This window comes from Wyeomyia smithii, chromosome 1 (genome assembly GCF_029784165.1).
Source record: "Wyeomyia smithii strain HCP4-BCI-WySm-NY-G18 chromosome 1, ASM2978416v1, whole genome shotgun sequence".
Taxonomy (NCBI): domain Eukaryota; kingdom Metazoa; phylum Arthropoda; class Insecta; order Diptera; family Culicidae; genus Wyeomyia; species Wyeomyia smithii.
Window position 1 is genome coordinate 163324709 of NC_073694.1, and position 128186 is coordinate 163452894.

General features: G+C 39.8%; 8 protein-coding genes and 1 long non-coding RNA gene across 19 annotated transcripts in view; 5 read left to right on the top strand and 4 right to left on the bottom strand.

Moving 5' to 3' along the window:
• Window positions 1–1703, top strand: part of LOC129725392 (L-dopachrome tautomerase yellow-f-like) — an 8455-nt gene extending 6752 nt beyond the window's left edge. For all 3 annotated transcript variants that reach the window (XM_055681197.1, XM_055681187.1, XM_055681178.1), the window contains exon 5: window positions 1–1703. This exon is cut by the window's left edge and continues 4132 nt beyond it. The gene's annotated coding sequence lies outside the window, so the exon portion shown is untranslated.
• A 154-nt stretch (window positions 1704–1857) lies between these two features.
• On the top strand, window positions 1858–3820 carry LOC129725386 (L-dopachrome tautomerase yellow-f-like). Its single transcript, XM_055681167.1, has 4 exons — window positions 1858–2265; window positions 2323–2545; window positions 2600–3367; window positions 3433–3820. The coding sequence occupies exons 1-4, from the start codon at window positions 2075–2077 to the stop codon at window positions 3571–3573; spliced, it is 1323 nt and encodes a 440-aa protein (XP_055537142.1). The 5' UTR covers window positions 1858–2074; the 3' UTR covers window positions 3574–3820.
• A 7030-nt stretch (window positions 3821–10850) lies between these two features.
• On the top strand, window positions 10851–13324 carry LOC129726020 (L-dopachrome tautomerase yellow-f2-like). Its single transcript, XM_055682571.1, has 4 exons — window positions 10851–11003; window positions 11057–11292; window positions 11351–12118; window positions 12386–13324. The coding sequence occupies exons 1-4, from the start codon at window positions 10898–10900 to the stop codon at window positions 12524–12526; spliced, it is 1251 nt and encodes a 416-aa protein (XP_055538546.1). The 5' UTR covers window positions 10851–10897; the 3' UTR covers window positions 12527–13324.
• LOC129726016 (uncharacterized) lies at window positions 12579–76118 on the bottom strand. 2 transcript variants are annotated; one of them, XM_055682546.1, is made up of 8 exons: window positions 75840–76118; window positions 64635–65435; window positions 26864–27920; window positions 25947–26151; window positions 13932–15480; window positions 13703–13861; window positions 13512–13646; window positions 12579–13451 (listed from the first exon to the last, which is right to left on the bottom strand). In XM_055682546.1, exons 2-8 carry the CDS (start codon window positions 64737–64739, stop codon window positions 13371–13373), a joined length of 3291 nt encoding a protein of 1096 aa, XP_055538521.1. In that variant the 5' UTR covers window positions 64740–65435; window positions 75840–76118; the 3' UTR covers window positions 12579–13370. The 2 variants fall into 2 exon arrangements, with proteins under 2 accessions (XP_055538521.1, XP_055538532.1); XM_055682557.1 differs by having other exon boundaries at window positions 25947–26124; window positions 75840–76116.
• Window positions 76119–76136: 18 nt separating this feature from the next.
• Window positions 76137–77353, top strand: LOC129726025 (esterase AAEL000016). Of its 2 annotated transcripts, XM_055682592.1 has the most exons (3): window positions 76137–76274; window positions 76381–76976; window positions 77031–77353. In XM_055682592.1, the coding sequence occupies exons 2-3, from the start codon at window positions 76400–76402 to the stop codon at window positions 77264–77266; spliced, it is 813 nt and encodes a 270-aa protein (XP_055538567.1). In that variant the 5' UTR covers window positions 76137–76274; window positions 76381–76399; the 3' UTR covers window positions 77267–77353. The 2 variants fall into 2 exon arrangements, with proteins under 2 accessions (XP_055538567.1, XP_055538560.1); XM_055682585.1 differs by lacking the exon at window positions 76137–76274 and having other exon boundaries at window positions 76281–76976.
• On the bottom strand, window positions 77278–79770 carry LOC129726039 (elongin-B). Of its 3 annotated transcripts, none has more exons than XM_055682603.1 (3): window positions 79633–79770; window positions 79406–79563; window positions 77278–78039 (listed from the first exon to the last, which is right to left on the bottom strand). In XM_055682603.1, exons 2-3 carry the CDS (start codon window positions 79406–79408, stop codon window positions 77686–77688), a joined length of 357 nt encoding a protein of 118 aa, XP_055538578.1. In that variant the 5' UTR covers window positions 79409–79563; window positions 79633–79770; the 3' UTR covers window positions 77278–77685. The 3 variants fall into 3 exon arrangements, with proteins under 3 accessions (XP_055538578.1, XP_055538584.1, XP_055538593.1); XM_055682609.1 differs by having other exon boundaries at window positions 79406–79584; XM_055682618.1 differs by having other exon boundaries at window positions 79406–79584; window positions 79645–79769.
• Window positions 79771–85015: 5245 nt separating this feature from the next.
• Window positions 85016–116264, top strand: LOC129718947 (mucin-5AC). 5 transcript variants are annotated; one of them, XM_055670198.1, is made up of 7 exons: window positions 85016–85427; window positions 86975–87482; window positions 100968–102271; window positions 102506–103167; window positions 103233–105230; window positions 105289–106681; window positions 107692–116264. In XM_055670198.1, the coding sequence occupies exons 3-7, from the start codon at window positions 101107–101109 to the stop codon at window positions 108744–108746; spliced, it is 6273 nt and encodes a 2090-aa protein (XP_055526173.1). In that variant the 5' UTR covers window positions 85016–85427; window positions 86975–87482; window positions 100968–101106; the 3' UTR covers window positions 108747–116264. The 5 variants fall into 5 exon arrangements, with proteins under 5 accessions (XP_055526173.1, XP_055526177.1, XP_055526176.1 ...); XM_055670202.1 differs by having other exon boundaries at window positions 107695–116264; XM_055670201.1 differs by lacking the exon at window positions 85016–85427 and adding an exon at window positions 86407–86485.
• LOC129718950 (uncharacterized) lies at window positions 85709–86259 on the bottom strand. The gene is made up of 2 exons (XR_008727092.1): window positions 86031–86259; window positions 85709–85962 (listed from the first exon to the last, which is right to left on the bottom strand). It is a non-coding gene; the product is annotated as an uncharacterized LOC129718950 (long non-coding RNA).
• On the bottom strand, window positions 115689–117536 carry LOC129718949 (RPII140-upstream gene protein). Its single transcript, XM_055670203.1, has 4 exons — window positions 117192–117536; window positions 116963–117128; window positions 116815–116903; window positions 115689–116752 (listed from the first exon to the last, which is right to left on the bottom strand). Exons 1-4 carry the CDS (start codon window positions 117368–117370, stop codon window positions 116329–116331), a joined length of 858 nt encoding a protein of 285 aa, XP_055526178.1. The 5' UTR covers window positions 117371–117536; the 3' UTR covers window positions 115689–116328.
• Window positions 117537–128186: the final 10650 nt, after the last annotated feature.

Consider the following 128186-nt stretch of genomic DNA (forward strand, 5'->3'; position numbering starts at 1 on the left):
ATCTTTCCTAATTAGCCTTGTGATAATTAAAAACAGAGCTTATAGGGTTTAGAATTGATTCGTGTGATATGGAAAAAGTTATTGGAAGATGGTCAGAATCAAAGTCAGCATGTGTGATCAATTCACTACATACATGACTTTGATCTTTTTCTTACAGAAGAAAAACATGTAGGACTATTCGGAGACAAAATAGAATAGTATCCTGAGGAACAATCATTGAATAAAATATTCCCATTGGAATTACTCTGAGAATTATTCCATGATCGATGTTTAGCGTTAAATCGCCGATTATGAAAAATTTTGAACGATTTCTGGTGAGTTTTGGTAAATTACCTTGAAAATAATTTTTGTGCTCGCGTGTGCATTGGAATGGTAAATATGCTGCGGCAATAAATAAATTCCCAAGTTCAGTTTGAACTTCAATTCCCAAAGTTTCAATAACTTTCGTCTCAAGATGGGGAAGAGCACGATGTTTGATTCGGCGATGAATAACAATTGCAACTCCACCGCCGGAAACCTGAATCCTTTCATATCTATGAACCACGTAATTGGGATCATATTTTAATTTAATGTTAGGTTACAAAAATGTTTCAGTAATAATTGCAATGTGCACATTATTTACTGTTAAAAAATTAAAAAGCTCACTCTCATTGGCCTTCAATGAGCGAGCATTTCAATTGAAAATTTTGATTGTTTTATTTAAATTTATTGCTAAATTTTGAATTAGAAACAATTTTAATTGTAAAATTTGTTCCAATTTGAATGGCATCGTAAATTAATCACAAGTATTTAACCTTGTCGAACCAACTCAACGTGATTCATCGTGATTATTGTTTGACTTGAGAAAATAAGCTCTAAATTTAAATAAAAAAAACGTCGGTCAATATAGTTTTAGACCGGACAAAGAGAACATCTAACCACAGACAAACAAACGTGCCTCTTCGAACAAAAATCCTGAAAAATCTTCGTCCTTATTCGAAACGTTACACTCATGCGCCACCATGTGAGCTTATTGCCTACTAACTTATTTTCGGAGAACGGTTTTTATCTTTGCTAATCGGTGTGCACGCTTTCTTAAGTTAACACAAGCGGCATTATCGATGGTTTTTGGCTTTGATAATGAATGTGCACGCTTGCTTATAGCGACACTAGCGGCATTATTGCCCACTAAGCAAAATTTCAAAATTATCGTTATTTTTTTGGTCGATGAAATCGCCATCGAAAGGCACATCTGTTTGTCTGTGATCTAACCTTTTCTGTAATCGACAACAAGACACGATTTTTTTTCCTTCATGAAAATTCCCATATGATCGTATCACAGGACTGAAACCTGCTCCGGTAAGAAACTGTCAGATCAGGTCAAACGCTTGCTTTTTTATGTTTAGAAGAGCAGCTCTTGGAAAATGAACTTCAGATGTATTAGTTCGAACGTAATTGGTTCAATGATTTAATCTATTTCAAGTTAGTTTCAATTACTTCATTAGATTAAAATTCTTGGGAGATATTTAGGGCTGTATTACAGAAGATTCGATGAACAACTCGTCTCATTTAAAATACATGGGCGAATCGAGGGCCCTTAATCATGGGTCCTAATAACTTAAAATACGAATTATATGAACACTCTTAAACTAATAAGCAAGTCCTTGAACTTTTCGTTCATTTGTTACAAAAAAAATGATCACTATTTTTAACTACCGAAATAAGCTTCGAAGGTTTTTTTAGAATCTTCGAAAGCCTTCAAACCCTCCAAAATTAAAACCATAATTTTCAAAAAACTTGATTTCACGAAAGCATTTGCCATGACGGTTGGTCCTAATGATATCGCCTGTTTGCTACTATGTTTATCCAAATCGATCGCATCCGCCCTTAGGTTGATTTGGTTTAACACTATTTTCAATTGTAACTTTTTAATAGGCAATAAAATCTGTAGAATGAGAAATACCTTTGTTGTAGCACGATAAAAAACCGCCAATGATAGATAATTTCACTAGATTTGCTACCAGTCTTGGCATAAAACAAATTACCCATTAGCAATCAACATAGAGCCCTTTAACTTCGGTTATAAATCCCACTCATGTTTTCAACCGAACACAGTTTTGCGCAGTCGGTTACACAGTCAGTGCGGATCCAGCCTGCAACTGTACCACGTGAAATGAAGACGTTCTTGAGTATCCTGATTGTTTTGCTCGTACAGGGCACTGCAGAAGAACTAAAGCTTGCCTACCAGTGGACTCAACTGTCTGCTCCCATATTAGATAATAATGTGTAATGAATTTCGGTACCATTATTTATAAAGACCAATTCTAAGCGACAATATTCTAGATCAACTTCTAACCAGATGGTTCAGCGGCCGGCTGAGAGCTTCAATGCATACGGAAATGTCCCGATGGGTCTAAGCCATCACAAGGGACGTTTGTTTGTGACTTTTCCAAGAAGAAACCCGGGTATTCCAGCAACCCTAACAGTTATCAATATGCTCCAATTTCAAGGCGTCAATAACCCACCGGTTTCCGCTTATCCTGATGGAATAACAAATACACTGCAAGTATGCTAAATATTACTTTGAGGGTTGCAGTTTTAGTCAATTACTTTGAAATAGTTGAACTACACAGCGGATCCGATGCGGATTGTTTCCGTCTATCGTACCAAAGTGGACAAATGTGACCGATTGTGGTTCGTAGACACCGGCTATCTGGAATATCCCAACAACGAACGACAGGTTCAACGGCCTGCCCTGTGGATCATAGACTTAAGGGATGACCGTGTACTTCAACGATTTGAAATTCCTACCAGCATTGTCGAACGTGGGTTCGGAATGGTCAGCATAACAGTTGATGTAGAAGCGGACAGATGTGATCAAGCTTACGCGTACATATCCGATTACCAATGGCAAGGACTATACGTATACAGCTTGGCCACTAACAGGATGTGGCGTTTCAGTCACATTTTTTTCTCTTTCGAACCCCGAAACGGGCGTTTCAATCTCGGTGGTTTACGATTTGTTTGGAACGATGGACTGTTCTCGATTGCCATTGGCGAACGCATCCGCAACAGTGCAAATCGAATGGTGTATCTCCATGCGATGGCTGCAACAAGCGAAATCGCAGTTTCCAATAGTGTATTAAACAATGAAACTTTGTCTCGCTCAGCAACCGATTTTAACGGACTATTTCTCCACCTGGGTTCACGAGGTCCCAACACGCACAGTGCTAATCACGCGTACGATGAGCGAACTGGTGTCCTGTTCTACACAGAGGTCAATCGGAACTCGATCGGATGCTGGAACAGCGCCCTCGATTTTAACGCAGATAATCATGGGCTGGTACATATGGACAATGAAAAAATGATTTACCCATCGGATTTAACGGTTGGTTTGAACTTGTGCAAAACTGCTGCTAATTACAATAATTCACCCATTTTTTTACTGTACAGATCGACAACGATGGCGTCATGTGGGTTATGTCTAACAGATTCCCCTTGTGGCTCTACTACAGGCTAAATGTAACCGATTTCAACTTCCGAATCTGGCGCCAAACGGGAATCAATGCGATCAAGGGCACGATTTGCGTTTGATCATTGATTGTTTTTTGTCAAAGTCAAATTTTTGTTTCTATGTAAACAATGTAATCTATGTAAACAAAACTTCAACTTTTCTACACCCATTAATAAAAGATTAGCTAATATTTGATTTAATCAACTAAACGCACATATTGTTGACATTAACAAAAATATTTTAATATAAGTTTCGTTCGAATGTTTTAAGTGCTGTCATCTATAGTTTGACTAAATAAAGTTGATAACTGGTGATTTGGTTAGTGAAACTTTTTCCTTTCTTTTATTGGTTGCGTGAGCATAGAAAGCGAACAATGTGAACAGGATTTCGAATTCTAACTACAAAAAACTACAATGTTCTTTGCGCGTGTCGTTCGGAATACTAGTATTTTCGAAATTTCATCATGGATTGAGTTGGAGGCACGTGGTTACTATTGTGATCCACCTCGCAAACATACCATGCATACTTGTTTTAATTTTCGTTTCGGTAGATGATTGCAATAACAAGGGTAAGTTTTAAAAATAGAATCATACCTTTGGCGTGTTTGCAATATACCGATACCGGAAAGCAAAAACAAAACGTTAACAATGGTATGGTGTGATTACCAGTAATAACCTTTTTTAGTTTTTTAAAGCGACTCCGTTTTTTGCCTGAAGTTAACCTGTCATTCAAAATGGAACGCATTTCTCATGAAGGATTGCATCATTTTGGAAGTTTTAGGAGAAGGGTCCAATACAGGTAAATGTACCCTACGTTGTAATTGAGTTGTACTTACAAACTGCCTTCACATCAATGAAGCTGTTGATACCTTTGGATGCAGTGAATGATTAATTACGATATGACCATTCTGGGTGATATCTTTAACACAACTCACAGGGCGTGGTTTGTTCCGCGCTCAGGCTGTAAATTAATGAGGCATGACTCTATCGTATTGATAATCCTTTGAAGTGACCTACTAATCCATCATTGTTATTATTAGTGAAATTATTATACATGAATGTATATGATTATATGAACCTTATTCAGCAAGCGTTGTTCAAACACAAAGCTAACGCTCGAGAGGGACTGTTGATAAGATTTGTCCAGGGCCGACTCGTGGCTTTTGAACCTACCCGTTCAACTAGAAATTCTGAAAATCAAAATCACGCGAAAAAAAGCAAGTCATTCTCTTTGTTACTCATAAAAAATAAAATGTAAATATAAACTTGGATTTGATATTTATTTTTTGCCTGGCGTCACCGTGTAGTAATTGCCAGTCTGAACAAGAAACGGCACATTCACTTCCAGTTCCGTAGAGAGAGTCTTTGATAAACAGTTCAGTTTGATCCGCGCATGCGCACGACGAAATTTGCTATGATACATTACGACGTTGTTATACCTGTTGAAAACTATCTAACCTGCCACAGATGTCAAAATGGGCTGCGTGCACTGTCCGCCATTATCGCTCATAGAAAGCTGGATACCACAAAGGTGACAGACATTAGACACATCCGCTGGACATGATTAAGCTGTATCTGGATGATACTCGACTCTCCCTCTTGCCACTATACGAGACATTCGTAAACGAATATTTTGTCGAAAGATCATGCATGTCTTTTTGCCACCTTTACTTGACCAGCGCCGAGAGTGAAACAATTGTTGTGAAGGAACACAACTGCGTGTTTTCAACACGGATCATCCAGAATCAGAAAGACTGGAGTGGCGCGTTAGGAATCGAAAAGAAGCAGGAAAAACCGTCGAATTTTTCTGGAGCGCTTCTTACTACATTACATATTTGGTAAAGCTCGCATGCGTCGGGTGGGTCCATGGAGTTCACTTCCTCAATCATCTACAGCTCGCAACCTAGGTTCCAGAAACCACCTTCCGGTGCTGGTCATGTATCTGTTGCCCATCGCTTACAGCAGGTAAAACTATCCGGCGTCGGAACAAAGGCAACCTTAACCAGCAGTTCTGACGAAGGCAACCGTCTGATAGATACTGGATCTCCCAGTCCAACCACAGGTGGATCTAACCTAGGACTGCAATTCTGCTAAGCCAAGTTAGAAAATACACTCCAATTACAGAATTTATTCAACGTAACGTCGTTGCCACAGTAGCGAGTATCCCGACTACCAACGGGAAACAAGACATGGTCGCTTACATTCCCAGTAACCTGGACGATATTTTACCTTCCGAGTTCTGCGCATCCCACTCTCCCTAATCAATCGATATACGCACATCCGACGAGCTGGACATTGCTGCACATGACCATGAATGCAGGATCACTGATGCCTACATGGCCAGCTGTCCCATAAAGGAGTTCCTAAACCACGTGGTCAATTTTTTGGTCACTTTTCATACCCCCCCCCCTCCCCTATTCTCCCGTGGTCTTTCGTGGTCTTTTAGCAACCCCCCCCCCCCCCCCCCATTTGCAACCTTAACCACGTGGTCTTTTTATTTTTCTAGTGCTAAAATCCACTCATCTACTTTAATTCAGATATTTCGAAAACAGTATCCAACAATGGTTCCAGAGTTCACGGGACCGGTGTTAAGGAAACTATTTATTTATTTTGTCAGTCATATGTAGACTGGTTACATTAGTTTCTTAGCTATACCTACATAAACATAAAACAAATAAATTTTGTGTCCTCAGCCTCAAGGACTTGAAATACTGCTTCAGTTTATACCGGGATATCGTAAAGTCAATGGCTTCGCAGTGTTGATTATAAGAATTCATCATACTATTTATAGGCTTCCATCATATGACGGAAGACGATATGAGGTCCAACCTACCTTAGAAGAGTATATAGTAGAAATTGCTTTTGTACTGATTCTATACTTTCTTAATGTACGCCAGGACGAGGAGACCACGCAATGTTACAATATTCCAGTATTGACCTCACACAGGCAATAGTTTTGATAATATATATATAGCCTAGCCTTGGGTGCTACATTCCGATTCGGAACTTGACCTTCCGTTTGTTATACACAGACTTTGCAGCCAACTGTTTAGTGTACAGGACAATTGCAGGGCTAGCGCTACGATCCTACTGACACTAACAGTCTCTCCCGAACCGAGAATCGAACATACGAAGACTGGCTTGCTAGGCCAGCATCATACCTCGATACCATCTGGGAGAGTTTTGATAGTGTACGAGTCTTGAAAATTGTAGCAGAAGCGTTTGATAAACCCTAACATGTTGTTTGCCTTGTGTATGATAGTGTTATAGTAGTCGATGACATCAAGTTTAGAATCTAAGATTATTCCTAAATCACTAACTTTTTCACATTTTTCTACATTCGGATTTCCTAATGAAATTACAATTGGGCGTTGTCAATTTTCTGCTAAAGGAAATTACATTGCATTTTTTCATATTTAATTGAAGTAGGCTTTTCTTACACCAGATGTAAAATATGTAAATTTCATTTTGAAGTACATTGATGTCTTGATTTTTTATTTCCAAAAACAGCTTCATGTCGTCGGCATATATTAGATCTTTAATATTTTTGAGGATGAAGGAAATGTTGTTTACATACATAATAAAAAGAGCCTTGGGGAACACCTGAAGTAACTTGAATGGAATTTGACTTCTTTCCATTAAATTTTATTATTTGTTGCCTGTTTGTTAAATATGATTCAAGCCACTTCAGGAGACCAGACTCAATTTCAATTTTTTTCAGTTTGAAGAGTAGCATTGGTATGTCAATACGATCAAAATCAAATTTACTAAAGTCTGTATAGAGAGCTTCAACATGCTTCCCATTATTCATTGCTTTCATTGAGTAATCTACAAATTCAAGTAAATTTGTGGATGTAGAGCGGCCTTTGAAAAAGCCGTGTTGTCTGTCTGTTATTCGATTTTCGACTTGAGCAAACATTTTTTCATTTTTCAATTGCCTCAAAGCGTTTGGGAATGCAAGAGATAATAGCGATTCCACGATAATTACGTATGTGAGATTTCCGCCCAGATTTGAAAATAGACACCAAAAATGAGCTTCTACGTATATTTGGGAAGACTTCAGTTTTTAACGTTATATTGAACAGCCAGAACAAAGGAAATGTAAGTTCCTTCGCAAGATTTTTCATGAGTGCTGGAGGAATTCCATCAGGTCCAGGTCTTTTGGAAGGGTCTAAATGTTTTAGATCCTGCAACACATCATGTATCTGACGTTGGTTGACACCAATGTTTCTTGGTTATTCTGGATAAAATGCAAAATAATCGCGGTCGCAATTTCGGAAAATGTGGTATAGATTTCCTGGAGAAATTTTGCAAAAAGATTACAATTTTTCTCCGAGTTAACACCAACATGTTCATCGAGTTGCATTGTTGATGAAAAATTGTCTGATTTCGGTTTTGTTTTGATGTAATTGAAGAAGTTCTTTGGAGAAGACTTAATTTCTAGCTCAGTTTTTGCATTAAATTCTTAAAATGCATGATTGCAAAGTTCAATTGATCAGATATTTTCAAATCAATTACTAGATTTTCACTGCCATGTTTTTGGAAAGTTTTGTGGGCCTTTTTGTTTGCGGTTTTTAAATTTATTTGTGTGTTGAACCAGACCAGGGGAAAATGTATCGGGCGATGAAATTTTTTTATAACATCCGAGAGCGTCCCTCTATGACAGTGTTGGTATTGGCAAAATAAAGACAGATAAAATATATTGCGACTATAACGTTGCCGTAGCCCCCCCCCCCTTTTTTTTTATTGCTGTTCACCTTATTCCCAAGTCGACGATAGCATGTATGGTTGCTCTATTGCCGAGTTTGCTTTTCTTTGTACGAAGGCTGTTGACAAGGTGCCGAACAGTCCTTACGCTTCTTCTTCCCACAGCCTTTTTTACCAGCCGTCACCCGACATCCATTAGGCAAATAAAAAAAGAGAGGAAAAATGTCTCCGGTGGATTCGGGCAGTTGCCAACACGCGATGTTTGTGTAGTGCGGACACGACCGTCTGTATAAAAAAAGCTTCTTTTCTTTTCTACATTCGCAATCCCGAAGTTATCCTTTAAATGATGCTGAATCGAAACACGGAGTACATTTTTCGTTTCCTTATGTGATGCTCTGTTGCCAATACGTTCTCAATGTAACTATCGGACTGCCAGCAAGATAAGTATCACGAACAAACAGCAACAGAGAAGAAAACCCTAAGCAGACAGTAAAAAAAGACTACCACTGGCATGCCTGAACCAGACTGGATGTTTAGAGTTAGTGTGACGTCGTTTTTTCTTTAATGGAATCTCTCTAGAGAATGATGATGTTGTACAGAATTTTGTAAAAGACGCTTACAGATGATTCGAAATTTCCTCCATCTCTAAAAATTTGCTGCCAATTGATACAGTTTGATTTGTTTTTTATATTTGCATAGTTAGCGAGTTTGAATTCTAGGACTTCCTCATACTCGCAGTCGTTGGGTGGGTCTTTGATATTCATGTAAAAATAAGGAATATTCAATTGCTGTGTGAAACTTTTCGTTTTTCCACAGTGGGTTAAATGATTCGGTCACTCGTAAACCTGGTTCAAACTTAATTTAGCAATTTCGTCTAACATGAAATACAAAAAATGTTATCTCCAACGACTGGGAGTAGGATGCTTTCGTTTTCAGGGTCCAAGATGAAGTCAGCGGTGTTTTGATTGAAGTCCCCATAGATGTGAACTTTCACTTCTGGAGGTAGAGATAAAAAAAATCTGCGCAATTGAAAAATTTTCATACGTAATTTTATTAGCGTTGTGGGACGCAAAGTACACGGAGGCGAAAACGTGTTTCACCTATTATGTGCTATTTTTTCCAAATACAGTGGAATTTCGATTTTATCACGGTCAAAAAAACATCCTCCTGTGAATCCAACGAAACGGTGGACTTGGTGAAATGATAAAAATTATCATTTTTCGTTAGATTTCACTGCTATGCAACAAAAATTACTAACCTTCATTTTTTCTTAGAATCCAAAGTTGCGCTGGATTCGACGGAAAGTGTTTTTTTGACCGTGATAAAATCGAAATTCCACTGTATGTCCGAATTCTTTGAATTTAGGTGAAGCAACAATTTCTGAATTACAATTCACAGAAACCGCTATGAGGCTTTCTTTGCCTAACCTAACGGACTCTTGAAGATTTCTGTCATTCTTGAATACATTAGCATTTGCGTACCCGACCCCTCCGGAGCCGAAAAAATAAAAATTCTTTTACCTGCCATTTCGCAAGATCTGAACCGATTTTGATCGAACCTTTTTCAAAAGATCACAAATTTTTGAACCTTTTTCAAAAGATCACAAAATTTTGAGACTTAAGTCCTCAAATGTGTGTCAAAATTAGGTTAAAAGTGCAGTGCAGCACTACAGGATAACTCCCAAGACACGAATTCTATTGAACAAGGCACCTAGACACTGTAGTATTGAGGGCAATGAAAACGCTGACTACCTCGCAAGCCGGAATCAGCACAGCAATTAAATGGCCCTGAGCAATTTCTGCGCGAACTTAAAACATGGGAAACGCTAGAAATAGCTAACCAATCGAGCAATACACAGGGCTGCAGATAAGCTAAACAGTTTATCTCTCCAAATCCTGATATAACCAAGAGGCTTCTCGGTCTCAAGCGTGGTAAACCACGTTTCTACAAAGGAGTTATACCGGACATTGCGACAACGGCCGCTCTGCAACCTTGCAAATTAGGAGTCAGCTCACCTGCTTTGTCAGTATGAAGCCCTAGCGTTTGCTGAATACCTATTACTTCTTCGGACGTTACCTTTTAGCTCCATTGATTTCAGGTATGGAATTCCAATCCCAAAAGGTCGGTTGTCGTTTTGTTTACATCACTTCGTGGCAAAATTTCTGTTGTGACAAATAAATCGTTAATTCGAACAACAAAAATACATAATGAAAAGTACAATACTCCAAAAAACTTACGAAGAGCCTAATTTCACGACACCACTGTTTGATTTCCTTTAAAGCCTGCTTCGATCCCAGCAAACAATTATTAAACTATTATTAAGTTCTAGTTCAGCCGCAATCAGCCTATTAACAAGCAGTAATTCAACAAAATCGTTTATTGGAATGGGCTTTGATATAAGATTTATGAAGCTGTTAGATAGGCATGACTATTCGTCGTGCTTGCTAACCGTGATACGATAAAAGTTGCTTCAATAAAACTGTTAGAAGAATTAAATAAAATGAAATATGTTATTTGGGATATTCCACATCTGTTTCAACACGTCTGAATTTGAATTTCATTGACCTGTTTGATAACCGCAGGACCTTTCAATTTGTTCTCATTCCGCAAGCAAACAGTGTTGGTTGTAATCAGGTACAGTCTTACTTAGCCAGTTGTACAGTGCGGATCAACCCTTAATTAAACCAAAAATAACAAGATGACACTTCTTTGCGTCTTCATTATTTTAGCTGTACCAAGTATTGCGGAAGAACTGAAGCTTGTCTATCAGTGGAGTCAAATTTCTACTCCCATATCAGAAGCCGGTTAGTGGTATGCTTACTTTAGTTGGAAAAAACTGTACACACTTCTATTTCAGTGCAAACAAATGTAATATTTAGCAACCAAGCGGCACCTGGGGGGAATGAATCTTTCAATGCTTACGGGAATATCCCAATGGGCGTCAGTCATCACAAAGGGCGTCTGTTTATTACCTTTCCCAGAAGACGACCGGGTATCCCAGCCACGCTCACCGTTCTCAACACCACAGAGATTCCAAGAATAAACAATCCGCCACTTTCCGCTTATCCTGAAGCGCTAATGAACACGTTGCATGTATGTAGATTTTTTTTCTAATCAAACAACATTCCTTCAGTTTACGTGTCTCCAACAGCTTGATTACGCTGCTGACCCGAAGAGGATTGTGTCCGTATACCGTACTAGGGTGGACAAATGTGACCGATCGTGGTTCGTTGATACCGGCTATCTGGAATATCCCGGGAATGCACGACAGGTTCAACGGCCAGCACTGTGGATTATAAATCTTCGGACAGACCGTCGCATTCAACGGTTCGAAATTCCTGCTAGTATTGTAGAGTTTGGGTATGGAATGGCCAGCATCACAGTTGATGTAGAAGAAGATAGATGCGAAGATGCGTACGCCTACATATCCGACTTCAAGTGGCAGCGACTTTATGTATACAGCTTGACCGCCAACAGAATGTGGCGTTTCAATCATATTTATTTCTCCTTTGAACCACAAAACGGACGCTTGAATATCGGTGGACAGCGATTTTTTTGGAACGATGGACTATTTTCAGCAGCCATCGGTGGCCGAAACTCGGTTACTGGAATTCGACCTGTCTACCTTCATGCGATGGCCGCCACTAGCGAGATTGCTGTTCCCAACAATGTTCTAAAGAATGAAAATTTGACCAATTCCGGCGTCGATTATGGTCGATATTTTACTCATCTGGGTTCAAGAGGCTCGAACACGCAGAGTACCAACCATGCCTATGATGAAAAGACAGGTGTTCTGTTCTATGCTGAGGTCAACCGTAACTCAATCGGATGCTGGAACAGTGCCCATACCTTTGCAGCTGACAATCATGGCATCGTGCAGCTGGATAATAGTAATATGATTTATCCATCGGACTTAACGGTAAGTAGGCTACAGATGCGCATCATAACTTTTGATAACCCGATCTAAAATAGGCTTAAACTTAAAACGTAAATGAAGCACAGCAATCAATTTGTCCAATTTGTTTCTAAGTCTTTTGTACTACTAGTGTTGCACATTCTTGACTCATGTCCTTTTTCAATGCTTTAGCTGTACTCACATTCTCTCGGAATCGAGTGTATCGACCAGAAACCACAAAATTTTTCTTAACAACAATTACGTTACAACTTTCGGTTTTCTTTATTACAGATTGATAATGAAGGTGTGATATGGGCCATTTCGAACCGACTTCCCATATGGATCTACTCACAACTAAACGTCACTGCTTTTAATTTTCGGATTTGGCGCCAGACTGCGAGTAAGGCGATCGTAGGTACGATTTGTGTCTGATTTTATCCGTGCGGGAAATCTTTCAAATTCATGTTAACATACTAGACGACAATTGAAGTTAGACTACGGTTGTGAAATATAATTTCAGTAGGAGTTTTTGTTGCGAATAGTTTCAGCTAGAGTCGGTTATTGTAATACTGCGAAAAATTACACTAAAAGGATATTTTGCTACACTGGACAACTCTGCTCTCTCGGTATCCTATTTAGCAGTTTCGTTATTTAATTTTGTTTTTTTAAAGATCTAGTAGAAAAATATTAGCTGCTCTATGAATCTATAGACGATTTATTTATCCGAACCAAAAGAGTTCCGTTCTTTCGACGGAAACAAAGTTTTGTAGTCTTTTTAATATGATTGGTTTCAATAGTACGTACGACTCGCATATTTTTCGATAGCGAATCGGAAAAAATACTAGAAAGAATGAGTTATTTCCTTACCTCGAGATTTAACGTTCAATTGCGTATCATCACTAGTTGCTAATAGCTTATAGATTTAAAAATGTATTCACCGTTTACTAATACAGCCTTTCGAGTTACTTTGATTTGTATCTGAATTGGTTAATATGCCTAAAGGTCACTCTGTTTCATTCACTGTAATAAATATTGAAATTATGCAGTAAAGAAAATTTTATCTAAGATCTTGCCAACTTTTAATTGTGAAATGTTTCCTAGGTTTGCTAGCACAAAAGCAAAACCATTTTCTGTACCGGCAGGGTAAAATATCACACATAAGTGCACCGCGATCGCACTCAAACATCTACACTCTATGCCTTACGATTTACGGCGGCATATCGCACGAAAAGTTAACAAATAAACATAAATAACTATTTTTACAAACACACACACTCTATTGCACAATAAAGTCTTTGTGGCCACGTAAAGATTTCAGTTGTTTCTTCAGTTTAGTTACCAAATCCGCTGGTTGAACCTGAAATGTACAAATTAGGTACTAAATACACATTCCTGGCAGACAATAACACAATTTTACCAATATCGATATGTCTTTTCCGACTGCATTCAAACGATCACGTATTTCATTGTCCTTAAAGAAGAGGTTTAACGGACGACCGTTGATTTCCGTAAGGACCCAAAACGTCAGAGACAATCCATCGCATGATTGAGCCTAGCAAACGAGTAGAGTTGTGAAAATGATCGTTACTCTTGGAAATCTATTCATACCTTAGGTGGAAGCCCATGTCTGGCAGCGAGACTATTTGGCACTACATCTACAATTGTGGCAGTATTACCATCACGAATCAAGCCCAAACACTGTCCATTTAATTCCCTTCGTATCGCGAACACCCGACCGAACGGCACCCTTCGTATTATCAACTTTACCTAAAATGACGAAACATATGGTAACATTAGGCGCTTATTATAACTAACTTCTCAACCAATTAAAACTTACAAAAAGCCCCGGTGCTCCTCGAATCGCCTTGTGCGCTTCAGCCGCACTAGTAATCGCTATCCCAGCGATTGAAATCAGCTGATCACCAATGTGCAAGGCATTATACAGAACCGGATGCTCTTTCTGCTTCCAGCCGGCAACCCAAACAGCACCGAACGCATCAACCAGTCCAATAGAATTTATGCAATCCTTACGACGCAGCTGAAGCTGAACTCCCCCTGGGTGCATCATCTCGCGCCTTAACTGCATAACCTGTTGCTCGCGTAGCGTCAGCTTTCGATTGGATCCGTTGATACCTTGATCCTGCTGATTCGCGAACTGATGATGTGGTCGAAAAGGTTGCGGAGGAGATTGCAGCCGGGACGCTACACCATTTAAACGTGCTCTTGGCAGTGCACTCCCGGACGATTCAGGTTGAGCATCGGAAGTAGATGAGCTCCTTCGACGCTGTTCATTGACTTCGTTTCTAAACTTAGTAACGGACAGGTTTAAATTGACGGAAGGTTGACGCCCTCGAGAGGCATTATCATCCCTTCCGCTGGCAACTACCGCATTAGTTGAACGACTAATTACCATTTCCGTTAGCCCGCGTTGCAGCATCGGTCGTTGCGGCTGTGGTGTATAGATATTTTTGTCTACCACAGGACGCATTGTAGGACTTAAGGTTGTAGCCGGGACAGTTGGGCTGCTGGCCGATGAAAATATTCCCGGTTTTACACCAGATACAGTTGGCTGGGCACTGGTGGCTTCCACCTGATTTTCCTTATTTTCCAGCCCATTGCGTAGATTTTTGACACGATTGAACTGGATTTCGGAATGACTAGAAGAACGCTGCTGCTTGCTGAGTAACATGACTTTACTTTTGCAGTGTTTGTTCGAGGTCGAGCTAACTGCCGATGCTGATGGCGATTGCAAGCTGGTAGGCTGATCGAGGTTCGACACTACCTGAATTGGAGTGGGCAGCAGGAATACATGCTCATAGTGCTGCTGCTGTGAAGGAGGAGTTTGGGGCCTATCACAGGAGTTTACCGCGATTTGAGTGACAGTGCCGAAATTGTTGTCCGCTTTGATGGGAGTTGAGGAAGTTGCTACCGTTGCGATTACCTGAGCAGACTGAGCGGGAGGAACTGCAGTGGAAGTTATTATCACTGTTCCACTACTGCTGGTATTAACGAGATTCGGTACCTTAACGGTCGTGATCTGGCGATCGTTGATTGAAGCAATAATCGAAGGCTCCTGATCCTGGAGACGATGAAAGTTGTGCTCGTACTCGATATTGGACGGAATAATTTGCACGTTACTTTTGTAGTTTTCATCGCTCAGGCCGTCAGTAATTAGCGTGCTGGTGTTAGTACTGGCGGTTTTGCCTTTCGATTCTGGCTTCGACGTACGACGTTTCGCACAGGGAGAAAGTGCTGATTTTGCAGGTGACGAACCGGCATTAGTTCCATTGGAAACCTCAATGATCGTGACATTGTCCGTTATGGGGTCTGGCTCTTTCTGTACATATTTCCGGCGAGTCTTTTTCTGCTCGTGACGATGCTCTTGCCTGCAAAGGGAAATTAGCAAGTTTTAATATTAGACTGTGAATCATTTCACATGCCAGGCTTCGCTTTATGGCCTGGTACAGAGATAGCGTTGCACATAAATAATTATTGAATTGCCCGATTGTACCAACCTTACTAGAATACTGTCAAAATTTCATGACATGTAATTTTGCATTTTTAAGACGGAAAAATGCTCTGTTCGTAAAACGTGTACCCATTAATAAACAATATTACTGTACATTATTGGATCGATGAAATCGAGGTACATAAGGCGAGGAAAGAAGCACTCTTTCACCAAGACAATGTTCCCGCTCGCGAAGGAATTGGGCTACGAACTTAATTCCTCAGCCTTCGTATTCACCAAATTTAGCCCTGAGTAGCTATTATCTGTTTCTTCGATTGAAAATATGGGTCGCTGGCAAACGAGTCCATCGGAAAAAGGTCATTTTTAAACTTTAGTTTTTGAAGTAGAATACTTCTCTCAGGAAGTTCGGCTACATAGGGATGTGAAATGAAAATCTAAAACCGAAAAAAGTGAAAAATATGTCCAATTTCAAATGCTAATAAATCGGTTAGTATTCGATGGATTTCCTTCGTTCTTGCAGCAATAGATTGGAAAATCTCTTAAGACTCTTCCCAAAATAGGATAATTGTAATTTTATTATTCACACTATTGTACTATTGAAAATAGTCAAGCCTTGTCAAAACGAAAAATTCGACCTCTGATTGGTCGTTATATGCTTGCTTCCCAAGCACGGTCGACAGGATCATATACCTTGCAATTGAAAACATGCTATTTGGCCTATATAAGAGCCTGTTTCAGCCGGAGCCGCTCATAATAGTTCTAGACAGCGACAACAGCAGTCGTTCTTCTCAGCAGCAGCACTAGCCCTGTGGTTGGTCACCACGTCTCAGGAGCAGCGCGGTTTTTCTCAGCGTGTGTCGCCAGACAGCCATTATTCCCCCCGTGTTGGGGCAGCATGAAGATTACCATCAGGAAGTCCAATTTTGGAAATCAAAATGCCTTTTTGAAGGCAAATAAACAAGTCATTGAAAGTTAATAATTTTTGTCAACGCAAGCAAGTATTCTGTGTTGCATCCTAGCAATTTAAATTTGTCGCACCCGTCTAATTTACTGAATGTGAAATAGCTTCCACAGTGCATGTTTTCCGTGTATCTTAATTCCCCCAATGTTAGGGCAGCTCAAAGGTTGTAATTAGCAACCGATTTTGAACAGCAAAATGCTTTTTTGAAGGCAAATAAAAAAAATAATTGAAGGTTAATAATTTTCTGGCATCAACACAAGCAGACATTCTGTGCGGGATGCAATCAAATTCTGTTGTAGTTGTCTAATTTTCACTTTATTTAGTAAACCCCCCCACTGTAGGGGCAGCGCAAAGGCTGCGATCAGCATAACCGACATTGAATAATAAACTGCCCTGTTAGTACGCATTCACAAAAGCAGTTAGTTCGACTATGCAGAGCTAATATGAAGTCGATTCAATCAATCAGCATAAACAGAATTTCGTCGTCTCCCAGCTGCCAAGTTGCAACATGATGCAACACGCAACAGCGAGCAAACGAAATCGCTTGATGTTACAAACCGCAATAAGATACGGGTTAAAACCGTTGCGTGTGTGAGAGCACCATCGGTGTTTATTCGCTGGATACACTATCTACTGTCTACTGAACGCAATAATCTGCTTACATGCGACACGGGGACGGGAACAATTTCTTCAACGAAGCTGCGCAACACGACACAAAACATGTTATTTTGTTGCTTCAATGAGAGTGCTATCGGTCCGCCTCGACAAGAAATCATTTTTGTGCATCCGTGCTACGAAACTGAGGAAAAACTTTAGAAACTGAAAAAAGAGGTGGAGCTTATCAAATGATCGCTCTGAGCCGGAATGAAGTCACACATATTTCTCAAGTTATGTCATTCCACCACCTACGAAAAATAATTCATTCCTATTTTCATCCCTATAAAAGAGCCTGTTTCAGCCGGAGCCGCTCATAATAGTTCTAGACAGCGACAAGTCGTCCTTCCTTAGCAGCAGCACTAGCCCTGTGGTTGGTCACCACGTCTCAGTAGCAGCGCGGTTTTTCTCAGCGTGTGTCGCCAGACAGCCATTATTCCCCCCGTGTTGGGGCAGCATGGAGATTGCCATCAGGAAATCAAATTTTGGAAATCAAAATGCCCTTTTGAAGGCAAATAAACAAGTCATTGAAAGTTGATAATTTTTGTCAACGCAAGCAAGTATTCTGTGTTGCATCCTTGCAATTTAAATTTGTCGCACCCGTCTAATTTACTGAATGTGAAATAGCTTCCACAGTGCATGTTGTCCGTGTATCTTAATTCCCCCAATGTTAGGGCAGCTCAAAGGTTGTAATTAGCAACCGATTTTGAACAGCAAAATGCTTTTTTGAAGGCAAATAAAAAAATAATTGAAGGTTAATAATTTTCTGGCACCAACACAAGCAGACATTCTGTGCGGGATGCAATCAAATTCTGTTGTAGTTGTCTAATTTTCACTTTATTTAGTAAACCCCCCCACTGGAGGGGCAGCGCAAAGGCTGCGATCAGCATAACCGACATTGAATAATAAACTGCCCTGTTAGTACGCATTCACAAAAGCAGTTAGTTCGACTATGCAGAGCTAATATGAAGTCGATTCAATCAATCAGCATAAACAGAATTTCGTCGTCTCCCAGCTGCCAAGTTGCAACATGATGCAACACGCAACAGCGAGCAAACGAAATCGCTTGATGTTACAAACCGCAATAAGATACGGGTTAAAACCGTTACGTGTGTGAGAGCACCATCGGTGTTTATTCGCAGGATACACTATCTACTGTCTACTGAACGCAATAATCTGCTTACATGCGACACGGGGACGGGAACATTTTCTTCAACGAAGCTGCGCAACACGACACAAAACATGTTATTTTGTTGCTTCAATGAGAGTGCTATCGGTCCGGCTCGACAAGAAATCATTTTTGTGCATCCGTGCTACGAAACTGAGGAAAAACTTTAGAAACTGAAAAAAGAGGTGGAGCTTATCAAATGATCGCTCTGAGCCGGAATGAAGTCACACATATTTCTCAAGTTATGTCATTCCACCACCTACGAAAAATAATTCATTCCTATTTTCATCCCTATATAAGAGCCTGTTTCAGCCGGAGCCGCTCATAATAGTTCTAGACAGCGACAAGTCGTCCTTCCTTAGCAGCAGCACTAGCCCTGTGGTTGGTCACCACGTCTCAGGAGCAGCGCGGTTTTTCTCAGCGTGTGTCGCCAGACAGCCATTATTCCCCCCATGTTGGGGCAGCATGGAGATTGCCATCAGGAAATCAAATTTTGGCAATCAAAATGCCTTTTTGAAGGCAAATAAACAAGTCATTGAAAGTTAATAATTTTTGTCAACGCAAGCAAGTATTCTGTGTTGCATCCTTGCAATTTAAATTTGTCGCACCCGTCTAATTTACTGAATGTGAAATAGCTTCCACAGTGCATGTTGTCCGTGTATCTTAATTCCCCCAATGTTAGGGCAGCTCAAAGGTTGTAATTAGCAACCGATTTTGAACAGCAAAATGCTTTTTTGAAGGCAAATAAAAAAATAATTGAAGGTTAATAATTTTCTGGCATCAACACAAGCAGACATTCTGTGCGGGATGCAATCAAATTCTGTTGTAGTTGTCTAATTTTCACTTTATTTAGTAAACCCCCCCACTGTAGGGGCAGCGCAAAGGCTGCGATCAGCATAACCGACATTGAATAATAAACTGCCCTGTTAGTACGCATTCACAAAAGCAGTTAGTTCGACTATGCAGAGCTAATATGAAGTCGATTCAATCAATTACATGCGACATGGGGACGGGAACATTTTCTTCAACCAAGCTACACAACACGACACAAAACATGTTATTTTGTTGCTTCAATGAGAGTGCTATCGGTCCGGCTCGACAGAATGTTCACAAGAAATCATTTTTGTGCATCCGTGCTACGAAGCTGAGGAAAAACTTTAGAAACTGAAAAAAGAGGTGGAGCTTATCAAATGATCGCTCTGAACCAGAATGAAGTCACACATATTTTTCAAGTTATATCATTCCACCACGTACGTAAAATAATTCATTCCTATTTTCATCCCTATATAAGAGCCTGTTTTAGTCGAAGCCGCTCATAGTAGTTCTGAACAGCGATGACAGCAGTCCTCCCCTAGCAGCAGCGGGAGCGAGCAGTGGGTACCATCGATAGCGGATAGCGGCCACAACTGTGGCATGGCTGTGAATAAGCGTAGCAGTTTCAGCGGATCTCACCATCGATAGCAGCAGGGCCAGCAGATGCAGGTACAGCGGATACCAATGGCGGCCACAACTGTGGCATGGCTACGGATAGCGTTGCAGGTGCTCAGCAGTTGGGCCAGCGTATAGCGGCCACAACTGTGGCATGGCTATGCATAGCGTAGCTGTTGCAGCGGGTATATCAGCATCGATAGTAGCAGGTTCAGCTGATGCAACGACACTCCCTTCACTAAAATGCTGTTTCAGTGTGGTAGCGGGAAGCATCAGCAGCAGGCTTGCATGAAGTGAATACATCAGCCAGCTACTTTCTCTAAGGCCTTTGCCATAGTAGACGCGAAAAGCGGCGCGAACCGACTCGCTCGGCCGTAGGTTGATGTACAGCTCTACTGATGGCTGTTCATTAACCTACAGCTGAGCGAATCGGTTCGCGTCGCTTTTCGCGTCTATTATGGCAGAGGCCTAATGAAACAGTTGTATCAGTTTGTTCAGAAGAATATTATTGTCGGTAATATTACAGAGATGCGATTGCGTAAATCCGATTTTGAATTGAACAATTGTTCTTTTGAGAACAAATAAATCACTTATTTGAAGAGTTAATAGCTTTTGGTACCAATAGCAGTATAGTGACAGCCTCAGCGGTAGATGCAGATGCAGCCGGTACTTCCCTGAGGCCGATGTAAAGGTAAATGGGAGCAGCACGGCGAAACAGTTCGGGTTATGCTGAGACGCGCGTCATTTTTCGTTGTTGATATTCCCCACATGAAACGACGCGCTTTCGTATGATAGCGGTGGTATTAGCGGTAGATGCATTTGCCAACACTTCCTCCAGTAAAGCCGTGTCTAGTTTTCAATGTGAAAACACCTTTCTCATTGTGTTGACCGTGCGCCTTAGTCCTCACTATCAAGGTAACACAGAGATGTAAGATAAACACTACATCCTATGATAAATTGAACAATTGTCCTTATAAGGACAACAAATGAATAAATGAAGATTTAATTTTGAATTAGAATACTTCTCTCAGGAAGTTCGGCTACATAGGGATGTGAAATGAAAATCTAAAACTGAAAAAAGTGAGAAAAATTTCAAATGCTAATAAATCCGTTAGTTTTCGATGGATTTCCTTCGTTTTTGCAGCAATCGATTAGAAAATCTTCTAAGATTCCTACCAAATGCATGGAATTGCAATTTTATCATTCGAACTATTGTACTATTGAAAACTCTTAAGCCTTGTCAAAACACAAAGTTCGACCTCTGATTGGTCGTTATACCGCGCTTTCCCTAGCACGGTCGGCAGAGTTATGGACCTAGTAAATTGGGAATGCATCATTTGGCCTATATAAGAGCTTCATCAGATAATAAACAAACATTTCATCGGATATTAAATTGAACAACTGAAATTTTAAGAACACAAATGATTATTTGAAGGGTTAATATTTTCTCGTTTTGCGCTTTAATCCAAAGTTAATTATCTTCATCTACATGCATACTCTGACTATTATTACGTGTCTGCGTCGCTTAGTGTTTGGCTACGGAAATAACGGCGCGATGCGATTCGGCAAGACGAAATCTGTTGAAATGTATAGCTCTACTTCGCCTTAAAAAGAGCTGTACATTTCACCACGGTAAGGCGAATCGCATCGCGCCGGCATTCGCGTTCTGCATAACCGTAGCCTTTGTTCCGTTCCCGTTTAATGATGTCGTTAAATGTGCATATCACAATTCGGCAGCACTTCAACTTCTCATTTGCACAAAATTTAAAAATATCCAATGAACTTCATTCAAAATATCAGACAAAAAGAAATTACAATACTGCCAATGAACGGTCAACGTTTATTGACTAGGAAAAATGACTGACACGCAAGCAGCCAGTTTATCTTTCTTGTAAAAGTATTCTACTTCAACCTTGCGGTCGTGGCTTTGCATACAACCTTCTTGTGATTTTTTAGCTTAACATTGATTGTCCGATCATGAAGAAATGAGAAATGAAAAAGTTTAAATCTTCCAGAAAAAGGCCAAAACATTTGGTAAGTTGTAGACAATAATTATGTCCTTTGAGAAAAAATATAAAATATACACTTTTCTGGAAAATTTTAACTGTTTTATTTCTCATAACCAGTGTATTTTTCGTTTTCGAGCATAACCAGTGTATTATTTATACAAAAAAACAATTTTTTTTAAATTGAGCTTTATGAGATAATCCGTTTTTTTTTATGGTGTAGGGGGAATAGGGGCATAATGAGCACCCTAACTAATTATATTCACCATTGAGAAATTCCATAAAAAATGTCCTAATTTGAAATTATTTTTTAATTGTCGTTTTCGACTTGACTGAAATATTGCACAGATTTACTTATGGCCAAAGATGTCATTTTGTGCTATTTGTTTTTTGAATCACGATTAATTTGTGAAAAAAAATATTTTAAGCTGTCTTCAGTGCAAAACTTGAATCAACTATTTCGTGAATCACCCGTCGCGCCTTATGGTGGCCAATTTTGCCTGCAGTCCCTTTTTCTGACCGATTCGGTCTTGAAGATTTTCTAAAATATGTTCGCACCATCACTGTAAACAAACACTGTCTATGGAAACCGACAAACTCACAAGTCTACTGAGATGAATTTCACGTAAGTTTATGTGACAAGGTGTGCTCATTTCACCCCACCTAAAGGTGACCATTTCGCCCCTATCGAATTAGTTAAAGTTAACATGAGATTCAAACACTAATTATAGCTTAAAAACTAAACTTCAATGATGGTGAAATTTGGGGTACGACCCATACGTCATATTGATGTGTCTACATACTTGATTGAGCCATTGGAACGACCGTAGAAGCTTATTTTGTAGTGCGCAATAATAATAATTTTTCCAACATCCGGGAACCAAGTTGATTTTTTCAAATTATTTCCATATTTTAAACAGACAAATCACTCTTGTTCTACATAAAGAGATACTATAGTAACTACGGAAGAGTTCCACATACTACATTGTATTAAAAAATGCGTAGTTTCGCATAAGAGGGGTGCCCATTTCGCCCCGTGTGCTTATTATGTCCCTAATCCCCCTACATTTTTTTCGGAAAGCTAAAATTATTGCACTGGTGAACACAAGTTTTACTCTAGAGCTAAGAAAAACTAGAGAAAAATTAACGGTAATATCATTTCAACCGTTCCTGTGAATTTTAGTGCCCCTGGCAGAGATAACTTTTTCAGAGATTCAAAATAGTTTCCCGTCAGTCATCGTTTAAACGACGAATCCGACGAACAATTATGCACCACGATTTACAGGAATGGTTGAAAAGCTATAATCTTTCTAGGGTAACTTGTTTAAGCCTCGGAGCAGTTCGGACGAACCTTGGCATCACCCTGCGCGATTTGGCTAAGAAGTTCTAGGCACCGTATAGTACTGTTCGACGAATCTGTCGGCGCGAAGGCCTGCGATCGTTGAACGCCAGCAAGCACCCCAACAGGACCCTCAAACAGAATATCGCTGCAAAACACCACGCTAGAATGCTGTATGAGAAAGTCTTGACCAAATTCGACAGCTGCATTTTAATGGACGATGAGACATATGTAAAAATGGATTTCGCGCAGCTCTCAAGACAAAAATTCTATATGGCCAAGTGCAAGAGTGATGTCGCCAAGTGGTTTAAATTAGTGTTTGCTGACAAGTTCGCACGTAAGCTGATGGTGTGGCAGGGGATCTGCAGCTGTGCCAAGAAAACAAGGTTTTATCAGCGGATCTACCATGACTGGCTTGGCTAGGTGTACGAAGAACAGTGTCTCCAGAACCGGATTTTGCCATTCATCCAATCACATGACAGTCCGGTGAAATTCTGGGCTGACTTAGATTGGTGCATGGAGAATGGAATTGATATTATCGAAAAAGCTATCAACCCGCCAAATTGCCCAGATTTTTGTCCAATTGGGTTGTTTAGTTATATCAGTTTTTTATGTCATCTGAAAGAACTGCTTTTTTTAAGCAAAACGTGATTTTCAAAAATTTTCTATCGCTGTCCTTCGCTTTTTAAATCACGATTAAAAACTGCTCGAAATCGCTACAATGACAGTTCGCCGATACACCAACTGTCAATGTAGCGATTAAGAGCGAATTCTTCATTTAGAAATCGAAGAATGATTATATAAAGTTTCAAAAAATCACGTTTTGCTCAGAAAAATAATATATAAAAATCAGAATTCCGTGAATAGCTGAACAACCCAATTGAAAAATAAAACAGGAGCAAGAACCAGCTGATTTACATAGATAGTGGAAGTTTCACTGTGCAAGAGATGTTGGGCGGTATAATATGAAAAGTGGGTGAATTCATCCGAAACTGAGACGAATATTTTTTTTGTATTTTTCCTTTAAAGGTCAATAAATTTTCTGCAAAATGATATCTCAATATTTTTTCTACGGGCTCATTTGACGAATATATGTTACATTTTGTGCGACCAAATATTAAATGGATCATGCTTTGAACTACACGTTTCAACTACAGTCCCTATAGTTACAGTCTGGCGGAGTGAATTAGGGAACCAATTTAAACTGTTATAACGGGAACCAGTCAATGAAAATTCAATACGACTGGCTCCCGGTATAACAGTTAAAATTGGTTCCCGAATCCACTCCGCCAGACTATAGTCACTGTATGTTTTACTAGTCTGGCGGAGTGGATTCGGGAACCAATTTTAACTGTTATACCGGGAGCCAGTCGTATTGAATTTTCATTGACTGGTTCCCGTTATAACAGTTTAAATTGGTTCCCGAATCCACTCCGCCAGGCTGTAACTATAGGGACTGTACGCCAGACTAGTAAAACATACAGTGACTATAGTTTCAACCTGGGAGGGAGAAACGAATACTACACTCAAAACAGAGAACGCACACATGCGTCGTTTTCTGATAGCGTGTAACTATCTTCTTGCTGTAACACATGCATGACTCAAACGAAGTTTTTAGCAACATCAGGAATACTGAATGTGCAAATTTTGCGGACTAATTTTCCGAGTTTGTGTTTTTTTTTTAATTTGCCATTGTATAAAAGTTTTCCAGAGTTTTGAGTGACGGAGTGTGTTCGAAATTGTAACGAAAGCCTTAAATGCAAAGAAGCGCAAGTTTAATAATCGCTGTACGCTAGCATGATTGTTACTTATAGCTTATGAAATTTATTATTTTACGTCACAACAAACCAGAATATTTCGTAAAACGACAATGAATACAAAAACTGTTTGCGATGAATATATTTTCGAGCAACGCGATACCGTTCTGTTATAACAATACTCATTGCAAAAAATGCTCTTTTTTCCTTGGTTCAAATTGACAGTCAATGACAGCTCATTCTGGTTCATTTTGACACTCACACCTTCATATCCGTTTCTCCCCCCCCCCCAGGTTTCAACTACACACGGTTTGTGACCTAATTGGCCCTGACACAAGTAAAAGAGATTTTTAAGGCTGTTCGCACCTACGCGAATTCTCATATGCAATTGTCAATTTATGTGTGAAAACAAAAGCAAAAATAATTCCCTCCTTCACTTTCGCAAGTAAAAACCAAATCAATATCAACAGAGTCGTCAAAGCCAATTGAAATCAGAAATACTCTTATCAAATTCACACCAAGAAATTAAAAAAATAAACATATTTTTTCCATTTTACATAGGTTTTTTCACAATGTTCCCATAATGTACCAAAAACGAAATTTTGATGGATCAACCGCGCCGTATAGTTGACATACAAAACATGAATTTCAAACATTTTCGTTCTAAATAAATTATTATTTTTTTCGTCTTGTGACAAGTTTTGAAGGTTTCTCAATAACATTCGTTTTTCATACTAACAAATAAAGCTTGATTCAGTATTGGCATTTGTGATTTGTTTTCGAAAATATTCCCTTCTGCTGTGCTGTGTATTTTATCGTTACTTAACGATGACTGTCACAGTAACATACAACTAATAAAAACAGCACAAGTGGGTACCGGAAATTTAATTTAAATACATACATACTGGTACATAAAATCTCTTATAGCCCTTCGTTTTGGACAAATTTCCATCTTCATTCCCTCCGGAGAAATAAATTCCAATGGTACCAGAATCCAAGAGAAGAAACGGACAGGCGGAAATATTAATTTGCTTCCTCTAAATATTTGGAGACATCTGCTCGAAACTTACCTAGTCTTGCAGAATTGCGTTAGAGACGTGATCGGTGTGGCCGACGATTGGCGTGCCGTTGGCACTGCCGCCGGTAATGATGATTCATTGCCATTCTCTTCCGGCAGTCCGATGCTACTGCTCTTGCTAGTACTGCTACTTCGGCTGGAACTGGTACCGGTGCTGTTGTTGGCGACAACTAAATATGGAAACGAAAATGGGGACACTATTATTGAGTCAAATTTGCTCAAACATATGCACATATGCAAACATATATGAAAGAGTGTCTAGCGTGACCAGAACTGGTGAAGCTGCAAAAACGGCACATGAAAGTGATAAAATTGAAAGTTTCCGCGTCGTGCAGTGCGCGGCGCTGCGACACTAATATCGTCAAAGACGAGGTGTTTGCTCTACTCCTGAGGTGAAGTACCGCGCATGAAGCTGTTTCAATTGTGAGTCACCTGAGAATGACCGCGATTACATGAGAATGATCATTATTACATGACCATATGACGATATATGTTTCTGCTAAAACTTTCAAATCAAATTTCCATATCTCATAGAAAAAACCTAAGATTTTAATTCTAAATATTTCATCGGAATGGTTCGAACCTCTATTGAATAAAATAAGTAAAAAAAAACCTTCACAAGTAGTCACTTAATAATATCAATTGAAAGCAAACAAATTTTTCGTAGTGAATCATCCAATTAGTGCAACACCCCCGGACTGGGGCTGTTAACTGGTAGTAAATTAAGGAACACACACGACATATTTCAACGGCATTCCTTAGGTTTTCTTGCTTTTGCAAACTTCTTCGCTCCACTTGCGCTATACATATATCTCTATTATTAATGCATCGAATGTGTGTCCTAATTGAACCCAATTAAGGCACGCCACGTTCGATGTATGTGTAGAACTATATTCACAGAATACATACCATCCTCATCACTTTCGCTATCGGTGGAAAAACCAAAAGTATCGGCTTTAACATCGACCAGAACTTTCTGCTCGGTACGTTTGAGTGAGGCAGTTCCCGGATCGGCCAGGACATTATTCGCGAAGGTTTTTGCCAAAGATGTCGAACAGATTACGGTTGATCCATCTTGCAGCGGGCTGTTTGCCTTGGTAACTGCTAATGGCATAGCTTTGGATGAACTCGAACCACCACTGGAAGGAACCGTACCCGAAGTGCTAGCAACCGCCCCCGTTAGCTGTGGTAATGGGGATGGAGTTAACATGTTACCACTGCTGATGAACTGTTTGATAATATCGGTTGAGTAATCATCAATGCTTCCATCGGATAAATCAGATGCCAGCGATATGGCATCAAAAAGATGTTGACTGCTAATATGCTGATTATTTATGCTGCTCACAGCTTGCAGTGGATTTGTGAGTAAGTTCATCAGATTCTGGGTGGAAGTATTGGACATGGCAGTGGTCGAGGGTGCATGCGGTGGTGATGTTCCAAGAAGGGGAGTAACCGCGGAGAATGAGGATGGATTGGATGCTATTTGTTGTGATGACGTCAATGGGGAGCTGCTGGTTCCAAGTTGCGAAACGGAATGCAATGAAGATGGCTGAACACGCTCGATCCCCGGTACAATAGCCGCCGGAACTGGAGGCGTTGCGGGAAGCGGTGACGTAGGATCACGTGTAGGAGCTAACGGCGGTTTCGCTTCGGGTAGTTTTGAATAGAGATTCTCCTTGGGCGAAAGCAGCTTCATTTCGCGAAGCTTGGAACGCAGTGATTCCACCCACTCTTGCATGCAATCCCAGGTGTTGGCGTTGAACCGTGCGACATCATTGCCGAGTGTTATCACAAATTCAAACTCTTGCTCGACCGGAACGAGTGCATGTGATATGTGCTGCACGGTTTGCAGCGCTAGAGACCATTCCGGGTTGTGCGAGGGAGCTTGCCGTGGGTCGGCGTAACCCTCCAAGAAGGCTTCGCAGTCACCGTGTACGCAGAATACGACCCAGTAGCGATCTGGTTTCTATGTTCGAGAAAAAAACAATAGAAATAAATTAATTAAACAATAAACTATTAAAAAGATTTTTTGTAGAGATCTAAGAAATATAAAAACTAGGATCGAAAAAATGTCAGGTTCACAAACATATTCGCACTCCGGGTTTTTTTTTTTCATTTATTTATTTAATTATTCATCTATTTCTTTGTTACGCAAATGATACCAATGTTTTTCAAAGTTTGTGCACGCTACATTGAAAATAAGTATTCTAGGCAAGCTCGTAGGCCATTTGCTTGGCCAACTTCGACAAACAAATGGCCATGAGCTTGAATCTTAGTAGGAATAGACCGTTCGATATCAAGAGGGACTTTTACGCATGGGTTTATTCTCAGGCTTCTTCCCATCCCCCTACTTTTTCACCCCTTCCCACAAGCTAAATTCCAGAATAAAAGTTAAAAAAAGGTAAAAATATAAAAAAGTTCGTCACTTACTACAATGACAAAGTAACCTTTCTTTCCGTTTGAGTCGTTAGAGATGCAGAGGTACACTCGGGAAATATCTTGAATAAAATTTACTTTGGTACTCGTTTGATAATGCTATGTTTCGGTTTTTACAACAATAGAACTTGAGCCAAAAGGTGTTTACTTTTGAATGTGTATGTTTTTTTTTGTGTATTTACCAGTAAAGGTCGATCGAAAAAGTGTTTCAAACTTCTGAAGAAAAGGTGAAAATAAACATAGAATTCGTAAAATTACTTATGAAAAGAAGTTCAACCTTGATGGACCAGATAACTGGCAGCACTATTGGCACGATTCGCGCAATGGAATTTTGGAGGTGGAACAGAGAAAAGTTTCCGCTGGCGTGGATTACCAAAAAACTGAAGTCTAAAGAATATCTATCTTCGTCTTATATATAAATAAAGTTACATATGTGCGACCGCCCATAACTTTACAACGGAGCGTCTGATTTGAGCTGACTTTGTTTTGTTGTGTTCGTCTTTTTCCAAAGCAAAATGTTACGGCGAGAAAACTAGGAAAATTCAGAAGAAGAGAAGAAAAATGGTTAAATTCACGAAAATAGAATTTCCAATCAACGAAGAAATGAGATAGCAAAAGGCGCAATGAACAACAATAATATGACAGCAATTTAAAACAGGTGACTCTCGAAAGTTATTTTGAAATCCTTTAAAAGCTACCACCGAAAATTAGGATACAAATAGAAGTACGCTCGACTGGTGGCTACCGTCACGGTGATCGGTTGAACTGTATAAACATATAAAAATGCAGCTCTGTTTGTCTGTCTGTCTGATCCATATAGGCTAGGAAACTGCTGAACCGATCGGCATGAAATTTTGTATATAGGGGTTTTAGGGACCGAGAGAGGTGACTAAGATAGTTTAAGACCCCTCCCTTTTCTGGAAAAGAGGAGTCCCATACAAATGAAACACAAATTTCTACACATCTCGACAACTGACCAAGCAAATAGAACCAAATTTGGCATATGGATGTCTTTAGGGGTAACAAAGATGTTCGTATTGGTTCAACACCCTTCCCTCTTCTATAAAGGAGGAGTCCCGTACAAATGCAACACAAATTTCGCTCAGCTCAAGAACAAATCAAGCAAATACAACCAAATTTGATATGTGAATGTTTATAGATGTAACTAATATGTCCAAAATGGTTCAACACCCCTCCCTCTTCTGGATGGTAGGGCTCTTATACAAATCAAACATAAATTTCTATGGTGGTTTGATACTCCTCCGTACTCTGGAAGGCGAGGCAGGTCTACCATACAAATTAAACAGATATTTCAACCAGGTTTTCCAGAAAACAGCCTACAATGATCGGGTCGATGCACAGGAGCCAAAACTCGACTCTAGACGCCATTTTTAAATTTAAGATGGAAACTTCCGGTTTCTAATATGGGTATTTCCGGAATCGTAATCGTGCACAGGAGCTAGAAATCGATCACAGACACCATTTTGAATTTTAAGATGATTACTTCTGGTGTCTGGAAAAAAGCCGAAAATGGCCGATTTCCATCCAATATGAGTACCTTCGGAACCAGAATGATGCACAGAAGCTAGAAATCGATCACAGACATCTTTTTGAATTCTAAGATAGCCAAAAATGAACAAATACCAACCAATATGGGTGTTTCTCAAACCAGAATGACGCTCAGGGGCCGAAAATTGTCTCAAATGCCATTTTGATATCCAAGATGGTGACTTCCGGTTTCGGAAAAAAATGACCGAATATTACTTGATATGATAATTTCCGTAATAGAGATGATGCATAGAGCCAAGCATTGACCCTGGACACCCCCTGGAATTCAAAGATGACCACTTTCAGTTTCTGGAAAACAACAAAATTACTGAATACCACCCAATATGGTTATTTCCGGAATCAGATTGATGCCAGAAAGAACAGCTGAAAATCTATCTATTCATCTATAAAACAGCTGAAAATGATCGAATGCCACTCAATATTGATATTTTCAGAATAGAGGTGATGTACAGAATCCAAAAGTCGAGGAGGTTTTTTTGTTCACACAAGATAGTCGAGGATGTTGTCTTCCGATAAAACCAATCATTTCAAACGATTTGGCTTTTGACTTCCTATGGCCGATTCGTCGTGCATTTGCAGACTATAAACAGATCGCAAGGAATCAATAAATTTTTTAGTTTTTAAATAGTTTATTTGACACGGCACGATACAATTTATGTTTAACTGAGCCAAGTACATTTTTTTTAAATTCTAGATTAGCAGGGAAAAGAGGGAGGCCTTTTCTTTATTCTCGCGGCCGACTACGAGCTAGTGGGGATTTAAGGTGAGAGGAGGGGAGTTACAATTTTGATTTTAACTATATTGAGTTATACGATTTATTTATTTGTACATGGCTAAGCAGTGATGTTCTATTTGAGCAGTTTGGACTGAGGTGTCTGCGTGAACATAAAGATGCCGAGTCTTCGTTTGAGTGTCTCCAGCTTAGTGTATCATCTTCTTTCAGCGTGTAGCGGGAATGGTAATCTAACAAATAGATAGAAGAGTTTCATATTTTAATACCAGCGTGTTTTATGAACACGTATAGCTGTGTCATGTACTGGAGATCACCGCTTCCCAGAATGTCTCTAACGGGTACGTTCGGTTGTTGGACATAAGTCTGGACATCACGCGAATGAAGTCCCGACCTACATCCAACCCCTTGAACCATGCTTTCGTCGATACCTTAGGAAAAATGGAATGTAGCCACCGTCCCAGTTCATCTGAGTTCCATGATGATTGCCAACTGTTGAGTGTTCTCTGACGCAAAATGCTATAAAATTCATCATAAGCAATTGGTCTTTCATAAATATCGCCGTCAATAGCACCCACCTTAGCTAAAGAGTCAGCCTTTTCGTTACCCGGAATCGAGCAATGAGAAGGGACCCACGCTAAGGTAACCCGGTAATTTTTATCTGTTAAAGCACTTAAAAACCGCCGTATTTTCCCCAGGAAATACGGGGTGTGCTTCACAGTCTTCATTGATCGCAGAGCCTCAATGGCACTGAGACTATCTGTGAAGATGAAGTAGTGGTCTATGGGTAGGGTTTCGATGATTCCAAGAGAGTACTGAATAGCAGCAAGTTCTGCGACGTAAACGGAAGCAGGAGCATCGAGTTTGTAGGAGGCGGTAAAATTTTCGTGGAAAACACCGAAGCCAGTGGACTCATCTAGATTAGATCCGTCAGTGAAAAACCTTTTATCATAACTAACATGTTTAAACTTATTGGAAAAAATCTTAGGGATCTCTTGGGGTCGCAATTGATCCGGGATACCAGAAATGTCTTGTTTCATGGTGGTGTCGAAGAATATAGCATTATTAGAAGTATCTAAAAGTGCGACATTGGAGGAATCGTATGAAGAAGGATTAATATCTTGAGCCATATAGTCAAAATATAAAGTCATAAATCTGGATTGAGATTGAAGGTCGACCAACTTCTCGAAATTTTCAATTACTAATGGGTTCATAACTGTGCATCGAATTAGCAACCGGTAAGAGAGATTCCAAAAACGATGTTTCAACGGAAGAATACCCGCTAACACTTCAAGACTCATCGTATGGGTCGACTGCATGCAACCCAAGGCAATACGCAAACAACGATATTGTATTCTCTCTAATTTTATAATGTGCGTGTTCGCGGCGGAGCGAAAGCAGAAACAGCCGTACTCAAGAACTGACAATATCGTTGTTTGGTATAACCTTAGAAGGTCTCCTGGGTGAGCACCCCACCAAGTTCCGGTAATCGTACGAGGAAAATTAATCCTCTGTTGGCATTTTTGTGTCAGATACCTAATATGACAAGCCCAGGTGCATTTGGAGTCGAACCAGACCCCGAGATATTTAGCGACTAAAACCTGAGAGATCGTTTTACCCGTTAGTAGGAGCTGCAGCTGAGCTGGGTTATGCTTCCTAGAAAAAACGACCAGCTCAGTTTTCTCCGGAGAGAATTCGATACCCAGCTTAAGAGCCCATTCAGACAAATTGTCTAAGGTATCTCGCAATGGTCCTTGCAGATCGCTAGCCTTGCCACCAGTAATGGATACAACGCTATCGTCTGCAAGTTGCCTTAGCGTGCATGAATTTGCAAGACATTCATCGATGTCATTGACGTAAAAATTATATAAGAGAGGACTTAAACATGAGCCCTGGGGGAGGCCCATGTAACTAATTCGGGAAGTTGTCGAATCGCCATGTGAGAAATACATATGCTTTTCTGACAACAAATTGAGCAAAAAATTATTCAAATTTGGTGAAAGTCCCTGCGAATGAAGTTTCGCGCTTAAAACTTCTACAGAGACAGAGTCAAAAGCCCCCTTAATATCCATGAACGCAGAAGCCATTTGCTCTTTTCGAGCAAAGGCTGGTTGAATTTCAGTAGAAAGCAACGCTAGGCAATCGTTCGTCCCTTTGCCCCGGCGAAAGCCAAATTGAGTATCTGAAAGTAACCCGTTTGTTTCGACCCATTTGTCTAACCGTAAGAGGATCATTTTCTCCATTAATTTCCGGAGGCAAGAGAGCATCGCAATCGGCCTATATGAATTGTGATCAGAGGCAGGTTTCCCGGGTTTCCGAATAGCAATGGCTTTTACCTCCCTCCAGTCATGCGGAACAATATTTAGCTCAAGAAACTTGTTGAACAAATTCAACAAGCGTCTTTTTGCAGAGTCGGGTAGATTCTTCAACAGGTTGAATTTTATTCTATCTAACCCTGGAGCCTTATTGTTGCACGACAGGAGAGCCATTGAAAATTCCAACATCGAAAATGGAGGCTCTTCCGTAGTTACTAATAACGCGTCGCGAAAGGTTTTCTGTTCCGGTACAGAGTCTGGACAGACCTTTTTGGCAAAATCGAGTATCCAGCGATCTGAATACTCCTCGCTTTCATTCGAAACGTCACGGTTCCGCATGCGCCTGGCGGTATCCCAAAGAGTGCTCATCGCTGTTTCCCTGGACAACGCGTTTACGAACCGCCGCCAGTACCCGCGTTTTTTCGCCTTTACTAAGCTCTTCATCTGCCTGCCCAGTGCCTCGTACTTTCGAAGCAGGTTGACAGTGCCGTACTCCCGGTAGTCCTTATACGCCGCGGACCTTCGCGCGTACAGCTCAGAGCACTCTTTGTCCCACCATTTGTTGGGAGGGCGCTGTCTAATCGTTACCCCGGGTATCGGTTTCGTCTGAGCTTGAGTCGCGGCGTCGATTATCAAGCCAGCTAAGAACGCGTATTCTTCCTCCGGAGGAAGTTCCTCGTGAGTCTCGATAGATTGCGCTATAATAGACTCATAACACTTCCAATCAATATTACGTGTAAGGTCGTATGAAATATTGATTGGGTTCGGGGAAGTTGAACCATTAGCAATTGATATAACGATTGGAAGATGATCACTACCGTGGGGATCGTTGATTACTTTCCACCGGCAATCTAACGCTAGTGATGTCGAGCAAAGGGATAGGTCAAGCACGCTTTCACGTGCTGGAGGATTAGGTACACGTGTCGCTTCCCCAGTATTCAAAACTGTCATATTGAAGTCGTCGATCAAGTTACAGATTAAAGAAGATCGGTTGTCGTCGTACAGCGACCCCCATAGCGAACAGTGAGAATTAAAATCTCCCAATATCAAAAAAGGCGCGGGAAGCAACTCTGCTATATCAGTGAGATGCTTCTGTTCAATCCGCGCGGATGGAGGCATATATAACGAAACAAGGCATAGGTCTTTTCCATTCATATTCGTTTGAATGGCAACGACTTCAATATTCGAGATCGAGGGGAGGTCGATTCGGAAGAAGGAATAGCACTTTTTAATCCCTAAAAGTACCCCTCCACCGTGTGAGTCTCGATCTCGACGAATAATGTTAAAATCGTGGAAATTAAGTTGATCGTTTGAATTGAGAAAGGTTTCACAGAGCGCAAATGCGTCACAATGGTATGTATTTATTAAATGAGAAAATAGATCGAATTTGGGGATGACACTTCTGCAATTCCACTGTAATACAGTGATAAAATTCCTAACCTCTTTCGCCGTATTAGTCATCGAAAGATATGATAGCTGAAATGAGGGGCCAAGTTGCTGCTAGTTGCATCAAAAAGGTTTTTACTGTAGGAAGAAGGGCAAGAAGAATATTTTGTAGGGGATCTGGTATGTTGAATGTTTTAAATATCCAGTCCACAATATCAGAAAATTTTATGAACCCTGTTTCTATTTTATCTTCTGATCGAGAAATGGGTGCACGAGGGGTTTTTGGTGCCCCAGGAAGCGGTGGGTACTCCTGGTTTGATTTAAAATTAAAACCGGGAGGTACTTGCTTCGGTTTTTCTTCACCGCTTCCTTTTTGTGTTGGCTTATTGGTCATTCCGCTAGGGGTTATCTTGCGACCTTTGCGAGAAAGATTAGGAGAGTTGATCATTCTCCTCTTCCTAGATCCTTTTGGCATGGCATAAGAACACCCTTCGACGGGATCGTCAGATGTACCCTCATCGGTTGGCAAAAAGGAAAAGATGTTTCCTGTCGAGGGTGGCTCAGCACTCTTCAGCATTTCTGCAAAAGAGCGCTTTGATCGTTCCTTGAGGGAACGCTTTATTTTTTCCTCGCGCTGTTTGTACGCGGGACACGCCGAAAGGTCATGCCGAGTTCCCTCGCAGTAAAGACACTTTTCAGTATCCTCACTGCAAGCGGTCTCAGCATGATTGCCTCCGCACTTGCTGCAGCGTGCCTTGTTGCAGCAGTAGGTGGCTGTATGACCTAACTGCTTGCAGTTTTGGCAATGCATGACCCGCGGTACGAACAGGCGTACAGGCAGACGAACCCTGTCCAAAGAGATGTAGTTCGGCAGTGCGGATCCGGCGAATGTTACACGGAAGGAATCCGAAGGGAAGAATTTCTTCTTCCCTTCTTCGATGGATACTGAATGCAATTGCTTGACATCCAGTATCTTTACATCTTGAATCAGGGGGTTCTTGAAGCAGCCAACCTCGTGACGCAAAATGTCATCGACCGTGAGGCTTCCTTCGGTAACCACACCGTCGATCTCCACGTCCTTGGCAGGGATGTACACGCGGTACTCTCTCGTGAAGAGCTCGTAGCTAGCAATTGCGTTTGCTTGCTTCAAGCTACTCACAAAAACTCGCAGTTTGTTCGGTCTAACCTTTGTAATTTCGGTTACGTCCGAAAACTGTTTTGCCAGGTCCTTGCCGATTTGAATTATAGAAGAAGCCTCTAAACTTCTTTATGGGCCTGAAGTAAACTACGAACGGACCTTTCGAAGCATCTGGGTAAGCTTTCACCCGTGTTGCCGGTACCCTTGGTACGGGGCTAGGTAGCGGGGAAGGTAGAGGGGAATTGATGGGGGAGATCTCAATCTCTTCCCCAGTTGTTTCCACATCCAGGAATAGTTGCACCTGCATGTCGTCCATTTTGCGGGAGCGTTACGCTCTACCGCACACAAACGATAAATATTCGAATGTGGGGGGGTCAAGTAGTTGCTATTAAATTTTAAAACAATTTTTCAAACTACAATGGATCAAAATAAAAAAAAGGCAGTAGCACAAGAACTAATCGACAAAAAAACACCCGTACGATAACTCGTGTATTGTTATTTTGCAAACTCAAACGGAGATGAACAATTTGCGTCTAATCGAGACGAAAGCAAAACAACGAATGAATGAATCAATGAATTTGGAATGTTTAAAATTATTAAATTTAACACAAAAATGGGCGAGACGAAGTTTGCCGGGTCAGCTAGTTTTATTTACAAATTCCTCCTCAGGTTTGCGTCAAAATTGTTGGAGTAGCTCTTACGCCTTAGGTTTGCCCAGAAATTCTCAAATGGAGGCAGCGGAGGAACGTTGGATGGGTTCGCCGACTTGGGTACTACATCGATATTCAGCCGCTCTATCTCCTCCAACGATCGCTTCGAGTAGTGGGCCGACACCAGATTCGGCCAGAAAACCGCGTATTCGTCCTTTTGGTATTTCTTGATAAACAACGCAACTTCCGGTAGGCACTTCGTACAATAATTCGCTCGTTCACGACCAGTCCGGGACGAAAGAAGAACGGCTTTGACATTCCCTTTTCGCTGATTTTCAGGCACAGCAGCAAAGCAAAGCAAAGCCTTGGTGCTACATTCCGATTTGGAACTTGACCTCTTGTTTATTTATACACAGACTTCGCAGCCGACTGTTTAGTGTACAGGAATCGACTTAACCATCTTATTCAACCGCTACCGCTACGTCATCGCTGGCAGCTCCGAGACCAGTGGGCGGGACTAAAGCTTCTTGACATGTATGTTCATGTTCGCCAGGTACTTCTTAACGGTTGCGCCGGGAACGGGCGTTTCAGGCGTCCACAAAGTGCCTCACGATATCTGTTTTCAACGCGACGGGGTACCCTTCTTCGAACGCGCACACTTCTGAACGGAATAGTCTTCACTGTTTTCGCCATCAAGTTTAAAGGTCGATTGATAGAGCTGTCAAAGTTTTTCTCATGACTAATGGGTTACTATAATTGATGCTGCATGGGTAGTTTCGTCAGTGCATGTAAAGGTAAACCCATGAAAAATCGGCAATTTTTATCCATTTTTTTAGGAACTGTTGAATCAACTCAAGTTTCGAATTCGTAAGTGTTGGGAAAAGATCACGCCGAAAACTTTTGAAACACTGCACTGGTTTTGTCCATGAAATCGCATCTAATTGAAGTCATCCATAAGAATGAAGCCTAAATACTTTATTGAAATAATCAGTATACGTATACATTTTTAAGAAATGAAGTTTGATTTTTTAGAAAAACGTAACCCCATCCACCCTCTCTCTTACCCTCATGGACAAATCACTAAAATCAAAGGCTAATTTTGTTTGGGTTAAGGAGTCACCATGGAACTTTTTCAAAAAATAATTGTGCAACACGGTTCGAGAAGAGGTTACGCATCGTCAAACTTCCATGGAAAATGTAACAAAAAATAACATCTGTTGCATTTGGATTTCTCAGCAGGATTGTTGAATACCGAAACGATCTGTATCAGTTCAGCAAGCCAAACTTGATCATTTTCCAGTGGATAATACAAACAAACTCTTTTTTCCTTTTTTTTTTTTTTTGTGTAGGCTGCATCCAGCGGAGCACTAATTTGCGAACAAGCTGCGAATTCAACAGCAAAATGTTACTGCATATAAAAACCGCAGTTGCGCATGTAACGCAGCGATATGATGTACAACGCGATTGCGTACCAGGCTTTCGTTGAGTTTTGAACCAGAAAATTGTACAATACGAGAGAAAACGAAAAACACATATAGGCAAGAGAAGCACATGGTTATGCTTGTAAGTTTCACTATTAGTATAAATTCAATTCTCTTTTAGTTGTGATACCTGTTTTTTTTTTGCCTTTATCCCAGAGTTAATCAAACTATGCCGAGTGCAAATAAAGACAAAATAATCGCCTGCTGGCTCAGTCGGTTGATTACCTTTACAAGTACTGTTTGTACGAGACACGGTATAATATACAGATAGAAAGAGGTGTAATCAAATTACGAGCACCGAATCAGACGTGAACCAGTTAATCAGCAGATTACAAGGGATTATAATAAAACGTTTCCCAGTAACGGCTTAGGGACAATACTTCGAATTATTCTTTTTATCATGCTGAATAATCATTAAAAACTAATGTAGAATTGTTTTCTAGGTTTTCTAGCTTCTAGCGAGATTGCTACTAAATCGCTGAACCAAAACAATTGCACTATGAATTGCATCGTCAGGCATATAGCGCACACTATTCAGCGTCAGTTTTCTGCCTATAACTTCCAGTAGTCTGATGCAATTGGCTTGACTTCAAGCTGTGTGCCATCATGCCATTTCTAGCTTTATATTTTGTAGGTAAAGCTCATTTCAATAATATTAATTCATCATTTCACGAAAGCAGACCGTTTTATGTTTTTTTTTTTTCTTTCCAATACTTCTACTGACCTTCAGAAGCAACTATTGCAAGTTGATATTATAACATATGGTTTGTATACAGTGTTTATGACGGGCCGAGTGGAAGGCAGGACAGGTTTTATCGTTGGTATGCGTGGCAATGGCTCGCTTGGTTGATTTACAATCAACCTACCTACAGTACTACTACTGCATATTTGTCATGTTAAGCTGTTGCGAATTTATGGAAAATTCGTCCAAGGTTTCTCGTGTTTAAATACAAGGTTGCTTGGTATTGTGTCCGTCGAATGACGGTAACATTTTTGTTTTGATTCAATTCGATAGATACTAGTTGTACCCTATTTTAGCTAGAAAAATGCCAGTAATCAAAAAAAAATTTAAAGAATGAAATGTGAAAAAAGGGTCTTTCCGGAATTTAAAGACTAAATCTCTTTGAGCTGTGAGTAGCCACTTTCAAGAAACCTCAATCTACGCAGATGTTCCGAAGTCTCACTTTCCATATTACAAAATGAATCTGGCCTATGTTTATCAAATGATATCTGCTCGGACAGGGTCCCGTTAATCTTTTACACTTTCTTGAGTCTAGAAAACTTGTCAATCCGCGGAAAATACTCAGTTTGCTAAGTCAAATACGCGTGCAATGATTTATTTTCATCTGAGAAGCTCGAATTTCTACGATAGGTCATTTGGCATGGAAACCATCTACTACTTTTTTGAAGAAAAAAAATACCCAAAAACATGTAATGATTTTTTTTTTTCAGAAACACATTTCGTGTTAAATTTTTATGAGCAGTCCCCACAATATCCTAAATATATCGTGTTAAATTAGCACGATTGCATTAACTAAATTTCGCCAACAAAAAACTTTTCAAAGTTTTTCAATTTGTTCCTCACGAGATCACATTTAAAAATGTTAGACTTTTTTTTTTTTCAATAGTTACAGGTCGCGAAGAAAAAGTTCGCGAGAGGCGCAACCGCATGTTGTTTTGATGTTCTCCGAGTGGGCTGAAGTTTCCAGCGTTTGTTTGTCTATTAAAGATAGGAAGTTTTGCTAAATTTAAATTTTTCCATTGAGGTTAAGTAGGGTAAAAGGGCCTTTGAAAATGATATGTCCAAAACCGTCCAAATTCTAGAAAGTGCAATAACTTCTGCTAGACTTGATGGATTTTTTTGGTATTATTCTACACTAAGAGTACTTCAAAACGCAAATAGGTAACATGACGAAAAAAAGTGGAAGTGGAGGTTGTTTATAAGAAACGACCGCAAGGTTAACGTAGAATTACGACAGCCTGTCTTATGTCAATAATTTTTTGCAATAGCTTTGGAAATACACTCGATTGGGGTTAATCATTTTAATGGTGTGAAGCGATATATTTTTCCGTATTTGTTTCATATATTATTATTGCTTTTAAAATAATCAGCGCCGTGAGCAGAACTTGCTGAACTTTTCTGTTTGGAATCGGATTTGTTTCGTATATACCGCTTGTGATGCACAGTGTTAATGAAACGTAATATACATCACACTGCTGCGCATTTGCAGCAGCATCAAACTGCAATCAAAGTTGCAATTTAGTAATAACCATTCATTATGCTCTTCCAAATATATTTAGTAGCCTTGAAAAAGACTGGTTGCTGCGGTTGCAAATTTCATTCAATTATCGCATAAATGCTTCATGGTCCCTATATCCGCTCTGACAAAGATTTTTTACGCACGTTGTGGAATGGGATAACTGAAAAAAAATAGGTATGACTAAAGTCGCATGGAAGCAGATTGTTGCGTGTTTGATACTGCCGACGGTAAAGTATGAGTATGAAGGTGGAAGGTGGAAATTCTGCTGTGATGTCGAACTATGACCGTTTCGTTTTAAGATGTAATAGCGTAAGTGCTGCATTTCTGTTATCTGCTGCCATCCAGCACTAGAACAAGTATATATTACAACCGGCCACCAACACATTCTTGAGGCAATGTTAAATTTTTCTTGTCTTGCGAATGCTGAAATTTGCGGTTTTCCGTCTATTACACATGATGAAAAATCTTAACTACTTCAATCACATAATTGTGGAGCACCAACAGGTGCTATTATATTTGACAACAGGGAATTTGGCAACAGACAAACTGGCAAGTTTGTTCAATTATCATCATTTCGGATAACCATTCGTCGATGATTCTAGTTCTCCCGTTTTCTTCAGTAGAATTGCCTGCCATTTCCAATAATTCTGCAGCTACCGAAAACTCCATAACAGCCGCCAGATTGTCAGGTGCTTAAGTATCAACGCGCCCAGCGCGATCAGCCAGAAATTGAAACCCGGCTTTTCTTTCTTCTTCACGATCAGCAACCAACGTCCGTGTGGTATCGGCACAATCATGGAATGCATCTTGAATCTATTTATATAAAAGACAAGTTTTGTATGTATGTATGTATGTATGTATGTTTGTTCCAGCATAACTCTCGAATGCCTGAACCAATTTCAACCAAACTTGGCATACGTGTTCTTTGTGCAAAGGAAGTGGTCATAGAAATATTGGGAAGAGGAAAGGACAACCACCAAAGGGGGTTGATAAGAAAATCATTTTTTTTCATGCATTATGAAAACTTTTTAAATTGATACGATAATTTTCTGGCCTTTGGTCATGTCTGGAGGCCGGAAATTGATTTCCAGGAACTTGAATATAAGTCGAAAACGGGGAGGGACAACTATCAAAAAGAAAGGGGGTTTAATTAATGAGAAAATTAAGTTTTTTCATGCATTATAAAAACTTTTTGAATGAATACGATCATTTTCTTGCCTTTGGTCATGTCTGGAGGCCGGAAATTGTTTTTCAGGAACTGTAATATATGTCGAAAACGGAGAGGGATAACTGTTAATGAGGGAGGGGGTTTAATTGATAAGAAAGTCATTTCTTATAGAGCATTATGGGAACTTTTTGAATGAGTACGACAACTTTCATGCCCCCGATCGGTCATGGCCAGAAGTTGATGTCTAGCTACCGGAATATGATGTCCGATATTTTTCTAAAACAAAGATGGTGACTTTAGATTTCTGGGAAGCTGTATAAAACTGTGAAAAACGTTTACAAACCCCCCAACATTTGTATTTCCGGAACCAGGATGACCTTTAGAAACGAGAAATAAGAGCCCAACGACATGTTTTAAATTTCAGAATTTTGCGAAAAACGAATATATGCTCTGCATTACGTATGTTTTTGCCATCAAGATGACTCATATCCGGTGCCCATTTTGTAATCCCACATGACGACTTATATCTTCTGGAAAGCTTGCTAAAATAGAGAAGAAGACTTGGACGTTATTTTGAAACGTTACTTTGAAATCTATTTCACGATCTCTGCTTTCTGCCAAGCTGTGTGAAACTGAGTAAAATGTTAGGCTATTCGGGACTACGAAGCTGCTGATTTTGTTTGGTTTTTTGCATAAGAGAGTAAAGGAAAGAAATATTTTTTGCTTTTGTCAACAAGCATACTCTGACAGTCTATATGAGAGTTTACGTGATTGTGAGCAGCCTTTGAAATCTCATTGAGCTTCGTAGTCGCGAATTGATTGAGTAATTTCAGTGAAATTTGAGTTCATTGTAAGTTAATTTCTGTGGCCTCTATTACTATTATCTATTATTATAAACAAGTCACAGGGATAATTCATTAAACAATGTGGAATAGATTCAAGATAACCGTCTTTTTTCCAAGGCCAATTATACGTCGTTTGCTCGAGGGTTGGCTCACCTGCAAATTTATTTAATTTAGCTTCTGATAGAGAAACGAAAATTGTGGTAGAAATAAAGTTTGTAACTAAAATAGAAAGAAATATTTACAATGATAGGTTGGTGAAAAATATTTAAAAATATAGAAAATTGAAAAAGCAGAAATTTTTACACGAGCAAGGCCGGGTTCATTCAGCTAGTTATACATTAAACACAAAGCGCGCATTCTTAGTCAACTAGGTATATTCTGTCGACCTTGTTAGGGAAAGAAGAATTGTGCGACCAATCAGAGGTCGACATTTGCGTTTCGACAAGGCTTGACAATTTTCAATAGTACAATCGTTCGAACAATCAGATTACAACTTTCTGCATTTGGACGGGTGCTTGGTTGATTTTTCAATCGATTACTGCAAAAATGACGAAAATCGCATTTTTCTTTTGAAAATTGTCGAATTTCAGGGTCATCCTAAAGCGCAACTAAAGAGCTTTAATGTCATGTACAAGCCAAGTGTGCCAAATGGGGTAAAACGGCCCTAGAAGGGTTTTTGAAGTAGAATACTTCTCTCAGGAAGTTCGGCTACATAGGGATGTGAAATGAAAATCTAAAACCGAAAAAAGTGAAAAATATGTCCAATTTCAAATGCTAATAAATAAATCGGTTAGTATTCGATGGATTTCCTTCGTTCTTGCAGCAATAGATTAGAAAATCTTTTAAGAGTCTTCCCAAAATAGGATAATTGTAATTTTATTATTCACACTATTGAACTATTGAAAATAGTCAAGCCTTGTCAAAACGAAAAATTCGACCTCTGATCGGTCGTTATATGCTTGCTTCCCAAGCACGGTCGACAGGATCATATACCTTGCAATTGAAAACATGCTATTTGGCCTATATAAGAGCCTGTTTCAGCCGGAGCCGCTCATAATAGTTCTAGACTAGTGATGGGAAATATCGCCCAGAACGGACATCGATAACAATCGATAATTCCGGGACTCTTATCGATATTATCGATAAGTATCGATAATTTGACAGCTAACGTTTGCGGTGAAAATTTTTTTTCAGATGATGAAAAAAAACTATTTCAGATGGCGATGAAAAAAAAACTATGACGGATAATTGAGTTGGATAAATTTCCCATGGAAGTTTGTCATGTTAGCTTCCTCACAAAAAATATTACGTCCTTGCGTGCAGCCTTTCGACAGTTAACCGGAACATTCGCCATGGCGGACGAAAACATGCGTGTAGCCATGTTTTTAGGCTCTTTCTTCGTTTTTTTAATTCCTCCTCCGTTTTCGAGACAAAATTGTTGGAATAGATCTTGCGCTTCAAATTTGCCCAGAAATTCTCGATGGGAAGCAGCTGGGGGACATTAAGCGGATTCGCCGACTTCGGTACCACATCAATATTCAGCCGCTCCATCTTCTCCAACGATCGCTTCGAATAGTTGGCCGACGTCAAATCTGGCCAGAAAACCGTGTCTTCGCGCTTATGGTATTTCTTGATGAACGACGCAACTTCTGTCAGGCACTTCGTACTCAGGGATGCCACATGTACAGATTAATCTGTATTTTACAGATTTTTGGCCGAAGTAACGGTACAGAATCTGTATATACAGATATACAGATTTTCGTCGAAAAGTACAGATTTACAGATTTTTCGAAATTGACATTAATTTTAAAAAACAATCCAAATTTTATTTCATTAAATATTGAGCAAATTGAACATATTTTCAACTCCTCACACGTTTTAAGCTAAAAATTTCGTTTATGTACCATAAAAACTCAAAAAATACAAAGTTCTTTGTGTTTAAACAACACAGATTTTTTTTACAGATATTTTTGTTCCAGATACAGATGTTCAGATTTTTTCAAGGGAAAACACAGATTTAAATGTGGCAACCCTGTTCGTACTATAAATTCCCTCGTTCACGGCCAGCCCGGAGCGAAAGAAGAGCAATTTTGACATCCATTTCTCGCTGATTGACAGCAACAGCCGCACCTTCTTGGGGAACTTGGTCTGTGAAATAAACCTTACCTCGATGCTCACTTCCTTCGTGGGGGAGGTAAAATACGGAGAGCCCTGCTAGTCGTTGCCATCCAGGGTGAGATAGGTCTAGTTGTCCAATACCACTGCCGCGTCGCGATTCGCCGTGAAAATTGACTTGACCATCTTCAACCGCTGTCGCTGCGTCATTGCCTGGAGCTCCAAGACCAGTGGACGGGACTGCCGCTTCCTACATGTATGTCCATGTTCTCCAGATGCTTTTTCACTGTTTTTGAGCACGCACCAATCTCTCTGCCAAGTGCACGCAGCGATTTAGCCACTTTTCCCTCGGTCTTCCTCTTCAGCATCCTTGGAAGCTCCTTGTCGCTCAGGGTCGTTGGCCGTCCGGAATCGGGCTTTCTTTCGATGCTCTGATCGTTGTCCAATAGTGTCAAGATGTTGTAGATGCCGACATACCCGGGGTCCACAAAGTGCCGCACGATGTCCGTTTTTGACGCGGCGGGGTACCGTTCTTTGAACGCGCACACTTCTGAACGGAGTAGCTTCACTTTTTTCGCCATACACAGTTAGAGTTTGACTGATAGGGCTGTCAATTTTTTTTTGCTAACTCATGGGTTACTAAGATTGATTTTTTTTTTACCGCAAACGTTATTCGACAAATGCAATTTTGCTATATAAATTTGTTAAAAACAGAGACAGTGATGGCCCAAACAGAATGGATACGTTGCGTTGCGTTGACGTCAATGTGACAGTAAATGTATGGGCTAACTGTCAAATTGCCGCAAACGCAGCCGCAACGTATCCATTGTGTTAAGGCCTTGAATGACAAATCTTACGATACTGCAAATGATAATTCAAACAACCGGACGAGTTTAACAGTTTGTTTTGGAAAGTCTTCGGGTTTTACGCCGAGAGTGCTTTCTACGGAGTAGTTTCAAGCCGAAGTTTATTTTGAAGGTTGTATAATAAGGGAAATAATTGAAGCAGGCAAAATTCTGTCAATTTTTAAATGGCCAAAACTACACGAAAAATGAATCAATTCTGACAAAACAGGTTTCATTTTACTGGAAAACTGTCCTAGTTTCCTAGTGTTACTTGAGAACTGGACGTGACCAAGGTTCACTGGAAATGTTTCGGATTTCCGGAGTGTGTGCCAAAGTGTACATTTTTGCAACGCGTAGAACTTTTTATGATATTCTGTTTCACTTAGGTTTATATGTTGTCAATAAATAAGAATTTATTTCGGGTTCATTGATAGCCAAAGATTGGAAATTCGCCAAGGAATCATCGAGGTATGAATTTATTAAGTATGGGTGTTGATTCTGGCGGTTTTTTCCCTGTTGGGTACTAATTTTCTTTGAGCTTGCAGCAATCTAGCAGAATTCAATCGAACATTGTGGGTGTGTAGGTCATAGAGCAATTTATCTGGATTAACATTTAAATAGATCAGATTATTCTCACACGGATTTTCTCTAAAAGGTTATTTATGCAGATTTTCAAATTAACGTGGTTTTTACGCGAATTTTTGAATTAAAGCGGTTTATCAAGCGGATTTTTGAATTAACATGGTTTTTTCACGAGGCATGTATCCCCCGCGTAAGAAAACCTAACTGTATTTGAACCTTTTTTTTATGAATCAATATATGTTAGTAAAAATTATCTGAACTTTCCTTCGAAAATATAAAAAAATGAGTTTAAGATCCTACTCTGAAAAAAATATAATTTTAAGAACAAAAAAGGATTTTAGAAAATATCGGTGATCTCAGATTTTTTTGAATGAAGTATTTTAGATAGACAATTTAGTTGCCTAAAACGCTCTATGCGTTGCAAAAATGTACACTTTGACACACACTCTTGAAATCCGAAACATTTTAGGTGTAGGTAGGTCACACCAAGTTCCCAAGTAATACTAATATAATACTGTTTTTCAGTGAAATGATACCAGTTATCAAAATTGATTCATTTTTCGTAAAGTTCTGGCCATTTAAAATCCGAGAGAATTCTATTTATCTCAATTATTTTGTCTACCTCCTGTATACATCAGGATACTTTTTTGGCGCAACAATTTCGTTGATTTGGATTTTTAGTGGAACTAAAAATTGTTTGTTGGGTAACAGATACTTTAAACTGAAACAGTTCCAAGTTAAACTAAACAATTACCAATAGACTGCCGCTATGCATGTCCATCATATTATAAGAGTTGGCGAGCCAAAGAAAATGCATTTTATTACAATTTCGTATCATTGCTTTTTATGAGATAGTGCAAAAAGTTTGGATATTTTTTCAAAGTTCTCCAGTACTAAGTTGTCGAATTCATCTGTTCTTAGGAAACTAAAAACTATCAATACCTTTTTAGTTACCTATATTTCTCAGAAACTCAGTGACACCCGGGGCGAACCGTTACACCACCCCCAACAATGCTAAATCTTGTCGAATAGCAGCACCCAACAAATACCTAGCGGCAAAAGCAACTCCTGGGGTAGGGTAGGTGAGGTCTCCTTCTTTTGGGTCTCCTCCAGTAACCAGCCGCACTGACTTGTGCTTACCCTTATAATATCGATAATTATCGTTACCGACAAAAATTAACGATAATATCGATGACCAGCATTTATCGATATTATCGATAAGTATCGATAAGTTTCCCATCACTATTCTGTTGTGATTAGTGATGGGAAATATCGCCCAAAACGTACATCGATAGCAATCGATAATTCCGGGGGTTTTATCGATTTTATCGATAAATATCGATAATTTGACAGCTAACGTTTGCGGTAAAAAAAATTTTTTCAGATGATGAAAAAAAAAACTATTTCAGATTGTGATGAAAAAGAAACTATGACAGATAATTGAGTTGGATGAATTTCCCATGCAAGGTTATCATGTTAGCTTCCTCGCAAAAAAATATTACGTCCTTGCGTGCGGCCTTCAGGCAGTTAACCGTAACATTTGCCATGGCGGACGAAAACATGCGTGTAGCCATGTTTTTAACCTCTTTCTTCGTTTTTTTATATTAATTCCTCCTCCGTTTTCGCGACAAAATTGTTGGAATAGATCTTGCGCTTCAAGTTTGCCCAGAAATTCTCGATGGGAAGCAGGTGGGGGACATTGGGCGGATTCACCGACTTCGGTACCACATCGATATTCAGCCGCCCCATCTCCTCCTACGATCGCTTCGAGTAGTTGGCCGACGTCAAATCTGGCCAGAACACCGTGTCTTCGCGCTTATGGTATTTCTTGATGAACGACGCAACGTCTGTCAGGCACTTCGTACTATAAATTTCCCCGTTCACGGCCAGCCCGGAGCGAAAGAAGAATAACTTTGACATCCCTTTCTCGCTGATTGTCAGCCACAGCCGCACCTTCTTGGGGAGGTAAAATACGAAGAACCCTGCTAGTCGTTGCCATCCAGGGTGAGACAGGTCTAGTCGTCCATCACCACTGCCACGTCGCGATTCGCCGGGAAAATCGACTTGACCATCTTATTCAACCGCAATCGCTGCGTCATTGCCTGCAGCTCCGAGACCAGTGGTCGGGACTGCAGCTTCTTGTATGCATGTCCATGTTCTCCAGATACTTTTTCACTGTTTTAGAGCATGCACCAACCTCTCGGCCAAGTGCACGCAGCGATTTAGCCACTTTTCCCTCGGTCTTCCTCTTCAGCATCCTTTTGGTTATCAGCAAGCTTCTTGTCACTCAGGGTCGTTGGTCGACCAGAACCGGGTTTTCTTTCGATGCTCTGATCATTGTCCAATAGTGTCAAAATGTTGTAGATGCCAGAACCGGCATACCCGGCGTCCACAAAGTGCCGCACGATGTCTGTTTTTGACGCCATTTTGAAACCCATGAAATCGGGAATTTTTTGTCAATTTTTTTACCGCAAACGTTATTGCGGTTATAGTAACGGCCCAAACAGAATGGATACGTTTGCGTTGCGTTGGCGTCAATTTGACAGTAAATGTATGGGCTAACTGTCAAATTGCCGCAAACGCAGCCGCAACGTATCCATTGTGTTAAGGCCTTGAATGACAAACCTTACGATACTGCGAATGATAATTCAAACTACCGGACGAGTTAAACAGTTTGTTTTGGAAAGTCTTTGAGTTTTACGCCGGGAGTGCTTTCTACGGAGTAGTTTCAAGCCGAAGTTTATTTTGAAGGTTGTGTAATAAGGGAAATAATTGAAGCAGGCAAAATTCTGTCAATTTTTAAATGGCCAAAACTTCACGAAGAATGAATCAATTCAGACAAAACAGGTTTCATTTCACTGGAAAACTGTCCTAGATTCCTAGTATAACTTGAGAACTGGACGTGACCAAGGGTCACTGGAAATGTTTCAGATTTCCGGAGTGTGTGCCAAAGTGTACATTTTTGCAACGCGTAGAACTTTTTCTGACATTCTGTTTCACATAGGTTTATATGTTGTCAATAAATCAGAATTTATTTCAGGTTCATTGGTAGCCAAAGATTGAAAATTCGCCAAGGAATCATCGAGGTATGAATTTATTAAGTATGGGTGTTGATTTTGGCGGTTTTTTCCCTGTTGGGTACTAATTTTCTTTGAGCTTGCAGCACTCTAGCAGAATTCAATCGAACATTGTGGGTGTGTAGGTCTTATTAAACCAAGCAACTTTGCAAACTTGCGTTTGAAAATTTATCTGGATTAACATTTAAAAAGGTCAGATTGAAAGTTGAGACCATGATAATTGTTAGTCAAAATTTCGATCATCATGTGACAAATTTCAGGAACTCATTGCTGAAAATTGCACTCTTCAGGATGGGGTAAGTTCATCGAAGCAGTCCCAATTGTTTGCATGCTTTGGTTGGAAAAAATTTCAAGAATAGATGTTAACATGTGTACCGTTTTTTGAACCCGTTTGTCCCGTTTTTATCCCGAGAAAATCTGGTCAGCCTACTTCAAAAATATAAAAAAATGAGTTTAAGATCCTACTCTGAAAAAAATATAATTTTAGAAACAAAAAATGATTTTAGAAAATATCGGTGATCTCAGATTGTTTTAAATGAAGTATTTTAGATAGACAATTTAGTTGCCTAAAACGTTCTATGCGTTGCAAAAATGTACACTTTGACACACACTCTTGAAATCCGAAACATTTTCGGTGTAGGATGGTCACACCAAGTTCCCAAGTAATACTAATATAATACTGTTTGCCAGTGGAATGAAACTGGTTATCAAAATTGATTCATTTTTCGTAAAGTTCTGGCCATTTAAAATTCGAGAGAATTTTTTTTATTTCAATTATTTTTTCCACCCCCTGTATAAATCAGGATACTTTTTTGGCGCAACAATTTCGTTGATTTGGATTTTTAGTTGAACTAAAAATTGTTTGTTGGGTAACAGATACTTTAAACTTAAACAGTTCCAAGTTAAACTAAACAATTACCAGAGAATTACCAATAGACTGCCGCTATGCATGTCCATCATATTATAAGAGTTGGCAAGCCAAAGAAAATGCATTTTATTACAATTTCGTTTCATTACTTTTTATGGGATGGTCGAAAAGTTTGGATATTTTTTTAAAGTTCTCCAGTACTGAGTTGTCGAATTCATCTGTTCATAGGAAACTAAAAATCACAGGAAGGTTGTGTGCAAAGCCACGACCGCAAGGTTGAAGTAGAATACTTTTACAAGAGAGATAACCCGGCTGCTTGCGTGTCAGTCATTTTTCCTAGTAAATAAATGTTGACCGCTCATTGGCAGTATTGAAAATTCTGTGCAAACAAAGTTGAAGTACTACTCAATTTCAGTTTGCACATATAAATACGACCTCACTGAACAGGAAAAGTACAAACTCTTCGCGGCGCAAACAAGTTTCAACAGTCAGAGTATATGTACATGTGAATTCAAATTAAGATAATTAACTTTTGGTTAAAGCTCAGAACAAGAAAATATTAAATCTTCAATTCATTTGTTTGGTTGTCCTAAAAATGGTTCGATTTCTCCTACCTCTAGTAGAAGGCCCTTCACCAGCGTCCCAACCAGAGGTTGGACACGTGTTACCTCTGGCTGCTTTTAAATTGACCTTCGTACTGGTACTTGGTTTCTTCGATGCACCTCTCCCATGCTGGTCCTTCGCGCGTTTCCGAGCATCACGCTCGTATTTGGCGTTCATATATTTAGACATAGCACTGAATACACTTCCGATGGATTTCTCAATAAATGCAATAAATGCACTCGTAGTCTCTCACCCGAGAATAATAAAACACTTCCAAGAAATGTTGCACTACTGCCCATAATTCCAAAATTGGTTAATATGCCGTAGGCATCAAATCGAGAAAAACGCCTTTGAAAGTTTTTTATCGGTACAACATATTTTGACTGCTCATGACAACTTTTTTATTGAGTATCTCACCCTTCATATATGCTGGACCCTTGCCGTTGAGTTGAAACAGAGAAATCTGTAGAAAAATTCCATTCGCCACGTATTTTTAACACAGTAGCCGTTTTTTTTTCAATTATAAACGAAAGGTCAGTTGACAAAACGGTGTGCAATTCGGCTAATATCCATACGATGTGAATTATATCGTACTCGTTGGTGATGCAAATGGTTTTAAATTCAATAAAACAACACGGAAGCACGAGTGAGGATGAAAAGGACGACGAGACAATTGTTACGTGCGGCAATATAATAATATAACGAAAATATTATTCTTCATGGTAATCTCACAATCCACTTTCCTATTTTTTCTCATCAAATCCAAAATGAAATCTGAATCTTATCTTTATTAATAATACTCCTAATCAAAGAGCTAAATATCATTTTTTTAAATGTAAAGGATTATGACAGAAGGAAACAGTTACACGTTTTGATCATTGGGTTTCGCAGTACAACAAATAAATTCTTGTAGCATCAAATATTCTTCGTGAAAAGTCAAATTTGATGTAATGGCCTTACGATCGCTCACCTGTCGCCAGTAACCACCAAGCTACAACACACTTTCGAATGTTAGAAGAAACACAGTTCAGTAATAATACACTGGTTCGTGAACATGCCACAGGTTCAAATTGGATATTGGATATTAGCCAAATTCTCAATTATTCTGGATATTGGCCAAAATTGTTTCACGTTTGCTGCCTTTCCAAATGCATTTTTTGACAATCGGCTTCCGTAGGGACCTTGTTTAGGGTGTGTACCATCACGAGAAACTGTTTTCTCGATTTTGGTAAAAATGGCATATTAGCCAATTTTTGAATTATGGGCAGGACTAGTAAAAAGACAATTTCCACGTGTTGTAACGTGCTGGAGCAGGAAATCTATGTCTGTGATAGGGAACCTTCACGTTCACGAGGCATGACTGGAGAAACGCATCTAATAATGCGGTAAAATGTCTTTTTGTGCAAATTATTGTACTCAGACAAAAACCTGTTTTGAATTGGATGAATTTTTAGGGAATAAACGTTAACCGTTTGTTATTCAAAGTAGGTCATGCTGATCGCAGCCTTTGCGCTGCCCCTACAGTGGGGAGTTTATTAAATAAAGTAAAAATTAGACAACTACAACAGAATTTGATTGCATCCCGCACAGAATGTCTGCTTGTGTTGATGCCAGAAAATTATTAACCTTCAATTATTTTTTTATTTGCCTTGAAATAAGCATGTTGCGGTTCAAAATCGGTTGCTAATTACAACCTTTGAGCTGCCCTAACATTGGGGGAATTGAGATACACGGACAACATGCACTGTAGAAGCTATTTCACATTCAGTAAATTTGACGGGTGCGACAAATTTAAATTGCTAGGATGCAACACAGAATACTTGCTTGCGTTGACAAAAATTATTACCTTTCAATGACTTGTTTATTTGCCTTCAAAAAGGCATTTTGATTTCCAAAATTGGATTTCCTGAGTACAATCTTCATGCTGCCCCAACAAGGGGGGAATAATGGCTGTCTAGCGACACACGCTGAGAAAAACCGCGCTGCTCCTGAGTCGTGGTGACCAACCACAGGGCTAGTGCTGCTGCTAAGGAAGGACGACTGCTGTTGTCGCTGTCTAGAACTATTATGAGCGGCTCCGGCTGAAACAGGCTCTTATATAGGCCAAATAGCATGTTTTCAATTGCAAGGTATATGATCCTGTCGACCGTGCTTGGGAAGCAAGCATATAACGACCAATCAGAGGTCGAATTTTTCGTTTTGACAAGGCTTGACTATTTTCAATAGTACAATAGTGTGAATAATAAAATTACAATTATCTTATTTTGTGGAGAATCTTAGAAGATTTTCCAATCTATTGCTGCAAGCACGATGGAAATCCATCGAATACTAACCGATTTATTAGCATTTGAAATTGGACATATTTTTCACTTTTTTCGGTTCTAGATTTTCATTTCACATCCCTATTTAGCCGAACTTCCTGAGAGAAGTATTCTACTTCAAAACTATAAATACCTTTTTAGTTACCATTATTTCTCAGAAACTCAGTGACATCCGGGGGGAACCTTTACACCACCCCCAACAATGCTAAATCTTGTCGAATAGCAACAAATACCCAGCGGCAAAGGCAACTCCTGGGGAAGGGTAGGTGAGGTCTCCTTCTTTTGGGTCTCCTCCAGTAACCAGCCGCACTGACTTGTGCTCACCCTTATAATATCGATAATTATCGTTAACGTCAAAAAATTAACGATAACATCGATGTCAAGCACTTATCGATATTATCGATAAGTATCGATAAGTTTCCCATCACTATTCTAGACAGCGACAACAGCAGTCGTCCTTCTCAGCAGCAGCACTAGCTCTGTGGTTGGTCACCACGTCTCAGGAGCAGCGCGGTTTTTCTAAGCGTGTGTCGCCAGACAGCCATTATTCCCCCCGTGTTGGGGCAGCATGGAGATTGCCATCAGGAAATCCAATTTTGGAAATCAAAATGCCTTTTTGAAGGCAAATAAACAAGTCATTGAAAGTTAATAATTTTTGTCAACGCAAGCAAGTATTCTGTGTTGCATCCTAGCAATTTATATTTGTCGCACCCGTCTAATTTACTGAATGTGAAATAGCTTCCACAGTGCATGTTGTCCGTGTATCTTAATTCCCCCAATGTTAGGGCAGCTCAAAGGTTGTAATTAGCAACCGATTTTGAACAGCAAAATGCTTTTTTGAAGGCAAATAAAAAAATAATTGAAGGTTAATAATTTTCTGGCATCAACACAAGCAGACATTCTGTGTGGGATGCAATCAAATTCTGTTGTAGTTGACTAATTTTCACTTTATTTAGTAAACCCCCCCACTGTAGGGGCAGCGCAAAGGCTGCGATCAGCATAACCGACATTGAATAATAAACTGCCCTGTTAGTACGCATTCACAAAAGCAGTTAGTTCGACTATGCAGAGCTAATATGAAGTTGATTCAATCAATCAGCATTAACAGAATTTCGTCGTCTCCCAGCTGCCAAGTTGAAACATGATGCAACACGCAACAGCGAGCAAACGAAATCGCTTGATGTTACAAACCGCAATAAGATACGCGTTAAAACCGTTGCGTGTGTGAGAGCACCATCGGTGTTTATTCGCTGGATACACTATCTACTGTCTACTGAACGCAATAATCTGCTTACATGCGACACGGGGACGGGAACATTTTCTTCAACGAAGCTGCGCAACACGACACAAAACATGTTATTTTGTTGCTTCAATGAGAGTGCTATCGGTCCGGCTCGACAAGAAATCATTTTTGTGCATCCGTGCTACGAAACTGAGGAAAAACTTTAGAAACTGAAAAAAGAGGTGGAGCTTATCAAATGATCGCTCTGAACCAGAATGAAATCACACATATTTTTCAAGTTATGTCATTCCACCACCTACGAAAAATAATTCATTCCTATTTTCATCCCTATATAAGAGCCTGTTTCAGCCGGAGCCGCTCATAATAGTTCTAGACAGCGACAAGTCGTTCTTCCTTAGCAGCAGCACTAGCCCTGTGGTTGGTCACCACGTCTCAGGAGCAGCGCGGTTTTTCTCAGCGTGTGTCGCCAGACAGCCATTATTCCCCCCGTGTTGGGGCAGCATGGAGATTGCCATCAGGAAATCAAATTTTGGAAATCAAAATGCGTTTTTGAAGGCAAATAAACAAGTCATTGAAAGTTAATAATTTTTGTCAACGCAAGCAAGCATTCTGTGTTGCATCCTAACAGTTTAAATTTGTCGCACCCGTCTAATTTACTGAATGTGAAATAGCTTCCACAGTGCATGTTGTCCGTGTATCTTAATTCCCCCAATGTTAGGGCAGCTCAAAGGTTGTAATTAGCAACCGATTTTGAACAGCAAAATGCTTTTTTGAAGGCAAATAAAATAATTAATTGAAGGTTAATGATTTTCTGGCATCAACACAAGCAGACATTCTGTGCGGGATGCAATCAAATTCTGTTGTAGTTGTCTAATTTTCACTTTATTTAGTAAACCCCCCCACTGTAGGGGCAGCGCAAAGGCTGCGATCAGCATAACCGACATTGAATAATAAACTGCCCTGTTAGTACGCATTCACAAAAGCAGTTAGTTCGACTATACAGAGCTAATATGAAGTCGATTCAATCAATTACATGCGACATGGGGACGGGAACATTTTCTTCAACCAAGCTACACAACACGACACAAAACATGTTATTTTGTTGCTTCAATGAGAGTGCTATCGGTCCGGCTCGACAGAATGTTCACAAGAAATCATTTTTGTGCATCCGTGCTACGAAGCTGAGGAAAAACTTTAGAAACTGAAAAAAGAGGTGGAGCTTATCAATTGATCGCTCTGAACCAGAATGAAGTCACACATATTTTTCAAGTTATATCATTCCACCACGTACGTAAAATAATTCATTCCTATTTTCATCCCTATATAAGAGCCTGTTTTAGTCGAAGCCGCTCATAGTAGTTCTGAACAGCGATGACAGCAGTCCTCCCCTAGCAGCAGCGGTAGCGAGCAGTGGGTACCATCGATAGCGGATAGCGGCCACAACTGTGGCATGGCTGTGAATAAGCGTAGCAGTTTCAGCGGATCTCACCATCGTTAGCAGCAGGGCCAGCAGATGCAGGTACAGCGGATACCAATGGCGGCCACAACTGTGGCATGGCTACGGATAGCGTTGCAGGTGCTCAGCAGTTGGCCAGCGTATAGCGGCCACAACTGTGGCATGGCTATGCATAGCGTAGCTGTTGCAGCGGGTATATCAGCATCGATAGTAGCAGGTTCAGCTGATGCAACGACACTCCCTTCACTAAAATGCTGTTTTAGTGTGGTAGCGGGAAGCATCAGCAGCAGGCTTGCATGAAGTGAATACATCAGCCAGCAACTTTCTCTAAGGCCTCTGCCATAGTAGACGCGAAAAGCGGCGCGAACCGATTCGCTCGGCCGTAGGTTGATGTACAGCTCTACTGATGGTTGTTCATTAACCTACAGCCGAGCGAATCGGTTCGCGTCGCTTTTCGCGTCTATTATGGCAGAGGCCTAATGGGACAGTTGTATCAGTTTGTTCAGAAGAATATTATTGTCGGTAATATTACAGAGATGCGATTGCGTAAATCCTATTTTGAATTGAACAATTGTTCTTTTGAGAACAAATAAAACACTTATTTGAAGAGTTAATAGCTTTTGGTACCAATAGCAGTATAGTGACAGCCTCAGCGGTAGATGCAGATGCAGCCGGTACTTCCCTGAGGCCGATGTAAAGGTAAATGGGAGCAGCACGGCGAAACAGTTCGGGTTATGCTGAGACGCGCGTCATTTTTCGTTGTTGATATTCCCCACATGAAACGACGCGCTTTCGTATGATAGCGGTGGTATTAGCGGTAGATGCATTTGCCAACACTTCCTTTAGTAAAGCCGTGTCTAGTTTTCAATGTGAAAACACCTTTCTCATTGTGTTGACCGTGCGCCTTAGTCCTCACTATCAAGGTAACACAGAGATGTAAGATAAACACTACATCCTTTGATAAATTGAACAATTGTCCTTATAAGGACAACAAATGAATAAATGAAGATTTAATTTTGAATTAGAATACTTCTCTCAGGAAGTTCGGCTACATAGGGATGTGAAATGAAAATCTAAAACTGAAAAAAGTGAGAAAAATTTCAAATGCTAATAAATCCGTTAGTTTTCGATGGATTTCCTTCGTTTTTGCAGCAATCGATTAGAAAATCTTCTAAGATTCCTACCAAATGCATGAAATTGCAATTTTATCATTCGAACTATTGTACTATTGAAAACTCTTAAGCCTTGTCAAAACAAAATTCGACCTCTGATTGGTCGTTATACCGCGCTTTCCCAAGCACGGTCGGCAGAGTTATGGACCTAGTAAATTGGGAATGCATCATTTGGCCTATATAAGAGCTTCATCAGATAATAAACAAACATTTCATCGGATATTAAATTGAACAACTGAAATTTGAAGAACACAAATGATTATTTGAAGGGTTAATATTTTCTCGTTTTGCGCTTTAATCCAAAGTTAATTATCTTCATCTACATGCATACTCTGACTATTATTACGTGTCTGCGTCGCTTAGTGTTTGGCTACGGTCGGCAAGACGAAATCTGTTGAAATGTATAGCTCTACTTCGCCTTAAAAAGAGCTGTACATTTCACCACGGTAAGGCGAATCGCATCGCGCCGGCATTCGCGTTCTGCATAACCGTAGCCTTTGTTCCGTTCCCGTTTAATGATGTCGTTAAATGTGCATATTACAATTCGGCAGCACTTCAACTTCTCATTTGCACAAAATTTAAAAATATCCAATGAACTTCATTCAAAATATCAGACAAAAAGAAATTACAATACTGCCAATAAACGGTCAACGTTTATTTACTTGGAAAAATGACTGACACGCAAGCAGCCAGGTTACCTTTCTTGTAAAAGTATTCTACTTCAACCTTGCGGTCGTGGCTTTGCATACAACCTTCTTGTGATTTTTTTTTTAAAAACCGTCAAAATCTCTAAAATCACTATATTTCCTGTTAATAGATTTTGCTGAAATTTGGATAATCACTCTACCTTACCAGAACTACCTACTTTACCAGAAGATACGCCATTTGGAATAAAACGTTCCTTGAAGAATTTTTTTTCGAAAAAACCACAAGAAGGTTGTATGCAAAGCCACGACCGCAAGGTTGAAGTAGAATACTTTTACAAGAAAGATAACCCGGCTGCTTGCGTGTCAGTAATTTTTTCTAGTAAATGAACGTTGACCGTTCATAGGCAGTATTGTAATTTCTTTTTGTCTGATATTTTGAATGAAGTTAATTGAATATTTTTAAAATTTGTGCAAATGAGAAGTTGAAGTGCTGCCGAATTGTAATATGCACATTTAATACGGCATCATTAAAAGGGAACGGAACAAAGGCTACGGTTATGCAGAACGCGAATGCCGGCGCGATGCGATTCGCCTTACCGTGGTGAAATGTACAGCTCTTTTTAAGGCGAAATAGAGCTATACATTTCAACAGATTTCGTCTTGCCGAATCGCATCGCGCCGTTATTTGCGTTCTGCATGACCGTAGCCAAACACTAAGCAACGCAAACACGTAATAATAATCAGAGTATGCATGTAGATGAAGATAATTAACTTTGGATTATAGCGCAAAACGAGAAAATATTAACTCTTCAAATAATCATTTGTGTTCTTCAAATTTCAATAGTGTATGTTCCGGTTTCGACTACCATCTACCTCGCTCTAGTTTTAGGAGTAATTTTTTAAATATTTTAAGATACAATCATTAGGACCAGATAGAGTCTGTTGATGTTGAACGAATAAATAAATAAATAAATTTCAGTTGTTCAATTTAATATCCGATGAAATGTTTGTTTATTATCTGATGAAGCTCTTATATAGGCCAAATGATGCATTCCCAATTTACTAGGTCCATAACTCTGCCGACCGTGCTTGGGAAAGCGCGGAATAACGACCAATCAGAGGTCGAATTTTGTGTTTTGGCAAGGCTTAAGAGTTTTCAATAGTACAATAGCTCGAATGATAAAATTGCAATTTCATGCATTTGGTAGGAATCTTAGAAGATTTTCTAATCGATTGCTGCAAAAACGAAGGAAATCCATCGAAAACTAACCGATTTATTAGCATTTGAAATTTTTCTCACTTTTTTCAGTTTTAGATTTTCATTTTACATCCCTATGTAGCCGAACTTCCTGAGAGAAGTATTCTAATTCAAAATTAAATCTTCATTTATTCATTTGTTGTCCTTATAAGGACAATTGTTCAGTTTATCATAGGATGTAGTGTTTATCTTACATCTCTGTGTTACCTTGATAGTGAGGACTAAGGCGCACGGTCAACACAATGAGAAAGGTGTTTTCACATTGAAAACTAGACACGGCTTTACTGGAGGAAGTGTTGGCAAATGCATCTACCGCTAATACCACCGCTATCATACGAAAGCGCGTCGTTTCATGTGGGGAATATCAACAACGAAAAATGACGCGCGTCTAAGCATAACCCGAACTGTTTCGCCGTGCTGCTCCCATTTACCTTTACATCGGCCTCAGTGAAGTACCGGCTGCATCTGCATCTACCGCTGAGGCTGTCACTATACTGCTATTGGTACCAAAAGCTATTAACTCTTCAAATAAGTGTTTTATTTGTTCTCAAAAGAACAATTGTTCAATTCGAAATCGGATTTACGCAATCGCTTCTATGTAATATTACCGACAATAATATTCTTCTGAACAAAATGATACAACTTTCCCATTAGGCCTCTGCCATAATAGACGCGAAAAGCGACGCGAACCGATTCGCTCGGCTGTAGGTTAATGTACAGCCATCAGTAGAGCTGTACATTAACCTACGGCCGAGCGAATCGGTTCGCGCCGCTTTTCGCGTCTACTATGGCAGAGGCCTAATGGGAAAGTTGCTGGCTGATGTATTCACTTCATGCGAGCCTGCTGCTGATGCTTCCCGCTATCACACTGAAACAGCATTTTAGTGAAGGGAGTGTCGTTGCATCAGCTGACCCTGCTACTATCGATGCTGATATACCCGCTGCAACAGCTGCGCTATGCATAGCCATGCCACAGTTGTGGCCGCTATACGCTGGCCCAACTGCTGAGCAACTGCAACGCTATCCGTAGCCATGCCACAGTTGTGGCCGCCATTGGTATCCGCTGTACCTGCATCTGCTAGCCCTGCTGCTATCGATGGTGAGATCCGCTGAAACGGCTACGCTTATCCGCAGCCATACCACAGTTGTGGCCGCTATCGATGGTACCCACTGCTCGCTCCCGCTGCTGCTGAAGGAGGACTGCTGTCGTCGCTGTTCAGAACTATTATGAGCGGCTTCGACTAAAACAGGCTCTTATATAGGGATGAAAATAGGAATGAATTAATTTTCGTACGTGGTGGAATGATATAACTTGAAAAATATTTGTGACTTCATTCCGGCTCAGAGCGATCATTTGATAAGCGCCACCTCTTTTTTCAGATTTTAAAGTTTTTCCTCAGTTTCGTAGCACGGATGTACAAAAATGATTTCTTGTCGAGCCGGACCGATAGCACTCTCATTGAAGCAACAAAATAACATGTTTTGTGTCGTGTTGTGCAGCTTGGTTGAAGAAAATGTTCCCGTCCCCGTGTCGCATGTAAGCAGATTATTGCGTTCAGTAGACAGTAGATAGTGTATCCAGCGAATAAACACCGATGGTGCTCACACACGCAACGGTTTTAACCCGTATCTTATTGCGGTTTGTAACATCAAGCGATTTCGTTTGCTCGCTGTTGCGTGTTGCATCATGTTGCAACTTGGCAGCTGGGAGACGACGAAATTCTGTTTATGCTGATTGATTGAATCGACTTCATCTTAGCTCTGCATAGTCGAACTAACTGCTTTTGTGAATGCGTTCTAACAGGGCAGTTTATTATTCAATGTCGGTTATGCTGATCGCAGCCTTTGCGCTGCCCCTACAGTGGGGGGTTTACTAAATAAAGTGAAAGTAAAAATTAGACAACTACAACAGAATTTGATTGCATCCCGCACAGAATGTCTGCTTGTGTTGATGCCAGAAAATCATTAACCTTCAATTATTTTTTTATTTGCCTTGAAAAAAGCATGTTGCGGTTCAAAATCGGTTGCTAATTACAACCTTTGAGCTGCCCTAACATTGGGGGAATTAAGATACACGGACAACATGCACTGTGGAAGCTATTTCACATTCAGTAAATTAGACGGGTGCGACAAATTTGAATTGCTAGGATGCAACACAGAATGCTTGCTTGCGTTGACAAAAATTATTAACTTTCAATGACTTGTTTATTTGCCTTGAAAAAGGCATTTTGATTTCCGAAATTGGATTTCCTGATGGCAATCATCATGCTGCCCCAACACGGGGGGAATAATGGCTGTTTGGCGACACACGCGGAGAAAAACCGCGCTGCTCCTGTGACGTGGTGACCAACCACAGGGCTAGTGCTGCTGCTAAGGAAGGACGACTGCTGTTGTCGCTATCTAGAACCATTATGAGCGGCTCCGGCTGAAACAGGCTCTTATATAGGCCAAATAGCATGTTTTCAATTGCAAGGTATATGATCCTGTCGACCGTGCTTGGGAAGCAAGCATATAACGACCAATCAGAGGTCGAATTTTTCGTTTTGACAAGGCTTGACTATTTTTAATAGTACAATAGTGTGAATAATAAAATTACAATTATCTTATTTTGGGAAGAATCTTAGAAGATTTTCTAATCTATTGCTGCAAGAACGAAGGAAATCCATCGAATACTAACCGATTTATTAGCATTTGAAATTGGACATATTTTTCACTCTTTTCGGTTTTAGATTTTCATTTCACATCCCTATGTAGCCGAACTTCCTGAGAGAAGTTTTCTACTTCAAAATGCCGTCAAAATCACCAAAACTGCGAGAACTTGGGTTAGACTTGATAGATTTTACTGAAAATTTAGATTATCACTCTTGTTAAATACTAACTTAAGGGCAAGATGACAAAAGTGAGAAATAGGTCGTTTTACCCCACTTAAAAAATTGAAATTTTGCAAAACTTCCTACCTTGAATAGACAAAAAAACGCTGAAAATTCCAGCTCAATCGGAGAACATCAAAACAACGTCCCTCAGAAAGGTGGTTGCGGTTCTTGCGAACTTGCTCTTAATAAGCAGTTTCAAAATATAGTAGGCATCGTTTGGAACTATTGAAAATACAATGAAAAACCTCTATTATAATATATTTTGATTATGATTAATATATATCAAAATATGGAGTTTCGGTGTCTCTGATATCGTCTTTGAATAGTATATTATTTCCTCCAGTTTTGCCAACGCATTCACAGAAATTTAATTATGTAACTATTCAATGAGCTTGTTGTTTTTTCCCTGGATGGTACCTTCAATTAGTTTTGATATTTGCATATTCTTAAGACTTCAAATTGGTTCAAGAGGTTTCTTTTCGTGTGATGTGAGAAAAAATATCATTCAACTTTCAAATTGTGTATTGGTTTGAACCCTACACAGGCTGTTATTGTTTTTGCTATTTTCATAACATAAATCTGCTCCGTCAGACATACCAATATATAATTTTTGTGAATTCAAAAACCTATCGATGAACAGTTAAACTGCTGTTGTTCCGTGGGTTTGTACTTCCGATAATAAAATTAAACTAATATTATCAAATTCCGATTAGCAACTCGACTGTCAAGAATAAATTCTCTACTCCCTTGTTTTCCCTAATGTTTCAAATTTTTTTCCTAACTATGTTTTAAATTGATTCACTCGAACGATTTCATGGGTTTCACACCTAATTTTGCACAGAAAACTTGTCATAGGTGCTGATCACCCAAATTTAGTTATGTGCTGGCAGCTGACGTTCTGCAAAGATTCTTTTGCATGTGATTTGCTACAAAAATTTTACCAGTTCTTTACAAATCATTCTCAGATAGTTTCTGTGTGCAACCGAAGGTTTCTGAGTTACAATATGTTGAAATGTCTATGCGATGTCTTATGTATACGCTCTTTCTAAAATACTTTGTGAGTCAGAAAAATTCTTCCACCTGTGGAAAGTACTTTGTTTGATACACGTGCAAAGTTTCTTTTAAAACAAAAAGGTCGATTGAATTTCTGATCAATTGGTATGGAAAAACGATGGAACGACCCGAGGTAAGCAAACAAAGTTGGAAGATGTATTTACATTTTCGGAGTCATTTTTCTGTATGAAAATTTTTAGGATAAATTTGGTATTCTTATAGATCCTATGCAGGGGCGACTCGTGGCTTTTGAATCTGCCTGTTCAACTACAAATTTTGAAAATCGCAATTTGAGGAAGTAATCACAATCATGTCCGCAATCACGCAAGTCATTCTAGTCGATACGATTTGAAAGTGAAACTAAAAACCAATAAAATATTGACATAAATTTGCAACTGAAATATATTTTTTGCCTGGCGTCCCCGTGTGCAATGCACCGGTTGCACCTATGGACGAGTCACCCCTGATCCTATGGTTACCCAGCTGGTCTCGAGGTACGATGCTGGCTCAACAAGCCAGTCGTTAGTGTCAGTAGGAGGATCGTAGCGCTAGCCCCGCAATTGTCCTTCTGTACACTTGACAGTTGGCTGCGCAGTCTGTGTATAATAAAACAGAATGTAGCACCAAGGCTTTGCTTTTTTTGTAGATCCCATGGTTTTGGTGCAAATAAATTCTCACCTCAAAGAAAATGTGGAAAACACTATTTTCAAAAAAATCTGAATTTTAAAATCGGGCTTCGATAAAAAGTTTGTAATAAACATCTCAAACAATTTATCACATCCTTTTCAGCCAAAATATTGTTGATAGTTTTTGAGTAAAAGTTACGAACAAAAATTAGTTTGGCAGTTGACACCAAGTTCGAAAAGTTCTACAAAAAAAGTTGAAAAGTGTTATCCACTTTATCAACGAGTTTGCGTGGGATCTTTTAATTGCCATTGGGACGAGATTAAGTAAGAAGAGATTACCTACAAAGGGAAAAAAACAAAATGCTGGCAATTGATTTGAGTTAACTTGTACAGCATGGGCAATAAATCTTAAATTAAATATTTTTCCAAACAGCTGTTTAACAAGCGTGCCTCGACAGTCGACCGGCTGGCTAGTGGTTAAATTTAAATATCCACATCTGCTACAAACAAACGCGAGCTAAACCATAATAGTGCGTTGCAAAAGCAACGACCCATAACTTCGCTTCTTGTGTGCTTGAAAACCGATGCAAATGTTACAATCGGCACGAACGCTGACAATTGGTATGTAAACAACCAGGTAAAGATAACAAAGCGAATTCCAGTCACCACAACTTTTGTTTTCTGAACGCTCACCTGACTCGAAGTAATTACCATGCCAACAAATACAAAACTCCCACAGTGTCCCCCTGCGCAAGATCATAAATCTTTTCAAAGCAAATTCTTGAGCCGAGCTAAGATAAAGCTTGATGCATACCTACTTCCATATGTAGCAATCCTAAAGTTTACGTTCGGAGAATTGCGCTGGGAAGGATCCCACAATTCGATAAAGGCATAACATATCTCTCATTGAAGTCTTCGTAATCAGATAGAATAACACAACCATGGCCTACTGGGTCAAGTTGTAAGAAAACATGAATGGCGTTGAATGGCAACAACCCGTCATTTGTATTTTTGATCGGGTTTGTTGTCTAACTTTTGCCGATTGCTAAATTAGTACAACAATGTATTGGAATTAGCAGATATACTGTTTATTACGTATTTTCTTTTCCGATGTACAGCATTAAATAAATAATTTAACACAATTGAATTAAAATATGGTCCTCAAGAAGTCTCTGTTTTTGTTTTATTATACATATGTCAATTGAAGTACGGACGAGTAAGTTTGATATTTGCTTTTAAAACTGGTGCCGTGTTTAGTAGAACAATGACTACTTTTTAAAAGTTTTTAAATGTAATTTGCATCTTTGGAAGCCGGAAAACTTTACTGCGTTTCGAATTTTTTTAATAGACCAAAGAGACGGAGCGGCCATGGGTATAATTCGGCTGAGTACTTTTGTATGTTGGACACAGAACAAAATGGGCAATAGTCATCTCTTATCAAATCGTTAATAGAGGGTTTCCGGTTGTTTTTTTTTAAGTACTTAGAATGACTCAGGCATAGGGTAAGATTAGTCAGCCTATACACCATATATGTATAGGTTCGCTAGGTAAGATCGACCAGTAATGTATGGAAAACAATTGCGTTAGTAGCATAAACGAGCTTTAATTCTCATGTAGAGCAACTGATAAGAACAGCCGTTTCTATTTGTATGTTCCCAATTCCCTATCATTGGCCATGGATTAACGAGAAATTTATGCGAGTCGCAACGGAATGACGCATATTGGCTTGGCAATGATGATTCAAAAGAATTGAATGTCATTAATACCTTATTCGAACCAACAACACAAGTATCGCTAGCAATATCTCAAACTGCTAATATTGTTTTTTTCAAAAACAGACTCAAAATTTGGGAATAAACAGAAACTCTTAAAAAAATCAAATGCCTAAGGAACAAACTCTACTGGCTTCAACGTAGCCAGCTGAAGCTCATTATACACATATAACAAAAGCATACCGCTTACCTTTGTGAGCACAGATGGTCTTTTCCCTTCGACGTTCAACCGACGGAGCCAGGTGTTCTTGTGAATTTCTCGAAAAAGTGCTCCTCCGCTGACACGTGGTTCCATCTTCTATGCAATGGTGCTGCTTTACAACTGATTCACGTTATATATTTGGGCCGTAAACTAAGCCTCCGTCGGCCTCAACAGCTGGTGACGGAACAGCCACCGCGAGCTCGTTCGACGATCGCAGATTTCAGCTTTTCGAACTAAATTTTCACTGGTTTACCAAACTGCACTAAACACATACCGCTTCAGTGAAACTAGTTCACGATCGGATACATCGATTATGTTAATCGTATACTTTGTTCGTCACTTGCACTACATAACAATCATCCGATTTTATTTTTCTATGATCTAAACTCCACAGCAATTTTTTAACTGCACACCGATGAGGGCAAACATGTCATGTAAGCAGCGGATTCAAAGAAAATGAAACACTTATAAGTGGTCACTAAGCAAAGCGAATCTCAAACCAATCCCGAGCTGCAGGGGGTGATCGAACTTCTTTTGTGGCCATACACGCATCCGTCGTCGTTGATTCATTCAACACTTCACCATTCGCTTTCCTGTATTTACACTGTGGGCTCTGCGCTTATTTTCGCGGGTTCAACGAAGAGATTTGCGTCTTCCGCGCAGGCGTGTGCAGATCGTTTCTTTATTTGTTTAGGCACAACTAGCACGAATCCACTCGGGTTGAAACACTAAACGCGATCTCTTCATATATATTAGTCAGCATTTCCACTAATCCGATCCCAGGTTGCACTGTTAAAAAATAGAAGAGGAAAATACATGTAAAATTTTACATTTGTGAGTTCAGATGGATTTTTCTCAGGTTATGCAAAATCGAGATTTTTTTTTTCTTCATCTATAGTTTATTTGACACGGCACAAATACAATCCAATGTTCAACGGCGCCAATTATATCTGGTAGCTTACTTTCTAAAGTATCTTAATAACTAAAAGCAAATTTTTTATCCTCGCTGCTGACTACGAGCTGAAACTAAATCTAACTTAAAGCTAGAATATTTTGCATTAAAAGCACAGGTTTGCTGTTTGATGGTTTTCATTGCCATAGGTAAGCAGCATATTAAATTTGTTCCGCTGCTGGGCCAAGATATTACGGACTGGCATATTGGGTTGTTTCCATCGGGCCTTGAGAGTATCGTGCGGGTCTGATTGCTGTTTCCGGATCCGGGGTCTTAACGTGTTCTTGTCGTTTGGTTGGATGTAGGCGGAAGGGGATAGGACTAAACTGGGGCGTGGATGGATTTCAGGAAAACGTATATAAGGGACATGTAGGATAGGTCACGGCTCGCCAAGACATCACGAACAGGAACAGCCGGCTGCCTACCTTCGGTCTGCAGGGAAGCTATTAATCTAGACCTGGCGTCACGGTGTACAGGGCATGACCTAACAACGTGCTCTATGTCGTGATAACCTTCACCACAGGCACAGATACCACTCTCCCCGAGCCCAACACGACGAAGATGCGCGTCAAATCTATAGTGATTGGACATAAGCCGGGACATCACGCAAATGAAATCCCAACCTACATCCAACCCCTTGAACCACGGGTTCGTCGATACCTTGGGGATTATGGAATGTAACCACCTTCCCAGTTCCCCCTTGGTCCAAGAATTTTGCCAACTGATGATCGTATTCTGACGTACAAATGTGAAAAATTCATTAAAGGCAATTGGTCTTTCATAAATATCACCGTTTGTTGCGCCCACCTTAGCCAAAGAGTCCGCTTTCTCATTACCCGGTATCGAGCAGTGAGAAGGGACCCACGCTAAGGTAATCTGATACGATTTTTCGGATAAAGCACTCAGATGTTCCCGTATTTTCCCCAGGAAATACGGAGAGTGCTTAACATCTTTCATCGATCGGAGAGCCTCAATGGAACTGAGACTGTCCGTAAAGATGAAATAATGGTCCGTGGGCATTTTTTCGATAATCCCTAGGGTGTACTGAATTGCAGCTAATTCTGCGACGTAAACAGAAGCAGGATTATCGAGTTTATGGGAGACGGTTAAATTGTTATTGAAAATACCGAAGCCAGTGGACCCATCAAGAAGTGATCCGTCAGTGTAGAACATATTGTCGCAGTTGATGTTTCGATATTTATTGGAAAAAATTTTGGGGATCTGCTGCACGCGTAAATGATCCGGGATTCCACGAGTTTCTTCTATCATGGATGTATCGAAAAACACAGTAGAATCAGAAGTATTTGATAAGTCGACACGATTTGGAATATTCGAAGAAGGGTTAATATTATGGGACATGTGATTGAAATACAATGTCATAAAACGGGTTTGAGAGTTAAGTTCGATTAACCTTTCAAAATTTTCAATCACGGGACGGTTCAAGACCTCACATTTGATTAGAATACGAGAAGACAGGCTCCAGAAGCGGTTTTTCAATGGTAGTACTCCAGCTAAGATCTCCAAACTCATCGTATGGGTCGATTGCATGCAACCCAAGGCGATACGCAAACAACGATATTGTATTCGCTCCAGTTTGATCAAATGTGTGTTTGCTGCGGAGCGGAAGCAGAAACACCCGTACTCAATAACAGACAGTATCGTTGTTTGGTAAAGCCTTATGAGGTCTCCTGGGTGGGCTCCCCACCATTGTCCGGTTATTGTACGAAGAAAATTCACTCTTTGTTGACATTTTTTCATCAGATACCTCACGTGACAACCCCAGGTGCCTTTAGAGTCGAACCAGACACCAAGATATTTGTGTACCAAAACCTGAGAAATCGATTTACCCATTAATTGTGTTTGAAGCTGAGCAGGTTCATGCTTCCTAGAAAAAACTACTATCTCAGTCTTCTCCGGAGAGAATTCGATACCTAGCTGTAAAGCCCAAGCAGACAAATTGTCCAAGGTATCTTGCAATGGTCCTTGCAAATCGGCAGCTTTGGCTCCTGTAACAGAGATTACACTGTCGTCTGCAAGTTGTTTTATCGTGCATGAATTTGCCAGACATTCGTCGATGTCATTTACATAAAAGTTGTAAAGAAGGGGGCTTAAACATGAGCCCTGGGGAAGATCCATGTAGCTAATGCGAAAAGTTGCCAAATCGCCGTGCGTAAAATGCATGTGCTTTTCGGACAACAAATTGTGCAAAAAATTGTTCAAAATTGGAGAAAATCCTTGTCGGTGAAGTTTACCCGAAAGAATGTCAATAGAAACGGAATCAAAAGCCCCCTTAATGTCCAAGAACGCAGACGCCATTTGTTCTTTGCGAGCATACGCCAGCTGAATATCTGTTGAAAGCAACGCAAGACAATCATTCGTCCCTTTGGCACGGCGGAAGCTAAATTGAGTATCTGATAGTAGACCATTTGATTCGACCCAATGGTCTAAACGACGGAGTATAATTTTTTCCATCAATTTCCGGATACAGGATAGCATTGCAATCGGCCTATAAGAGTTGTGATCAGAAGCTGGTTTCCCTGGTTTTTGGATGGCGATCACCTTCACTTGCCTCCAATCCTGCGGTACAATGTTTTGCTCCAGGAACTTATTGAACAAGTTCAACAAGCGCCTCTTGGCATTGCCGGGTAGATTCTTCAACAAGTTGAATTTGATTCTATCTAACCCAGGCGCGTTATTGTTACAGGACAGGAGGGCAACTGAAAACTCTGCCATCGTAAAAGGTGATTCGACGGGATACGTGGCCCGGAGACGCATCGCGAACAATGTTTTGCTCAGGAACAGAGTCCGGACATACTTTCCTGGCAAAATCAAATATCCACCGACTTGAAGACTCCTCGCTTTCGTTGACCGTTACGCGATTCCGCATTCTTCGGGCTGTGTTCCAAAGAGTGCTCATCGATGTCTCCCTCGACGTCTCGTTCACGAACCGACGCCAATATCCGCGTTTCTTTGCTTTAGCCAAGCTTTTAAGCTTGGTATTAAGCTCCGAATACCGTAAGTAGTCGCCAGGTAAACCTCCCTTCTGGAAGGCCAAAAACGCGTCGGATCTTTGCGTGTAGACATCGGAGCACTCTTGGTCCCACCACGGAGTGGGAGGCCGTTCTTTGATCGTTACGCCGGGATATTTCTTCGTTTGGGCTTGCATCGCGGCGTCGAAAATCAAGCCCGCGAGGAGATTGTATTCTTCAAGTGGTGGATGATGTTGAATCGACTCGACCGCTTTTGAAATCATATCCTCGTATAACTTCCAATCGACATTCCGTGTGAGGTCATACGGAATGTCAATTGGTCGCATGCGAGTTGACCCGTTAGTAATTGAATTAAGAATAGGCAGATGGTCGCTACCGTGAGGATCGAGGATTACCTTCCATGTGCAATCCAACCGTAGCGACGTCGAACATAAGGATAGATCCAAAGCGCTTGGGCGCGCTGGAGGTTTCGGGATACGTGTCATTTCACCGTTGTTTAAAATAGTCATGTCGAAGTCATCGCAAAGGTTATAGATTAAAGAGGAGCGGTTATCATTGTAAGGGGAACCCCAAGCCACACCATGAGAGTTGAAGTCTCCCAAAATCAAACGTGGCGAGGGAAGAAGTTCTATTAAATCAAAGAGCAGCCGTTGCCCAACCTGTGCTCTGGGAGGAATATATATTGAGGCAATACAAAGCTCTAAACCTTGTATTGTCTATTGACATGCGACAACTTCGATGCCTGGAATCGAGGGGAGGTTAATACGATAGAAAGAATAGCACTTTTTAATCCCTAGAAGTACTCCTCCATATGGGGTGTCTCGATCAAGGCGAATAATATTAAAATCATGGAAGTTGAGATCAATATTTGAAGTAAGCCAAGTTTCACAAAGGGAAAATGCATCGCATTTGTTTTTATTTATTAAAACATTAAACGAATCAATTTTTGGTAAAATACTTCTACAATTCCACTGTAAGACAGAGATAGAATCCTTCATATACGCAGTTGAATTAGGCATTGAAGGATACAATCGCTGCAAGGAGGGGCAATTGGGCAGTCAACTGCTTCAAAAATGATCTAACTGTTGGGAGGAATGCTGTAAGAAAAATTTTAATTGGATCGGGTACATTGAAATTTTCAAAAATCCAGTCCACAATGTCAGAAAATTTCACTAATCCAGAGTTTGTTTCATCAACTGGATGTGCAAAAGGAACAACTGGGGTTTTAGATGTTCCTGGCAGTGCTGGGAACTCCTTCTGGGACATTAAATTTGCAAGCCCAGGAGGAGTTTTCTTTGGTTTTTCCGCAGCACTGTTTGGTTTGTTCGTACTTTTCATTACACTTTGGGACCTTTACGGGGAAGTTTAGGAGAAGAAACATTTTTCCTCTTCCTAGACTCCCCAGGATTGGCATAAGATGTTCCCGCTGATGAGTCGTCAGAATCGGTTTCATCAGAGGACAACAGATCAAAGGGGTTCGATGTTATGGTAGAAGTGGTCACGGTCTTCTTCAGCATCTCAGCATAAGAACGCTTTGAACGCTCCTTAAGTGACCGCTTGATTTTATCTCTGCGCTGCATGTACACCGGGCATGTGGAGAGCTCATGCTGGTTTTCCCCACAGTGAATACATTTTTCAGCATTAACACTGCAAGAATCTTCCGCATGAGTCTTCCCACACTTGCTACCTCGTGCCTTATTGCAGCAGTAGGCGGCTGTGTGGCCTAACTGCTTGCAATTGGTGCAATTCATAACACGGGGTACATACAATCGCACAGGCAGACGAACCCGGTCGATCGAGACGTGGCTAGGGAGTGCAGATCCGGCAAACGTAACGCGAAACGAGTCTGACGGAGTGTAAACTTTTTTACCGCCGACGAGAGACATGGACCGCAATTGCTTACAATCCAAAATCTTCGCCTGTGTTTCGGTATTTTTGAAGCAACCGGTTGCGCTTTTTAGGATACACTCGACAGACAGACTCGAATCGGTTATGACACCGTCGATCTCCACGTCTCGTGCGGGTATGTAAACGCGATACTCGCGTGTGAAGAGCTCAGAGCAAGCGATAGCGTTGGCCTGTGCCAGATCACTGACCACGACACGGAGCTTGTTAGGTCGGACCTTGGAAATTTCGGTCACGGCCTTGTACCCCTTCGTCAGGTCTTTAGAAATTTGCAGTATGTTTAATCGCTTTGAATTCACTCCTGCCTTTGGACGAAAATAAACAGTATAGCTGCCCTGTTGAGATCCGTCCGGGTAAAACCTTGGGCGAGGGGGGACTGGAGAATGAACAGGGGAGGGGGTAACAGAAGGGTCAGGGTCAGGGGGGTTCGGGGATGGTGGCACGGGAGGCGAGGGATCTATATCCATCGCGCTAAATGTATCGCACTAGCGCCGACAAAAACACGTACCTATTTACTTCTTCCTTCCAGCAGTGGTTGTCCGATCGTTCGAAGCTGCACCCAAAGCAGCCAGCAGCACCAGTACAGCAGCACCAATACAGCCAGCAGCAGTGAGCCGGGTGTGAGATCACTCAGCACAGCGCACGACTCGACTGTCAACTGATGGCCTTGAATTAGAAAGATCTATTCACTGTGCACAGATCAAAACTGCAGCTGGTATTTTGCACCAATACAGCCAAAGTTGCGAGCCGGGTACAGAACGTAGCGACACAACTCACAATCTAGTTGGCCTTTAGCGCGAATAATACACTCTTTTGTTTGGTTATTCGTACACACGGACCGGATTGTAATAGAACGACCACTTTGCACGTCCGTTTCTGTCGAGTGTTCGACGCGGAATGCAAAATCGAGATAGTTAGTAAAATTAGGACAAACATTATTGTAACTTTTTCTAATTGGGGGGGGGGCATGTTTTGTGATAAATTAATTATTTCTAATATTTATTCAGAATTTATATTGTGTGTTCTGCCACAAACGGTGAAATATCAACACTATTACATATTTTTTTTTTAAATTTTATTTCAATAAAAGATAGTAATTGCTTCCGCAGTTAAGTGAATATAATTGTAGGAAAATTGTAAACTCAAGTAAAAAATAAATGAATTCGAAATTAAACCTTAACCTAATCTTACTTCTATCTTATCGACTATAAAGTGAGCTAATCGTTGTAATTGAGAATTGCAACGATTTTTGTCGGAACATTATTGTAATTTAGTGTAACACTTTATGTGGTATATTGAGGCGAATAGTCATCAAACTTATTGATGAGTCGCACATGCTTTTTACAGTGTGAGCAATCGTACTGTAGATAAATAACAATTCGGCTGGAAAGTCCTCGGATTTCTGGCATCCAGCGACAGCCGAATTATTTTCCAATAATTTTTAGTTAGTATGTACCAAACTTCAAACGATATCGAAACAAACTAACAAGCAATCAAAAATCACATTTATTTTGCAACAAAAAAGATTTCCTTGCAAAAAAACTACGAGTTGATGATTTGGAGCTCTTCAAATCGTGTGGACAGGACACGATGAACCCGCTCAGAAGGAAGAACAATCACATCAGTCAGTTAAGAAGGTTATGGCATCTGTATTCTAAGTTGTGCACAGAATAACATCAATATATCAATAATATATGTTCTGATATGTCGAGGAAACAATTGCTTTTTCATCTAGAGATTGCATTATATCAAAAATCAATGAAAACGACAATTGAATGGTATGAATTAAGGCTGGAATTGATTTCGTATCCACTCTATTCTCCTGATTCGACCCCAGCGTTTTTTTTTTCCTGTTCTCAAATTTTGAAATGATGCTCGCTGAAAAGAAAAACCAACCCAATCTCCAATTCAATGCCCCTGTAGAGGGAATACCTCAGTTAGGAATCTGGACCAGCCATTTTATTATTTCATGCTGGTTTTTCTGCTTAATTCAAATGGCCAGGACAATTGGATATTTGTTTTGTATAAAAATCCAGGAAATAAAAATATGAAAAATATTATTACAAACAAGACGTACATTCGACTTTAACTCTAACAAACGCTGTGCGTTACATTATATTGAGAAAAAAAAATGCAAATACATAAGCCGAAAAATGGTTTCCTTCCCATCGATATCAATCTTTATGGCAGTTCCCTTCCCCTCCCCTTAGATTGCAATAAAATTAACATACAACCAATTTATAAATTCCGTGGGTGTCACCTCTTAATTATTTCCTCGGATGTTACCTTTCTAACGGTGATACGCATGAAAATATTCTTTCTCTGAGGATGACATCCAGGGTGGACCACCCCCACCAAGGTACTCCAGTAAGAACAGAAAAATTATAATTCTACTAAATTTGAGAAGTAAATATTGAATGATATCAACGGTCGGCAAAGATATGTATTTTAGTTCTTACATACATCCATCATCAGTGCTTATGTGGACTGGTAAAGAGCAAAGCGTAAACCCTGTTTTTATTTGTAGTAGGTAAAATTAAAATTAACCCTCTCAATTGAAATTAGGTAGTGAATTATGCGGTTGGTTGTTTACTGTACCATGTCTAGGGTTTTTGGGAAGAAGATTGAATAACCATGAAGGGTGGTTACCAGCGTTGAGAAGCGTGGATGAGTTTTGTTTATAAATTTCTAAACTTTCGGCTACGTCTAATTTCCATAAATTGTTAAAATGGCGGAGCAGGTGAATGCTATCCGACGTTAGTGGATGTCCCTCACTAAATATATGTTCAGCTACTTTTGATTTAAAACAGTGTGGTGAATCATTTTTTGAAGTTTTATATGATTTTATGACTTCTGCGAAATGTTCTTTGAAACGTATCCTTAGATCACATTTTGTTTTTCCAATGTAAACCATATCACAATGACTGCATGCAATTTTACAAATTCCAGCTTTGTTCAGGGTATCAATAGGGTCTTTGGTAGACTCTAATTTTGTTTTGAGCTGGGTGTTTCTACTAGTGTAGACAGTATCCATCCCAAATTTTCTAAATTTTGGATGAAGTGAGCGTGTCAAGGTAACGTCATATTCAACGGCTATCCTTTTCAAATTTTCTTTTATTGGGGTGAGTGTAGTAAAAGAATTTTTTATCAAAAATGGCTTGTATGATACATTCATTATAACCATTTAGTTTAGCAATTTCGCAAATATATTCCAGTTCCTTTTGCTTGGCTACTTTACTTAGAGGTAACGCTTTCATACGGTGGATCATATAGTGAAAAGATGCCATTTTATGCTGGAAGGGATGATTTGAAGTGTTAGGTATCACCCGTTTTGTATTCGTTGGTTTTCGATAAATTTTAAATTCCAAATCCATAGACTTTCTGACTACAACGACATATAAGAAAGGGAGTCTGTTGTTTAGTTCTTTTTCAATCGAGAAGTTGATGTCGTTATGGGTATTATTAAGGGATATGAAAAAAGTTTTAAGATACAAAATATATCATCCACATACCTCCATCATCGAATCGGCGAGTGGTTCATCTTCTCCAATATATTTGCTATATTTGCCATGAAGAGCTCACATAGAAAAGGAGATAGCGGATTTCCCATTGGTGCCCCTTTGGTTTGTTTGTAAAATTTACCACGAAATGTGAAAAAATTTTGTTTCATGCAAAGGCGCAAAAGCTTCAATAAACTGTCAAAAATGCAATTAAAGAATACAAATCTAATCATGTGTAAAATAAGTTTGGAAGTTTGTAAGTTGATATATCGGACTATTCTTAATTTTGAGGTATGACAGGGCTTATTTTGATATTGTATACATGAGAAAAACGGAAGTGACTAAGCTTTCTGCATACAATCAAGTTTTTTTTGCGTTTTTTTCTTCGCGGATTTTCGAATAACCGCGGATTTCTGGATTAACGCGTTTTTTACGCAGATTTTTTAATTAGCATGGTTTTTGTGTTAATTAAAAAATCTGCGTAAAAAACGCGTTAATCCAGAAATCCGCGGTTATTCGAAAATCCGCGAAGAAAAAAAAGCAAAAAAACTTGATTGTATGCGGAAAGCTTACCGCGATACCGGATATATTCAAAAATGTTTACGCGGATTTTAGAATTAACGCGGGTAGGGAACCAAAAACGTCTTAGTGTTGATTGAGTATAAAATTTAGTAAAATAAAACCATCCACCCTTCGGAGGATCCGGAATGACTATGAAAAAGGACAATTTTCAATACCGGTTCTAGAGCGTCTCAGGGTTTTTATAAAGCCTTTCTTGGTGGTTTACTTTAAACAAATTTTTGATTAACGCGGATTTTTACGTAAAAAACGACTGTACTACAGCAAAATTTCAGCACTCCATAAAGTTATCATTTAAAATCATGCAAAAATCACATTTGATGCATTCTCTGATCTCTGAGGCCGTCTCTTTTTTTTTCAAATACGAAAAGAAATACTTATAAATATCAACCTTTAAAGTCTCCAATATCACCAATAATAACGCAGACACGGCTTTATCCACAATTTCATTGTCAGTTCGAAGGGGATTATCGGTGTCTTCTGGGCTGCTGTTACCCCCAAGTATGATGACAGTTCTACAAGGTATGCTATTCACGTCGATGCATTAGTATCAGTGATCGTTATGAACTTTTTCCAATTTTGTATGAAATTTGAAATGATTTTGCATTTTAAACTAAACTTATAGAACATACTTTCCTGAAAAGTTATAGAAATGATGTTGAAACATGTTTTATTTGTGGGGAATACATAAACATGCTGCGGTTTAGGTAAAATATGCTGTTTTTCATCAATTTGCCGGTAACCTTTTTGCACTTTTCGTTATTTTCTTGTACTCTAATAGCGCTTCTAAATAGAGTCACTTATGTTTTATACAGTAACAAAAGTCATAAGCTATGATAATGACTAATATTATGCTCCAACTATTTCTAAAAGCATTTGTATATATTTTATTTCGACATATTGTCGCAATTTTTCACACTATATCTAAATTAATATCAATTTCTAGTGTGTTTCAACTGGAGATTCACTCTCCAACCGAAAAAATCAGATATAAAACAACATAAAACGAGAACATTTCCAAAAATGTTTTGAATTCCATACAAAACGCGAAATTTTTCATAACGAGATTTGTTTGTGTGCGTGGATAGACAAAAATGTAGCATACCTTGTAGAACTGTCATCATACTTGGCTGTTACCCCAGAAGGCCCAGAAGGGCAACGCAAAAGGTAACAGAATAAGTTAGTATTTGTGCAAAAATGGATTTTCTCCTACACAGAAAACGTTTGATATAGACTTCTCCCTAATCGGAAAATATCGAAAACTTACTTATCTTCACTTCCGAAAACTGTGCAAACATGCACGAGCGTACATTGAACAACTTTATGCTTCAATTCCACTGATTTTCTTACAATTTAAGCACTGTTTCAGACGGAAGCAAACATAGAAAAGAGCTGCATTTTGCAAAAGTTAAAGTTACAACGGGAACTTGAACACGCAGCTACAGACGACGACGCCTAATAAAAACGAAAGCACAAACCGAAACGAATGTCCGCGTACAACTGGCTCCTACTTGCTCTTTCGGTTCATCTCACGGCACGGCTGTAGTGTAGAGTCATTTGGTTGCGTTGGGCCTAGGCGTGTGGTGTGGGTGGAAGTGGGTGGTAGTTTATACGTTGTGTTTTCTTTTTTTTCTACTGTCAAACACAAGCACAAAAAGAGAACTTCGATGACATTCGCTGTCGTGCTGACAGTGGGAGTACGGTGAGTGTAATTTACTCCTAAATGTGTACAATCTCACTAAATTGAAATCAAATAAAAAGCACGTCTAGTATTTAAAGCTAATTAAATTAACTTACACGAGTTCTAGTTGAAAACAATTTCTGGTGATGGCAAACGATAACGAAGCACAGTCACCACCCGGAAATGGTGCTCCTGCAGCATCGGATACTTGCTCTAAGCTGAAGATCCTCGCACTGCACGGTTACCGGCAAAACGGTGATAGTCTCAAGTCGAAGCTAGGATCATTCAGGAAGTTTATTAGTAAATATGCGGAGTTAGTTTTTGTGACTGCACCACATATAGCTCCACCACTGCCTGACAGTGATCCCGGCACTGAGTCGGATCCGGCTCAGCGCAGCTGGTGGTTCAACAAAGACGACGGCACATTCAAGGGAACAAATAAAAACGGACCGGCGGTTGGTTTCGAGGAGAGTCTCAAGTTGGTAGAGAAGACATGGAAAGCCGAACAGTGCTGTGGACTGCTGGGATTTTCACAAGGGGCTTGCTTTGCGGGGTTGCTGTGCGATTTAAGTGCCAGAGGGATGACCTGTATCAAACCCGAGTTTGCGGTTCTATCATCCGGTTTTCGCTCCGGTAGTTTGGTGCACCTCAACTATTACGAAAACAAAGTACAAATTCCTTCTTTGCACATTTTTGGAGAATCAGACGAAATTATACCAAAAGGTATGAATTCTTAAAACTAGCTGTTCAATTTAGTAACCTGATTACTGTTTCTAGGTCTGAGCATCGCCTTGGCGGAAACTTTTGTGGACCCACAGATTTTGGTGCATCCCGGTGGGCATTTTTTGCCAGCTCAGGCGGCCCAGAAGCAAACCTACGTAGACTTTTTCAGAGAACGTCTGCAATACCACTTGGAAGCGAAGGAAATAGAGAATGCTACCGTAGAGAATAGCATGTTGCTAGAGGAAAATGGTCCTGAAACGGTTGTTAATGACGACAACGATTCAGATTAGTTAAAAGTCTGTTTCCCAATCGAACACTAATTTATTAAATTCACAATTTAATTACAAATGTAAAAATAAAAATACAGAAAACGATAACCGCTTGCTTTGAAAAAGCATTCCCTAAGCACGGCTGAAACTGATCTTATTTTATTCCACGGTCCGACGCGTCGACAATTATTTCCCCATTTTTGAACATCCAAAAGTCTACCACAATATTTTACCAAAAAAGCAAAACTAAACTGTGAAACAGAAAGTGCTATCTATGTTGACGGTAAGTGAGCGCGGGTAAAGTTTGCATGTACATGTGTGTGCACGGGTGTGTGGTTGTAAATGTATTGATGTACGAAATATGATCATATAGCCGAACTATGTGACAAACTTTTTGCAGATGCAATTGATAGCGAAAAATAAATCTACAAAGTCCCCGATTAAGCAAGCTGATCCTGTCCGTTTGCCGAGTCCTGATTTTTCATTACATCTGGTAGATCCGGCGGCAGAGAGTAAGGTGTCATTTCCAGCACTTCGAAATCACCCCCATTATCCCGGACGGCCAACCCGAGCTGGGCGGGGCACTGTGCCTTTGCCGTGGCAACCGTTATACCACAATCCTGCAACGTTCGGTCATCCTCCATCAACTGGTTGTCCTTGTTGTAGAGGCGTTGATCCCTGGGAGGCACTTTCAAGATTCCTTCAATCATTCGTTTGAGTTCGAATATAGGTGTCGTTTCTTTGGCATCGGTGAAGATGGTAGTCTTCTTTCGTCTAATCATCATGAAGACATCCTGCAAAACACACAAAGTTAAAATAGGTCAATACCTTCGCATAGCTCACTTACTAAAGTTGTTTCTGACAAAGAACTAAAGATGGAGAATAGATGAAAATGTGAATGGTAGCTTCATTTTTGGCTAATTACCCTGGGTTAGAAAAATATATGTATAACAATACATAAAATATTTTCAGTAATGTAATGTACAGTAATATTATCAGACCATAAGCTTAGGTCGAGTATCATAAATGTAAAATATGGGAGAGTAAACCTTCTACTTCATCAAATATCAGAAAAATTTAAAGGTTTCCATTAAATTCTACAATCAACTTCAAAAGTAACTACTAAATTATCCTTTTCGGAAATACCTACGTATTCAATGGGGATTTAAACTGAGGAAGATTTCAAGTAGTGATCAAAATATGAAAGTATCTGTGGGCGAGTGAAGTTACTTTCGAGTAAATTGATATTACAATCTAAACCTTTGCATTTTTGCAGTAATTGATATCACGCTAAACAAAAATTTTCAGTTTTCTATCATTAAACAATTTGTAATAGGCCTAATATTTATGTCGTCATAGTCATCGTCATTTTCCTTCTCTGTGTCAAAGTTCAGATCATACCTAAAGAAAATAACACAATTGAGAATATTTCTTTATCACGTACGAAGTTAATTGGTTATCAATTTTACGCATGTCACGAAACTGCAATCTTCAGCCAATGCAATTGACTGAGTTATTAAAAATCCGAAAACAAACAGTCATGAACAAAACAAAAGTAAAAACATAAAGCTTGATATTATTTGTATTTATGAACTAAATCACGTGATAGTAGTTAATAACGAAAAACTATCACTTTACACGTGAAATTAATGTTGGCAGTTAGGCTACGAGCTTCTCGATCGATCATCAAAAAATTATTGCTTTCTTCCATTCAAATACAATACGGACATACCTAGAACTATAAGCCCTTCGTTTTTATCCACAAATTCAAATATTACAGAAACTATATTGGCCCCAAGAAGTTCACGTTCTTACGTCACACGGTGTGAAGCTTCAAATGAAAACAAACAATCTGTGTGTGCAGCCGTGCTGATTACGACCCGGTCAAAGCAAGGGTATATCAAACAGCATCGGAAGAGGCCAAAGTATCACAACTTTAATCTCTGGTCAATGATTAACTTTCCAAGAAATGGTTGGCGCTCTGATGCGTGTGCCGCTCAAAGTTCATTCGTCATCGTCACCGAGAATTTTATCAGTTGCTTTTATTATTGGTTCGATTAAAAGCCGCGATATTGAATAGGTTGACTGAACACTTGTTTATCAAAGCAAGTGGCACACATTTTCCCATATTATAACTAGAAATAAAGACTTCGCGCTTACCATTTTTTGCAAATAAAGGTCACCACCGCCTCTGTGCGAAACTCAAGCCGGTCAATTAGTTTCACGGATGGTCAGTATGTTGTGAAGTGACTTGACCTTCCCTAGACTCTGCTGGAACGGTTTAATGGCGATTTATTTACGATCCACCTTGAAATTTCCTGCGAAAACAATAATTTCAACTGCAACAATAATGTGATGAACAAATAGCTCTACAATTTTCAACTTACTCTTGCTTTCACCTTCGTCTCGTTGATCTTCCGCTGATGCGTTGACCACTTTTAAGTCCAGTCTGGACGTACTATACACTACCGCTGCTCTTATTTCTGTGAGTGTGTCGAATGATGGTGCGCGACTCTGACTGACGTTTGTCCAAAAATCGACCAAATAATATAGTGCTGGGCGATATTATTACAGATACTGGGCGCAGTGTTGCCAACAACTGTCGAAAAAACACAACCGTGATTTAACGCAAAACTAACAACGACTGTGCGACTTCTGGATTTTTACTTTAGAACTAGGAAAATGATGATAGATTCATTTTTTAGCCAAGGCTGATATACACAGTAGACTGTTTTTTTATGCGATATTTGCGAAAAATGAATGTTCTTGGCGTCGAAAACAATACAGCTGGTAAAAAAGAGCTGAAAAAGCTCCATTTTCTAATCAAAACGTGATCTTCAAAAGATTTTTATCGTTGTCCTTCAACTTTTAAATCACGAATTAAAACAGCTCTAAATCGTGATTTGGAGCAACTTTTTATTTTTTTATTTAAAATCGAAGGAAAATGATATTGCAAATTTCCGCTGAAATGCGAATTACAGACAACTTGCAAGCAAAATGCAAACAACTTGTACGTCAGATATATCGTATACCAGCATACGAGAGTGAACGCGATAGACTGTATAGATACGATTAACGAAGGCATTCTGTTGCGTTCGCTCTAGTTAACTGGTATACGATCAATCTGGCGTGCACGTTATCTGCATTTTGCTTGCAAGTTGCCTGTAATTCGCGTTTCAGATGCAATATGCAATATAAAATTTTACAAAATCACAGTTTTTTATTTTTCATTTATAAATCAAAGAACAACGATGAAAATTTAAAAAAATCACAATTTACTCAAAAAATTGCACTGGTTCAGATGATATACAAATCAGAAAATCGTGTAAAACTTAAGGACCCAATCGGGTTGTTTAGCCATTCACTTCTAAGCTAAAAGACAGACCCGGTATATTTCAAGCTATGAACAGGTAGATAACGAAGAGAAATCAGCACATCGAGTTAAATCGTTGCTGAGCTACTATAGCGGAAACGGAGCAGTGGTATGAATCTAGGCTTCGAAGAGAGTTCGAAGCTTATTTTAAGTGGGTAAACTGCAAAAAATCAGGGAATTTAATAATAAATAAAGTTAGGCAATTATTCTTCTGATCTAGCATATTTCTCCAATGTATGCTTATCATAGGATTATACCAACACGAACAAATTAAGTAAAGGAAAACGATGAATTAAAAAAATTACAAGATGTACCCATTTTATTTTGAGTTTTTTGAGGTTTTCTTTTCAAGCTGAATAGCGTTCTGTGCAACGACCTAACCGAACTGAATGTGAACTTTCTCGTTCGGTTTGGAAGCTGCTTTGCACGCTACTCGAAGTTTATTTATCAAATGCAAACTTGAAAGTATGGTTAACTATTTAAAAATTGAGCTGATTAGAATTCTATTTATGATCGTTTACTTGGCTGATTAGGCTCTGAAATCTACTTTTATCCAAACTTTTGGTTACTTGGGTTGTTTTCTCAGTATAAGGTATTCTCCTGCACTCTAGAGATTTTCTGAGGAGACAGGACACGTGTTGTCGGGCAGTGACTATTATTCGATTGGAAATTTGGAATGATCGTTTCTTTGTGGCGATGGAGCCCAAGTTCCATAGTACGTCTGTTAGTCTGTGGTTTATCTGTCACATTAACATGACAGCAACGGTAATATGACGTCAACGAGTGTTAAGTATTATTAAGTAACATTGAATATTGGAAATATACATCATCAGTTTTCAATGTCATCTGAAAGAGCTGCATTTTCTAAGCAAAACGTGATTTTCAAGAATTTTCTACCGTTGTTCTTAGATTTTTAAATCACGAATTAAAACTGCTCGAAATCGCTACAATAACAGTTGGTATATGGGCAAACTGTCATTGTAGCGATTTAGAGTGATTTTTTAATCTTCATTTAAAAATCGGAAGACAATGATAAATTTTTTTTTAAATCACGTTTTGCTCAGAAAATTACACTCTTTTAGTCCATATATAAACATCAGAAATCCATGAATAGCTAAACAACCCAATTGTGTCTTGCCCCTTAACAATCCAGTCGTCGTATGTTCGAGTTTCAGCTCGGGAGAGTGCCAGTGAATGTTGTGCCATTTCCGAATGCTGCACTAGAGCTTTGCTATGTTTAGCAGCAACATAATATTTTAATACAGTTTTTGACCTAACAAGGATTTTGTCAGCACGGTACCTTAGTGTAAAACAGTAAATATAGGGCTGATAATAGAAAATGAATTACCATAATCAGCCCTACATTCTCATCCCAGTTATTTTTTTTACGGAATAGCATGACCTGCTTATGGTCAATAAAAATAATAAAGATGGTTTATAAATAATGGGAATTTTGGATATTTGTAGATACCACTTATCAAGAAACTAGGAAAATTCAAGGGTTGAACGCTTAATCTAGGATATTCAACAATGCAAAAATTTTGACATTACACGATGTCATACCAACCAATTTTGACAACTCAGAAAGGTAAATTTCGGGTTTAGATTTTTTTTGAAGGGTATTTGAAGGGTATTTTCAAAGATGACTAGAAAAAGATGACTTCCATTTTTTCATACACCTTGAAAGGGTATTGAAGATTAGATGGCAGGATCATGCAAGGATATTAGAAAAATCGCTTCTCCTTATGCCACCTTACCGTCATCATCAAATTAGTTCGACTTTCGTTCGGCTTTACTTCGTGTCCGCTGCATACTGCAAGAGTCAGGTATCTTGAACTAATCATCTTTGGTATTTTGTTTTCTAATATATTTTGGCATTTATGGTTTTTCATTTTCATTTTATTTTCGGAAGTTTCTATTGCGAAATTAGAATCATCCCGATTCCGTAGATAACCAAATATGGGTTAGCCATATCGGGCTATTATGTGGGGTCATCCCAGTTCCGTAAATAAGTAGGAGTGGAGGGAGAGACCTAACCAACCAGTTCGAAACATAATCACGACTGTATGGATTATCGTTAAACCATATGTATCATCATGCGTTTATGGTTATTGATTATGCGGGTAGCGAACTGCAAAGTAATGCGACAGTGGCAATAATATAAATATCCGGATTACTTCGTGATCAGGGCGAATCTTTCAATGACAACAAAACTCAAAACAGGCAAAAAAAGTTTTCAATCACTAATTTAAATTCTTTTTTTTTATTCTCGCTTATTTTCCGTCGGTCTAGTTCCGCCACTGTTGTGGCGTGTGTCCCCAGGGAGGCGACTCCACATCCAGGACCCTAACTCACGACCCGTTTATTAACGGACCGGCGCCAACGGCTTTACTTCCTCATGCGATGGAAGGCGTGATCCCAGAGATTTTTCGCCTCAGAAAATCTCCCGGTGTCGGCTAGGATTGAATCTAGACCAGTTGGGTTGGTTGTGAGTGGATCACGCCACCTCACAACCATCGACACCTATGTCAGCGGTGGGATTCGAACCCAGGCGTCGAGCGTGGTTGGCGGAGACGTTACCAACCACACTAGGCCCCCGCTCAAATTTAAATTCTAAATAACTATTGAACAATATGTTTGTCATCCAAATATTCTAATAAAAGCAAAATTGCTCTAGCTTTGTACATGATAAACCTAAAACTTGAATTTCAATCGCTTTACATGGTATATTCAAGAATTGATTGTTTCGCCCTTTACTATGCGCCTTTTCCGATCTGTTCGACAGTATCGCCACAGACTAACAGACGTAACACTAAAACCTAGCTCCATCGCCACAAAAAACGTTCATTTCAAATTTTAAATCGAATAACAGCCACCGCGCGAGAACGTCGTCTGGGGCGCTGTCATGCAATTTCATACATATTTTGTAGTTCCCCATTTGACACATGCAGTAACGCTGGCGCTGATGTCGAAATACATGACGCAGCGCGAACACGACAGCAGATGGTGCTAGTGTTACTAACGTAAATTACTGGAATCGTCCAAACGATGATTTTGTTGAAAATTTGTTCGACGTGTTATGTCTGTTAGTCTGTGGTATTGCCCTATACTTGTCGCTCTATTTTGATCTGCTCGACAGTATCGCCCTTTACTATGCGCCTTACTTTGATTTGCTCGACAGTATCGCCCTTTACTATGCGCCTTGTTTTCATCTGCTCGACAGTATCGCCCTTTATTATACGACGTATTTACGTTATTGTATCGGAGTACGCCCTTTGCTTTTGATGTTTATTTTGTTGATAACTTTGATTTCGCCCATTCATCAAGGTGAAGTCAAGTTTCGCCTTTCACTAACGTAAACAGCAAATAGGGCTTATTCTTCATTCTATTTCATTTTGATATAAAGTAGTTTTCGCCCTTAACAAACATCGCACTTTTCAATAGTTATAAAAGAGATACATTATTTTCTCTAAGTTTGAAGGTAGATAGTAGTTTACTTCATACGTTTTCGGTATTTATAATCTCATTTTGTTTAGAGTTTGTTAGATTCGCCCTTATCACGAAATATTCCGGATACGTTGCTAAATACGACTTGTGTTTAGCCCCTCGTTCAAAAACAAATGTTTGACAGTTCTCACGGTCTCATTCCATTTTACATTTAGGCGATGGCAACCCGCCAAGTATGATGACAGTTCTACAAGGTATGCTATTCACGTCGATGCATTAGTATTAGTGATCGTTATGAACTTTTTCCAATTTTGTATGAAATTTGAAATGATTTTTCATTTTAAACTAAACTTATAAAACATACTTTCCTGAAAAGTTATAGAAACGATGTTGAAACATGTTTTATTTGTGGGAAATACATAAACATGCTGCGATTTAGGTAAAATATGCTGTTTTTCATCAATTTGCCGGTAACCTTTTTGCACTTTTCGTTTTTTTATTGTAGTCTAATAGCGCTTCTAAATAGAGTCGCTTATGTTTCATACAGTAACAAAAGTCATGAGCTATGACAATGACTAAGATCATGCTCCAACTATTAGAAATATAGCATTTTTATATATTTTAGTTCGACATATTGTCGCAATTTTTCACATAAAATCTAAATTAATATCAATTTCTAGTGTGTTTCAACTAGAGATTTACTCTCCAACCAAAAAAATCAGATATAAAACAACATAAAACGAGAAATTTCCGAAAATGTTCTGAATTCCATACAAAACGCGAAATTTTTCATAACGAGATTTGTTTGTGTGCGTGGATAGACAAAAATGTAGCATACCTTGTAGAACTGTCATCATACTTGGGGCAACCCGGACCATTGTCAAAATAAAAACTCAAGAAGCAAAAAGGAATATTAAAAGCAATACACATAAGAGAAAGAAAAGGGTTCTTCGTGTTCGCCAGTTCGTCGAATACGAACAGTAGAGACGTGAAGAAAAATTGGTCCGCCAGCTTCGCAAGGCAAGAAAAGTTGAACCATTGTGCAAAATCATAGTGCAAGTTCGTTTATTCGGCCATTGTTTCCCAATATATTGTTTTTGCGCACATGCTGCCTACAGCAATACAGTTTTTACTAGATCAGGCCATTGCCAGAATCGGTCGCGATTCGACAAACGAGAAAACCATTGCGTGTAGAAAAAAAATCGCTGAGTAAATTGGTGTAGGGTGAATGAGTGAAAAAAACAGTGGGGCGAGGAAAAAAGAGGCCCTTTCTCTGCGTCAGTGAATATATCGTGCTACACAAGATTGGCTAGGAAGTAGACGAAAGTGTCCTTCCAGTTCCGGTACTTCGAAAATTTATCGGTGAGTTTACCCTTCCTGGTATCATGATCGAGGAGTCGGCTATCCCTTTTCTCTTATGTGAACCATGAAATACCAACTTCGAGGTCTCCCATCAATTACGCTACATCGCATAAAGTACACTACAAACACAGTACTAATCGTACCAATACACACCAAGCAATAAAAATGCTATGCACGTTACAGTGTTGTGTTCTATAAAGGGTTACTGAGGACTGGAATTTGTTTTGAGTTTTAACCAGGTTCTGCAGCGGGTGCTGAATATATAGCAAATTGTAGAAGTATTTGTACGTAAAATTAACCTTTGATCTCAAGATAATAACATTTGTTTGTAGTAAGTTATTGTGAACAACAAAAACAAAACATTTATGTATTTTTGTTTACGGGCAATTGGAATAAATAACTAAAATTGCTGGCAGTTTTAGCTTCTCGGGTCCCAACGTACGGAAATCTCGTTCATTATCCTTGGAACTCCAATGTTAAAAAAATGTTAAAAGCTTCAGTCACATTTTCAACTCGTTTGTGTCCGTGATTTGTCCTAAAAAAGTAGCAATAATTAGATGAAATATTGTACTTTGTTTGTAGTTTTTCAAATGTTGAACCAACCAACCAAATCAAATTAGAGTTAGCTTGATATTATCTTAAAAACCAAGGTTTTTTTGTACTATGCTGTTATGCCACAACATACTGTGGCATTCTTTGAATATAGACTATAGATTAAACAAATATTAGCGTAGGAGAAATTTTATACATGCATGCTATTCGATGTAATTGAAAATTTAACTGCAAGACAAAGAATGTAAACTAAAGTACTGATTGCGAACTGCACTACTTAATACTAGAAACCGTACAGCACACTCCTAAAAGGTACCCGGGTACCGTGAGAGGAAAGACTCACGTTGCGCTTAGCTATGTGTTGCAACAGTAGCTCTCACCTTTCAAATCGTCTCGGGTAACTGTATAAAGCGTATGGTGTTGTTACTTGATTCTATCGTTTATTCGATTGATTACACTCTCACAAGCGTTCAACGGATGGCAGCAGTGGAAAATAGTTATAGTAGGTACATGTCATACGTGTATTCACAAACAGAAGCGATGAAAACAGTGTGAAAAAGTGACACAAGCCTTCTGTGACAGTCTGAAACTGTAGTTGCGTAGGAACTTACACTAAAAAATAGTGGAAAATCCTGTTACATTTTGTTCACAAAGGCCCCCTTTTTAAGCAAATATTTCTGTTTCATAGAGCAAAGATTTTGAGCTTCTTTTCCACCCTGAAAGTTATCTAACAGTGGCTCGGTTGCCTTTGCAACTAGTACGAAGGGATCCACACCACAGAAAAAAAGAGAATGAACTCATCGATTAAAAAAAAAACAAAAACGAAGTGTGATATAATCACAAATAAATCGGCCTACTATCCATTAACTTTTTAACTTGGGTAAAACATAGTCCATGGCTATGTGTCATTTATCGTGAAAACTAATCGAATAAAAGCAGTATATGTACAGTACATATGAGAAACCCATTTTGTAATTATATCTCTTGTCTTGCAGCGGCTGAAACACTTCGTAGCATCAAGGAAGAAGCCAAAAAACATACATTGGGTCAAAACTTCAATCAATGGTCTTCGGGCAATAAATAGCAGGCTCTCCGAACAATAGTAAGCTGATCAACAAGTATAGCTGAAACATAAAATAACGAAGGGCAGCAAGTAGGCAAAAGTGTCGAATTCGGACAAGTGATTTACAGTAGCGCTGCATTAGTTTCCAAAGTGAAGGGGCAAAAATTCTCACAACAAAGAAAGAGTGTATTCAGTGTGTGCTCTGGTGGTGAAGAAAATTTATAAGAATTAAATATGTAAACAAAACCACGCGAGACGGGAAGAGAGTTTAAAAAATCAAAAAGTAAACAAGTGTTTGATTAGAGATTTAGCTCTCGCGCAGCAATAAATTTGTGCGAAAAAAAAAGTAAAAAAACTGTATTGTGTACGTTTGCCTCGTAAGGGTTTAGAAAGTTGGCTTTTTTGAAGTTTCCGCTGAGATCAACAGAGCAAACAGGAAGGTAGGAATAATAATTGAAATTGTATGTAGCTTTAAAAATCGAACATTTTGATATCTCTTCTTTAACAACTGAACTGATTTGAGTGTTATTATGTCGCTTTTGTTTTGCGGCGGTGCTACACCGTAAAGCAAAGCAAAGCCTTGGTGCTACATTCCGATTCGGCACTCGACTTTCTGCTTGTTATATACAGACTGCGCAGCTAACTGTTAAGTGTACAGGACAATTGCGGGACTAGCGGTACGATCCCACTGACACCAACAGTCTCTCCCGAACAGAAATCGAATCTAAGACAACTGGCTTGTTAAGCCAGCATCGTATCTTGAGACCAGCTGGGAGGGTTACACCGTACGTGGTCCAAATAGAATATATAATTTTCAGAGTACCCGATGAAAAGACCGCCATATTATTCCCCATATCTAGCAGCTTCTCGTAGGCACAATCGTTTGATTTTGATTCCTACGAATTGACCAATTGTTGCAACGACGCTAATGGGAGTAACGGGGGGTTTACCGATTCATTAATATATGAAATCGGTCAACGTGAACTAATGAAATCGAAGGTTTAGTAGGATGATTTCGTTGAACCTGTATGCGAAACCAGACAAAACAATAAGATTATTCTGGGGATGAAACTGCCTGAAACATATACGAAAAAGACAAACAAAGCAGATGTCTCGGGACTCTGAAAAGCTTCAAGTGATCTTGACATATCATTCTGAAGAGTTTTAGATGTAGAATCGAACTACATGATCATTTTTTTTATAGAGCTGCCACATTGCATTCTTTTTCGATTTAAAGTTTAATTTAAGCCCGCAATTATAAATGGTCACGGTAGAACAGCTTTTCACTGCGATAATCGTCCTTTTTTTTCTTCTGACGGTGACAAGGCTCGCTGTCTAAATACATTCTTGAACTAACATGTCAAACGACTAGTTTCTCGCCACCACGACGTTTTTTCCTCAAACGTATTTTGACATTTTCTCTAGAAATACGTACGTTGTGTGCAGAGATTTTGCAAATTACGTATATCATTGATCTAATAATAATATTTCTCAACATAACTACAACAAAGTAGACAGAAAATGGTCAAAATAATGTCGCCAAACGAAAGACAATGCGCAAGTGTCAATTGACCATCTATTCTTTATGTGAGAGGCGACGGTTGTTCTGCATTTACGATTGAAAGCGTACTGCGACGCATGCTACGGATCAAATGAAAGTGTTGACCGTTTACAAGCCTGCTGTCCACAACTTTGTCGAAGATTTTATACCAATAAAAAAACCGTTCTGGCTTTATATTTTTTAACCTTTTTGTAAAATTTTAGCTTTTTGCTCTCGTTCCTCCATGATCAGATGATTATAAATGTTAGGCTAAATTTTTGTAGTTGTTTTATAAAAAAATATAAAGTAAGTTTTCGAGACAGGGTATCAGTTCTATAACGCCAGGTTTGTCCTATTTTAGTCAGGAAAAAACGATATTTTGCGGCAAAATGCTCTGCAATATGAAAATTCATCTTGCAAAATATTAGAGCTCTAAAACATTTACCCTCTGACGATATTGATGATACTATATTTTTTTTGGGAAAAATTTTTTTCGCCCTGATTTTTTTCAGACAGATACAAGCTTTGCCAAAGACGTCACACCGATCGAGCAAACCGCTCTGTCATTGAAAATATTTGTAGCTATCCCTTTTTTTTTCATAAACCCTTTTTACAAATTTGCCGTAGATAAAAACAATCATACTACAAAATGACATCTTTAGCTCATATAAACATCTGTGCAGAGTTTTAGTCAAATCTTAAATGACAATTAGAAAATTAAATAAAAATTGGGACATTTCTTATGGAATTACTCTATTTTACTAAATCGCAGTTAAAAAAAATATTTCAATTATCACATCAAAATTGTCGTCGGACGACGTTTGGAGCCTTTTAGACAGACACTTTGCAACGTCGTAATTATCACGATCCCATTCAAAGTCATTGATATTTTTTATCTCAAAATGCACCCTTTTCATTCGTTTTTACGCACTTTCTAGGGTAAACATAAAAAATACCTTTTTGTGTCATTTTGAAGGACACTTCTGACTCTACAGGGTCCGGCTATTGAACTGCTACATTATTTAAACATTTATTATTACGTTGCACACGAAACTGCATTGGACGATCCGTTTTTTATAAGGGGGATCTGTTAGTAGCTTAGGTATTTATGATAGATATTCGTAAATAATGAGTTTGTGTGATCAATCACAAAAGATGACTTCTCAACACTTGTAGAAATTTGTAATTTTAATTGTTAGGATTTGTTTGCTTTCGCAATTTTTTTTTTTTTTTTTTTTTTTTAAAGGTGGCGGGGAAATCTGCAAACAGACACCTGAGAAGAGAACTCAGGGTGTGGGGATGAGACTAGGGGAGAGATGCTGGGGTAGTTACACTCGCTCAGACACCTACTGATCCCTGTCCCGACCCACTAAAACCCCTCCAGTCTCCAGCCCTTGTCTTCCCGGAACGACGGTTAAGTATTACATCGGGGAGTGGCTTTTGTGCGTGATGCACCCTCTTTACTCTTATAACCTCCTAGCTAACTACCTGGAGACTGGTAATTAGCTACCACTGGCGTGTTGGTGGTTGACCCGCCACACACGTTGCAGCTCCAGAACAATCTGAGAGGCGGCCGCACAGACCGCGTTCCAGATGTCCGGGTCGTCGCACATCCTCCGGACTAGATTGTCCGGAGTAGTGCCAGGCCCGCTCACAGCCATCATGTTGCTCCTTGCTCTTGCGAAACGGGGGCATACGAAGAAGACATGCTCAGCAGTCTCCTCCTCCTCCACGCACTCGGGACACATGGGGGACACCGCGTGTCCGAACCTGTGCAGATATTGCCTGAAACAACCATGGCCTGACAGGATTTGTGTCAGGTGGAAGTTCACTTCACCATGTCGTCTCCCGACCCAGCCGGATATCTCCGGTATGAGTCGGTGCGTCCATCTGCCCTTTGTGGAGTTGGACCATTCCCGCTGCCAGCGGAGCATCGAGAATGACCTTCTGGTACCTCGTATGCCCCTTGTGTCACGTTGGTCGAAACACTCTCTGTCCTTGATGGCGATGCTGATAGGCATCATGCCGGACAAGACACAGATTGCATCGTATGACACCGTACGATACGCACTCGTAACTCTCAGGCACATGAGCCTGTAGGTACTTTCCAGTTTACCACGGTAACTGTTAGTACCTAGCGCTCTGGACCACACTGGCCCACCATACCTAAGTATGGACGAAACCACGCTGGCAAGAAGTCTTCGCTTGCTGCCATAAACCGCTGAGCTATTGGACATCATACGAGATAGTGCTGCAATAGCCGATGAGGCCCTCTTACAGGCATAGTCGACGTGACTCCCGAACGTGAGCTTGTCGTCCACCATAACCCCCAAGAGCTTCAGGGATCGCTTCGAGGTGATGGTGCAGTCTCCGACTCTGACCACCGCCTGTTGCTCCGATTTACGGTTGTTCACAACCGTGACCTCCGTCTTATGATGCGCGAGCTCCAGATTCCTGGAGCGCATCCAGTCCTCGACCTTGCGTATACAGTGCGCGGCCGTCAACTCGACCTCCTCGATAGACTCGCCGTAAACCTCCAGCGTTATGTCGTCTGCAAAGCCGACGATCACAACCCCTACAGGGAACTTGAGTTTCAACACTCCGTCATACATGACATTCCACAACACCGGGCCCAGGATAGAACCTTGCGGAACTCCTGCGGTAATTGGGACGCACTTCTGACCCTCCTCCGTGTCGTAAACAAGTACTCGATTCTGGAAATAATTTTCCAGAATCTTGTACAGCGACACCGGTACATGGATGCTCCTGAGCGCGAGCGCTATGGAGTCCCAACTGGCACTATTGAACGCATTCTTCACGTCGAGCGTGACGATTGCGCAGTAGCGTATTCCCCTTCTCTTGCGCTGGATTGCTACCTCCGCCGTCTTGATGACGGAAGAGATTGCGTCCAGCGTGGACCTGCCCTTCCGGAAGCCGAACTGGTTACTTGCCAGACCGTGTACACCCTCCGTGTACCTCACCAGTGTGTTGAGGATGATCCTCTCAAGCACCTTGCCCGCGGTGTCCAGCAGGCAGATAGGCCTATATGCCGATGGGTCCCCTGGCGGTTTCCCAGCCTTCGGCAATAAGACCAGTCTCTGCCGCTTCCACCTGTCCGGAAAGAGACAGTCATCCAGGCACCTCTGCATGACTGCCCTGAACAGCCCGGGGGCCGTTTTTATCGCCAGCCTGATCGCCAGGTTAGGGATACCATCCGGTCCCGGTGCCTTGCTCACCTTTAGGGATTTGGCGATCACGATGAGTTCCTCATTCGTAACCCTTGCCTCCTCCCCTGCCTCGACACGGCTGTCGTCGCTCACGGATTGGATGCTCGGCAGGTTGGCCGACCATCTCTGGTCTATGTCTGAGATACTGGAACGTCGGACGTGAGACTCGACCGCCGGAGGCCAAGGACTTGGCTCGTGGCGTGGAAAGAGTCCCTCGATGATACGCTCCAGCATCGCTGGTGATCGCTCTGCAGGCGCCAGCGCGCCTTTAGTCTTGGCCATTACGATCCTGTAGGCGTCACCCCACGGATTTGTATTGGCACTCGCACATAGCCTATCGAAGCAGGCCCTCTTGCTGGCCTTTATCGCACTCTTTAGCATCGATCTTGCCGAACTGAATGCTGCGCGGCGCTCTGTCCTCTCTTCTTCGTTTCGCGCACGCTGCATCCTCCGTCTTGCACGGAGGCACGCACTGCGAAGGTCGGCTATCGCGTCCGTCCACCAGTAAACCGGTGGCTTTCCATTCCTAGGTTGGCGAGTCCTAGGCATGGTGGCGTCGCACGCCCGCGATAGCATAGCAACTAGTTGGTCAGCAGTCGGGCGGAGCCAACTGCCCCCCTCGCGCTCCCTTCTCATTGCCTCTTCGAATACCTCGGCATCAAAGTGCGATGTCTTCCACCCGCGAACGGTCGGAGTGTTGGCTCTACCCGTCGCTTGCCGCCTCTCGTTGTTGTCTACACTATAACAGACCGCCTGGTGGTCGCTATTAGTGTAGCCATCGTCTACCCTCCAGTTCTTGATCAGTCCTGGGCTGGAGAACGTCACGTCGATGATCGACTCCGCACCATTTCTGCTAAATGTACTTTTGTTCCCAACGTTGGCCAGATCTAGGTTGAGCTTTGCAAAAGCCCCCAACAGGATCTGGCCCCTCTGGTTCGTGAAGCGACTTCCCCACTCAACAGCCCAAGCGTTGAAGTCGCCCGCCACCACCAACGGCGTTAGGCCCGTTAGCTCCATGGATAGGAGGTCGACCATCTGGGTGAACCTTTCGGTAGACCAACGTGGCGGAGCATAGCAACTGCAGTAGAACACTCCGTTTACCTTAGCAACTACGTACCCTTCTTCTGAGGTTGAGACAACCTCCTGAACCGGGAACTTGCTCGTCGTACATATGGCCGCCAAACTGGACTTATCCGCAACCCAATTACCGTTTCCGGGAGGGATGCGGTAGGGATCCGATATGACGGCGATGTCCGACAACGACTCAGTGGCTGCTTGGTGTAGCAGCTGCTGAGCCGCGAAGCAATGGTTCAGGTTCAGTTGCGTCACCCTTACGCCCGTGGTTTCGCAGCCGGCTTACCGGCTGGGCACCTGGGGCCTCCCATAAAGTGTTTGGCGTCCCGTTTCCCGGAACATACCATGCACTTGGGAGACTCCACACAGTCCTTTGCTTTATGGCCTGCATCTCCACAACGCCTGCACAGCTGGCTCCTATCGGGCCCCTTGCAGGTCCAGGACTTATGTCCGCCCTCAAAGCACCGGAAGCAAATGTCTGGTTGCTGTAGTATGCCCAGAGGACATACAGACCAGCCGACCTTCAACTTGCCCTCTTTCAGGGCCAGGTTAGCGTCCGCCGACGGTAGTCGGAAGGTAGCTATCTGGGTCCCCGCCGGACCTTTGCGGAGGCGGATTGACTCCTTAGCCACCTCCACCCCGCACTTCGCTTTTAGGGCTTGTGCAATGTCGCACCCCTCAGTGATTTCGTCCAGGTTTTTAAGCTGGAGAGTCACTTCTGAGGTGAGTGCCCGCACTTGCACCTCCTTCCCTAGGACCTTTTCAGCTACCGTTTTGTAGGTAGCCCCCTTGTTCTTGGCGTCCTTCCGGAGCTCAAGTATCATCTCGCCAGTGCGAGATCGGCGGATACTCCGCACATCCGCCCCCAGATCCTTGAGCTGGGTTTCCCCCCTCATCTTCTTCAAGACTTCTGAGTACTTCGACCCATCCGTCTTGAGTATGAGGGCATCACCCCTACTCCGCGCCTTTTTGACCTTTTTTGGTCCTCTGGCCGCTCCGCCATCATGTCGCGTCGCACCTTCCCGACGCTTCCTACCCTCTACGGTAGTCCAAGGGTTGCCCGTAGCCTCCACCTGTGCCTTTTCCGCGGTGGACCTTGAACCGGTTGGCGTGTGTTCCCGTGGGAGTAGCACGACCAATCGTTTCTTGGTGTTCCCGGGGGCCGTTTCCCCCGGGGACTGCCTCGTTCGCTTAGCGACCTGCCCCGTGGAGCAGACCGACGCGAACGAGGGGGCGTCTGTCTGCACCTCTTTAGATGCAGTCGCCCTCCCGGTCCTGGCCGCTTTCTCGGCCGCCTTCACCCGAGCTACGAGTTCTTCGTGCTCCTTTCTGGCTTCATCAATGGTGCTCCGAAGCAGGAGGAGGCTCTGCTTCAGGTCGCCAGCGATGTTTCGCCTGTTCGCCAAGAACTCGATTATGGCATCGAGTTGTTCAGACAGCGCCGCCACTCTTGGCCGCGTGTCCATACACCTTTCGACGGCCTTGACTAGCAAGGGACCGTCTACCGAGATGTCTGGTGTGGACACCGACGGATTCGCCGTTTTTCCACCTCCAGACTTCGCCGCATCCGTCTCCGCCTTCTTCTGCGGAGACCGCTGGATGCCACCTCGTGCGAAGGGATTTGGTAACCCCTCCGCACCCGTCTCTTTTGTTTTTGAGTTCAACATTTTTGTTTATTGGGTCCCCCTACCAGCCGCTATCCTTATCCATAATGGAGTAGTCGCCTAAATGGTCCCAAGGTAGTCTATGCCGGAGCAGTGAGGCCATGGCTAGGGGCGGCTGCCATAGCGCCTTATGGGCAACTATGACACCCCCGACCGGCGCAAGTCAGGAAAAGACATCTGATCCTACTCCTGCCGGGTTCCCACCCGGCAATGGACTCGGAACGTACTGGAAGGCCTGCCAGGTTTTACGGGACGGAGACCCCTGCACCGGTTGTAATCTCGCCGTTTCAAGCCGTTATCACACGACATTACTAAGGGAGCTCGGCGCAGGTGCCAGCCCAAAATCATGGTACGAAAACGAAATCCGACTCTTATCCTATAGTGATGCGACCAGTTGCCGTAATTGGGAACATTACTGGCATCAGTCCCAATGGCCGGTATAGTGCATTTGGGTGGTGGGAGCGGCACTACTCGCTCCGTCGGAGCTGCTTCCGGCCAGTGTGGCTTTTGCGAGAATTCAGCGGCCCAGTGCCTGAATCTCGCCACGACCTAGGCTAGCTCCCGCTGATGGTCCGGGACTGCTTGCTAGCAGTGAGCACTTCCGTGGCCTTCAGTAATCGCCAATTACCGACCCGTGGTGGCATTCAGCTCTGCCATTTGCTTTCGCAATTAGGACTTATCATTCGTAGGGATTTAAACCTACTTGTCAAAAAAGGGGAAGTAAACTTACAACTAACTTATTGGCTATAAAGAGAGCTTACGTAGTAATTGAGGATTGTCGAAAATTGGTAATATCACATTGGCTCTAATGTTTCAGCACCAGTGAGTCTATGTAATTTGAGTGTACCAAACCAAGAAGGACGCTTCAAAATTATTTTCAGAATTTTATTCTGAATCCTTTGAAGCGTTTTCTTCCTTGTTAAATAGCAACTTGACCAGATCGGTACAGCATAAAGCATTGCTGGTCTAAACATTTGTTTGTAAATCAGAAGTTTATTTTGCTTGTATATTCTCAATGTGCTTTTTGAAAATAAGTTTTTTATCGTAAATTAGCCCCAAGTAGTTAACCTTGTCAGACCAACTTAAAATAACCCTATTCATCTCGACAACGTGATTATTGTTTGGCTTGAGGAAAGAAACCCTAGTCTTATGAGGAGAAATTATCAATTGAGTTTTAGAAGCATTGGGAGAGATTTTCCACTTTTGCAAGTAGGAAGAAAAATATCAGTGGAATAACTTTCAGATTTGTTAGCTAGTATCATACTAGTAACTGAGTAGTGGAATGCCCGTGGCGAAATTCAAACTGAAAACCTGCAAAAATTGAATTTTTATTGATGTATGACAACATCCTGTTAATGCCTTAGATGAAGAAAAAAAAACATCCTGTTAAGAATAATTCTCTCAAACAGTTTACTTATCGAAGAAAGCAAACTGATTGGTCAATAACTTAAACCCTCGGCAAGGATTCTTATCCGGCTTTAAAAATGGAGTAATTTTTTGCATTTTTCCATAATTTTTAAACAAGTATTGAAAATTCTTAAAACTAAAAAGCCCATTGTGCTCCCAGGGAGATGTTTGATTAATATGTTAAAGATTCCATCGTCACCAAGTGCTTTCATATTTTTGAAACTTAATAATTGCTTTAATCTCATTCAAGTTAGTATTAATTATACGGTATTTCCGTGTTAACGAACTATATGGTGTTTACGAATAAAAAAACTTCACCGTACAACAGTTCGTGAATAAGCAGAATGATTTGATTGCCAAAAAGATCACGAACCTGACGTGTGCTGTGCTGACGGCCACCAGACGTTGAACCGTGGGCACGTCGTTATTTTGGTACCAGGAATTGGGGATTTCCAACAGATCTCGACACCGGCTCACAAAGCAAAGAAAACTCAACTCTAGATTGCGTAGTGACCGGCAAGTTTACCGAACTTGGACCGCTTGGAAGCCGCTTTCTGCTCTAAAAACCTAAAAGTGTGGAAGTTCTGAAGCGAAATGCCCCGGGACTCCCGATTCCTGGTCATACAGTCAGATATTCAACCACTTGATTACTATGTGGACACCTATATAATATTAGGGCGGGGCAAAGTGATCGATTTTACAAAACCAAGTTTTTTTTTCATTCCATCTTTTGAAGACATTCTGACTGACGCCGGTTCTTAGGTAGTGTTGGCAAAAAAATAATTTTTAGCATTTAATTCGACATATTCAACTTTAAACAGCTATAACATTTTTAGAGACATCCCAACTCTTTAGTGTCTTCGGCACAGTTGTTAAGCATCAAAAAACCTACCTTTTGAAGTCATAAATTGTATAGTTTAAACCATTATGAGGTCTCTATAATGGAAAATGCAAAAAAAGTAGTATTTCTCATACAAATTTTTATACAAATTTGAATTGCAATGCGCCAAGCGCAGACAAAACCAATCGACTTCTGACAAATTTATAGGATTGTTTGGGGCCCCAAATAGAACAAAAAACTTAATTCTAGTTTTGTGCTATCAAGTTTCATTTCTTTCCATATAACGACGCCCCACTTCAATGTATATAATCAATTCGACAAAGGCGAAAAAATTACCCTAAAACTCAAACTGGAAAAAAGATTATAGCTTTTCAACCGATATGTACTCGGTAGGGTTTTCGGGTACCTTTCAGACTTTATTGAATTTTTGTTTTACCGCATAAGTACTCCGTAGGATACCCGTGTACCCACAAAATGAAATGCTTCTTGCTTTTTCATTTCTTGACCGATTTTGAATCTTGGCCTGGAAAATCTGTCTACTTTTAAAATCCGGAACCGACATGAACCTGTGACACCATCTGGTTTCTGTAAATCCGGATCTTCGAAAGCATGCTCTGGTGAGACAAATTAGTACAATTGTGAATAAAACCGAACAACATTGGTACCAAAATTCATGAAATCACTTCAGGAATCGATTCAAATCTATTTCTGCCGTACCGGAACAGATTCCCGTGAGACCCTATTTGACCTCCAACATGATTGGAAAGAAACTAATTGTATGTCAAAAGTTATGAAATTTCTTCAGGTATCCTTTTTGAATCCATGTCATGTTGGGGGCCATATAGGAACCCACGGGAATTTGCTCCGGTATGGCTATTTCGGCGACAACTCATCAGATGGGCTCGAAATGTAAATGTAATCAATTCTTAGAGTGATTTGAAAAACTTAGTTGCCATATAGGATCTTCAGTTCATCAGTTGGACTCGAAATGGATGTCAATTCAAGTCAATAAATCAATTCCTGGAGTGATTTCATGAATTTTGATATACATATTGTTAATAATTTGATAAAACATGCTTGTGGCCATATAGGGCCCCACGGGAACCTGCTCCTGAGTGGCCATTTCAAGGACAACTCCCCTTACTAACACGCAAAGAATCCTGTGTAAGAATCCCCAGGATACCTTTAACTCGATGACGGAATCATGAAAGGAATCGCCAACACGATCCGGAGGATTCCCACTCAGGATTCTTACTCCGGGTCGGCAAATGCACTCAGAAAGTATACAAGTGAACTCCTGAAATGAAAGATTATTGCTTTTTAATCATTCCCGTGAATTGTGTTGCCCTTAGCCCGCTGGAAAGAACGTAAAGTCTTCAGAGACTCAAATGAAGTTTTCTCGTTAGCAAATGTAGAAGCGACGAACCATTACTTGCGGAATTTTGATGTGCTTTAATCTTTGCTACGGGCACCACAATTTACAGAAATTGTCAAAAAGCTATATTCTTCAAATATGTTATATTTGATTCCCAGCTAACAAATTGGTTCATATAACTCGCGCTCAACTCTGTTAAGTGAACTGTTATTTGGTAAAAAATTAATTCACGAAATGCGCCTATGTGTACAAATCCTGACCTCCAGATACGTACATTGTAAAAAAATTGATGACGATGTTACTTTAAATTGCATTCTGCACGACTTTGAGGATTAATTATATGACACGTTAAATTGCTTCATATATAACCTTATATTGCGTATTATAGGACTTAAATTTTACACGATATAAACAAATTTAATGTTGCATCTTATGTAATTTCATATTAGATATGCACATTTGAGCGACTTAGAATTAACATCCTTATACGACTTCTGGTTTGCTGGAATAACGATCATCTTTATAATAATTTTATGACCTTGCATTCAAAAGTACGATATTTTTTCTCAAAACTGATTTATGAATTTTTGATAAAAATACATCGAAAATCGTAGTTTTTCTTTCTAGAAAACGCTCTTGCGAAAACCCACAAAAAGCAAGAAACTCGTCCAAAATGTAAGTTTTTGATTACCCTAATTCATTGTATATGAAAAAAATTGATTTGATTATTATTTTATTGGTTATTACAAATGAACTTTGTTAAAATAGAACAAAAAATGCCTGTTTTTCATCGAGGTAAATTTCTTTATTGGGATTAGAGGTAACTCTATTCTGCCTTCGGCAAAATTATTCCTCAAAAAATTTCCCACCTTTTGACGGTATTAAAGTTGATAGGGCTCATTATACGGTAACCACTTTAAACGATTGAAAATGCTCCAAAAAATCACCTATGTGTTCAAATAAAAAAAAATCAAAACCGAATACATAACATTCTTGCAGGAATTTCCTATACTTGATAATTGATAACGGTTAAAAGCTCATGTTTAAAGTCTTCCATCGTTGAATACCGAAACGATCCATTCAGTATACTGCATATTTCAGGATTTAATTCGACTAATCTATGAGGTGTGTGTGTTTGTGTGATAGACATTTAACCCATCCGCGCCTGATCTCGATGTTCAATTGTGAACACACGCTTCGCTAGCTCTGTTTACGATCGTACAGATTACAGATGTTTATTTCCAAGACGTTCGCGAATGTATTAACACCCGACGGGTATGAAAGTGAATAGTAATCTCCTACCGGCCGCCGATGGAAGTGATGCCGCATTCATCTAGCTTTATTTATGAGCGCCTTCCGTAAACCGGTTGCAATACCGGCTCAAGTAATGACTTAATGAGAGGTAGATGTGTATTGTTTTCCTTTCTTGTTTCGGACGACGGACGGTTCGGTGAGATATGATTCAACAAAATTCTCACACGCGATTTTCGAAGCAGCAGATGATGTTAGCGCCACATGTGTGCTCAGAAATTGTACGTGGGAGAATCACCTGATCACATGATGTCGAGGTAGACCCTTTAGGTGTATATGCTATCTGGAACATCTTATAATATGTACATTTGATTAGATTTTGCAGTCCCAATGTAACCAACAATTCAAAGCAAAACACTGGTAAACGGCTGGGATAAAAATTGTGTTGTACAATGAAGTTCACAGAACTGAAGGCTTTTGTCAGGTATTCATTAGAGATGGTCGGGTTTCGGGTTTGAAAACCCGAAACCCGATCCCGACCCGTACCCGACGGGTTCGGGTCGGGTTCGGATTTGAAAATTCTTGGAAGTGTCGGGTACGGGTCGGGTTCGGGTTTTGTGAAAAAAATGTTTTTGGGTTCGGGTCGGGTTCGGGTTTGAAAATGTCGGGTTCAAGTCGGGTTTGGGTATCAAAACCCGAAACCCGACTATAAAATCTATGAAATCTCGGGTTCGGGTCGGGTTCGGGTTAGCAATTTCGGGTTCGGGCGGGTTCGGGTTTGAAAGAAAAAAAAAGTTTCGGGTTCGGGTCGGGCTCGGGTTTCGACCGAAAAAAAAATTCTGGCTCGGGTCGGGTACGGGTTTAAAAAACATCAAACCCGACCATCTCTAGTATTCATGTGATTTTTTTTATATGTACCAGTCGAATTTCCCATGATTTAAATTACCAAAATAAATTTGATTTGTTATAATTCGATTTATAGACTAAGAACTCCAGCGAAATTCTAATTCGTTACTTTCACAATGCACAGGATCAATAAGAGCTTTCCACAATATACAATATACAAATGCAGATTACTATGAATGTTATAAACTTGTTTTATGTACTTGTATTAGACCGTCGCGCGGTTTCATATTATTCTTTCATGTTGCTTCAGTAGTTTATTAATGTTAAAAAATTGCAACTCGCTGAGAAACGACGAAACTACATGGACATGGGAACAGCAAAAACATATTTGCCAAAAATTATCAGCGATCCGCTTACACATTAGAAGTATACACATGAAACTTAAAAAAACAACTAGACTATCTTTTAAAGTGTACACGGAATGATAATGACGATAATGACACTAGAAAAAAAAAATATTTAATCATACTTTCGCTAAGTGAACTTGACACCGTAACATACGCCTTTATTAGAAGTTGCAATAACCGTACAGCATTCACGCTCAGAAACCATGTTATGAATACAGATGCAAAGTAACAATTGTAGCCCCATATGATTGACTCTTTTATTTTTATCCGTTTCTGGTTTCTATAATTAACAGACAAAATACAAACAGCGTGCGCGACGGCAGATCGTACGCACGCCAACTTCGAAGACAACCAGGCAACAGAGCAAGTGAATGAGCGAGGCAAAACTGCGAAGTTGAGATAGGCCCAGACCATACCAATATCAATAAAAAAATGAACATCGATTCGAGTAACGCATCCGAACAAGCAACAACAACAGCAACAGCATTATCTGTATCATCTAAATCGCCACCAACAGCAGCTGGTACGGAAGAAGAGGAAGAATCCACATTGGTCGAAATCTCGCCTTCATCATCATCGTCGTCACCATTACCGTCGTCTCGAGCAAGCAGTACCGGTACGGGTGACGATGTTGTGCCTAATCCGGAAACCAACATCGGCATCGAACCGACAACCCCAAATACGATCGCTGTAGACATTCACGCAGCTTCAGCAGATACTACCGAAGCTAGTACAGTGGCATTAGTTGAAAATCTGCCTTCTCAGCAGCAGTGTCTACTAGCACCGGTGGCAGTGCAGGTTGCAAGTGATCAACAATTGAAGCAACAATCACGGCACCATACTCCGTTCCAGTCCTCATCATCACTGTCTACTCCGTCCTCATCAGAAGAATTCGACGAATCTGTGGCTACCAGTAGCACCGAAGGCGCCTTGATTGTTTCCAGTAGCAATAATCTATTGAATAACAATAGCACCGTGACAGGTAACAGTGAACAGGAAACAACAGGCCAACAGCGGAATGTAGCCGAAAGTGTCCTTTTGCCATCGCCAATAGTCACAGTGGCTACTAGCACGCCGGAACGTGCTGTCATTAATAAAGAAAAGGAAGCGCATAGTACTGCACCAATAGAGATAGTACAAATCTTTCCCTTCTCAACTACACCGCTGTACTCGTCAACCACATCAGCATTCTCATCATCTTCATCTTCCACTTCGAGCATGTCGCCGACGTCCTCGGCGTCAACCTCATCTTCACCTTCCGTTTCTCCCTTGGCAGCGGATCAACAAATGGTAGCGACAAGTACACCACCTTCGACACAAGTTCAAGCGGATATATTAAACGAGATGAAAGATGTAACGTCGCACGAGGCGGTACGACAGAATGTCTCTGAAAGTGATAAACTTGCGGACGGAGACCTGAATCCAAAGTGCCCGGAACGCGCATATATGCATAACAGCTCACAGTTGCACAGCAGTCTGAAAAAGCCCAGATCAGGTAGCGATCTTAGCGAGAAACCCGACCGGCGCCGTGTATCGTTCCCGATCGATACGCAACTCATTACCGGTTACCTGGAGCCAATTGATCCGTGGGCCTGTGGTAAGTAATACTTTATATCTTTGTTTTATGCTTGAAACAGCTAGGTATTCACAAATCGCATCAATTTTCATTCAAGTTGATCAATGTCAAAATACGCATGGATCATCGTCATTTTTTTACTTTTCAAAGGATAGCTAATAACATGGACTCACATTTCTCACATTCAGATTTCTAACTCGAAAATGGTGAACTCACTTTACCAGCATTAATACTTTCCCTTAAATCTATTTTTAGTCACAGTCATTAGTGTACCTGATTTGATAGAGCTCTACAAAAAGTCCAGCGATAGGCACGGTACTAAGCCCCTTTCTGCAATAATTGAACACTTGAAAAAGCTCGACCTCAGTCAGCAACAGCGTATATCACTGCTGTCATTGAGGGATCAGAATCTCAGCCATGGTTCCTGCGAAGCGCTGGAAGAAGTGTTCAAACGTGTGCAATATCGATGTATCAATGCGTCCCACGCCGGGCTGGATGACACTAGTGCAAGTACTCTGTTCGATATGATCGAATACTACGAAGCCACCAACGAGCTGGACTTCTCAGACAATTTAGCGATGACCAATAAGAGTTGGCTTGCATGCATAAATATGGTGAAGAAGAGTCAAGCTTTAAACGTACTTATCACACGAGGGCCAGGAATTTCCGAACATCATGCTGGAGGCCTAGCAAAAGCTCTCAATACGTCCGCTATTCATACGCTTAAGTTGGAACATTGCGAATTGTCCCAACGACCTCTAATGGTGTTGTGCAATCTGCTTAAGAGAAATACTGTGTTAAGAGAACTGTCGTTAGCTTATAATCAATTAACCTGGGAGGATGCAAAAACAATTGCAACTTTACTACAAACAAATTATCATCTCCAGCTGTTGGATATCTCAAACAACAACATCGGAGTGAGTATTCATTTAGTTTATACATCGTAAAAGAAGCGTTAATCATCAATTCCTTTTTGTTGTAGGATAATGGCGTCGAGCTGATAGTCAACGCTCTGATTGAACAGTCAATCTATTTAAGAACGATGCATGAAACAAAGAGAAAAACTGATTTCAGCATAGCAGATCTTTCGAGCAGTTTGAACAACATCAACAGTAATAAGAGCTTTTTCCCCAATTCATACTGTAAAACAACGCAACATGGAACACAGAAAATTGCACAGCGCAAGGAGAGACAGAGGAAGAAACAAATACAGCAACAGCTGCAGCCAGGGTCGGTTTCCAGTTTGTTGGATAGTTGTTCCCCCACCGAAATGGCGTCTGCAGTTCTACTGGATGCCACTCCGATGACTCCGCCACCAACACCGGCCTTACCGTGTGCGAGCACTTCATCGGATGATGTTTTCCTCACGTCGCCCAAATTGACATCCCCGCCAGTCGTGCAATCCAAAGAAAGGGAACCACCACCTATTTCGCCTGCATATATCACTAAAGAACTAGTCGAACTGACGAAGCAGGAGGCGTACAGTACAAATGATGATAGCGGTATTAACAGTAGTGTGTCCAGTGACGTGGAACAAACAAATAGTGATAATAGCAATAACGACGTCACGTCATCAGTTTTAGAATCTGAGCAAAAAAAAGCGTTGCCTGTGTCACCTGTAAAAGTGCCGAACCAACAGAAAAAGAATGACATAATGGCATCGTCAGACATAACTGTCGATGAAGTTAACGACAGTGGCGGTGGTGGTGGAGAAGTAAATGTTACTATAACTGGAGAAGAAGATACACAAACTATCGATGATATCCTTGATGAAAATCATGAAGAATTTGTCAAAGGACCTAAGAAGGCAAAACTAGCCAAGCAGGATAGCATATCGAACGAATCCGAGTTATGCGTACCAGAGAAAATGCATGATTTAGGGGAAAGAAATGTTGAGGTCAAACTAAATCTACCCAAAGTAGAAGTCCCAATGGACGAAGATACACCAGAAGTTTGTGAGGATTATGACGATGATCCTAGTTTGAAAATTGTAGAGGAAAACCTTCTCGTTGACAGAAGTATAAATGAAAGTACCAGTGAAGAAATAAAACATCTGATAGCCAAGGACGATGCAGTTGAGAATGGGAAATCTGACACAGGCGACAACGATGACAGTGCTTCTTTAGTACGAGTTCCGTTGAAAAAAGATGAACTACAACTGCTGTTAGAATCAAAATCAAAGAGACAAGCAGAACAGGAACATGGGCTTGAAATTTCACCAACTCATAGTTCAGAAACTATTGAAAAAGATAATACGAATTCAACAAGTGCAACACCAAAGCAGTTGGGAACGATACCACTCAAAACAATCGAAATCGATGATAAGCCGCTATCACGTTCGTTGGATAGCACCGGTTCCACAGATTTCGACAATACATTTTTGGCCTGCAATGAACCGTCAAATTTCCCCAACGAACGTTCATTTAGTTTAGAAAGCCTCAACAGCGAAACGTCTGTAGATTCCAATGATTCCAAAAGTAGCCTGAAAATCATGCAATCGAAGTTTGCTGCACGAAACGGCACACTCGAAAGGCAACAATCGAGTGTTAACAAAGAAACACAACAGACGGAGCAATCTCCAGCTGCTGCTTGCGGGCTGCAAGTGTTGGTTCTATGGAACAATGAAATAACACGAAATTCATCTCAAAATTTTGCTGATTTAATCGAAAACACTTCCACATTAGAAATTCTTAACGTAGGTTGCAATCTGTTGTGCAACGATTTCGTGGCAAACATCAAAGATAGTCTCAAGTGCAACAGTAGTTTGACCAGTTTGGGGCTACAAGGAGCACATCTGTCCGATAACGGTGCAAAAGTGATGGCGGAGGTTATCGAGTTTGGTGGCAATTCGACGCTACAGTGGATCGATCTGAGAAACAACAACATATTGGCACCTGGACTAGATCAATTGAACGAAGCCCTGAAGTCGAACAAAACCGTGACGAGGATCGATCTTGATGATGTGCCTAGGAGAACAGCGGTAAGTTGAATAATATCTATTCATAAGCACCTTTTGACCCGATCTGTTTCACATGTAGGAAAATTCCATCGAAGTGGGATCAGAGTACTCCCGCTTGCTGACCAATATAAGAGCTCAGTGCGAACGCAACAAACACCCACCGGAGCAAACAGAACCAATAAGCACGTCCATTAAACGTGTCCGCGCTTCACATCTGAGTTCACGAAAGATTTCGCTTACCTGTACATCAATTCGGACGCCGTCTAGCGCAACATCTAGCGAAAAGCATCACCATCATCTGCTAGATCCCAGCAAGAAAAACGGTGGGCGCTTACGTTCTCCATTACCAAGTCCTATTCCATCACCAAGTGCATCCCCTGTACCAAGTCCGTCGCGCAATCGGTTCCAGGTGACACGTGTTGGCGAGTCTGCCGGCAGTAGTAGCAGTCTCACAAGTATTAACAACAATACATCTACCTCACCGTCGCCATCATCAACAGGCAGCTCGCCGACACTGTTTTTCGCTGCAAACTCTCGTTTTCGTGTTGTCACTGTTGAAGAACCGCTGCCATCGACCGTAGCTAAATACCAACCAAAAGTGTCATCTTCATCTGTATCGCCCTCGCCTCTCGCAATCGATAACATCGGTCGAATGCCGCCCATGGGTAGTAGTTCTGCGCCAGCACTGTCGTCATACGTTAACTCGCCAAAGTATAATTCATCATCATCGCAAACGGTTGCTAATATACCATCGCCAACGGTGCTAGCACAACAGAGTCCCAAACAGGTACCACAGCAACAGAACACACCGCAGCAGTACCCATCACCGTTCATAGACACGCCAGTTCCATCGACACCAAAATCTAGGCATACACGATTACCGTCTACCAGCAGTAACCAGTTGAATGATTCTCTCAATTCAACGACGTCTATCGATAGTCCAGATCTTGAAGTGAAACGGTTTATGAGTGGTACTTCTGGAATGAACATTAGCACAGTTATCACGCCGGTACATTCATCTACAATGGACGATAGCTGTTCGTCCATAAGCAGCAGTATTGACTCGAGTGATATTGCACAATATCCCAACATTTCGATCAGCTCAGCGGACGAAAGTTTCGATCCGGTTGCCAATTCCCCTCCATCATCTTCTCTGTCGGTGAGTTCGACTAGTACGGCTCCACTTACTAAAACGGCTAGTTCGCAAAAACAAGTGCAACTGAATCATTCACCAGTAAAGACTGCCGCTAACCTTGTCAACGCTAACTTACTGAAGGTGAAAAATAATAGTCTATCCAGCCTGGAGGCGAGCATCAGTTCACAGGAATCGCTATACGACGTGCACGATTTGTCCTTTCCAACATCATCGGGCTGCTCGTCAGCGCAGGTCGCTAAGCTGGCTCTTCCGACCAGTGGGAACTCTAACGAGAGCACTTTGACGTCGGTGCAGAGCCTGGAAAAGGATAAGCAAGGTGGGTTGGAAGATGGTCAAAGAATTACTCTGGGAACACGCGTAACAGTTAAACTGATTGTGTTGGTTTCTACATGTGAGATTTTAATGCCAATCTCTGTCATAAATGGATGGGATGTTAGTTTTCATACCTTTTCTTTTTCCTGATCAAATAAGTAATTTGTTAAAACAGAAATTCTTTTCTGGTATAGCGGTTTCAAATTAACGTGCAGTAATTGAAATCAATTAATTAATTATACGGCTAGAATAATGAACTCCCTTCCTTCCTTCCTTCAATCTGAATTCTACAGTACCCCCCTGTTGACTCTCCTTTCTAAAAAAAATAAGTCCCTATTAAAAAAAACTCTAGAGTATTGTAATTTGGCGATATTGTTAGGATATTGTTTCATCGACCAGAAAAATAACGATAATTTTAAAATTTTGCTTTGGGCAATAACGCCGCTAGTTGCGCTATAAGCAAGCGTGCCTTTTCTTTATCAAAGACAAAAGCCATGAGTAATGCCGCTTGTGTTGATTTAAGTAAGCGTGCACACCCATTAGCAACGACAAAAAACCGTTTAGTTCACATGGTGGAGCATGAGTGTAACTTTTCGAATAAGGACGAAGATTTTTCAGGAATTTGTTCGAAGAGGCACGTCTGCTTGTGGTGATACTGCCAATAATATGAAGTGCGGAGTACAGAACATACCTGGGCAATATCACACAAGATCTAATCTCTGGTCGCAGTGATGAGTCCACACAGAAAAAAAAACACATACATGGACGGATTTAACAAGATATATTGTAGTATTTACCAAAATCTACCCAAAATTTCATGTTCCTAAGATGAATAACTTCCAAAAAATAATGTGAGAGCGCCAACGAAGAACATAGATAAAATCGAGTATCGTTGAATTATCATTCGAACAATATTGTCTAATTTTCGGAAAAAGAACAATCAATTTAACTGCTACTGTTTGATTCCTTTCAATCCTAAAACCGTTTTCCAAACTGTCTCCTCCCACTACGCAGCAGCGGTGACAACAGGCAAACCATCGGAAAAGCAACCCCGCACACGGAAAACTTCCTGGATCGCGTCATTAGGGAACCACCCGAAGTCGGACAACAGTTCGGTGCCATCGTCGGGTAGCAATACTGGTAGTGGCTCAACTGGAAGCGGATATTCACCAGCCATCGAAAAATTACTAGCCATCTTCAACAGCCCAAGCAATTTGTTCTCCTCTAGCAAATGTAGTCCACCGAGCTCAGAAAGTTCCAGCGTATCAGCGAGTACTGCTGGTGGAGTGAAGGAAAACACATCCAATCCTCCATCACGCAAGGAAAGCCCTATGGGTGGACTATTCCAATGGTCAAAGTCGACAAAAGACGAGGATAAAGTTTTGAAAGTGAACGTTTCACCAGAGAACACTATCACTTTTCAACAGGTACAACCACAAGCCCATTCACCGCAAGTTCCATCTCCGATTTACTGTGTTGAAAATATGCCGACACAGTTGAAAGCAGAAATGAAGGAAAACATCTCCCCGGAGAACACTATTACCAGAAGCAAATTACTGGCGAGTCCTTTAGCATCTTCACAGGCTGCTAGCGTGGTAGTCTCAGTGGCACCTATTACAACAACGACAGCCGCAGCTACTCCACATCCGAAAGTTATATTCCATCTAGGTGACGACTACGACGAGTCCGAGGATGACATCGATACACTTACTAGCAAGTATGGCGGTAGTGCAACTTGCGGTGGTACAGCTGCTGATTTCAACAAGGCATCAATTCAACAACCAATCGCATCGTTACTAGGAAGCAGTGCTGGTAGTACTACTACGAGCAGTAGTGGAATTAGTGTCAGCAGTTACGCAACCGAAGGAACGTCTCCTCTACCGAGCACCATCCTTCAAACTAGTCATCTCGGACAGTTGGCTCGCGATTCGTTAGTAACAATGTTCAAGAATCCTTCGCTCGCCTCACAGGACTCGATCCGGTCAAGCGATTCTTTGAGCGAGGCAACTGAAACGATGCAATCGCAAACACCACAACAACACGATACAGGTAACAGACAAGCTCAGTAGCGAACTTGGGTAGAGCGTACCAGTGTCGAGTGGTTGATTTAAGCGGATCAAAACCAGGTAAGCCAGTTATACTGCATCCAATCAAAAGTAAAGAATTGGATATTGAATGCTATTAACCAAGAACACTGTGGGTGCGGTAGAGAAGCTATATTTTGCAAGTGTTGCGCCGGTGTCTCTCTCACATTCAGTTCATTATTGCTGGCATTTGGTAGATCGTTCGTTGTTTATGCATTTCTGACTTATCGAAGTAAAACAAAGTAAATGATGTGCCTTCTTTAGATGCAAATGGAGCAATGAAAATAAGAACAAGCGAAAGAATAGAAACACACACTAGGGTATGCGATATACACATTAAATACACAAGAAGTCCCAAGAGCAGAGGCTAGAACAAGGAACGGTTAAATTATTTAACTTATAACGAGTGTCTGAATGATAGTTTCATGGCATATGAAGGAGGTGCGGGCAGCTATGGTGAACGCATGTCATGCGAAGCAAAACTTAACGTATTTGCTCGGAATTCCCCAGTTTCTATTTCAAGCGTATAACGATTGTAATATGGATTGCGTTCAATGAAGGATTTAATACCAGCAGTGTGAAACTTTTTGAAATCGATTTTTATAAACAAGGACTGAAGTTTTCATCTACGAAGAATTTTTAAAAGCTTTTCAATAGTTTTCAGTAGACAGCGTGTGGATTTTTAAGAATTGTAAATCATTAGTTACTTTTGCTGTATTCGTAGCCTTGAGTATTAAAATGCGAATGCGTAACCGACCGCCTGCACTGTCCGTCATATAAGAGTACCTGAGCAATCCGTGAGAGCCTGGTTGAGCTTAATAAAATAATCCGCTAAGTGGAAAGAATCGAATGAACCGAGTAAATGTTTGAAGACGAATATAGCGCTGCGCATGGAAAAAAGCAAGCTTACACTTGGAATTATTAAATAAATGAATTCATCAAGACACAAAAACCCTTCAAGGCACTGAAACAAAAATCTGAGTATTAAATAAAATTAAACAGAATAAGGAAAGAAGAAGTGTAATTGAGTAATTTAATCCTCTTTCAAAACCATTGTGATATTAGTTGTAATCTACACGATTATTTTATTAACTGAATTGTAATCTTAATACGAGAGGAATGAAAGAGTATACGTTAAGGTTATGTGAGAATTTGAGTGCTATACAGTAAACGTTAGACAACATTCAGTCTAGTTTTGCGAACATAAACGTATTGCTCTGAAGTGTGCAGGATAACAAAAATCACGTGTTTCGTTTCTAGTACTCCATTTTTGGATACTTTTTGTTTTGAAGAATCACAAGTATAAACCATTTCGTATCTTCATCATCGATACAATTTTGTGACATGTACTCCATTTTTTGGTCACGTCAGCTAATGCGACATTCGAGAGAGATACGATACGGCAATATCAACAGTAGAATATGTTTCAATGAAAATAGATGCGCCAGAAACTTACCGGCTAAAGTACGTTATTTTAATGAAGTTAGAAGACTGCCCATCCAATATACTTAATTTTTGCTTCATTGGGTTTATCGGGAAAATTATAAAAATGCTCACTTAAAAGTTAAGCCCCGAATGAAACACGTTCGAATAAAGCCATTGAACTACTCACTCACAGTGCTTCTTGCCAAGAACAAAGTAACATTACGACAGGAGTAAGACATTCAGTTTTGCAAAAAAAAGAACATCGTTCATGGAAACAGGAATCATTATCATTTAAAAAAAAAATGCAACAGCTGCTGGTTTTCAACTTTTCAAACATCAAGATAGACCAGCCAGCGATAAAAATATTGTGGAGCAATAATGAAAACTCACAGGTTGATTTAAGTTTCAATTCGAGGCAGGCGCAAAATGCAAAAATATTATTTCGTAGGTCACAGACAGGAAACGAATGAAGCAATTTCACCGGTTAACGTGGCTTTTCGATTAGAATTTCAGACTATATTATTAAAAAACAAAATCTGGGTACGATATAAATTTGGTCAAAATCATTTTTATTACCTTCGTTAAAATTTACGACACAGTAGAACATCCAAAATATCGGATAATTCGTATCTTCGAAACACTGATTTTGTTGCGATGGTAATAATTTCAAGGGTGATGTTTAATACTGGTGGAAATAATTTGAATCTAACCGATTTGGCATACTGATTTTACACGCTTATCTTTTCCTTTTTTAAATCTACGCCAGCAGTGCTTTGATGTAAACGATCTCTGCATTATTTTGTTGTTTCACATTTTCAACGCTTTCTGTTTTTACAGTGGTTCTACATCGGTGTAGCTCTTTTGCATTGAAAATTCGGTTTTCGTGCTCCACTACAAATTCTTTTTTTGCATCACTTGCAATTAGGGATGTCATCTGGTCAGAGTTGAAAATCACCTTTTTTCAACAGAAATTTGTCATTTTTATTTATATTAGCATAAATTAGACCATTTATATTTCCTTCGAGGATCCAACCGGTAGTGATCCTTAATCCTAGGAGGATCCGATTTTATTAAATATTTTGAAATTATTCAGTATTAACAATTGCCAGATGTCCTTCTAATAGCGAATTTATTCCCAGAGCTCAGCTAGTTTTGACCTGGAGTAGGTTTGCTACCGTCAAAACCCTTTTTTATTTGCTTAGTTTTGACCCAGTGTTTAATTGTTATAATAAGTTGTTATAATTGTATAATTGTTATAGTTTATTCAAATTCATTTGACAAAGTGTCCTAATGAATAACTTAATACTAGAACAATGCCAATAAATTATCGCAAAAAGGCTACCTAACTCGAATTCTTTCGCAGTATCCAAAATAACTCCCAGATCTCGAATTTGTGTCACTCTGGATAGAGTTGACCCGACATGGTATAACCAAATAGGATCGGCTTCCTTGCCCGAGAGAAAGGGATGACACTACATTTCTGAATGCTTACAGAAAGAAGGTTTTTAGAATACCATTGGCTAAAAATATTCACTGTTGCTGGAGCTCACCGCATTTTGCTTTTGCAGAATTTCTCACAACTTTGAAGAGTTTAACATCATCAGCGTACAATTTACGGCAACCTTCTGCGAGCAGCAGAGAAATATCATTGATTAATAACATTAAGAGTAGCGGTCCTAGATTGCTACCTTGCGGGACTCTAGAAACATTCGTGAACTGCACAGGAAACTTAATTCTTATCTTCACACAGAGTGTTCGATCCATCAAATAGGAACCTAGCTACTGCACGAGAGAAGATGAAACTCCAAGTTTAGCTAAAAGTGGTCTACTCGATCGAACGCCGCTTTCAGATCGGGGTATACTGCAACTATTGGAGCACCGTGACTCATGTTTCGCAAGCAAGTCGACGAAAACTCGACTAAGTTAGTTGTAATCGATCGTTATCCAAGGGTATGTATTGTTTGCAGCTGGCGAAAAGGGCGTCGTTAACAATTATTTCCATCCTTGGAGCATGCGCAGAGAGATGTGATGCCCCTATAGTTTTGCACATCATGTCTATCGCCTTTCTTGTGCACGAGAAACATAATGGAAAATTTCGAACTGGAGGGAAATACGCATTGCCGAAGAGATATATTGAACAACAGGTATAACGGATGAATAAGGACAGAGGAACATCGTTTCAGAACGCACGATGGAATTCCATCAGGACCAGCAGTGCCGTGACAATCGCCAAGAAACATATCCACTGGTAATCCTTCTTTGCGCTTGGAACGCACGAACGACCAAAATAACCGTGGATTTCGTCTGAGGTTGCTCTGCATCCTGGAGGTGTACCATTTGTAGGGGTAGCGGTTATATCTTCTATATAAATTCCTGATTCGGTTGAATCGCTGATTCGAAGCCGGGCAACGCGCTTTACAATAATTTGTGAGAAAAAGCAAGGCTTAACGATTCAAAATTAGCACTACGAAAATCAAGACTTGGAACGTCCCCTATATCTTCGAATTACACGGGTGGAGTTACATTAATCGTCATATCTAATGCCGGGTGATTCACGTCAAGCGGAAGTGCAGACTCACTTGCTTCAACAAGTTCGCATGAGGTGGCGTCGTTCAATAGTACCAGATCTAGTAGATGGTCGTAGTCGTTAGTAGCGTGGTTCACTTGAGTCAGGTTGTGCAATCTAAACCCATCTAGTAGAGCGGCGTAGGCAACGGATATACGAGAATAAAGCAAATTAATTTTTCATTCCTGTTTAGGATGGTACTGTCCCAGTGGAATAAAGAAATTTGCTATAAATCAGAAGGGTGGTCTCTATACTTCCAATGCTGTGGCACTCGAATGATACTACGTTGTTATTACTAATGTCGATTCAATCGTTATTGCACCACCGGTGTAAAACTTCTACACTAAAACTGCAGTCAAATCTTAAGTTTCTTTTTCCTTCAAAATGTGAGCTTGTTACCGGATAAATGCTTCATTCGTTATTACAATTTGCAAAAAATAGTATAACCAAACATCCAAAAATATGATATAAAAAAAAACAAAAGAAAGAAATTTTTTAGTTAAAATGATTATAAAATACATCAAAAAATTATATTTGGGTTTTCATGTCCAATTTAAAATACCTACGAGATACAATAACCAATTTATAGACACTGATATTGGACATTTCTAGACCCTAGCAAAAATGTGGGAATCCTCTCGAGGTTTAATTTTTTTCTGTATTCTTATTTAATGAGCGAGTGATATTTTGTTTGGGTCGACCAATATTTTTTCTTGAAAAGAGCTTGTCGGAATCAAAAAACGCCAAAATTTAAACAAGTTTTTAAAGCTGAAAAATACTACTAGAAGATTGGATTATCCCATTTTTGCTAGCCACTATCTAGTAAACACACAGTAACGTAATTTCATTCAAAAAAAAAAGCCTATACAAAAAATATTCTCGTTACTTATGTTACTGCTCATCTTTTAAGCAAAAGCTATATTTTGTTTCGTGTATGAAAAAAAAACTAAATCTTAAATGTAAATTTTGTTTTTGGCAGACCCAGTATAAATTACAGTAAACATGGAGAACATAGTTCCCCAACTATTGTCATTTACCCAAGATAGTGTTAACAGAAAATTTCCCAGTGTTATTTAAAACAATAATTAACAAACAAAAACATACAGCAAACGCAGCCGATTTTGTTTCAGTTTTTACAAGTATCTTCATTTAATATTTCTGTGATACAAGGTAGCACACTTGTGATACAATTACAATTATTTTTAAATCTAACCAACAATTCTACTAAACCAACAAGTAATCTAACGAATCAGAAACAGTCTGTTGATTCTGGCGCGACAATTTTCCCGTATCTTTAGAACAGTTTAATCAAACCTATTCTGTATTTTTTAGTTCTGAACGTTCTCGGTTTGTTTTTACCTTAATTGAGTCTAACAATGATAAAGTGTGGGGTAATGAAACAACACTAATCGAAATACTTATTTATGTCATATTGTGGTGCAGTGTTTGAACAAGTGGAATGCACTAAATAGAATTTTAGGTACTTATGCGTATGCGTTTCGCGTCGTGATTGATCCATGTTTTGATTCTCTTGTATTCTTAAATATGCGCCACGAAGAATCGTTTCTCAAGAGCTGAACGGAGATGTATCGTAGCTAACAACTGGACCGGACAGAAAGTAATTTTTAAACCGCAGACATTCAGTCATGGGATTCTTGCGCGACCATTTTAATTTCTTCACGCCTTGTTTGCGAATCATCGAATTAAATCGGTTTTCATATTCTATTCTGCGAGAAATGATCGGCTTATATTAGTTCAATTAACTATGTTCAAATAGGAACCAAATCAAAACTACTGACAGAAGGGAAAACGGAAGCTATACATTTTTATGAGATAAAACAGCAGTACAACAGGTGTGTTGTCAATGAATTTCCTACTTTTAATTTCGATAACCAATGCTATGTTATAAGATTGTCGTCAACAACCACCTTAAAAACAACTATGTTTCGTAGGAAGAAACAAAAAAACGGCTGAACATTGGGAGTTTCCCATTCTGATGATTTATGTTCAAACTCGCTAATAATACATTATTTTTTAACTTAAACTTCACTCCTTCCCCCCGATAGATAGAGTTTATTTTCTGTAAATAAAGCAGTAGTGATTACTCGACATACTGGCGTTGATCCGTAGCCGTTTCGTCCAATTCATCCGATTTATTCCCACTGGAAATACAACATCGTTGAATGCGCATTTTGCATTGCATTGAATATCCCGCTAAACAAATTTCAGATTGTGGATTCTATTTTCACAGTCATCTCATTCATCAGTTTCTCATAGCCACGTGAATGACCGGTTACTTTTAACGACTTTCAAGTGACTCTATTATCCAGATATTCGCGTTTTCGTTCGTTCGTCATATTGGACGCCGCTGCCGTACCCACATTGTTTACCTGCCAGTTCCAGTCGAAGCAATAACTCACTGTTCTTCAATCAAGTTCTCTTCAAATCGACCATTTGCGCACTTAGAAACATGACTGTAGTTTCCCTGGTTATACGCTTTCTTTGGTTTTCCAAGTTATTACGGCATCAGGACGAAGTGTCAACAGTCTTACTCAATTTACTTCACCCACGTGCGAACCTATCGCGAATGGTAGCTCAGCGTTCGTACATGACGACTGCCGCCTTGGAAACTATTAATATCAGATTCATAATAAGCCGATAACGGGCGAGTCATGAGTATCATGTTAACAACTAGCGGAACTCATCAACCAACACGTGAAGAACCAACGAAGAATAAACCTAACATCAAGCATAAACGAACCGGAGTTATTGAGCAAATACCCGTCAACGGCTTGTACATGAGACAAAACATACAAGACCACCGATTACCTACTTGAGGAAGGAAAACGGCGGCCGGTCATTTCTCACAATCTGGAGAGAGTCAGAACCAGCTTGAGGTTCAGCCGTCACCTCACTCACTAAAGTGACTTTCACGGTCATTTTGGACCTTGGTTATTTATTACATCCCCTTTTGATTGTTATGTTATGCTAGTCACTATTTCATAGCACACGAAGAACTATTAGCCTATTCAAGACAAATTGACAGCATGCTTATCGACGATATGAATGGTCCTTGTGTAGAAATAATAATACAGTTAAATCTCTTCCATTTAGAACAACATGACGTTCTAGTTGTTCAAATCAAACGATATGAAGCAGTATAGGTACACAACTCATGAACTATTTTTGTATTATTTGTGATGTATTTGTTTGTGTTCATCACAGCTGTTTCGATAAAGGTATCAAATTAACATACTCTGTTAGGGTTTAATTTAGAGCAAATCTTACACTAATCCGTACCTACCTACAGGGAAATCCAAAACATCTGACGACATGAGTGGTGCCTCGTGGCTACTTCAACTACGGTTAAAACACGAAAAGCAGCAGGCAAAAGAAAAAATGCTTCGTACTAGGTCCAACCATGCCTAATAGTTGATCTTTAATAACTAACAGACGGTTGTAAATTCCCAAAGGATTTGTATACTAGGATGAAATATACATTTGGTATCTAATTGTGATTGGCATTCACAAAACTACAGAGTGAATATCACTGTTCCGCAAACATAGCAAAATTATCTATTTCCTAGCTGTCATATCCACTTTCGTCGCAGGATTGTCTGTTTTAGCATCGCTAGTTTCGACCATTTGGATTTCGTTCAGGGTAACTTCCGTGCCGAACTTCGCGTGGTGATTTTCGAGCAATGGATCTGCTTCTGATTGAGTTTGCTTTCTCATACTGTCGAGAATGGCACTGTCTCGATTGGTTTTCCACTTATACTGCCAGAAACGCACTTCCTCCATAGTAGTACCGGAAGCTTTTAGGATTCCTAATGAGATCAAACCGGCGATTCCACCGAAAGTAAGGCCAACTAAACCGCCGCTAGTCATCCCCTTTAAGCCCATATTGAACTTGTACAGGGCACCCGCTGTTCCACCGGCTGCTAGGTATTCGTAAATAGACGATTTTCCTCGATACACCGAAATAATCGTTTGAATTCCTCTATTAAATATACAACAAGTGTTATGAAAGTAACGAACGCATATGAATTAGAACATCCTTACACGTAGCCTGATGTGAATAGCGCTAATCGCCAGCCCCATTTAAATGCTCCCTTTGCAAAACTCACCGTCACTTGATCTTGCAGTTTTCGCTTAAATAGTTTTGACAATAAGCTAATATTTATGTACACATTCAAGCATTAGGAATTACCTTTGCCTCGAAGCTGGACTGGAAGGCCGTTGCCTGATTTCGCTCCATAAAATTCATGTAAGAGACACGAGACTGAATAAAACCGCCATAACATGCCCCTACCAGGAAACCTAGAAATCCCGCCTGATATATTGCGTTCACTTCGCTCGATATACGACCAAATTCACTAGAATAATAGTTATTTAATCATGTATAACAAATAACTGTATTACTTTTTTTTTAATATTACTCGAGAGTAAACATTTGATGGAGCCTTTCCATGCCGGTTTGCTGATCGCCAGGCGCATCAGCAAACATTTGCTGTACTGATTCATGATCAACTCTATCGGGATCACTGAAATTAAATGGTAATATCCCACTAATTAGCACAACTCCCCTTGGAAACGTTTTTTTTCCTATTTGAAACATTTCTAAAATCTCTAATCTGAGCTAGTTTAATGCGAACAGCTAAAACGGGTACAACTTGATTTCATAACTTCGACTAGACTATTCGGAAAGCGGCTAATCACAGAAGTAAACAAGGTTTTATTTCGTGCGAGTGTCGAGTGCGACACATGAATCCAAAGTCGACAAAGGATAGCTAAACGTACACGCAAAAATGAAAACCCGAAAAAAATTACGTGTATGGAACCATTCAAATATTACATAACGCGGAATTTGGCAATTTTCAATACCCACCCACCCCCATGTAACGCAATTTTACATGTTTGCCACATGCAATATAACGCTCCGCTGAATACCCCCCCACCCCCTAGAGCGTTATGTATTATTTGAATGATCCCTATTGCGGTTGGAACAGTGAATGGACAGTGTTTTTTTTGTAATCATAAAAAACATGGTATTTTTACTGTAAACTTGCGAAGGGTTTCTGTCATTATCATGTTTTAACAACGTTTTTTGTTGTTGAATCTACTGCCGACAATAATTTTACCATGAAAAACACTGTCAGTGGTTTCTAAATGGGAGAAATGCCTAAAAAATTGCTGTTAAGATACATAACAACCCCCTTTTTTCATGGTGAAAATGGCAAAAACAATGTTTTAGACGTAAAATACGTCTTACGGTAGCATATACATGGGTCCAACTTCAATACAGGAATCTAATTTCGAAAACCGAAAACATCAAGAGCGTCACAAAAATTGTCCAATTTCAAACGTTTTTAACTCAGTCAGTTTCCAACCGATTTCCGCCATTTCTGCAGCAACTGATTGGAAAATCATCCAAGCACCCTTCCAAATACAGAAAATTGTAATCTGATTGTTCGAACTATTGTACTATTGATAATTGTTGAACCTTGTCGAAACGTAAATATCGATCTTTGATTGGTCGTTCGCTGCCTTTCCCCAAAAAGGACGACAGCATGGAGTACCTAGTTATCCGGGAATGCACTCGTTGGGCTATATAAGGGGCCATCCACATACCACGTTGACAGCTTTGGGGGGGGGGGGTTGGCTAATGTTCACGGTCCATACAATTTTTTTAGAATTTATACGGGCAGTTGTCCACGGAGGGGGAGGGGGGGGATCAAAATCGTTAAAAATCTGTCCAAGTGGTATGTGGATGGCCCCTAAGAGACTGCTTCTCCTCAAGCAAGCTTAGTTTACTAGCAGCGGGCAGCAGTGGCGAACAGTAGCAGCGATGGCAGTGGGCAAAGGCGGCGTGGAGTAGCAGCGGACAACAGTGACGGTGGTAGTGGTTAGCTGCAGTTCCTGCCTTTTTCTGTTCGGCTCCCCTTCGATCTGAGATGGACCTCACCAGTGATAGTTCAATTCAGATATCGTTGGGTGAATACAGCCAGAAACTAAATGAGACTCGCACCTTCAGGAGATTTGAGAAGCCACCATCATCCAGCGTGTATGTATATATAGGGTGTGTGCACTTATATAACGTGTATGCACATATATAACGTGTGTGAATATCTATAGCGTGTGTCGCTAGCGTGCGTGGCTAGCTATATAGCGCGTGTATGTCTATAGCGTGTGTGGCTTGCTATATAGCGTGCGTGGCTAGCTATATATCATGTGCATGTAGCGTGTGTGGCTTGCGTGTACATGTATATAGCGTGTCTGTGCATGCCTGTGCATGTCAATAGCGTGTGTGGCTTGATATATAGTGTGTGTGGCTAGCTATATTGATTTGATTGATTGATTTCTTTTGAAGGGACTTTAACCACAAACGGTCATTCGTCTCTAACTAGCTTTAGAGCGTGTGAAGCTAGCTATAGCATGTCTATAGCGTGTTTGGCTAGCTATATAGCGTGTGTGCATGTCTACAGCGTGCGTGGCTAGCAGTATAACGATTAATATTATCATATATAGTTGCAAATAAATCGCCTCCTGTTGATTTTCAATATCACAGTGAATCAATAAGAATCAATTAAAAACTTTGCCATGATGAAAAAAACAATATTCAATTGTCAATTTCGCTCAAGTCCTACTATTTGCAGCAATCAGTTGTAAAATTATCTATGCTACCGCAAACTGTAGAAAATTGTTCATATTAAATCTAGTTAACCGAGAAGCACTGTTGGCCCTCGCCTATAACCTCTTCGTAGCCACTGTCAGTGCAACATGATACAAAAGACAGCATCAAAACAATTCAATTTTATTCTTGTTTTGGATACGGCAGCAAGTGAAACTGCATAGCTACACATAGCTTCTGCTGTAGAGGTAAACGTCATCTGGAGAAGAGAGACCATCAAATTGATTAACCATATTGAGTATATTCCCAAACCTATTGCAAGAAATACATTGACTTATTCATTGACATTGACGTATTCTACGTTATCTCTGCGGTCGTGTCTTATAAACAACCTCTTCAACTTTTTATTGTTCTGGACAGTGATATTCGATGTAAAATTGATGTGTTAACAATTAAAAACATGGTTAAATCACAGAGAACAGACTAACAAGCAAACGATAAAAAATGTGTAAAAAAGTTTGTGTGTGCAAAAATATACCCTCCGAATTAAACCCCTCGCCATGCTGGGGTGACATTGCGCATTTCGTTTCGAGCAACTCGAACAAAACTAAATAAAAATAAAAATCATTTTTCGTTTTTTTTCGACTTTGCGGGTTAGATTCGGGTTGTTCGCGTTGAAAGAGATTTTGAAGGCTGTTCGCACCTAGGTGAACACTCATATGCAATTGTCAAAATGTGCGTGATGACAAAAGCAAAAATATTTCCTTCCTTCTTTTTCGCATGCAAAAACCAAACAAATATCAGCAACACCGTCAACGCGAATGAGCCGCAGGACAAATGACAATTACAGCTCCTTTTAAGCTTAAAGCATAACTGGCAGTATGTGACCTACTCGAAAATAGCGAAAATCGTTCGAATCGAGCTGCGCAATGCCACCCCTGAATGATATAGTAAATTGTGATGTCACTACCGTCGCCGTGGGGCAAACGGCATAGCAAACATAACTCAACGTCAGTACCAAAGAGAGTGAAAAGTACATACACTCATTAACATACAGGCTGGGTAACGACGGTAGCGACATCACCATTACCATTACCATTCAGCATGACGAGGGGTTTAATTCGGAGGATATTTTTTTTCAAACTGTTTGTTCGTCGCTTATTAGTCTGTTCTCTGTAGTTAAATCATCGTATAACCACATAAGTTGGTACAAAATGAACTACTCGAATGGTACCATATCACATACAAGAGACAGTACACGCTCATTATTTGTTACTCTGAAGTGAGTTAGATATGACCCATTTTTGAAAAAAGTGGAGGTACCCTAATTTGAGTACTTTTACGGTAACTCACTTCTGAGTCAGGGCGTCATACGTCAAAAACTGATTAGAATCTACTCTGTTTATGCAAACCAGGAATTAACGAAAATGAGTACAAGTTACCCAGTTTGCCCAAATTTGGAAATTTGATGATTTCTGGTTTTTGTAAATCTGACTCAATAAATAAAATAAATTCAGAACAATCAAAATCATAGATTTATTTTTTATCGGAACATTATAAAAGTTTTAAATCATTCACGTGTCTTTATATAATGCGGCAACCAACCGGTTCACAGTTGCCCGTGAACTGTGGCTCATGTTTTTGTACAGTACGCACACCGGAAAATCCGTCATCAACCGTCACCAAACACTGCGAAGGATTTAAATTGTATCGATTGCATGTATTGGGCACTGTACATCGATACAAATGTTTCCGTTCATTATCACGAATAAAAGCCCGACCTAAAACGGCATCGCAGGACACACAACATGCGGTTGTTAATTTTGAAGAGATGTTTTTTATGTTTTCAAACCCTCTGCAATAATGATGTTGGGCTGAAATTGTTATGGAATATTGTTACATGTTGTTTGTAATGTAATTGATTAGGAAATTATTGATTTGATGAAAGATCAAATACTTACTGCTAGCAAACGAATAAAAAGCGACACCAATTGTTCTTCAGAAACAGATAATATCGCTGTTGAAAACTTTTGACATATACATATACTCAGGGGTGAGTAAACATCATGGATAATAACTCAAAACTGAGTAAACATGGTAATTATGAAAATTTGGGTAAATGTTACTCAATTATCCAGTACCCGATAACTCACTTTTTGACATTTTGCATAAGAATACCAAACTGAGTAGATCCTAATCAAATTAGAGTTAAAATAAAGCAGCGTGTACGTAACACTCAGGAAGAATAATCTTTCAAAAAAGTTGGCACAAAACGAACTCTTCGAATGGTACCCCACTCTGAATAAAATCAATGTTTAAGTTGTTTTTAAAGGCAGTGTACCTGCGTATACGTAACACTGGTGTAACGAAGAAATCTGAAATATGACCAATAAGCATTATTGAATAGTCTCCAGTAGTAGTTCATTAAATCTAAAAAAAAAACAAGTTTAAATCCGAACAATCAAAACGGTCGAACTCATATGACAAAAAGGTTGAATTACTCAATCTTTTGGTGAGCCCGCTTGATTCGCGGCGAAGTTGAAACTGACGATCCGCATACTTCCGTTTCGGATGTCCGAACCAGCGTCTGGGAGTGAAAATGTCAGTTTTTTTTAAATGTGACATTTTAATGAGAGAACCAATCACAGTTTTATATGTTTGATTATTATGATTTCAGAGAAAAATTAGAATTTTGCACTCTAACTGACAACCGCAACTGACAACCGAAAATGACTGTCTCAGACAGCACCGATGAAAATGCGACTCAAGAACTTGTTTGTCAAAGCGTATGCACTCTTAATTTACTTCAATTGAATTTGAATAGCATTGACTTGGAGTCGCCTTGATTCCTTGCCCTCGACTATGCAGCAGAGCCGCATTGATATGATTTGCAGTTATAATCCATTATTTGATGTTGCTTAAACAGTATGAAATATAACATAGTTTTCATTGACTGGTGAATGACCGCCGGTTGAAACCTCAACAAAAAAAAGTGTTAATGAGATATATGGGAAAAAGACCTCTAAATTTCGTTCAGAGATTTAGAGGTACGACTCAAATGTTTCGTCTTCTCGAAAGAAGTTACTATTCTAAATTTCAGCACAATCGGACTTCGAGAAGTCGTACGGGTAAAATTGTACATTTTACCAATGAAAAAATATTCGACAGCAAAAAAAAATTGTGATGCCAAATTTCTTAGAGATGCAAAAACCGTTAAAATCTAGTGTTTTTTTGTTTTTGTAAGATTTGATATAAGATTTTTTTCGCGACCATTATTTTGATCTTTTGTGGTAAAAAAAAAAAATACATATATATATATATATATATATATATATATATATATATATATATATATATATATATATATATATATATATATATATATATATATATATATATATATATATATATATATATATATATATATATATATATATATATATATATATATATACTAGTTGAACATTCCCGGCGATGCTCGGGATCAAAGGTTTCAAAGATAAATTTTTTTTTATATTTCATTGCTGCATTAGTTCAACTCACTTCAAAAATATAATATACATCTTATACTTCCATCATCACTTTAAGTAGGGTGTCGAACGTCTTCGTCAGTGGTTTTCTTCGGACCTCTTTTGCATAAGATTGCGCCAGTAAAACTACCGAAGAAAACCACTGACGAAGACGTTCGTTACCCTGATTCATATTCTGAGAACGCGCAGAACGGAAATACCCATATTGGATTGTTTTTTGTGACTTTGGGCTGATTTACAGAAACTGGAAGTCACCATTTTGGATTTCAAAGTGACGTATGGAGTTCTACTTTCGAAAGTATTGAAATTGTTGGCCAAATATCACTTTAGAAGTCATAAATTTGCATGTTTCATGTAGTTTTGTGAATAATATATCAAATTTAGTAATCAGATACTTCACGCAAAAGTTGAAGTCTTGTACAATCATTGTGTCATCCCGATTCGCACAAATGTTGCACAGAAATCGCACAATAAATGTGTGAAACGCATAACGCAACAGTTGTACTGCGAATACATTGACATAAAATGAAATCAGAATATGTATCATACACCGACACTTTATTTCTCACGTCGAGTGTATTAGTGACTGCACGCGCTTTTTTCTCAAGCGACGAGCGAAATTTCTCTCTCGCTTGTAGAATTTCCATGTATGTGCGACAAGACTATGCGACGCGAAAGGCGATATCTCGTTGCTTCACGAAATGAGCGAGACATCCGTGCTGTACATACTTGATACCAGTGTTGTTAGTCTCTCACTCATACTGTCGGTGCGTTCTTGCTGCTATTCAGAGGAATGCATGAAGAAGAAAACGTATCTCGAAAGCGTGTGTGCAAAAGACTTGAAAAGCGTAGCATATGTCTCGTCCTCAAGCAGAAAGGAGGAGAAAGGTTTTGCTTCTCGCTCGCTTTGCAATGCTGCTTGATACCAGTTGAAACTGTTTGGGTGTAGTTGTTTGGAGCTGCCAAATACATTTAAGAAACGCTAGAGCATTAATTGCGTTATGCCCAACACGCAATCATTGTACTGGTTCCGAATTACATCAACAATTGCGCTAAGAACGCACAATTATGTACTGGTTTCGCACCATCCGACTTTTGCGTGTTGTTATTTTTCTTCAAATGTCTTTTCTGAACGTTAACAAACATTTTAATGAAAAAAAAAATTGTGTCATCGCTATAAAATGACGAAAGGAGGTCCACTTTCTAAAGTATTGGAATTGTTGGCCATATATCACTTTAGGTTATTCTCCTGAAACCGGAAGTCGCCATTTTTTTTTATCCACAAAACTTTGTAGAAAAGAAGAAAATAAAAGATTTTTAATGCTTAAGCTGCCTCTAAATCGATATTCAACAAATGAATCGTAACCTTCCCTGCAGCTAAATGTGAGCTCTAGTTTGGATTAACGCAAAAAAAAGTAAAACAGTAAGATTTAGAGCTGAATGACCTTCTGGTTAAAAGCTCTCTAATAAAAATCAAATTCTAATTCAAAAGTACAAAAGTAAATCGGATGCCGTAAAATGTAACTATTCACAAAACTACGAAAACATCAGGAATGTAAAATGTTCATACTCGAGACATGGGTTATTCTGCAGAAAAAAGTTGTAGATGAAAGAACAACGAACATTTTATTGCAAAAAAAACAAATCATTGAATTTTGATTCAGAGGCGAATTGCGCATAAAAAGTCAAAGTTTCGCATGTAATCGTATAAAAACGTATAAATTAAAAAAAAATTTCGGTGATTTTCTGTATTCTGTATGCTGTATGTGGTCCCCGGGGCTCTGTGGTTAGCGATGTGGATTGGCTCCCACACGGTTGTGCTATCGAGTTCGATCCCCGATCAGGTCGAGAATCTTTTCGAACTGCAATTTTTCTCGACTCAGCTCTGGGGCACGGTGTATCGTTGTTCTTATCCTACAACATGCAAAATGTGCTAAAACAATAACGATAACGAATTTTCTCAACTAATCTGGTTGATCGAGAGCGCTATTAGAAGGCTGCAAAATTGTTGTGCTGTAGACAGAAAATCATCTTCAAACATACATTTTATATTTTAACACAAACAAACATTTTAATGAAAAAAGAATCACATGTCATCGCTTTGAATTTTGATTTAGAGGCAAATCCAGCATAAAAAGTCATAATTTTGCATGTTTCACGCAGTTTGTGAATAATATCTCAAGTTTTAGTAATCATATACATTAATTTTTCCTCAAATGTCTTTCCTGAACGTTAACAAACATTTTAGTGAAAAATAAATCATATGTCAACGCTTTGAATTTTGATTTAGAGGCAAATTTAGCACAGAAAGCCATAATTTTGCGTGTTTTCGGTAGTTTCGTGAATAATATCTTAAGTTTTAAAATGTGAATAAAAGTGAATAAAATCTCAAGTTTTAGTAAACAGATACTTGTTACTTTTCTTCAAATGTCTTTCCTGAACGTTAACAAACATTTTAATGTAAAAAAAATCACATGTCATCGCTTCAAATTTTGATTTAGAGGCAAATTCAGCATAAAAAGTCATAATTTTGCATGTTTCACGTAGTTTTGTGAATAATATCTCAAGTTTTAGTAATCATATACTATTTATTTTTCCTCAAATGTCTTTCCTGAACATTAAAAAACGTTTTAATGAAAAAATAATCACATGTCATGGCTTTAAATTTTGTTTTAGAGGCAAATTCAGCATAAAAAGTCATAATTTTGCAAGTTTTACGTAGTTTTGTGAATAAAATCTCAAGTTTTAGTAAACAGATACTTGTTACTTTCCTTCAAATGCCTTTCCTAAACGTTTACAAACATTTTAATGTAAAAAAAATCACATGTCATCGCTTGAAATTTTTATTTAGAGGCAAATTCAGCATATTTTTGCTTGTTTTACGTAGTTTTGTGAATAAAATCTCAAGTTTTAGTAATCAGATACTAATTATTTTTCCTCACATGTCTTTTCTGAACATTACCAAACATTTCAGTATAAAAAATCATATGTCAACGCTTTGAATTTTGATTTAGATGCAAATAAAGCACAGAAAGTCATAATTTTGCGTGTTTTACGTAGTTTCGTGAATAATATCTCAAGTTTTAGTGATTAGATACCTATTATTTTTTCTCAAATATCTTTCTTAAACATCAACGAATATTTTAATGAAAAAAGAATCACATGTCATCGCTTTGAATTTTGATTTGGAGACGAATTAAGTATAAATAGTCATAATTTTGCATGTTTTACGTAGTTTTGTGAATAATATCTTAAGTTTTAGTGATCAGATACTAATTATTTTTCCTCGAATGTCTTCCCTGAACCTTAACAAATATTTTAGTGAAAAAAGAATCATATGTCATCGCTTTGAATTTTGATTTAGAGGCAAATTTAGCACAGAAAGTCATAATTTTGCATGTTTTACGTAGTTTTGTGAATAATATCTCAAGTTTTAGTAATTAGATAACTATTTTTTTTATAACTAATGTCTTTCCTGAACATCAGCGAACATTTTCATGTTAAAAAACCTACATGTCACCGCTTATTATTTTTGATTTAGAACGATTCAAAATGATGATGATTACTGTACACCACAGAGACTGAGGGAATAATAATAATAAGATCAAGCGTTACGGAATTCCATTTTTATATAGTAGATATATATATATATATATATATATATATATATATATATATATATATATATATATATATATATATATATATATATATATATATATATATATATATATATATATATATATATATATATATATATATATATATATATATATATATATATATATATATATATATATATATATATATATATATATATATATATATATATATATATATATTTCAGCTAGGAAACTCTCTAAGCTTTGATTTATTTTTACCCTTGAGGACATTTTTCGAAAAAACCGAAGCTTCTGAGCCCTACCGCTGAACGAAATTCGAAGGCCTAATTTCCCCATAACTTCTGTTGACCTCAGCTCGAGAATTCCTATGCTTCAGAAAGTCTTTTTTCTGAAAATTTGTTTCCTGAGATAACATAAATAATTTCTAGTACCGCAAAAGTGTACAGCGCATCGTTCCTATGTCTGTCTCCGGCATCTTCAAAATTGAACTTTATAGACATAGTCGTCCCACGACTTTTATTTTATTGCCAAAAGCATGCGAACTTTAACAAACCCGTACTATGTTGTCGTATCATGTTCACTAACCGATCCAAAAATAGGCGAAATGGTGCCCATCGCTGATGGCAATAAATCGTACATGCCTTTGATGATGAATATGATATTCTTCGCTCGATTAAGACAAACGAAAACCTAAGAAACAAATAAGATCATAATTAACTAATGAGGTGTAGAGAATAAAACTTAATCGGATATTTTCGTATTTCAATTACGAACATTTCACTATTCCCTGTTGAACGTGTATCGAGTGTTATTCCCTACAGCACTTTTTCACCAGTGTTTGAGATGTCTGTCAGTTGCGGGTATTGCTTCTTCTTTTTTCTTGAACATACCCTGCATTCTAATTTTTTTGTGAAAGGACAATATATAAGAACAATGCAAAACAAGTTTTGCTGCGAATTTTAACCAGTTTTTCAAGAAGTTTTAATTGTTCACTTTTTGATTTTTTGGATTGAAAAAATTGTGCGCAAAAAATGACACACAAGACTAGTTTTTCCAAATATTCAACATTCAGACAGTATCTAAACTTCCTGCAGTGTGCTTCTTGTGATTCATGTTTATATTCAGTTCTATTTATTTTGGCCTAACCCAGTCCGTTACCTAGCCCGGACAACTATGTTACAGTTCGGTCCAAAATAAAACCGGACATAAACATTGATCAAACAATGCGAATCGTCAAATTTAGAATTTGGGCTAACGGTTGAACTGCCGCTATTCGCATAATAGTCCTATGTAAAAGTTGCGAGTCCTGTGTAAATTTTGCGAAAATGGGTCCATTTTGGCATGTTTTTCAAGAACAGCCATTAAAAAAGTGAGGTTTAATTCCCACAACCTCGTTTTTAATAGCTACTTTTGTAGAGCATGTCAAAATGTACCCATTTCCGCAAAAAAACAAGAAAACATAGGACTCTTACATAGGACTGTTATGCGAATAGCGGCAGTGAATCGCTCCATTCTTTCTTCGCGAATAGAATCTCTCAGTATCGTCGATTTTGAATAAGGCGACCCTCGAAGATGGGTTTCTAACAATGTAATTCCTTCAATGCATTTATTGTTTCAGATTATAACTTTTTAGAACTCTCTTCTGTTTTT

What these genes read in the sequence shown, in the direction of transcription:
- LOC129726025 (XM_055682592.1), top strand. Translation starts at nt 76,400, where the DNA reads ATGGCAAACGATAACGAAGCACAGTCACCACCCGGAAATGGTGCTCCT. An exon ending in AGACGAAATTATACCAAAAG is followed by an intron (nt 76,977 to 77,030) that starts GTATGAATTCTT and finishes TACTGTTTCTAG; the next exon opens with GTCTGAGCATCGCCTTGGCG.
- LOC129725386 (XM_055681167.1), top strand. Translation starts at nt 2,075, where the DNA reads ATGTTTTCAACCGAACACAGTTTTGCGCAGTCGGTTACACAGTCAGTG. An exon ending in GAATAACAAATACACTGCAA is followed by an intron (nt 2,546 to 2,599) that starts GTATGCTAAATA and finishes ACTTTGAAATAG; the next exon opens with TTGAACTACACAGCGGATCC. An exon ending in TTTACCCATCGGATTTAACG is followed by an intron (nt 3,368 to 3,432) that starts GTTGGTTTGAAC and finishes TTTACTGTACAG; the next exon opens with ATCGACAACGATGGCGTCAT.
- LOC129718947 (XM_055670198.1), top strand. Translation starts at nt 101,107, where the DNA reads ATGAACATCGATTCGAGTAACGCATCCGAACAAGCAACAACAACAGCA. An exon ending in AATTGATCCGTGGGCCTGTG is followed by an intron (nt 102,272 to 102,505) that starts GTAAGTAATACT and finishes ATCTATTTTTAG; the next exon opens with TCACAGTCATTAGTGTACCT. An exon ending in ATGTGCCTAGGAGAACAGCG is followed by an intron (nt 105,231 to 105,288) that starts GTAAGTTGAATA and finishes TTTCACATGTAG; the next exon opens with GAAAATTCCATCGAAGTGGG.
- LOC129718949 (XM_055670203.1), bottom strand. Translation starts at nt 117,370, where the DNA reads ATGTTTCAAATAGGAAAAAAAACGTTTCCAAGGGGAGTTGTGCTAATT. An exon ending in CATCAAATGTTTACTCTCGA is followed by an intron (nt 117,129 to 117,191) that starts GTAATATTAAAA and finishes CTATTATTCTAG; the next exon opens with TGAATTTGGTCGTATATCGA. An exon ending in AGTCCAGCTTCGAGGCAAAG is followed by an intron (nt 116,904 to 116,962) that starts GTAATTCCTAAT and finishes AAACTATTTAAG; the next exon opens with CGAAAACTGCAAGATCAAGT.
- LOC129726016 (XM_055682546.1), bottom strand. Translation starts at nt 64,739, where the DNA reads ATGGAACCACGTGTCAGCGGAGGAGCACTTTTTCGAGAAATTCACAAG. An exon ending in GACCATCTGTGCTCACAAAG is followed by an intron (nt 27,921 to 64,634) that starts GTAAGCGGTATG and finishes TCTCGAACATAG; the next exon opens with AAACCAGATCGCTACTGGGT. An exon ending in GAGGAGCACCGGGGCTTTTT is followed by an intron (nt 13,862 to 13,931) that starts GTAAGTTTTAAT and finishes TCGTCATTTTAG; the next exon opens with GTAAAGTTGATAATACGAAG.
- LOC129726020 (XM_055682571.1), top strand. Translation starts at nt 10,898, where the DNA reads ATGACACTTCTTTGCGTCTTCATTATTTTAGCTGTACCAAGTATTGCG. An exon ending in TACTCCCATATCAGAAGCCG is followed by an intron (nt 11,004 to 11,056) that starts GTTAGTGGTATG and finishes CTTCTATTTCAG; the next exon opens with TGCAAACAAATGTAATATTT. An exon ending in TTTATCCATCGGACTTAACG is followed by an intron (nt 12,119 to 12,385) that starts GTAAGTAGGCTA and finishes TCTTTATTACAG; the next exon opens with ATTGATAATGAAGGTGTGAT.